This window comes from Maniola hyperantus, chromosome 9 (genome assembly GCF_902806685.2).
Source record: "Maniola hyperantus chromosome 9, iAphHyp1.2, whole genome shotgun sequence".
In the NCBI taxonomy this organism is placed as follows: Eukaryota; Metazoa; Arthropoda; class Insecta; order Lepidoptera; family Nymphalidae; genus Maniola; species Maniola hyperantus.
In genome coordinates, this window is record NC_048544.1 from 653,923 (window position 1) to 788,632 (window position 134,710).

The 134,710-nt window shown below is 37.1% G+C and overlaps 2 protein-coding genes across 5 annotated transcripts in view; both read right to left on the bottom strand.

The window, feature by feature from the left end:
• LOC117985492 (choline/ethanolamine kinase) overlaps positions 1 to 28,096 on the bottom strand; it is a 29,434-nt gene extending 1,338 nt beyond the window's left edge. The window contains exons 1-9 of one of the 2 annotated variants that reach the window (XM_034972238.2): positions 27,948 to 28,096; positions 20,470 to 20,591; positions 13,185 to 13,329; positions 11,360 to 11,512; positions 10,411 to 10,596; positions 9,562 to 9,691; positions 8,041 to 8,348; positions 1,693 to 1,890; positions 1 to 1,168 (exon numbers count right to left, since the gene is read on the bottom strand). The exon at positions 1 to 1,168 is cut by the window's left edge and continues 1,338 nt beyond it. In XM_034972238.2, the coding sequence (XP_034828129.1) occupies positions 1,058 to 1,168; positions 1,693 to 1,890; positions 8,041 to 8,348; positions 9,562 to 9,691; positions 10,411 to 10,596; positions 11,360 to 11,512; positions 13,185 to 13,329; positions 20,470 to 20,591; positions 27,948 to 27,956 (1,362 nt within the window). In that variant the 5' untranslated portion in view covers positions 27,957 to 28,096 and the 3' untranslated portion in view covers positions 1 to 1,057. Of the gene's footprint in view, positions 1,169 to 1,692; positions 1,891 to 8,040; positions 8,349 to 9,561; positions 9,692 to 10,410; positions 10,597 to 11,359; positions 11,513 to 13,184; positions 13,330 to 20,469; positions 20,592 to 27,180; positions 27,496 to 27,947 lie in introns of those variants that run through there. The other variant, XM_069500851.1, reaches the window with a different exon arrangement.
• A 10,617-nt stretch (positions 28,097 to 38,713) lies between these two features.
• On the bottom strand, positions 38,714 to 118,739 carry LOC117985484 (fibroin heavy chain-like). Of its 3 annotated transcripts, none has more exons than XM_069500819.1 (15): positions 118,627 to 118,739; positions 98,012 to 99,207; positions 80,667 to 80,859; positions 79,575 to 79,730; positions 77,778 to 78,206; positions 74,533 to 74,663; positions 73,416 to 73,636; positions 71,301 to 71,470; positions 69,955 to 70,109; positions 67,150 to 68,610; positions 62,264 to 62,421; positions 61,436 to 61,722; positions 42,223 to 42,386; positions 41,052 to 41,130; positions 38,714 to 40,614 (listed from the first exon to the last, which is right to left on the bottom strand). In XM_069500819.1, the coding sequence occupies exons 2-15, from the start codon at positions 99,197 to 99,199 to the stop codon at positions 39,746 to 39,748; spliced, it is 5,661 nt and encodes a 1,886-aa protein (XP_069356920.1). In that variant the 5' UTR covers positions 99,200 to 99,207; positions 118,627 to 118,739; the 3' UTR covers positions 38,714 to 39,745. The 3 variants fall into 3 exon arrangements, with proteins under 3 accessions (XP_069356920.1, XP_069356921.1, XP_069356922.1); XM_069500820.1 differs by having other exon boundaries at positions 118,594 to 118,739; XM_069500821.1 differs by lacking the exon at positions 79,575 to 79,730.
• Between the last annotated feature and the right edge of the window lie 15,971 nt (positions 118,740 to 134,710).

Genomic DNA, 134,710 nt, shown 5'->3' on the forward strand with positions numbered 1-134,710 from the left:
TTTAAAAAACTCGTCATAATTATTATGAGTTATATATTTTACATGATACGTTTTTGTCATATACATATTTAATAGTAAATATTTATTGAAAAATTGTAATTTTAAAGTTACGTCAAGGTACAGAATATGAATGATACTTTTTAAAAAACTCCACTTTTTCCTCTTAGTCTACGCTTTTTGACACTTCCATTCAGCTATATACAGAGTGTTCGATATCGATATTTTCTAAAAAAATTCCACTGTTTTGAGATGGTTAAAAAATTATGTCTTTAAACGACTATTTTTTAATTACCATTAAAACATTAAGGCGATATGGGATTGAAGGGGTGCTCTCAAAGACTAAGATCTATAGAGCGCACTTTGACTTTGCTCAGACTTAAGAAAACGTTAAAACAAGACAGCGCTATACCGCTGGCATAAATCTGTCTCATTTTAACTGAAACTTAAGTCTAAGCAAAGTCAAAGTGCGCTCTATAAATTTCAACCTAAGACGCGTTGCGGGCGACTGACGGGAGCGGGAGTCTAGGCCGCCCGAGCGCTAATTTGTCGTACAGAATCTCTTTCACACAATGTGTATTTCTATTGCCGCTGTAACAACAAATAATAAAAATTTCAAAATGGCCGCCATGAAAATTTAAAAAAAAATTAAATAGTGTTCTATCTTGTTTAATGGTACGAAATCCTTGTAATAAATGCCCCTGCAAATTAAGATTCTTGTATCTTGTTAAAGCAGATTTTTTATGGTAATTAAAAATTAGTCGTGTAAACAGTGGGGCCGATTCTCTTGTACGCAATCTCTAAACTAAAATGACACGTCTAAATCTATTGCTATCCCTGTCATAATGTTGGTTGTGAAAAAGAATAGCAATAAATTTTCGACCCGTTAATTTAGTTTATTTTACAGATTGTGTACAAGAGAATCGGTAAAAAATCCGTAAAAAATCACCGAAACAACACAGCTTTTTTCAAGTCCACTTCACTTAACAAGTCACGATCACAGTTGGTCTCGCTCGCACGCCTCGTGTAAGACAAGGACTTACGCTACCTCGCCGGCGACTCATATGTCGACCTCGCAGATTTTCCTCTTCTGTGGGAAGCCGAATTTGTCCTTTTTCACCATTTCCTGTTTTAATCGCATGTAGTGCTCCAGCCTGCAGAGCGCGAATTCCTGTAAATAAAAACATTTCAGTTTATTACACGGTGTTTTAGGGTTTCGTACCCGAAAAGTGCCAATGGCACCGATTCCGTTGTCTTTCTCTAAACTAAATTTAGAGTATCTGCATCCTTTTCTTTTTAACAATGCTAAAAAGGGACAGAACATGAACTTTACATTTTAGTGCACGCTACAAATTTAAACAGTAGGCTCGCGACTGTGCGCTAAAATCACGGGTTTTACCATCTAAAAATTAAATTTAAAACTGTCAAACTGCGTCTGTCCTTTTCATATTACATTAGTAAGAAGAGGATGCGAATACTCTAAAATTAGATTGTGCTCAGAATCAGTATCAATGTTCATTCACAAATTAAACTAAAATGGCACGTCAAAATCTATCCCTTTCATAATGTTGCTTGCGGAAAAGGATATCACTAGATTTAGAAGTGTTAATTTAGTTTAGTTTAGAGGAAGAATCTGTACTTTTGAGAGATCTGAGAAATTCTGGTTACACGCTGTTTATAGGTTTATGGTCTTACCCAATATCCAAAAGGAATCTGGCTCTTGGATGCGTTGACGATGGACCATAGACACCAGAGCAGATGTGTGGCCAGCGTGAAGGCCTCCACTTCGCACAACAACTGGTTGACCTCGTCTATGGACGGCTCGGGGACGTGGTTCTTGTCGTCGGACAAGTTGGTGTGGTAATGTTTCAGGTACTCCTTGATGAAAATCTCCTGAAAAGCGAAATCAAATTTGAATATATTTTGTAATTTTTGCGCAATTTGAGGACCTTGAAATAAAAATTAAAAAATTAATTCGATTACCTAATTATTTCACATTAATTCATGGTCAATATGTAGCTGTAACAATTTGAGAAGTTAACTTTCTCTTAAATCTTAAAAAAAATTTAAACATTGTAATGGTGTCATAAATAAATTATTTAAGGAAAAAACATTAGATAAAATTAAATAAGAATTTTGAGTTTTGCACTGATTGATTTGAGGTTTAATTAATAATAATATTGCTAAGCATAATTAGTTATCTATATTAACAAATCTGTATGTAAGCGTCGAGCACAACTTTTTGTGTAACAACTCGTTCGTTCGATTTAGAGTTAATTGCCAACATAACTATACAGAAAAGTGCTACCAATTGGCCGACACTCTCTCGCTATTGGCTAGAATGTTGCAGCCAGAATGCAGTAAAATCGGCCAGTTACAACAATTGGGTATTTCCCTACTTTTGAATTTCATAAATATGATTACTTTATTACTATATTATTACTTTAGTAAGGTAAGGTGTGACGTCAAAATGCTATATCGCTATCTCTGTCTAATCAGAAATATTTAAATGCTTATAACTTTTTTGTTATTTGATCGATTGAATTAGTTTTTTTCAGTTTACGTCATTATTTTTATCCTAGTCCATACTAATATTATAAATGCGAAAGTGTGTCTGTCTGTCTGTCTGCTAGCTTTTCACGGCCCACAACAGTTTAACCGATTTTGACGAAATTTGGTACAGAGACAGCTTGAATCCCGGGGAAGGACATAGGCTACTTTTTATCCCGGAAAAACAAAGAGTTCCCACGGGATTTTTGAAAACTAAATCCACGCGGACGAAGTCGCGGGCATTCTCTAGTTTATAATGAAGTAATAAAAAAATTGGAGTCAAATACCCAATTGCCATCACAGCAATCACATGCTAGATAGGAGTGTAGAGTAGATTTAGTTGACATTTGATAGAGCACGAAAATTGCAGTGAACAAGTTTATTTACGCAAAAACTTACACTCGTGACTCGGAACAGAAAATCGTGAAAAAAAATATAAACTTTTATCCTCTATGAATATCCATTGCGAAGTTTACCGCCATGTAACCATAGACAGCGATATTTTCCCTGTCATGTCTGTGCTCTATGGTGTTTGCCCTATGGTCCACTGTGGCGGCCATTTTTAGCGGGAGCTATAAACCAAGCATAAACAAACACAAGCTGCGTAGTGGTTGTCATTTTCGCGCCTCTTTATTTATTAGTTATGTCAATTATCTGCGTTTTTTTTTGGATTTTTTGACTGAACTTTCTCTAAACTAAATTTAGAGTATCTGCATCTTTTTCTTTTTAATAATGCTAAAAAAGGACAGAACATGAATTTACATTTAAAGACTAAATTTTAGTGCACGCTACAAATTTAAACAATAAGTTCGCGACTGGCAGCTAAAGTCACGAGGTTTGACAGCTCTAAATTAAATTTAACACTGTCAAACTGTGTCTGTCCTTTTCATATTACATTTTTAAGAAGAGGATGCGAATACTCTAAAATTTAGGTGTGATCAGTACCATTGTCACATTAGTGAATTAAGTTAGTGGGAAGTGTCAAGCCATGCGTTTGAATGAGGATACCAACGCATGAACTTAATCCAAAGAATTGTTTTTAATTTTGCGTGAACATATTCAGGCAAACATTTTAATTATTCTGATAAAACCCTTTTATTGAACGGAATCAGTCCTTTTTTGACATAACTAATAATTTCGAATTTTTAAATATAATATGATAGTGACGTCGCAATAGTTAAGTGATTACTTATTATTCCCAAATACTATTACCTCTTTCAAATACCAATACCTGTAGTATTTCTTTTGCTCTTGTATCACTCGTCCATCACAGCATAATATTGGCACCGATTCTAAGCACAACCTAATTTTAGAGTATTCGCACCCTCTTCTTACTATTGTAATATGAAAAGGACAGAAGCAGTTTGACATTTCTAAATTTAATTTTTAGATGGTAAAACCCGTGATTTTAGCACGCACTCGCGAACCTACTGTTTAAATTTGTATTGTGCACTAAAATTTAGAGTCTTTAAATGTGAAAGTCATGTTCCGTTCCTTTTTTAGCATTAGTAAAAAGAAAAGGATTCAGATACTCTAAATTTAGTTTAGAGAGAGACTAGAGAATTGGGGCCATTGTATATTAAATTTTTGAAAAGAGCAGTTGCCAAGTTTGTTGCTGGTTCTTCTCGGTAGGAAAGGCATTCCGAGCCAGATGCATTTTTTATGCATGAGAGACGATTCAAAAGTAGGTTCTTGTAAAAGTTTAATTTAATAAAAAATATTTCTATTTGAATTTTAAGAGATTATTATGTTCGAGACATAAATATGTCTCGTTTTAGCTGTTTTCAAGTCTGAGCAATGTCAAAGTGCTATTATAAAATATCACCTTGAAACTTGGCCGCTACATGATTGCATTAATTACGAAAAAGCTAGTTTTAAAACAAATAGTTTTGGAATTTGACTGAGGTTCTCCAGTTATCGTCACGAAAATTGATACAGTAATTGATTATAAGCGCGACAGGTCGACATGGCAATTGGGGCATGAGGCGGGGGGATGCCCCTCACACTTGCGCCGGGTTAGCACGGAGGCTGTGCGGGTTTGCGTCCTTACCCCGATTGCCACTTTGACCTGTCCCGTACTATAGGGACTTCTGCTGGGTAAGCGAACTATGATGCAGTTCACATTCACCACTATTGGTTGGGACTCCAATACATTCAGACCAAAAGTTCATTGTACATTAGAGGTGAGACATAAAATGCATTTTCCAGTGCTTGCAATGCATTTATACTTACTGTCAGTCTGTGTAGCCTGTCTCTGTTATGTAATCCCATACAAATGACAATGACAAAAAACTTAGTGAGCCCTAACCATTTTGAGTGACCAACCAATCACAATCGAACCTACATTTTAAAATTGAATTTAAATATTTTGAAAAAAAGGTTCCCTAATAGATCAGTACGGAAAACAAAGCAAAATCTGTTACTGTCAAGTTTCGTGACGCGTACTGCACTTGAAATGGAAATGAGTACGAACCTCGCCGCGTTACGGCGGACGGACCAGCCGTTCTGAAACTTTAAAGAACATGATCAAAGCATGGCGGGGACGAGCTATTTTGTATGATGCCTCCTCATTCGACCCGCTAGGATACAGAACGCCCGTGCATCAGTTTTCCTCTCCACTTTTAATAAGGATATACTGCATAGCGGAAATATCTACACACTTCGCTGGAATGCGTTTCCTCGCAGCTCGCCCTCTTTCGTCTATCCAGTAAGAGCGGGGGCACACGATGCGGTGTGGCTGCGTCGTTTTACATAGAAATATCTGTGGCACGGCACACGATGCGCTCCGGCGCCGCACCGGACTTGCAATCACCGAGACGAGGCGGGGGGGGGGTGAATGTGTTGCGACGTTGCCGCTCAGTTTTGTTTATGCTTCACAAGGAAGGACCAACGCTGCTACGGTACGTCGTTGCGACATAACAATGTTACAGCGCCGCACCGCTCGTGTGCCCGCTGATACGGTGAAATCTTTGCGGTGCGACGCCGCAACGCATCGTGTGCCCCCAGTCTAACGGTGCCAACGCGAGCGCGTTACATGACGTCACTAAGCCAGGTTCGTAGATGTTTCCGCCGGCTTATAGTGAATAGGCATCTTCTATGCAAACGCTTCTTAGACTGCATCATGCCAGTAGGTCTGATTGCAGTCAAGCGCTAATGAATAAATTAAAAAAAAAAACCAGACAAGTGCGAGTCGGACACGAGCGGTCCCGTACTATCGTACAGGATATTTTAACATTTTTATGTGGAACACTGCAAGATAATGACAACAGCGCCACGTATATGTGATTTGAAAAATTAATTTTAATTCATCGGTAACATGTTACGATAGGCATCTAGACAGACATTGAAATCACTACCCTTATTATAAAAGCGAAAGCGTGTTTGTTACTTGGTTTGTCCTTCAATCATGTAACGGGCAACGGATCGACGTGATTTTTTGCATGGTTACAGTTCAAGACCTGGAGAGTGCCATAGGCTACTTTTTATCACGGTAAATCATAGCGTTTCCACGGGATTTTAAAAAAAATTAACGCGGAAATAAAATCACGGGCATCAGCTATCAACCAATCAATCAATCATTTATTATGCTATAATACTAGTAAAAATATAATATAAATCCACAAAGATCTTATGAAAACGTAGGCACGTAAAATTTACAAAATAGCTCGTTCGAATCGCCCACAAGAAATAGTATAAGGTAAGAATCCCTATAAAGCTATTCTTTTGCTAAGCTGCGATGAGAATGTTAGTGAAATCTTGTGTAATTTTTCTGAAGTCATATCGTCCCTTACTCTATTGGCTGTATTGACGTCTGTCAATGCGACAATATAACGGCGTTTTACAGTGCTACTACTTTTATAAGTTACGCCGGTATACCTGCGCAGAAACCTTATTTTTGAATGTCACGAAAATAGAGTTAGTCAGAAAAGCAGTAGAATTATTGGGTATTTTTAGATAAGTTACCCTCCTTCGCCCATCTACGTCTCCCTACTAAAATTGCTGTGCCCCAACGGGGCTTCAATATTGTAATAAATATAATTGTTTAATAATTTATCAATATTGGAATGCATGAATAATAATAAATGAATAAATGAGTTAGTTAAAATGTCCTCACATTCTCATTAAAATGTCCTGATATGGATCACAACGCGTAGAGGCTTATCGAGAGTTTTAGTCTTTAAACGACGACCTCCCTGGCGCAGTGGTGAGCGCTGTGGTCTTAATAGTGGGAGGTCCCGGGTTCGAATCCTGGCAGGGGTTTGGAATTTTATAATTTCTAAATTTCTGGTCTGGTCTGGTGGGAGGCTTCGGCCGTGGCTAGTTACCACCCTACCGGCAAAGCCGTGCCGCCAAGCGATTTAGCGTTCCGGTACGATGCCGTGTAGAAACCAAAGGGGTATGGGTTTAATAAAAATTTAGGTGGGCTCAGAATCAGTACCAGTGTGTCTGCTAGCTTTTCAATTTAACCGATTTTGATGAAATTTTGTACAGCTAGTATAACTGCCATACTCCTTCCAGGTTAGCCCGCTATCATCTTAGACTGCATCATCACTTACCACCAGGTGAGATTGCAGTCAAGGGCTAACTTGTATCTGAATAAAAAAAAAAAAAAAAAAAAAACTAACCTAACTGAAATATTAACTTGATTAGGGCACAATTGCTATTGCAACCACTTAATCGAAATAGCGACCTAAACACAAAAAGTATTTAATAGTCGTCGAGTCACGAGTCAGAGCGAGACAACCGTCAATACAAATCGATTCAAGATGGCTGCCCCGCCACAGATCGCGTGACATCGGATGAGTCCAACAATGTCCCATTCGTTAAACTAACTTTAACAAATAAATTAATAATCTTGATCATAACTTTAAATTCAAGCCAATTCTTCAAAAACAAGCTAACAATAAATAGCAATTTAGCCAGTGTCGCTGACACACGTCATTTGGTTTTACAGTGCGACAAGGCTATCTTGGCGCGTGGCGAAAATCGGAACTAACGTGGCCGTCAAGTGTCCCCATTGTTCTTGTTTGAATATTCTAAGGCTTTGTTCTCCAACAGCGCCCCCCTGTCAATGTCATTCAAGTGCCAAGAGAGCCTTGTCGCACTGTAGTCGGCGTTAGGTTTTTTCTTTTATAAGTCGCATCGGCAAACGTATTTTGCCGATGCGACTTACAAAAGTGGTATTACTGTTTAAACTACCGTGAGTGATTTCCATTATAAATAATATCTGTCCCGGCTGTACTCACGTGTTTAGTCGACGTTAGCCCGACTAGTTTCGAACCCAGGCGAGTCACACGGAGTAAAAACCGCGGCGCGTGCGCGAACTGACTCCCTTGAAAAAGGACCCCGGATGGGTTCGAAACTAGTCGGGCTAACGTGGACTAAACACGTGAGTACAACCGGGACAGATATTTATAGTGGTATTACTGTAATTAAACATCATTTATAATAATAAAAACGAAATAATCCTCGAAAATGGCCAAAGAAACGTACCTTTTGCTCCAAAGTGGGTAGATTCTCCTGAAACTCGTAGTAAAAGGGGTGTTCAGGATTCTTGTAATCATACGCCCACTCTTGGAAATGGTTGGCGATGTCGAAGCCACGGTGGTTGTAGGCGCAGTACTCGAAGTCTATGAGGACCAGCCTGGGTTCGCCCGTGTCTGAGATGTGGCTGGTGACGGAGTCGGATGTGCTCTGATCGTCGAATTGGGGGAGGACGTATTTGGAGTTTTTGGTGTCGTATTGGACGAAATCGTCGTCCTCGGATGGAGGGATTTCGTCTTCGAGGAGTAAAATGTTTCCTGAAAGAGATATGTTAAAAATTAGTTCAACAACTAGTTCTAGATTACACACATACATTGATTTGATCTTGAACAAATTTGCGTGCTTGTTGACATATACAATATTAAAAATGGTACAAGATCAAGAACTGGCTATCCTAGCTAGATTTTTAGATCTGTGTTAAGGACAGACAGATGTCATAAGCTCCCATACAAAACAAAAAGGAACGTATTTTTATATTAATATCCATACTGGGGCCGATTCCTTGTACACAATCTCTAAACTAATTAAATTAACAGGTCTAAATCTAATGCTATCCTTTACACTCTAATATAATGTTAATTTTCCGCAAGCAACATTATGAAAGGGATAGCAATAGATTTAGACGTGCCATTTTAGTTTAGTTTATAGATTGTGTACAAGAGAATCAGCCCCATTATCCATACTAAATTTTATTTGCGATTCCATAAATGCGACTGTGGCGCCGATTATCTTGTCTTTCTCTAAACTAAATTTAGAGTATCTGCATCTTTTTCTTTTTAATATTGCTAAAAAGGACGGAATATGAATTTTAAATTTAACGACTCTAAATTTTAGTGCACGCTACGAATTTAAACAATAGGCTCGCGACTGGCAGCTAAAGTCACGAGGTTTGACGGCTCTAAATTAATTTTATAACTGTCAAACTGTGTCTGTCCTTTTCATAATGCATTAGTAAGAAGGGGATGCGAGTACTCTAAAATTTAGGTGGGCTCAGAATCAGTACCAGTGTGTCTGTTTGTCTGCTAGCTTTTCAATTTAACCGATTTTGAAATTTTGTACAGCTAGTATAACTGCCATACTCCTTCCAGGTTAGCCGGCTTCCATCTTAGACTGCATCATCACTGCACCAGGTGGGATTGCAGTCAAGGGCAATCAATTTTATCTGGATAAAAAAAAGTTACCTATATCTGTATGTTCGGTACCTTTTCACAGAGGAAAAGAAACACCGAGGTACGAAAAAAACTGGAAAAAAAAATATCTTTTTAAATTACCTACAGTACCTACGCAGCTGAAAATTATGTACATCGACATTTAGCAAATTTGTAGAGCACCGTTTCTGTCGTTGAGACCGACAAAACATCATATAGGTATGAGTGACAGAGACAACGCTCTACAAAGCCGAAATGTCATTCTAACGGCCGATGTACATTACTTTCGGCCGCGTACTATACTTGTTTAACGTGTACGCACCTTCTTGCAAGTCGTTGTGGCAGAAGACGACTGGAGATTCGACGGACGACACAAACTTCTTTAGCCATTCTATTTCCTTCTCGAAGTCTATGGGCTTCAGCTGCTTGATGATGTTCTGCTCTTCTTCGGTCTACAAAGAAGACAAAAGCAAGTGTTAATAATGGCAAGGCTATGCTTGGAGTTTCTCTACGTGATCAAATCAGAAATGAGGAGATCCGTAGGAGAACTAGAGAAACCGACATAGCTCAACGGGTTGCGAAGCTGAAGTGGCAATGGGCAGGGCTCATAGGCCGTACAACCGATAGTCGTTGGGGTCCCAACGTGCTGGAATTGCGACCTCGCAACGGAAGACACAGCGTTGGAGGACCCCCCACTAGGTGGACGGACGACATCAGACGAGTCGTAGGCAGCCGCTGGATTCAGACGGCGCAAGACCGTGGCGTGTGGAAGGCCCTACAAGAGACCTATGTCCAGCAGTGGGCGTCTATCGGTTGATGATGATGTAACGTTGGCGACCTGATTGGCAGTGGCGTGCACAGTGTTTGAAGCCAGGGTAGGCATTAGTTAAGTAGGAACCTATTTACTGGTAGGTCATAATGAAAAATATGCATTGGGCTATTACAACTGGGGTAAGCAGTGCATTTATGCCTCTATGACCTGCACGCCACTGCTGATTGGTATCTGGGGTAATGACTTACAGTGGCGTGCACATGGTTCAAAGCCAGGGTAAGCAGTAGTTAGGAAGGTACCTACTTACATTGAGTATTAAGCTATTTCAACTAGGGTAACTATTTCTTGGGTAAGCAGTGCTTTTATGCCTCTATGAGCTGCACGCCACTGATGACTTACCTTGCCAACACTGTCGGGCGCGAGTCGCTCGTCGCGCGCCGTCCTCATCCACTTGGCCATGGTCTTCCACAGCCAGTTGGGCTCCTTGGACAGCGGCACGTCCATCGAGTGGATGGCGGCCATCTTCTCCGCTATCTTCATGGATATAGCTGGCTCCGCGAGCTCCTTTGTGAGGAGTGAACGAGCCTGGAATTGATGAAACGGTTTCAACTGACTGACTGTAAATTATCTGCAGAGTTTTTCGCCAGTTCTTCATAGAAGACTCTGCTATTCGGATCACTAATGAGGCAGCTTACATACCGCAGCCAGTTTTTTTTTTTAAATAAATTTAAATAACTACCAGATGCCCGCGACTTCAACTACGCGGAATTAGGTTTTTAAAAATCCCATGGGAACTCTTTGATTTTCCGGGATAAAAAGTAGCCTATGTCACTCTCCAGGTCTTTATCTATACCCATGCAAAAATTACGTCAATCCGTTACACCGTTGCGACGTGATTGAAGGATAAACCAACAAACAAACACACTTTCGCATTTATAATAAGGGTACTGATTGACCACAGATTTTTTGACAAAGAACAAGTTTTGACTGAGATTTTGTCACTCCAAGGAAGCTGTGATAGCCTAGTGGTTAGGACGTCCGCTTCCTAATCGGAGGTCGGGGGTTCGATCCCGGGCACGCACCTCTAACTTTACGGAGTTATTTGCGTTTTAATTAATTAAATATCACTTGCTTTAACAGTGAAGGAAAACATCGTGAGGAAACCTACATGCCTGAAGGTTCTCCATAATGTTCTCAAATGTGTGTGAAGTCTACTAATCCGCACATGGCCATCGCGGTAGACTGGTAGATGGCCAAAACCCTTCTCAATCTGAGATGAGACCCGTGCTCTGTAGTGAGTCGGCGATGGGTTGATCATGATGATGATGAAGGAAATGAGGCAACTCACAGGTATGTACTCCTCGATCCTGCCCCCTGAGAACACGCCGTGCAGTTTGGGGCCGAGCCTGCGCTCTGACAGTAGGGTGAATATCACTGACTCCGTCACAATGGCGTCCATCGCCCGCTCGCCGTGCACCTGTCCGTATATCCTGAGGAGTACCTTCAACAATAATAATGCCACCTATTAATAATATGTAGCTTCCCAATATATTTACAATAATATAATTTTTGTACGACAAAACATTCACAGTTACAAAAAAATCAGTGATCTCCATGATAGGCAAACTAGAAACAAAAATAAGCTAGCTACTCCTGCGCTCCGCCTCTGGAAGGTGGGAAAGTCATTTGTGGGAATGAGTGTAATATTTTATAATAAAATTCCACAAGCAATTTTAGACTTGCCTTTACACAAGTTTAAAAAATGTGTTAAAAGTATGCTCCTAAAAAAAGCATATTATACAGTCGCAGACTATGTAAACGATAAAAAAGCTTGGATTTGACTCGCTCCAGCAATGCACGGGGCTGCAATGGCTTGTATAGTACGGTATAATAACATTGTAAATTGAAAAATTAAAAAGAGCAACCGCCGAGTTTCTTGCTGGTTCTTCTCGGTAGGAACGGCATTCCGAACCAGTGGTAAATTAAAACTACCTGACTATTCATAAGCACTTTTAAAAAGTTTACATAAATAAAAAAACATTCTATTCTATTCTATTCTATTCTATGAAGACAAAGGCTTAATGATTAACCGGATAAGTCAGGATTACAACCTTTTAGATTAACCGAGCCTTAGTGGGCGTATTCGATATAACGATATTCTCGAACTACGAGAGACACCACAAACTACCTTCAACAACAACTATAGCAAACCTCATTAATTATGAGTCATGACACCAACGTCTCCAATGAGACTAGACAACACTAACTAACCCTACCTAGACCGGCTCCACCATCCCCTACACTGGTCCCAGGCCTATCTACAATACGACACACACAGTGTCTACTGGGAAGTGCCCCTGGCAAGAGCTAAACAAATAATGACTCGTTTCGCACAGCTCGTTCGATTTTACAGTCTCACAACAACGGTGGGAAGGATGACATAATCGGTCGATGAGCAAAGTGTTTCCAATAAAAACGACGACGCTGCCGTCAAATACAAGGTAACGGACGGTCAGTGTTTTTACATACAGTCATTTACCAGGATCCAGGTACTTACGCCGTCTTGTGTGTATACTGTGTGCGTGTCTCTGTGTGTGTATCGTATTTGGGTGTGTGAGAGAGATAAAGAGTTCGATGAAGGTACCCGGGAAACAACTTGAGTATTGACGCAATTGGCTGGCGAATGGCGGGTATGCGATTGGTTGATCAGTCGGCACGAGTGCACGCGATTGGTTGATGCCCGGATTCGCCAACTTTCTCCCACTACGCTGCTTCAGGTCCAAGTTGTTTAATTTATTTATTTGCCGGGTATATAGTACAAGGATTTAAACCACAAGGATTTGCAGTAACTGGAAGGGTAAGCTATAAACCTTCTAAGCTAAGCCTGAAATTGGAAAGGTCGCCAGTTCAAACCCCACCCGTTGCACTATTGTCGTACCTACTCCTATAGTCGACGCATTTTAAACTGAGTCGTCGAGTTATTTGTCTGTTTCGCTCGCACTTACAGGTCCTACGACCTGTAAGTGCGAGCGAAACAGACAGATAACTCTACGACTCAGTTTAAATTGCGTCAACTATAGCACAAGCTTCACGCTTAATTGGAGAGGAAAGGGGAATGTTAGTCAAGGGCCATGGCCTTTTCATTCTTTAAAAAAAAGCTGTCAGTGTGTTACCTTCTTGGGCTCCTCCATGTAGATGGAGTGTGTGCTGAGTTTCCGGTGGTCGTCCAGCTCGGGCGAGCTCTCGTGCGCGAAGGCTTCCAGCTTCGTCACGTCGGACGGCAACGCCACGTAGTACAGGAAATTCGAGAGACCGCCGCTGAAAAGGAAAAATTTACATTAAGTTCTTATTTAAGAAAGAAAGAAAAGAAAGAAAGAAAAGACGTTTATTAATACAAATTATGCCACACATCACAACTTAAGCTAAGAGCTGGTTATTCCGGCGCTTCTTCCACCTGAGAACAAGCAAAGGAAGCGCCGGAACAAACAGTCATATTGTGTGGCACAACCCGAAAAAAGGGTCCCAGCTCAGCATTATGCTGTATGCCTTGTTGGCTGTTGCACAAGAACATACAGCGCTGATTTTCAGCTGGTACCCTGAACCGGGTGACGCCACGGAATCATAAACTAATGATAACTAAACTAATGATAACTAAACTAATAATAACTAATAAAACACACGGAAACATAAAAAATTAATAAAATAAAAAATCACTAACTAACAACTATACTTATTACTGACTATACTAACACAAGTCACAGACTGTAACTATACTAGTTATTACTACTATACTACTAGTTATTATAACTATACTAGTTATTTAATGGTTTAAGGCTTATTTCGTGGTTATCTATCAACGCACAGCTCTAACTACTGGACGGATCGGGCTGAAATTTGGCATCCAGTTAGCTATTATGACGTAGACACCCGCTAAGAAAAGATTTGTGAAAATTCAACTCCTAAGGGGTTGAAATAGGGGTTTGAAATTTGTGTAGTCCACGCATACGAAGTCGCGAGCATTAATTTCAGCCCGATCCGTCCAGTAGTTTGAGCTGTCCGTTGGTAGATCAGTCAGTCAGTCAGTCACCTTTTTGTTTTATATATTTAGATTTTAAGATATGAGAGCAGATAAAAATAATTATTAATGGTCTAGATTCTAGAATAACAAAAATTATGTGTGCCTATCACACTTTTGGGGTTTCCAATAAAATAAGTGATTAAGTTCGTTCCATATGGACAGGACTGGTATTTCCGTATTCAGATTTGGTGAGCATCAATGAAAACAACTATTAATACGAAAAGAGCAACCGCCGAGTTTCTTGCTGGTTCTTCTCGGTAGGAACGTCATTCCGAACCAGTGGTAAATTAAAACTACCTGACTATTCATAAGCACTTTTAAAAAGTTTACATGAATAAAAAAACATTCTATTCTATTCTATTCTAAATGCGATAATTACCTATCTATTACAATAATAACATCGCAGTTTCATCTACACTAATATTATAAAGAGGAAAACTTTGTTTGTTTGTTTGTACTGAATAGGCTCAAAAACTACTGGACCGATTTTAAAAATTCTTTCACCATTCGAAAGCTACATTATCCACGAGTAACATAGGCTATATTTTATTTTGGAAAAAAATAGGGTTCCGTAAGATATTTGGGTTTTTCGGACACAAGGTGTAAAAAATCAACCAGAAAAGTTACTTATTTTGCGTAGGCTGCCTAAACTATAAAAGATAGAACCATAAAATGTTCTAATTAATTGTAGATCTTATAAATATCTACAAAAAAGTCCGCGACACACTATACCCATCTATGTCGAGTGAGGCACAGCAACCATTTTTTTATTTAAAAATCTTGAATTTTTTTTGGACTACATTTAAACGCGTTTATTTTACTCATGCTATTAATCCTTATCAAAATAAATGATTTCATCACTAAGAACAGTTTATGGAGATAATATTTGGTCTTTGAATGATTAAAATTGGACGTTTGGTTTTGAAGTTATGGCGAAATTAAAATATTACGATTTCTGCTGCACGGCCCGTTGTCTACACTAATATTATAAAGAGGAAAACTTTGTTTGTTTGTTTGTTTGTTTGTTTGTTTGTTTGTTTGTTTGTTTGTTTGTTTGTACTGAATAGGCTCAAAAACTACTGGACCGATTTTAAAAATTCTTTCACCATTCGAAAGCTACATTATCCACGAGTAACATAGGCTATATTTTATTTTGGAAAAAAATAGGGTTCCGTAAGATATTTGGGTTTTTCGGACACAAGGTGTAAAAAATCAACCAGAAAAGTTACTTATTTTGCGTACGCTGCCTAAACTATAAAAGATAGAACCATAAAATGTTCTAATTAATTGTAGATCTTATAAATATCTACAAAAAAGTCCGCGACACACTATACCCATCTATGTCGAGTGAGGCACAGCAACCATTTTTTTATTTAAAAATCTTGAATTTTTTTTGGACTACATTTAAACGCGTTTATTTTACTCATGCTATTAATCCTTATCAAAATAAATGATTTCATCACTAAGAACAGTTTATGGAGATAATATTTGGTCTTTGAATGATTAAAATTGGACGTTTGGTTTTGAAGTTATGGCGAAATTAAAATATTACGATTTCTGCTGCACGGCCCGTTGTCTACACTAATATTATAAAGAGGAAAACTTTGTTTGTTTGTTTGTTTGTTTGTTTGTTTGTATTATATAAAGAGGTAATATCGTTAAGTTTGTTTGTAGGGGGTAATCTTTAGAACTACTGAACCGATTTTAAAAATTCTTTCACCAGTAGAAAGCTACATTATTCCTGAGTGACATAGGCTATACGGGATCTTTAAAAACCTAAATCTACGCGGGCGAAGCCGCGGGGATCAGCTAGTAATATTATATATTCGTTTAAACTATCGTGACTGATTTCCATATTATACTGTCCATATCTTACACCCGACTATCTCAACCGACTCAAGTGTTTGTTTAGTCGACGTTAGCCCGACTAGTTTCGAACCGAGTAGATATCTTTATATGTATAATTAATGGTCTAGAGTCTAGAATCTAGATTCTAGAATAACAAACTTTATGTGCCTACTGCTTATCACACTTTTAGGTATTCCAATAAAATAAGTAAATTAGTATATGGATAAGTCTGGTATTTCCGCATTCAGATTTGGTCAGCATCAATGAAAACAGCTATAAATACGAAATGCGATAATAATCACAATAAATCCTTATCATAAATGCGAAAGTGTGTTTGTTTGTTGGTTTATTGGTTTGTCCTTCAATCACGTCGCAACGGAGCAACGCGACGGGTTGACGTGATTTTTGCATGGGTAGGTATAGTTTAAGACCCGGAGAGTGACATAGAGTACTTTTTATCCCGGAAAATCAAAGAGTTCCCATGGGATTTTTAAAACCTAAATCCACGCGAACGGAGTCGCGGGTATCAGCTATTTATACATATTTTTATTTTTAACAGAAAGCTTAAATAGCAATTTTTATGGATATAACTTCAAAAATGACGGACTTTCATACAAACTTCCATCCCCCATTTAACACACTTAGGGGTAGAATTTGAAGTAAAATTTGTCAGTCGGGACTTTGAATTTGATTATATGAAGATTTAAGATATGAGAGTAAATAAATAACAATCATAAATGGTCTAGATTCTAGAATAACAAACATTATGCCTATCACACTTTTGGGTACCCATTCCAATAAAATAAGTAATTAAGTGAGTTCTATATGGACAAGACTGGTATTTCCGCACTGAGATTTGGCGAGCATCAATGAACACAACTATGAATACGAAATGCGATAATAATTACAATAATAACATCGCAGTTTCATAATATATTATTGTAAGTCCGACGCGACGCAGGCACCAAGTGGGGCAGTGGAAAACTACGCGTGATAAAGTCGTTCGTATCTTATGGTTGGACACGTTTTTAGGGTTCCGTACCTTTTTTTAATAAAAATGGCGAGCAAACGAGCAGGCAGGTCACCTGATGGTAAGTGATTACCGCCACCCATGAGCATTTGCAGCACCAGAGGAACCACCAATGCGTGCCTTTCAGGAATTGGTTGGTCCGCCCCTTGAATAACCCCATGTTGTAATCTAATGGGTACACCGCCGAAGGGAGTTGATTCCACAGTTTGCATGTGCGTGGAAAAAAGGATGTGGCACAACGGACGGTTGAAGTGCAGCAGACACCCAGGTGGTGAGGGTGAAATTGTTTGCGGTGGCGTGCGGTGCAGTTGTAGAAAAAGGAGGATGGAATGAGACTAAACAACTCTTCAGTACCCGTAGTACAAGATTTTACGTCTCACCAAACGAAACCAAATTCGAGAGTCGAAATACTTCCGCGTTACAGTAAAATGGACCTAAACAGCCTTGAATTGAAAGTCAAATATTCAATGCCACTGATTTTAATTTCGCAATGTTTCCGCTTGGAGCGCTGGCTGTAGAAGTGTAGACAAACTTGAGCTTTAAAACAAGGCAGTTAAGATCCAGTTTACTGTAACGCAGAAGTATTTCGACTCTCGAATTTGGTTTCGTTTGGTGAGACGTAAAATCTTGTACTACGGGTACTGAGCACTCCCCATTATAGAACCTAAATTGAAAAAAGGAACCCTTATAGGATCACTTTGTTGTCTGTCTATCTGTTTGTCCGTCTGTCAAGAAAACCTATAGAGTACCTCCCGTTGACCTAGAATCATGAAATTTGCTAAATTAATGAGTTAAAGAATAAATCTGAAAATCGTACAAAGTAAAAAAATAATCAGTTAAAAGTAAAAAGGTACGGAACCCTAAAAATGGGGAAAAATGGATAAATCTAAATAAGCCAATACCATAAACTGTTCCTATCACTTTTATCCTTCGGATGCCAGACTACAAGGTAAATAAACTCAATGGAGCCATCGATCAGTATGGTGGACAGTTTTTACCTTTTAAAGGTGATGTCTCGTATGGTATAAGTCATAAAAGTTTACATTCACTCACAGCCGAATACTGCCATTGGTGCCGATTCTCTTGTACACAATCTCTAAACTAAATGTCACGTCTAAATCTATTGCTATCCATGTTGCTTGCGGAAAAGGATAGCACTAGATTTAGACCTGTTAATTTAGTTTAGATAAGAGATTGTGTACAAGAGAATCGGCCCCAATGGAACGTCAAAAAAGCCAATTAAAGCTCTAAGGCTGAGATCTATAGAGCGCACTTTGACTTTGCTCAGACTTAAGATTGAGTTCAAACGAGACGGATTTATGTGAGATATATAGCTCTGTCTTGTTTTAACTCTGTCTTAAGTCCAAGCAAAGTCAGAGAGCACTCTATAGATTTCACCCTAAGATCCAAACGCATTTGCGCGACGCGACGCGGCAGCGGCGTCTTGCTCCATGCAAACTCATATCACTACTCCTATTATAAATGCGAAAGTATGTTTGTTTGTTGGTTTATTGGTTTGTCCATCTGATTTTTTGCATGTTAATACCTGGAGAGTGACATAAGCTACTTTTTATCACGGCAAATCAAAGAATAACAAATCCAGTAAACTATAGTTTATATCAAATACACGCCTTATGAGGGAAGTAAAATGAAATAATTCATTTATCGGAACTGGTTTCAAACTATACTAACAAGTAGGCGTTATTCTATACCCAACACCAGATAAGAGCTAAATATAGAAGTACACTGACACCTAAGTGCGCTGACATATGTGACCTTTGCCTAATCTGTGTTAACTATAATAGTATAATATATCTAATGATTTAAACATTTTTAAAAGCTTGCTTCAAGCTCAACTTTAATTTAATCCTCCAATTTTTATATGGGTTCACTTTCAACTCTAGAGTGAATACGAATAGGCATCTTCTAGGCAAGCGCGCTCCATCTTAGACTCCATCAATCCGAAATTGCAGGCAAGCGCTAATCAGTACCCTTATTATAAATGCGAGAGTGTGTTTGTTTGTTCGTTTATTGGTTTGTCCTTCAATCACGTCGCAACGGAGCACCGGATCGACGGGATTTTTGCATGGGTATAGTTTAAGACCTGGAAAGGGACATAGGCTACTACCTATTAATCCCGGAAAATCAAAGAGTTCCCACGGGATTTTTAAAAACCTAATTCTACGCGGACGAAGTCGCGGGCATCAGCTAGTCTACAAATAAAAATTGTAGTATTGTTTTGTGTTAATTCGTTGAAATATGACGATAATGTCGGAAGAAATCAAGCCGACTAACTGAGAGCTTTCATCAAAAATTCTGCCTTATTACATGCTGTATTTTAACAAACCTAGCTTATGCTCGCGAATTTGTCCGCGTCGACTGCATAAATTTCAAACCTCCATTTAATGGGGTAATAATAATTAGGGGTGGAATTTCGAAAAACCTTAGTGGATACCTACTCTTTACAATAAACACACCCTCCAAATTTCTCTAAGACCAGCGGTTTAGGCTGTGCGTTGATATGTAAGTCATTCAGTCAGGATTTTGAATTTTATTATATACAGACTAGCTTATGCTCGCGACTTCGTCCGCGTGGACTACAAAATTTCAAACCTCTATATAACCCCCTTAGGAGTTGAATTTTCAAAAATCCTTTCTTAGCGGATGCCTACGTCATAATAGCTATCTGCATGCCAAATTTCAGCCCGATCCGTCCAGTAGTTTGAGCTGTGCGTTGATAGATCAGTCAGTCAGTCAGTCAGTCAGTCCGTCAGTCAGTCACCTTTTCCTTTTATATATTTAGATATTGTACACACGGACACCACATTAGGATCTACATTGCACCCGTGCGAAGCCGGCGGCGGTGATTACGTATCTCGCGACAGGCTTGCGACAGGCGTAAATCTCGCGAACATTGCTGTCAAACGTCCGGCTAGAGAGAGACAACAATAGCCACAAAGCAAAATAAGAAGAAGAAGAAGAGAGACAACAAATGTACTGTCGGATTGCTATTGCTATCGCGTTGCTGTCGCTAGTTTGCTAGTTTTGTAATAAAAATACTTGTTTAAAATAATATCTTCCGCTTATAATTTGTACCAAACGATAAAGCGTTCAAGGTTAAAATGCAATGACTAATAACATTGTTTCGTTTTTTCACATTATCCTTTGTAGAATGGTGGTAAAATAAAGACCTACAAATTGTCTGAATATTTACTTTTTACATACATTGTTCATTATTTTGTTACGAAATGAAAAAATCGTTATAAATGAATTCGCACGCGCCATTTGAACTCTATGTGTCAACTGTCATGTCAATAGCACTGTTCACCAAGGGTTCACCTTTAAAATCTTCTGTATATATAGGTATAAAATCCAAAGTCCTGACTGACTGCCTGACTGACTGACTTATATATATATATATATATATATATATCAACGCCAGACATTGAAAACTTTGGACCCAGCGGTTTGATCTGTATATTAGTCAGTAAGTATGACATACCTGATCCTCTTGAAGTCCAGGTCGACAGGGTCTACCGTCTTCCAGGCGCCATGAAGGTAGTTCCTGCAGATCCTGCCGGCTATTTCACGCATTTCCTCTTCGGTGCCGCACATTTGAAGTTTCTGGAAAGAATATAATATGCGTGGACTACACGATTTTCGAAACCCTACTTTAATCCCTTAGGGGTTGAATTTTCAAGAATCCTTTCTTAACGGATGTCTACGTCATAATAGCTATCTGCATGCCAAATTTCTGCCCGATCCGTCCAGTAGTTTGAGCTGTGTGTTGATAGATCAGTCAGTCAGTCACCTTTTCGTTTTATATATTTAGATTTTCATGGCGGCTTTTTCGAAATTTTTACTAAACTGTATTGGTTGTTATAGCGGCAATAGAGATACACATTCTATGAAAATTTCAACTTACTACCTATTACGGTTCACGAGATACCCTTCAGGTACGGAACCCTAAAAAGTTATCGTATATCGTGTGGCTATTAAAAAACGCGACTGATGCTGCTACAGTAGTATGCGTGCGCCAAATGTCAGCGATCCACACTGTTTAATGTGAATGCAGTTAACGCTTTGGAATGCAATAAGTAGCTTTTTCGGGTTCCGTACCTCAAAAGGAAAAACGGAACCCTTATAGGATCACTGTGTTGTCTGTCTGTCTGTCTGTCTTGGGCAGATTACACATACCGAGTACAGTGGCGAGTCAGTGTTCTCGGCCGAGTACTCGGTTGGGATAAACACTTAACGAGTGCAATTTCGCCGCAATTTCTCAGCCACAGCACTGTCTCGGCCGAGTGACATTTTACTGTCTCGCTTCACTACTCGGTACGTGTAATCTGCCCATCTGTCAAGAAACCTACAGGGTACTTCCCGTTGACCTAGAATCATGAAATTTGGCAGGAAGGTGGGTCTTATAGCTGGCATTAGGGGAAAAATCTGAAAAACGTGAATTTGTGGATACATCACACAAAAAAAAAATTGTGGTCATAAACTAATAATTAGTATTTTCAATTTTCGAAGTAAGATAACTATATCAAGTGGGGTATCATATGAAAGGTCTTCACCTGTGCATTCTAAAACTGATTTTTATTTATTTTTATGTATCATAGTTTTTGAATTATCCTGCAAAATGTCGAAAAAATACGACTGAATTACGGAACCCTCGTTGCGCGAGCCTGACTCACACTTGGCCGGTTTTTTCAACTGGCTTTACAGCTGTGGATTCTAGCCCTTTTGAGCCTCAGTAAGTAGCTCAAGCTCTTGTAAACAACCCTGTATAGCCAGACTACATACGGACACCGCCGGGGACAAATGGACTGCGTCTAAAGTACAGTACGCGGCCGAAAGTAATGTACATCAGCCTTTAGAATGACATTTCGGCTTTGTAGAGCGTTGTCTCTGTCACTCATACCTATATGACGTTTTGTCGGTCTCAACGACAGAGACAACGCTCTACAAATCTGCTATCTCCGTCTAAAGGTCAATGTACATTATTTTCTGCCGCGTACTGTACTATGAAGCGCCGTATCTAGTGGAATTTTTATATCGCTGGGTTTAAAATACTCCGTTACCTTGAAATTGGTCAAACAAAAATCTTATCACACTGCGGACATATTTTATTGTGCGTTTACAACCTGCATTACAATTTACACACTAGTGCCATAACTTAGCTATAAAAGTCTACAATAGATCATTTTAAAGGGATTTATGAATGATTGCTACACAGTAAATAGCAAACATGTTTATCAGCCAATAGCCCTAGTGCGATAAACATCTTATCGCCGCACGCGTGCCAACTGTTAGCTCAATAATTTTAACATAGCTTGCACCTGTAAATATTACAATAGATTGGGCACGTGCTATTTCTATCTTGTATGTTCATAACAAAATTCAAAATACTATAATATTATAAGTAAAACTTTATCCGACTGTCACCTTTTATCGACCTATTTATTTAACCGAGTTTGAACCTTCAAGGTAGGTACTGACATCTAACATCCCGGGAACATAGCCTTCCCGGAAAGTCACAGTTCCTACAGAATTTTAAAAACCTAAGTCCACAGCGAGTCATCTATTTGGTCATTAGATAGTTTGTAGGTATGCTGGATACGGATTACAGACATAGGCTACTGTTTACCTAGGAATTTCGATACCTCAACGGTTTTAACCAGCACCTAGATTGCGGGAAACCTGCATCAATCATTATTACAATCTCAATTGGCTGAATTTGTGCGATTCTTGTTGCAACAATGCATTGCAGCCATAGTGAGCGAGCGTCTACCAATCAGAGGTGATTGCGATCGTGACATTGTAGCTGTCATTCTACCGCAATCGTGCAGCGGTTTTAAGCGGACTGAAATCCGAAAGGTTGCCGTTTCAAACCCCACCCCTTGTTGCACTATTGACTATTGTCCTACCCACTTCTAGCACAAGCTTTACGCTTAGTTGGAGAGGAAAGGGGAATATTAGTCATGATAAACTTGGCTTATTCTTGTAAAAAAAAAAAAAAATTCTTTAAAATTTTGGGTATTCCTTTAAAAAAAATTACCAAACTAAAATCAAGGGGGGCATCATAATATAAGCAACTGATGTACCTAGCCAGTATATTATAGTTTATACTTACTCAAAAGTTTCTTAAAACACAAAGGGATGAAGGATGAAATGGATTTTGAAATTTAAAATCTATTGGGTAGCATTGCTTAAGCGGACGAAGTCGCGAGTCAAAACTAGAAATAATGCGTACAAAATACATTGAAATAATAATCTAACAGAACATTGACAGAGTGAACTACGCTGGTGATAAGCTGATAAATTAAAAAACCGGTCAAATGCGAGTCGGACTCGCACACCTAGGGTTCCGTATTCACTTCACTTGTATTTTAAGACATTGCTACCTTTTTTTTTCGGCGAGGAAAAATTCCCTACGGACTTCTGCGCCTTCCAATTTTCGTTGTGATGTAACCACAAATTCACGGTTTCGCCAATGTTTTTAGGTCAACAGGAAGTATCCTATAGGTTTTGATTCCCTTGACGAGTCTTGACTCTTGACAGGTACACGACAAAGAGATCTTATAAAGCTGGAGATTGACTTGTAACATTTTGGTGTTATGTATCGAGTTTTTGTAACTCAAACCAAAGACTGACTTGTAACGTTAGTTTGTAATGTATCATTAGCGCCGTAGCGGCGAGCGCTGCGTGCTCTACTCGACTGTCAGTTTTTTAGCGAATTCCCTTTGAGTGTTACAATACAAGTCAATGCAGATCGTGTCATCGCGGCAGCAAGTCGCCGTAAGCACACGTAAGCCGTAAAAATGGAGTACACTCAATTGAGTACACGTTACAACTTACAAGTCAGTCTATGTCGCCTGTATTGTAACAAGTGTTAACGAATGGTACATTACACACATACGGTACAAGTCAATCTCCAGCTTTAGGGTTCCTTTTTTTCTCTGGGGTTACGGAACCCTAAAAAACAAGAATATTTCGCAACGTGGGGGTGGGGACATATCAGTAGGCCGTTTATTACATTATCGGCGGTATTTATCAATGTTTTATTCCATGTTATTAATGATAAGCGCTAGTAAATTGGATTAAGATAGAGTCTACAATGTGGTCGTAAAACAAATGTATAATCAGATCAAAAACGTTTCTTTTTATGAGCATTCTTATATAGTACGCGACAGGTCGAGATGGCAATCTGGATATTAGCCGGGGGACACCCCGCACACAATCACGTCACCCGCACTCTCGCCCACACCGAGTTATCGCAAGGGGCAGTGTCCGACAAAAGTCCTATAAAAATTAAGATATAAAAAAACCGGCCAAGTGCGAATCAGGCTCGCGCAACGAGGGTTCCGTACTAGTCGTATTTCATCGACATTTTGCACGAATATTCAAAAACTATGACGCATAAGAATAAATAAAAATCTGAATTCATCTTCAGAATGCACAGGTGAAGACCTTTTATATGATACACCACTTGATATAGTTATCTAACTTCGAAAATTGAAAATACAAATTATTAGTTCATGAGCACAATTTTTTTGTGTGTGATGTAACCACAAATTCAAGTTTTCAGATTTTTACCCGAATGTCAGCTACAAAACCTACCTACCTGCCAAATTTCATGATTCTAGGTCAACAGGAAGTACCCTGTAGGTTTCTTGACAGACCAACAGACAGACAGACAACAAAGTGATCCTATAAGGGTTCCGTTTTTCCTTTTGAGGCACGGAACCTTAAAAAAGTACTTTAGTTATGAATTACTTAGATTAGTTTTTTAAATTGTTAGCTCCATTTTTTTACATTTATATTATATTCTAATCAATTCTAATATTAATTTAATCCGCTTCATACTGTGTATATTGTTATGGGTTGTATTTTCATTGCCTGAAATAAAAATTATTTATTATTTATTATTTTTACTTCGAATTGCGTGAGAAATTAACCGCAAACATAACATAACATCTATTGTACCTACCTCAATCTATGCAAATAAATAAATGATTAAATGATTAAATTAATAAACTCCATTTTAGAAGTGATTCTTGAATGACTAATCAACTAACTTTGAACAATAAATTAAAATTAAAATCACGTTTCAACCTGTTACAAGTGATTTATAAAACTGCACTTTACAATTGGCACTAATAATTATAAAGCATTTAATTGCTATGCACTTAGTAGTTGGACGTTTCATATGAACATTTATTAAGAGTGATGGTTTTGATAAAACATGTAATTTATGTGGTTTCTCAGTGGTTTTAATTAATATAGAGATATAGTATGTATATAATATTATATGTAGAGCAAAAATGTACAAGGCTACATTATGCATGAAGCTGTGATAGCCTAGTGGTTTGGACGTCCGCCTTCTAATCGGAGGTCGGGGGTTCGATCCCGGCCACGCACCTCTAACTTTTCAGAGTTATGTGCGTTTTATGTAACTAAATATCACTTGCTTAAACTGTGAAAGAAAACAACGTGAGGAAACCTGCATGCCTGAGAGTTCTCCATAATGTTCTCAAAGGTGTGTGAATTCTACCAATCCGCACATAGCCAGCGTGGTAGACTATGGCCAAAACCCTTCTCTCTGAGAGGAGACCCGTGCTCTGTAGTGAGCCGGCGATGGGTTGATCATGATGATGATGACATTATGCATGAATCAAAAAAGACTTGTACACTAAGGCTGAAATCGAGAGAAGATAAGAGTATAGAGATAGATAGAGTCTAAGCAAAGTCCGAGTGCACTCAAATTCAATCCCTAAACGGGTACAACAGGGTTTTGAAATTTGTGTAGTCCACGCTGATGCGGGCATAAGCTAGTATCAAATAAGAGACATACAATGTTACAACTAGGCAAGAGTGAACTAAGATAATGTTCATGTCAACATAGTATGCATAAGTTCAATGCAGTCATAATATAATTATAATCAATCAACATAGCAACATGTTCAATAACAACATTAGATTATTAGATTAACATTGTAATTTTAAGGAACTTAGTTATAAGATATCAAATACAAAATATTCACCATAATGTTATTAAGATGATAGTGATTTGATGTGATCGACTCCACATCCACACTGGTAACTATAATAAATGTGAATGAATGTCTGTCTGTCTGCTTGTTACCTTTTTAAGGTAGCTTTTAATTTGAATTAAGCATTATTTTTCATGAATATGTATTAATTTCATATTATTTTATTGTATTACTAGCTTATGCTCGCGACTTCGTCCGCGTGGACTACACAAATTTTAAACCCCTATTTCACTCCCTTAGGGATTGAATTTTCAAAAATCCTTTCTTAGTGGATGCCTACATTATAATAGCTATCTGCATGCCAAATATCAGCCAGATCCGTCCAGTAGTTTGAGCTGTGCGTTGATAGATCAGTCAGTCAGTCAATCCTTTTATATTTTAAGATTAAAAGAAGATTTGTTTTCAATGCACATTGTGACAGCCCTTAAATTGAGTTACAAAAGACCTATAGAACTCTAAAATATATTATGTAATTTAAGTGTGTAATTCTGTGGGTGGTTCTGTGACAAATAAAATGTATCATCTAATGTAAAAGTTTGTTTCATTAATCTATTTTAACGGCATTCCGAACCAGTGGTAAATTAAAACTACTTGACGATTCGAAAGCGCTTGTAAAAAGTCTACTTGAATAAAAACATATTCTATTCTATTCTATTTAACCCTTGAATAACCCCATGTTGTAATCTAGTGGGAACACTGCCGATATGGGAGTTGGTTCCACAGTTTGCATGTGCGTGGAAAGAAGGATCTGGTACAATGGATGGTCGAAGTGCACCAGACACCCAGGTGGTGTCTGGTGAGGGTGAAATAACGTACGGTGGCGCGCAGTACGGTTAAAGGAAAACGGAGGATGTAATGAGGTTAAAAAGCTACAGAACACTCCCCATTATAAAGGCGATAGAACACGCAAAGAGAGCTTAGGTCTACTTCTCTTACTTTCTCGACCTGTCGCGGACTATAGTTGGTGAAGGTTTTCTACTTTTTCAAGGCTTTATTATGATAATGCACATTCACATGACAAAATGGAAGTAAAACATTATCTTTCGCTTCATTCAGTAAGGCTTGATTAGAATATCTTGTTAGAAAATAAGGACTAAATCGTTGAGTAAACTTATGAGTCATAAAAACGCAGTTTTACTAATTAAATAAAGGAAACATACCCAGTAAGTGCTCTTGTTCATATCTATTAGTCTTCTATAACAGTTTTTCGCTTGCACTAATACGTTTTTAATATATAAAGACATTAAAATATTATTAAAATATATTTAAAAACACAGACAGCCGGCACCGGCCCCCCTCGAATTGACATTGACAGTTTTTTTTTTTTTTTTTTTAATTTTCCATAGAAGGTTATTGATTTTGGGTTCAAGGGGTTCAAGAAGCAAGGTTGCCCAATGTTGCCTATCCATAAAAATTAACCTGCATCAAGGTACTTTTATCTTAGTAGGTAGTTATTTTCCGCAGATTTGTTCGCAAATATCCTAGTAATTATGTATGTTTATGAAATAAACATATTTATTTAACAATCATTATCGTACAATATGCTACTCCCTACTCCTCATTCTCAAGCTTGTTGCTTGCCACACAAAAATTATAAATTTAAGCAGCAATACTATGAAGATTATTTTAAACATCGTGCTTAAATTAAAAATTACTGTTTTAATTTATATCTTACTGCCAAGTAAATAAATTTCATCATTTTTTGATTCTTAATTATATAACAACCGGCAATTAAAAATAATGTTTTTATTGCAGCGTGTTGTGTAAAATAAATAATGCAGGCCAGTTAAAAATCGCGAGATCTAGTAGTAATAATTATTTACGTCACAGGGTGGTCTGATGTTAGTCTAGTATCGAAAAAAGTCATAATTTCCATTAACTACTTGTAGGTACGTGATGTTAAAATTCACGTAAAAAAGTGAGTTACCTTAGCCATAATTATTCAGTCTCTTCAGTACAGTTAAAGATAAACCGTGTAAATAATTTATAATTCAATTGTAAAAAAAATCACCGACTTTTAACATTCACGTAACGTCTACACCCCGTAAGTTAAAAATATCAACTGACTGACAGCAGAGAGAGATGCAAGAATAGAAATTCGATAGCAAATTAAAAATAAGCTGGAGCTACCATTGGTGCGAGCGAGATGTAAGATACGATTTTGCACGAAACGAAGCCTGCAGGGCGATTGTCTAAAACCTGCATCAATCATTATTACAATCTCAATTGTTCTGATTGGCTGAATTTGTGCGATTCTTGTTGCAACAATGCATTGTGGCCAATAGTGAGCGAGCATTAACCAATCAGAGATGATTGCGATCGTGACATTGTAGCTGTCAAACAACCGCGGTAGGGCCACTGGCCGTACGATATCGATGCAACATAAATACAACGTGTCTAACGTCAATTAGTATGCGACTAATTTTGAAAGTAGCGCTACTTGCTGATATTTTCTTATTTACCGTTGTATATCACAATTTACGTGTATTAAACGTTATTACGTGTGTTTTTGAAATTGTATGAATCACTGAATCATAAAAATATGTTGTGCGTTGAAAAAATAATGAGTTTCACTGCGTAAATTTTAACCAGTAAACAAATAGACAGTTTAAAATAAATAAATATAGGCAGCCACTAGCCATACGTACCTACCTACAAATAATTTTCTTTACGGTGGAGATTAAAATAATAAATTCTTAGAATAAGTTCTACGCATTTTATGTTATGTTTTCTATTAGGTAAGTATAGACTGATTGCTATGTTTTTCTATGTTATCAGCTAACATTTCATTCACTCAAGATAAAATTCATAGTTTCTGGTTTTCATATTAGACTATGCTGGCCGCTCTCGGGTACCTAGGTAGGTACTCTGCTTGACGGGCTAAGTTTAAGAAGGTAGGTGTCTACCTACCTACCTGGTTAGACTAATTTTAGTTTTCAATTTGACAGTAAGATACATTTTTAATCAACAGACGATGTTTCGTGGTGGTCCTCAGGTGGTCCCATAAAAATTGCTGGATCCATTTCCTCAATCCTGATGCTGCAGGGTTACTGCCCGCCTAAGTAATTAAGATCTGGAAGTGTTCATAGTGAGTTAATGTTGTAGGTACCTATCTACTAAGCAACAACTTCATGCTTGGACTCTAAGTCCCAACTCTTCAACCCTGATGATTTAGGGGTAGGTACATCACTTCTAAACTATAGTGATTCAGGAACTGCGGATGTTGCAATATTATTTTTGATACCAAGCATAGACTACATCATTGAACTTCGGATCCCAACTCCTCAATCCTGATGCTGCAAAGTACTGAACTCCTAAGCCGTGGGGATTCGGGAATTTCTGATGGTTTCGGATTCGGGCTTTCTAGCACTAATAGTCTCTGAGTTTAACCGAGGACGGACGGACGGACAGACGGACGTACATGGCGAAACTATAAGGGTTCCTTGTTTACTACGGAACCCTAAAAACATAGTGAGCTCTAGATGTTAGATTAGTAGGTATAATAATGAATAAGAAGTTAGACCGTGTATGACGTGGACGGGTACGTAAAAATCTGATTTTTCTGCTTGGCTAGTTTCTAAACAAACTGATAAGGAATTTAGTACTTTTCCAAGTGTTTCTACTTTCTACGTATTTTTCTAATTGATATTTATCTTTCGTTCTAACAAATAGATACGTCGTATTTACCAAACATAACATTGTATGACATACCTACCTATTTAACATGTTCTAGCTTTGATTTATCATAGGTAGTGATAATATTATAATATATCCTACCTATTACGATACGTAGGTAGTTAGTTACCTACTGAATAGATTGTTTACATGATATTGAAATAAGTACCTACCCAAAATACTTAGCGGATTAAAAAAAATCGGATTTAAAAAAACTTGACATGAATAATTGTACCTATCAAATGGGGCCAATTCTCTTGTACACAATCTCTAAACTAAACTAAATTAACAGGTCTAATACAGTGCTATCCTTTTCCGCAAGCAACATTTTGAAAGGGATAGCAATAGATTTAGACGTGCCATTTTAGTTTAGTTTAGAGATTGTGTACAACAGAATTAGCCACATTATCTACCTAAAGTGCTATAGTTACCTAGTCTATTAGTTATGACAGGTCTATTCGGCATAGGTCTACCTAATGAGATTATTTATTTATTTATTATTTAATTAGAACGGCCATAAAGCCTTAGACCGCTGCTAAAAATAATTTTAAGTATTATGTGCGCTCAACCGTATTAATAAGGAGATCTTTCTCCAGACTCCAGGGACCCAGCAGGTCCAACATGGCATATATTGGAATTTGTATAGAGCTCCGTAGAGTAAAACTTTGTTAGCGCGATTCAAAATCTGGCGAGAGATTGCAGACCATGTGGCGACATCTAGTTTTTGTATGTGGTAATCGTCAAATAACTGCCCTCCGAGACTAAAAGCCAGTAGAGCAAAGAAGCGGCATCAAGTCTGTGCCTTGATGACGTCTAATTGACTTGTGCTATGTTCTATGTTGTACTTTTTCGTTATATCCATGCTCCGTAGTGAATACATCATGAGCGCGATTCAGGATCTATAGCTAGAGGTTGAAGATCTTGTGGCGACATCTAGTTTTTGTATATGTTATATATATATTATACATTAGTCTTAAATTACCTCTTATTTTAAAGTCGGTTAAAAAGACAAGGTTCATAATAATTCCAAGTAGGTAACATTATAGTTGCATGACATAAGTACATAAATACCTAGTCCTTAGCGTTTATATTGTAGCTACAGAAAATCGTTTGAATACTTAATGTGAGTTTACTTTGTCATGAAATTGGAAAACGTCAATAAAAACCCGCTCAGGTGCGAGTCCGACTCGCACAAAGGGTTCCGTACCATCGAACAAGACGTACAGTGCGACAAGACGTACAGTGCGACAGGTGCGTGGCGAAAATCAGAACTAACGTTGCCGTCAAGTGTCCCCTTTGTTCTTCTTCTTCTTTTCTTGTTTAGTGGCTTTTTGTAGTGCCAGACCAACACAATGCACTTCGCCAATGTCAAGTAGCTTGACTTGTTTGAATCTTCTAAGCATTTGTTCTCCAACAGCGCCCCCCTGACCAGCAAGAAACTCTTTTAAAGAACATCGGCGTGGGATTACCTGAATGTTTTAGGAAGCATCTAGAAATGTGACCTATGCAAAACTTAGTAATTTAATTGGTTAGTTTTTATACAAAATTAGTTTTGTAAGACTTTATCTTAGATTAAATTATTAAATTAATAAATTAATTATTTGATTAAATTCATATCCGGTGTTGGTTATAATGACAAAACATTACCAGAGTTGCCACTCTAGAAAAAGTTACCTTTAAAATAGGTATTTCGTTATTATTAAGTAACTAGCTTATGCTCGCGACTTCGTCCGCGTGGACTACAAAATTTCAAAACCCTATTTCACCCCCTTAGGAGTTGAATTTTCAAAAATCCTTTCTTAGCGGATGCCTACGTCATAATAGCTATCTGCATGCCAAATTTCAGCCCGATCCGTCCAGTAGTTTGAGCTGTGCGTTGATAGATCAGTCAGTCAGTCAGTCAGTCAGTCAGTCAGTCAGTCACCTTTCCCTTTTATTATTAAGTAATAAATAAAACTGTTTATAAATCAATGCTTACAAACTATATTTATTATTGTGCTAACTATTACCCGCAGCTTCGCCCCCACGTGGCTCAAGGAAAGAATAATTATTGAGGGTTTGTTACAACAATTTTTGATGTAATAGTTGGTTTGTAATGGTTGGTTAATAGGAACAGTTTATTTGTCTGCGCTTAAACTTGCTTTACGGCTCTAGGCTCTAGTGTAACTATAATCATGCAAAAAATTACATCAATCCGTTTCGCATTCATAATAATAATATTATGGTTAGGTATATTCCGTAAATGCATCAACTTAATTTTACCAGAACATCTCTACACAATGTCCGATACAAAACTATAGGTAGTGCATACCTAGACTTGTTAGATACCAAACCATCGCACTTACATCCGCGCTTATTTACAGTAGGTACGCTGCAGAAAATAATGTAGGTACATCAACCTTCAGAATGAGATTTCGGTTTTGTAGAGCGTTGTTTCTGTCACTCATACCTATGTGACGTTTTGTCAGTCTTAACGACAGAGGCGATGCTCTACAAAACCGCTACCTCTTTCTAAAGGTCGATGTACATTATTTTCTGCCGCGTAGGTACTGTATATTAGTGTTGAGTTTACTGGACGTCTAAAAAGTTGAATATTTTCTTTTCTTTATACTTATATAGCATTATCCAAGAGCTATTAAACAACTTATATATTGTAAGTCGTAATTAAAATAAAATTAATGGCAACACTTATTGCCATTGCCATCTTGACAAAGTCTTGACAAGTATTTATAATCGCTGTTGTTTTAAATGAGGGTTTATATTAAAAGCAGAATAAATGAAAAAGGTTTTATATCTGATTTTTAATAGAAGAATAAAAACTTTTGATTTTTAATAGATTATTGGAATGTCATCTGAACATAGAGATAGCATATGCATCTGAATAAGATAAAACCTTACAGGATAAAATATGGTAAAAATTGGGTTAAAAGGAATTTAAATACCTACAAATTAAATAACAACTTCAAGACTTGTATTTCAGTTGTATTCGCAGTTTTTTTCCAGTTTCTAGTTTATCGTTAGTTAATCACAAGCTTCCTCTCTGATTATCTCGTGTGTTTTGGCTCTATCAAAATATGAGAGCCTTGCTCCGGATCATATTGCCTTTCTAGAAGAAAGAGGTAGTTACCAACTATCCGTAATTAATAGGGATCTTGGTTCCATTGTCAAATCGGAACTGTTTACGTGCATAACAACTAAACTATAATCACAGACTAGTACATCATGCTAAATACTGAAAAAGATCTTTTATAGACAATGCTAATGCCAATGGCATGTGAAGGACCATTGTTTAGTAGGTAACTATCTTAGCTGTGCTCGTTTGCTACTCTTTGTGCGCATGCGCGTGATTCGTTTATTTGCAGTTGCAAATGTCACTTGTCAGAGTCTCTGACTCACGAGTTGGGCACACAACTCTTAAGTGTTTTTACTTGATAATATTAATGCATCAATCTTGCATATACTACCAACCAAAGAGTATGTAACCACTACGTTACTTTCATAATCTCAAAATATAAAAATATTCATATCTTTTTTTTTTGGTGGATCCTGAAATGAAAAATCTTGGTGATTATGTTTAAGTAATGGACCCCCTGTGGTATTAATATTTTTTCCTACATAGACGCATTCAAGGTAAAATTTTGTTTGAAGCTCGCCTTTGTTCTTTGCATGGTGACCATTTTGAATTTTTTTCGCATTTTTGTAAACGCATTTCCCAGCGATAAAAAAAAGGGAAACGTCAATACAATAAAATAGGTACATAGATACAGTAGGCGGCCAAAAGTAATCTACATCGGCTTTTAGAATGACATTTCGGCTTTGTAGAGCGTACCTATATGACATTTTTTCGGTCTCAACGACAGGGACAGTGCTGTACAAATCTGCTTTCTCCTTCTAAAGGTCGATGTACATTACTTTTAGGCGCGTACCGTATTTTATTAGCTAACCTTGGCGTCTTGGCGGATGAAGTGCGACAGGCGCTGGTTCTTCTGGATTATAGCTGAGTAGTTGCTTTCACGAGTCTGAAACACAGGAATACAGCTGTAGTGCGACAAGGCTGTCTTGGCACTTGAACATTGCTGGATTTTTCAGGTATTGCTGGGTACCTATTGCAGTAAATTGCTTCATGTGATCTTGACGTCATAATAGGCTAGTTGACCCTTTTTTAAAGTAGGTCTTAAATGGTTAATATTCGTCCTATTAGATCAAAAAAATTAACACTTTATTTTTTTGCGCCCTAAAAACCGTAAAACTTTAATTTAAAAATATATTTTTCTTAGACAGGTGAAAACACTGTCGGCCATGTTTGGCCGATAGATTATCTGTGCTCTGACGTCATGCATTTGTAAACAACAGCACAACCTCCCAAAGTTTAATAAACATGACTTCTATACTAGTTTACATGAAAAATATAGTAATTATCGTTATTGTATCATCCGAGAATGTAAAAAAAGTAGATAATTTAAAGTCCTGACAAACTTTTACGGACTTTAAATTTTATGTATATGGATACTACGTTAGTCCACGCGTGACATAGGGATGACATTTCTTTGTTTACATATTTAATGACGTCACATCATGGCTGACAGCGTTTTCTGCGTTTCAAATAAAAATAAAAATTGTATTTTTTTAAATTGGATTTATATATCCATCCTGCGTTTTTAATAATTGTTATTGATATATTTCGTTGTCTTAAGCAAAATACTATAATAAATAATCATTTATTGGACGAAATTAGATATGAGTCAAGTAGCCCATTGACTAAACTGTCTGGAATTGGGGAATTTCAATTACCCGTGTAAGCGTACCTGAGAACGTACCTGAGAATCTAGACTTTTTCCTTCTTGTTAAATAAATAAATAAATAAAAATATTTTTTATTCAATTAAACTTTTACAAGTATTTTTGCATCTACCACTGGTTCGGAATGCCTTTACTACCGAGAAGAACCATCAAGAAACTCGGCGGTTGCTCTTTTCAAAGATTTCGTTTAGATTTCATTTTAGTAGGTAGTAGATTAGCTTTTGAGGTACTAAATTGTCGAGGATTTAAGAGCACGCACACAAACTTACAGATAATCTGTCTTCAAGCCGCTGCAGTCGTCTCTCCATGAAAGACATGCGATTTTGAAAATCATTTGAGATGCAGTGACAAAGGTTGAGGGATTCTCCGAAGATCCGGATCTTGCATTTCAGCTCATCGAAGTCGTCGCGTAACCTATGACAGATTTTAGATCACTAGATCGATAGATCCTCCGATGTATTTATCAATTGACCAATTAATTAATCGATTAAATGATTGACTGATTGATAAAGTGCTATAAGACCTACCTACCTACCAAATTTCATGATTCTAGGTCAACGGGAAGTACCCTATAGGTTTTCTTGACAGATACCACAGACAGACGGACAGACAGACAGACAGTTTTCCTTTAATATTGATTATATACCTATACTACTGCTGTGAATGTTTTCACGTTCCTATATTAAATACTACCATTTGGCTGATAGAGCTCTTGGCTGGACACTTGACTCTAATAAAAATTAGCACTTTAAAACATCATATTTTACAAACGGATCTAGAAATCGAAAAATTATGTTCTCACACCCACAGTATTTTTAAAAGACCTATTCAACGATACCCTACACTATGGGTTAGACGAGAGAAAAAAAATCATCCCCACTTTACATGAAGGAAAAGGTCTGGCCTGACTGACTGATCTATCAACGCACAGCTTATAAACTACTGGACGGATCGGGCTGAAATTGTGCATGCTGATAGCTATAATGACGTAGGCATCCGCTAAGAAAGGATTCAACCCCTAAAGGGGTGAAATAGGGGGTTGAAATTTGTGTAGTCCACGCGGACGAAGTCGCGAGCATAAGCGAGTAATATAATAATACCTGGATATAGAAGATGTAATAGATGTTTTAGACATGGTCGTAGACATATCGGTGGTGGAATAGAAAGACGAGGAGGTATCCCACCGTCGTGGCACGCGGTGGACTTCCTCACTGTCAGAGGAGTCTTCGTTCGGGAAGAACTTGCTTCCTGCTGGTTCGCGGTTCTTCATTGTTCTGGAACGAAATGTTGGAACCAGATTATGTGGCAATCTTTTTTATTCATTCCGATACAAGTAAGCCCTTAACTGAGATCTCACCTGGTGGTAAGTGATGAAGTGGTCTAAGATAAATGTGGGCTAACTTGGAATATCATTGAACTAACATATTTAATTTCCAAGTCAATCAGACCAGATAACTCATAAGTCATAAGGATCGCGTCATTAACTAGAAAAGAGCTGATGGTTTTCAAACGGTTGAACTAATTTTCTTGGATCATAGCTAAGAAGTAAGACCATTCTCGATCAAGTCACCTTCAGTCACCCACAAGTCACACAAAAAAACTGATTCAAAATCGGTTCATTCGTTTAGGCAGTAGGTACGCCGAGTTTAGGGTGAAGTTGTTTTCAATGACGTGTAGTATAGTATGGCTGTTGAAAAGGGGGGTGGGATAAGGTCAAACAACTCCTCAGAACATTTCTCGTTATTAAGGCGGTAGGACACGCAAAGAGAGCCTACGTTTCTGCGGTGATATATTATGTTAAGCTCTAGGGTTTGTAAAATCTTGACTAAGTATTAGGTGCTATTGATATGATAACATAAGGTACTGACGGATTTACGTACTCTCCTGAGGTATGGACTAAACTTCACTAAAGGATGAGTGTAAGGTGCCCACGAAGGAAAAATAACTCGAAGACGATTTCACAAGTTTATTTGTCGATTTTCATTACAGAACTACCTGCCTATTAGGCCACACGGCTTTTTATATCGTTTATCATGAATGAACTCAGATATTAATCGAAATGACGTGATGTTACCTTCGTTGATTCCTTAAGATTCGTTTTCAAAGTATCTTAATTAAAGTGATTATTATGTTAACAAACAAATATATGTAATACTACTTTGATAAATAATTTTAGTAAGTTTTAACGATTAGCAAGCTTAGTAAGTAAGTTACTTTAAATAGATATGCAATTTAGGGATGTGTATTGTCAACAACATTTGATTGAATGAATCACATAAGGTTTAGGTTGCAATATTCTTCATTCAATCAAATGTTTCCTTCATATTATATTTAATGCGCTCTATTAATTATGGCCATAGTATTTAACTCATTACAAATTTTAATATTTATAACACGATTTCTAACATGAGGAAGATCTAAATACCAACCAGTAACGACGACTTAAGGACTTAGGCCAATGTATGGAATATGGATATTTCCTCTGCGGCAAAAGATTGCTAGTTTACTTTATTTAGGCGTTTTTATTCATATACGCTTTTCTTTAATAATGCTACATTTTATTATAGAAAGTTCACTAACTCTTGTACTTGGTTTCACCCACGCTTTGAATAGAATTCGGTTCATTTTAGGCATTTTCATGATATCCACTAAGTGAAGCCAGGTCAGCTAGCAACTTTTGGGTACCTTTTGGTTACCCTTTGGAAAGTTAAATGGAAATAAATCTTGGATAAAGCGACGTACGTACTACAATGTATACCTACAATACATACCTGATTTACTTATTCTCTGCTTATAAGTTTAACATGGGTTGTATTGTAGTTTCTTGCAATTTAATTCTTTCTTTTAATTATACTTACCTCTCTATTGATACTCAGTTGATAACCAAATTATTGCAAATTGTGTAAAAGTGGCAAAAATTTTGACATGTTGACTTTATGAATGAAAGATAGAATTAATCAAATAATTTTTCGTTTAAAATTTTAAAATTTAAAACCACATGATCTCTACTACAATACTAATCTCGCTGGACATGCGATTGCTGATCTGTGTTTGAAGCAACCATTGATGTTGGAATCCCATTTATTATTCTAGGGAAGCAACCAAGTAGATTGTCTCTCCATCCATCGCTCGCTGAGTGACTCTAAGTTTTCTTATGAGGCCCATAGTTTCTCTATATGATCAAATCAGAAATGAGGAGATCCGAAGGAGAACTAGAGTAACTGACATAGCTCAACGGGTTGCGAAGCTGAAATGGCAATGGGCCGGGCACATACCTAGTTCGTAAAATCGATAGGCGTTGGGGTTCCAGGTGCTGGAATAGCGACCTGGCAATGCCCTAAAATTTTAGAAAATAGGTGCAACGTGACATGAGGTTCCAGGTTCGATTCCGAATTGCCTAGTTCAGTTTTCTTTTACTTGTGTGACGATGCAGTCTAAGGTGGAGACGGGCTAAGCTGTAAGGGGTATGGTAGTAAGAATCATACCCTTACTTATATTGTCGCGGTCTACTGTGGTCTACGCGTTTATACCGATAGGTACACAAAATCGCTTGGTTTGCTGTTTTTAGGGTTCCGTACCTCAAAAGGAAAAACGGAACCCTTATAGAATCACTTTGTTGTCTGTCTGTCAGTCAAGAAACCTACAGGGTACTTCCCGTTGACCTAGAATCATGAAATTTGGCAAGTACCTAGGTAGATCTTATAGCTGACATTTGGGGAAAAATCTGAAAACCGTGAATTTAGGGTTAGATCACACAAAAAAAAATGAAATTGTGGTCATGAACTAATAATTAGTTTTTTCAACATTCGAAGTGAGATAACTATGTCAAGTGGGGTATCATATGAAAGGTCTTCAGTTGTACATTCTAAAACAGATTTTTATTTATTTTTTATTATGTATCATAGTTTTTGAATTATCGTGCAAAATGTCGAAAAAATACGACTGTAGTACGGAATTGCGCGAGCCTGACTCACACTTGGCCAGTTTTTTTTATTTAAGAAAAATCATTTAAGTAGGTAACTACTTAGATCTTCGCAACTTCTGAATATGACTGGATTTTTAAATAGGTCGTTGGATCTCTTATTATCCGGGATACAAAAACGCTTATATTATTGTAGCCCCTCTCTAATAATATTCGTGCAAAAAATCACGTCGTTCGAAAAACCACCACACTTTCGCATTTATAATATTAGTAGGAAAAGGAAATAAAACTATCAAATATATGTAAAGTACTTTTATTTAATCCTAATTTTACAATTATAATATATCAATATATAAAATATTGACTAAATACTTACATAATTATGTATTTCAGTTTTTTATATAAAAATAAACTTACTTTTTAAAACTAAGACCAATTTTCATTAGATAGTCGACCAATTCGGTACATTTCTACAACCAATATGGTCAAAAATCTAATTGTTTATTTATAACGATTTAAAAATACAATTATAAATATCAATAACATAATATTATTATCAGTATTCAGTACATATAGGTAGAATTTTTCTTAAGAATGGCAGTTCGAAAACATCGGACGAGTTATTCCATAAAACATACATACAATAAAATTCTTTTTATATATAAAAACAACTTTGTATGACACAGTATATTATATCCTACCTATGTACAATTTATATAAATAAAAAAGTGTCATTCGCCATTCGCAAAAAATAATGTGATTAAAAGTTTTACAAGTGTTAAAAAACAGTAAAAATAACCTGGTAACTCTTTAGGAGCTGGTATAAAAATTTTTGTACTGTCATTCGAATATTTTTTGAAATATTTTTTTACAGATATTAATTACGGTATACAAAGGCTAAAAGAAAACGAAAGAAAGTAGAAAAACAGTTTCACGCACTTCAGCTGTTCTGTAATTCTGTTGCATAGCGCAAGTTTTAACGTAGAACCCTAGTATAATAAGTCTATGTAGTAGAAGTAAAGTTTTTAGTCTTCTCTGGATTACCTTTCAGCACCAAACTCTGATAGCATTCATGGTAATAATCGCAATCATTTTGAATAGTTAACACTACCACTATTCGCTAAAATATTTGTGCAGGACACAGTTATAAAAATAGCACAAGAAATACTAATAAGTAAATTAATAGTGCTGATCGCAATCGTTGGGATTGGCGAATCGTTGGGATTGGATTTGGTGCAAGAGTTTCAATTTTTTATTGGTTCGTTTCTATTCGTTTTCTTTTATTCTGTGTTATGGCACTAAAACTTAATGACCAATTCTGTTAACAAGTTACTTTTTACCTTCGATGCACTTACAATTCGCGTTGTGTGTGTGTTTACCAACAATTTCTGCAAACGATTCGTTCAAGGACGTGCCGGGTGGTACGTACTGTGGGTTGGTACCACTGCCAGAGGTTTCGTACCTAATAATCTGTGGCTTAGTCGTGTAGCTATAGTATTCTGGTTTCGTCGTGTAAGATATGATTTTTGGTTTCGTCGTGTAGCTATATACTTCTGGCTTCGTCGTATAAGTGACATACTTTGGTTTTGTCGTGTAAGTTACGATTTCTGGCTTCGTCGTGTATGTTACAATTTTTGGTTTCGTCGTGTAGGTAAAGTATTCTGGTTTAGTCGTAAAGGTGACAATCTCGGGTTTGGTCGTGAATGTTACTATTTCGGGTTTCGTCGTGAAGTATTCGTATTTCGGTTCAGTTTGGAACAATTTCTTCTCTGAGTAAGTTGCACTGAAACCGTTTGTAATAGGCTTGAGGTCTCCAAAGTTGAAGGTACCGCTACCGCTTTGGGCACTGCTAGAAGATGAGACCTTCCCGAAGCCTTTAACGCTTGAGAACGCTTGAGATCCCTGAGATCCCTGATTGCCGAAACCAAATTGGTTCTTTCCCGTTTGGAAACCTTTAATAGCACCGCCAAGTGAGCCAGATGTGACTCTACCCTTTACTGAAGTAGACCCTGCACCTAGCTGGTTGTTGAAACCGATTCCTGGACCTCCTCCCTTGATACCAGTGACTTTGGTAGTAGTGATTTTGGTAATGGTACTGTATTTAGCGAATCGTACGCTCTCGATGAGTCCGATGGCCCACCGGTACCATTCAATGTCGAATTTGTAGAACGCGCCGATCTGGTTGCCGACAGCACAGCCTGGAAATCAAAACAAAAGTTAGGTCTGTCTTTTTGTAACAATTAAAATCTTCTGAATAAAATTCTACGTGGAATCTCGTATCCTATGCCTAAAAGCTTGAAAAAATCCGATTTTACCAGAGTTCGTGGTCCTGTTGACTAAAAAGTTATAGGTTCAATTCAATTATTATCTTAGGGTCAAAATCACACAGCTATTGGTATGACTTTGTTTGTTTTGGTATGGCTTATGGTAATTACTTAGTCTTATCTTAGCACAAACGTTTAAAGACTAATTTTGCAGCTTCTCTAGGGGGAATAGCTCTTCAAACCCACTTTTAGGGGAATTTTATAGCCTCTCTAAAAAGTTCTAGTTAGCATAATGTTTCAATATTCTGCAAAGTTCAAATAATTTAGTTGTATACTTATGGTTGTAACTGTTTTGATTGAAAGGACCATACCTGAGTCCCAAGAGTAAACTCCTCTGAGTACGTATTGTCCGTTTCCAGTGCTGCAGGCGAGAGCACTGCCGATGTCCACCTGTAAAGAACACGACATAATTATTTTTGAACGTGATTAAATTTTTTACACTTGGTGGTAGACATTAGTGGTATTGAAGAGTAAGCCCTATTGATAACACATAAGAGAGAGCGAGCGGGAATTTTTTCAAACAACAAATTTATATCTTCACGTCATCCCACACATCCACATCGTATATTCAGCGCCCGTGCAGTCTTTGCCCATACTATGATACGGGGTTAAGCTGAGCTCGAGCTGAACATCCACTTTGGGGGAAGTCACGGGACAGTCATCACATTAGTTTCACGGACACATACGAAGCGACTTGCCTCCTCGTTTCTAATTCGAACCGTAAGGATATGGAACGCCCTTCCGGTATCTCCGATTTTCAAGACGTTTTCTTTGCCCATTTTAATATGGGTACCTTCAAGATAAAAGTGAATAGACATCTTCTAGGCAAGCGCGCTCCATCTTAGGCTGCATCATCACTTGCCACCAGGTCTGATTGCAGCCAAACGCTAGTCTTTAAATATAAAATAAAATAAACCGGCCAAGTGCGAGTTAGGCTCGCGCAACGAGGGTTCCGTACAGCAGTCATATTTTTCGACATTTTGCTCGATAGTTCAAAAACTATGATTCATAAAAATAAATAGAAATCTGTTTTATGATACTGTGAGACTGATAATGTGATTACGAGGTTAAGTTACTTTTTATCACAAACATAAGAAATTAATGGATTTTGTTTTATTAACCAACTAGCTTATGCTTGCAACATCGTCCACGTGGACTACACAAATTTCAACCCCTATTTCACCCCCTGGGGTTGAATTTTCAATAATCCTTTCTTAGCGGATGCCTACGTCATAATAGCTATCTGCATGCCAAATTTCAGCCCGATCCGTCCAGTTGTTTGAGCTGTGCGTTGATAGATCAGTCAGTCAGTCAGTCAGTCACCTTTTCCTTTTATATATTTAGATTATTACACCAAAAAAAATCTTTTATATTCGCAAAACATTCGCAGTAGTTTCGCGCATGCGAATGCGAATATTCGTTACATCACTATATCCTACACCTTAGGCGCTTGCGAGTGAATATTGCTGTGACGTCACTTACCCTGCAGATGTTGTCCTGCGGGTTGCTAGGCTCTCCGCACACGCAGCTGTCCTGGTCGTACTGCTCCAGCAGGTGAGGGTAGTCGGATGATAGCTTGGCTTGGCAGTCGTCAGGCCTGATGAGCGACACGTTCAGGCCATGCATGATGCTGCCTTGGAGATGGGCTGGAACCAAAAATAATGCGCAATATGAAAAACCTGCCAAGAGCGAGTCATGCTCGCGCAACGAGGGTTCCATACTACAGTCGTATTTATTCGACATTTTGCACGATAATATTTCAAAAATTATGATGCATAAAAATAAATGAAAATCTGTTTTAGAATGCACAGGAGAAGACCTTTCATATGTTACCCCACTTGATATAGTTATCTTACTTCGAAAGTTGAAAATAGCAATATTTGTTCATGGCCACAATTTCATTTTTTAGTTTTTGTGTGATGTTACCACAAATTCACGGTTTTCAGATTTTTCCCCGAAAGTCTGTTATGAGACCTACCTACCTGCCAAATTTCATGATTCTAGGTCAACGGGAAGTACCCTGTAGGTTTCTTGACAGACCGACAGACAGACAGACAGACGACAAAGTGATCCTATAAGGGTTCCGTTTTTCCTTTTGATGTACGGAACCCTAAAAATAATTACATACCCACATACATATTATTTAGATAGGTAGATAGTCCGTAAAAAATGACTCCTCACGCGCTATTTTAATTCTATGTGTCAACTGTCATGTCAAAAGTACGGTTCACCTTTATAATAAGGACTAAAATCGTACTTTTGACATAAAGTTTGACACATAAAGTTAAAATGGCGCGTGAGGAGTTAAATTTTACGCGTTATATACCTACTTATGTATATCTTTATTAGGTAGAAGTACCTAACTATATTATGGCTTATCGCATAGATAAAGTTTAGGAAAATTACTGATCAAAGTACTCGCAAACATATTTTAATAGCGTGTAAAGTAGTATTAACCATTAAATCCATTAATTCAGCCGTTAATTCAATTCAATGTTATCTGTCAATGTTTCGCCATGTTGGACGGCCATCTTTCTTTTGCTTAAAGGTTAATGAATTAATGATAGTTCAATATTTATGTACACGAAGATTAAGTAAATTGATTTTAATTATACTTAGGTAACTAACAAGTTTTTGATTGAATATCCACACGGTAATCTTAGGTACGATTTGTGGATATAATTCAATGTTGAATACTAAGTTTGTTTTATTTTTTTATTCAAATACAAGTTAGCCCTTGACTGCAATCTCACCGTGGTAAGTGATGATGCAGTCTAAAATGAAAGCGGGCTAACCTGAAAGGGGTATGGCAGTTTTTATTAAACCCATGCCCCTTTGGTTTCTACACGGCATCTTGCCGGAACGGTAAATCGCTTGGCGGCACGGCGCGGCGGCCGTTAGGGTAATAACTAGCCACGGCCAAAACCTCCCACCAGACCAGACCAGAAATTTAGATATTATAAAATTCCAAACCCCCCTTCCAAAGACCACAGTGCTTACCACTGCGCCATGGAGGTCGTTATCGACTAACTAAATTAGCGAATCACCCTGCAGGTCAGCCCCAATTGGGTATTTGACTACATCATCAATAAATTATTTCTTAGTGATTATTAAATAGAGGGACTTCCAAAATACGTAAAATCCACGTCCTTTGTTGGTTTTAAGTGTAATAACCATTTTAAATTATCGATTAAACTAAAAAAAAACACGTCAAATGATTGTGACGTCACACACCGGTATTTCATAGAATCTCGAATACAGCGTGACGATTGATAAAAAGTTACTGATTTGACTTGTTGTCAAATACCGTATTGTGTAAGAAAAACTTATTCATCGTTATCGTAATCGTCAACAAATTCTGTCCTTAGATTGGCCGTGAAAAAATGTAAACAGCGAATCAACCAACCAAAGGGCAGAATTTGTTGACGATTACGATAACGATGAATAGGTACGTTTTTCTTACACAATCGGGGGGCTGATCGCAGTCAAGGACCTTGTATAGGAATTTAAAAAAAATCTTTTGTAGAGAGCTGACATTTTCACTACGGTGGTGGTGGTGGTGGTGGTGGTGGTGGCTTCACAATCGCTTGCTAATATTCGACAAGGCCTGCGATGGCCGCTAATTGCACCGTTACGCAACTAAATTTATTAATTTTATTAATTGCTCATGCACAACTATTTGCTTGTCATAGCTAATTGGTAAAATTGCCTAGTTAACGTTACAACATCATTCAGCGTAATGCTTTCGTGTGTTCTAACAAGGATGCGTACCTAATCCTAATCCTATCCTACTAACCTTAATACCTACCTACTACTAATCAGTGCCCATATTATAATCATCTTATAAATGCGAAAGTGTGTTTATTTGTTGGTTTATTGGTTTGTTGGTATTAGGTTTTAGGCGGATTTAGGTTTTTAAAAATCCTGTACTTTAATCCCGGGAACTCATTGATTTTCAGGGATAAAAGTAGTCTATGTCACTTTCGAGTTCTTTAACTATACCCGTGCAAAAATCGTTGGTGGTTCGTGTTGGTTCGTTGCGACGTGATTGAAGGACAAACCAACAAACAGCCTCACTTTCTCATTTGTAGCAATATGGATGTGATATAGTTTATTCAAAAAGGCCTCGATTGTTTCAAATTATTAAATCCCTCAGGAAAAAATCTACCACAGATTTAAAATGGAATTGAATTCTTTAAAATCTACCTCTGTTTCTGAGGTGCTGTTAAGGTTTCCTCTCATTATGAGAAGGGTTTGATCATAGTCCACCACGCTGGCCAAGTGCGGATTGGCGACTTCACACACCTTTGAGAACATTATGGAGAACTCTCAGGTATTCAGGTTTCCTCGCCGTTACATATATATATGGTATCTAATTGTTAATGCAAGTAGGTACCTACCTAAAGACCATGTAAGCAGGTACATTTTATTCGAGTTTAGAGTTATTTAGTCAGCCCAATTTGGCAAGTAGAGCTTATCAAACATCTAGATCCAAATCTTGAACAATTCAGCGACTTAGTTCTAGAAACATGAATAATATTTTAGGGTTCTGTACACGAAGGGAAGAAGGAAGCCATCACTGTCCGTCCGTCTGTCCATCCGGCTGTATACCTGTCTGTTAGCTGGTTGTATCTCATGAACTAGAGTATCGTAATAAGTAGAGAGTTGAATTTTTTACAGTGTGTATTTCTATTGTCGCTATACCAACAAACAATAAAATTTCATTTTGATTCTATTTATTTAAAAATAATAAATGAATAATATTCCCCTTTCCTCTCCAATTACGCGTCAGGCTTGTGCTAGGAGTAGGTACAACCATAGTGCAACGGGCGGGGTTTGAACCGTCGACCTTTCGGTTTTCAGTCCACTCCTTTACCCGTTGAGCTATTAAGGCTCAACGGGTAAAATGGCCCCAATACAATTTTTTTTAAAAGAACGCAGTGTTAAATCTTGTACGATGATACGGAACCCTTGGTGTGTGAGTTCGACTCGCACTGGGCCGGTTTTTGTGAGGGTTTTTTATAAGACTGCTAAGTGTGCTACTGGTTTCACACTGGGTCAAATGTCAGATGACAATCGCTAGCCGGTCCGGCAGCATTGCGATTCAAATAGGATACACTTGGGGAAATTGCGTAGGTACTCAGAATATATGCATTCGCAATGCACATAGCTTTTATTACTTGATTACCTACGGAAAAGCTAATGGAGGTAATTTTACGAAGTGGTAATTTTGAAACACCGAGCTTTTTGCTTATTCTTCTCGCATTGCGCATTTCTAGTTTGGATATTCGACAGTTCAAAAGTGCGCCACGATCAGCCCATCGCCGGCTCACTACTGAGTACAGTTCTTTTTATATTTATTCAGATACAAGTTTTGTATGGATTATATTTTAATTTTTGTTGTTAATCAACTAACCAAACGTTACATTTCGGTGTGATATGCGGTCGAAGGCCATGAAACATGCGTTATTGGATGCCCTTAGCATCCAATAATAATAAACTATGATACGAACAACACAAACATAACTCGTGCCATTGAGACTCGATGGAAAGCTATACAAATTAACGAAGCTATAAAAACATATATAATAAAATTATTGATAGAGTTTTGATTTCAATACAATAAAAATTTGACAGACGATAAAACATTACTTATGTATGTATGTATAAGTATATACTTTATTGCACCACAGAAACACAAATGACAGGTTACAAAAAGAAATCTTAATATGACGGTTTTACATTACAATAAAACCGATATTATGTGCCGAGAGGGAAAACATACAGCATTTATGTATGAAGAAGCAATTATGTACTCACCGCATATATGCGCGCTTCATCCATAAACATGTATATTCCTATGCAATAATGTAGTTTACCTTACCGGATATAGGGGCGCTAGTGTCTCACCCAGCAAGGCAGTGAGCCGCTGCCATCTTGGATGTCATAGTCTTCACCAGGAAGAAGTTCCTGCAATGCTGTATGTTTTCCCTCTCGGCACATAATATCGGTTTTATTGTAATGTAAAACCGTCATATTGATGTGCCTCCGGTAAAACATACAGCATTTATGTATGAAGACGTGTTTGTTATCTGCTGGTGAAATGTATTACCCACAACGCTATGATGAATCAAAGGGAGTTAATCTGTCAATTGAATAACAAAAATATTAATCGTTAAGTTAGATCAAATAACCACGTCCCCTTCATTGTCACCTATTAAAGTTATTGTTATTTCTAACCAGGGTTAATAAGTTAAAATATAATGTCTAAAAGACAACCAATTTAAATGATTTATGTCTGTAATTTTGATAAGGATTACTAAAACTCAAACCGGACCATATAATGATTATATTGAAAAATAAGCTTCAGTTACTTTGAGATCTCCTCCGGGCAATAATGATTTCAACAAGAGTGTCTGGTAATCTCCAGTTACCACGAGATACTAGTATATCGTCCATTGATTGGTTATCTGTCCCCAAAGAAACTACTGTTGATCCACTGATGAATCCCTGGGGATACAGGAATGCTGCCACATTGCTTAAGAACTGAACTGTTCCAGTGATCTATTACAGTACGTGATGCGGCTTCAGTTTCATTACAGTTGGTGATAAAAAGATTACAATATATTTAAATTCTTAACTTCATTCTGCTTGACCTATTTTCCTGTGTCAAAGACATACATGTAGTACTACTGTAGTATACTAGTACATTAATAGAGAATTATGTTTTCTGTTATACTATTATGTTTTGAAAGTGTCCATCCGTATTTATGTTAAGAGTGAGTGTCAGTCTTTGGGCCAAATAAAGTATATAATATATTTTTCCCGGTGACACAGACTTTCAGTTGTCAACCCTTCGTTCCAGGGCAACAATTGTCCATATAGGTTCGTCTAGATATCTCGGGAAGTGTGTGCTTAAATGAGAGCTTCTGTAGTTAGTGCTTGAGCTCTACCTTAAGGTCCTGTATGATAAATGGTTTAGTAATTTTGAGTTTAGCCACGTCAATAATTGCCTAGTGTCCACATGTGGATCATAGAAAGTTAACCGCCACCAGGTTTCGCACCAGTTTAACCATTTTTGATGTCTGGTAGGTAGGTAGGACAAAAATTGCTTCCAACAAGCACCTGTTCTTTACTTCTCGTATAGACTACTCCTTTATTTGGGCACCCATCCTCAATTTTTTCAGCTTCCGTGTAAATGTCTGGTGGACACTGTAATGTCGTGACATCTATCAGAGTCCCTGATAGGTTCTATAGTTCATTTGAGCTCTGCTTTCAAATCTTGAAGCCCAAAGGTCTTTCACGTGCCACATTTAAGTACACCCCAGCTGCACTGGTTCAAGTAAGTCAGTACTTTTGCCAATTAGTTTGGAGAAGAAAACACCCATGCTAAATTGATGTCTCAATGACCTGTTGAAAGCATCTATAACTTGCTGATCAATCTTTGCAGTCGATAAAGACATCACACCATCTTTATTCCCTACTACAGTAATCAGTTGTGCTGCAACCAAATCGATTTCGGACGGCGCTTGAGGGAAAAGATGACACTCTGTGGGAGGTTTTCCTCGTGACAGCCTTGAGCCAATAATGTAATCTGTTATGTGCGGGAGTTCGATTGTTAGAATCAGTAAAACCCACGACTTTGTTCATTAAAATGAACGTTAGAACGAACGAGTGAGTGAACGAATGAGTGTTCGATTGAACTAAGACTTGCGATTTTTACAGAGTTCTTGTGCTGTCTTCAATTGCCACTATAACTGCATAAAGTTCCTTCTATTGCTGTGCTATCATTTTTGATGCACTCACCAAGTTTCTGGCATTAATTTCCCGTTTAATTGGGCACTAAAAGCCAATCAGAGGCATTATTCGCCAAGCAGTGGATGGCAGGTTTTAGGTGTACATATTGGCAGCCTGAGACATGTGGTTCCGCGCCGCCATGTCATTCCCTGTTCCACGATTGTGGATTCAGCAGTCTAAAACATATTATCGAAACGTTTGAGGCGTATTTGGATCTGATCAGAATGTAGTCTGCTTCTGGGAGTTACTAAACTGGCGAAGTCTGACTGTCCTAGCAACCGTTGCATTTCGTGAAGAGTGATTTCAGATATTTTCAGTAATAATTCTCTCAAAGGTCTCGTTGATAGTTTTTTACTCTTTATTATGGGCAAGAACATTGAATTTTCTTATAGTCTGCCAACGAATACCCAGGTATTGTAGGTCTTGTGCGAGTGTTAGAATTGACTTTTAGTAATTGATCCCGATGTTGCTTAACTTCGGTGATCGGACGAGAACCGGTGTCTTCAACATGGTATGGACGTTGGCTTTTGGTAATTGATCCCCCTGCCCCGAAGTTCCAAGGACCTCACGCTTCCGCAGCGTGAAGGCATAACCTGGATTGGTCTTAGTTGACCAGAATTGCCAGCCCAGAAGTTCCAAGTGCCTCACGGCTTCCGCAGCCTGAAGACATAACTTGGATTGGTCTTGATTGACCAGAAGGAAGTCGTCTAGGTAGACTAGCACTCGACATTCCTTCGCATGCAAGGTTTCCGCAACCGAGCATGTTACAGGTGGGGCGCTGCCGCCAGACCCAAAAATTAGACAGGTTGTCCAACTTTTGTTGTAGAAAGCTACGAACCGGTATGACAAATCAGACGGGATAGTTTTGTTTCACAAATTTGTTTCGTTCTCGAGGGTCGAAAATCAGACGCATCGATCCGACGTTTTCCTTCCGCAGAAAAAGCTCGGAGATAAAACTGGGCATTTCCTTGTGAACCACTTCTACTAGTTTTGGTCCAGTAATTCTTGTGTCATTTAAGTCGTGACAGGTGACCAGGTTGCATGTTGCATTATTTGTTTTGTGGGCATTACCGGGGGTAGTTTCTTGTATTAGGGTATTCGAAATACCGTAATTGACATTTACAAAAACTGTTTGCACCAAAAGCTTGTCAACGATATTAGAATGTCATTACATAACCTGTAACATATTGTGTTGGATAGGTTTTTCGATTGTAGGCATTTATAGCTGTAATATTTATAAATATGGGCCACCAGGGGATTGCATAAACGCAGTGAGTGTTGCTTTATCCAAAAAGAACCTCGTCACTATTGTTAAAAGCCAATCCGGTATTTGACCACTAGTCAAATCAGTATCCTATAAAGCGTTAAAACACACGCTCAGCACGCGAGGCCCCATGAAACACTGGCATGTGACGTCACAATGATTTGACGTACTTTTCCAGCTTAATCAATAATTTAAAATGGTTATCACACCCAAAACTAACAAAGGGTGCGGACCTCACATATCAGATATGTGAGGTCCGAGAGGCTTCCAGTGGAAGACCCTCCATTCAGCCATCACTGAGAAACCATTCACTTTTGACATATGCAAATACCGTATCCAAAATTTCCTTAGAGTATTTAAAATAAACATCTCCATGAAAATTCTGTCTGATATTCATCTCCTGCGCCCTACATATTATATTATGCTATACATTCGCCTGTTACCCAAACAATTTGTAAAGTTTGTTCTGATAATTTTTAAGACAAAGATGATTTGCTGAATGTTATTTATTTATTTAACCATCTTTATTGCTAATCATTATATTCAAAAGAATAAAAATGCAGGAGATACTTAGACCAAAGGGCGACTTTATCATCTGAATGTTTCAGTCATTTATTAAAGGGGGTATCTGGATTCTTAACTGAGTTCTGTTTGGTATAATAAAGCATTGGTGGTAACGGCCATGATGTCCTCAGTGGGGCCAAATAAGTGTTAGCTATTGTTTAGTGAGTACCGTTCTCCGTTATTTTCAGTTTACGAAACCCCTCTAAATGAGCAATTTAACCAATGTCTTGTTATAACCAACATCTCGCCACGTGGGCGAGATAAAATGTTATCATTCGATTCACTGGCGTAAAATTTAAATTGCACTCAATTAACTTTGTACATAAAATAAATAGATTCAATAACCGATTATAGGTAACCATTGGGACTTTTCCTCGCCAAAATTTGTATTAAAGAAACCTAGATCCAGATTTAGATTTCGGTGTCGGTGTCGACACGTTCGTCAACCAAATCGCCATTTGTTTAATTTGGTTTCTCAATTAGCATCTCATTTGCATTAGATACACAATATGGTAAATGCATTATAAGATATGTAAGAAAACTCACCTGGTTGTATAACGCATCGATCCGAGGATCGATCGTTACCTGGTAATTTCTCGCCGTTTCTCTCGGGAGTCACTCTCAATCCTGCTCGTTGCTTGAATCGCTGCTGGATGTCGAGGTATCCCCTTTTTCAAGAGCCCTCTCAGGCACCAATAAGCGCGAAACACCAGATCGATTAGCTTACGTAGCCTATCGACATTGTTCGCGCACGTGGGGTCCAACCAAAATGTCCCCACGGTAATATTACGAAATAATAAGAAAATATATATCATGATCACCGTATTATCACATTTATTGCACTTATTGAAAATAATTTTTTTGCAAAGGAAGACGGATTAACGATATTATTTTAGATTCGACGCGCACGCGGCGAAAGTACACAACGCTATGACATCCAAGATGGCAGCGGCTCACTGCCTTGCTGGGTGAGACACTAGCGCCCCTATATCCGGTAAGGTAAACTACATTATTGCATAGGAATATACATGTTTATGGATGAAGCGCGCATATATGCGGTGAGTACATAATTGCTTCTTCATACATAAATGCTGTATGTTTTACCGGAGGCACATCAATAAGTAGATACAAAAAGGCGGTCTGGTCTTATCACTAAATAGCGATCTCTTCCAGACAACCTTCACGCTAGGGAAAACACGAACAAATGGACAATGGGAGGTGGTGTAAAATAAACCTAAATACCAATAGCTAAATAAACTAAACCATATAATAAGAATATAAAATACATATTATTAATACACTAATACATACAAATAAAATATAATAGACGTACATAAGACTACATAGATATATATACACATATAGATTTAAATAATAAACTATGCCGTTACTGATGATAGCAAAGAGATAGGTAATGATCTTTGACGTCAATTTTAAATTTGTTAAGGGATTCAGCACTTATTTTGCTGATTAGATGAACCCAATGAATAGCGTCGCTCGGAACGCGACTTTGTCCACGTAGGTTAAAGTTTTTTTTAAATATTACCGTGGGAATACTTTGATTTTCAGTGGTTGAGCCGTGAAAAAGTAATATACATATAGATAGACAGACATGCCTGCGCATTTATAATAATACTAGCTTATGCTCGCGACTTCGTCGGCGTGGACTACACAATTTTAAATCCCTATTGCACCCACTTAGGGATCGAATTTTCAAAAATCCTTTCTAAGCGGACGCCTACGTCATAATAGATATCTGCATGCCAAATTTCAGTCCGATCCGTCCTGTAGTTTGAGCTGTGCGTTGATAGATCACCCAGCCAGTCAGTCAGTCAGTCAGTGAAACAGTCAGTCAGTCACCTTTTCATTTTATATAGGTATTTAGATTAATATGGATTCTTTAGTAGAGATACCTACCTATTCGAAATCAGTGTAAAATATGAGTGGTGTGGTGTGGTGGTGATGAGAAACTTACCTTTGCAGTTTTAGCTTATACCATCATCTCTACAAGATAATATTACTAGTTTACGCTCGCGATTTCGTCCGCGTGGATTACATAAATTTCAAACCACCATTTAACCCACTTAAGGGTAGAATTTCGAAAAATCCTTTCTTAATGGATACCTACTTTTTACAAAGAACATGCCCTCCAAATTTCATGTCTTTAGGACCAGCGGTTTGGGCTGTGCGTTGATATATATGTCAGTCAGTCAGTCAGTCAGTCAGTCAGTCAGTGAGGACTTTCAATTTAATATATACAGATTACTTAGTTATGTGCATTCAGAAGTAATAATAAATTTGTAGATAGCTATTAAAACTTATTATGTAAGTATAAATAGACGATTATCTAGCCGTTTCAACCTGTTTAGAATTTAAATACCTGGGCACTAAATACATTCAGATTTTAATGTCTGGTTATTAGTATTAAATAAATAATAACGTGGTTTGTACGCGAAAATCTAGATAGAGTCAACATAAAAAAAGATTTTCAAATTTTTATGACTATAACCATTATGAGAAAATTAAAGTTTAGCTTATCAGGAAAATTTCTTGTAAAAATGTTGAAAAAGTATCTACCTACGTTACGTACCTACGAGTCAAAAAAAAATTTTTTTTGGAACTCATACCAATACAGTCACTTTCACACAGTACAGTACACACAGGCTGATAAATGTATCAATAATAATATGTGTACCCAACATTTGCAAATTATCTTGTCAAATAAAAAGAACTAATATTATTATTATAAGCATTAGCAATAATTAAGATTATATAAATATAATTATAGAATAACACGTAAGTAGGTACCTAATTGATTATAAATTATTTTCAAGTCAGCCAAACAATGTGAAGAAAATTTAAAATTAGATAATATTAAAATATTACTTATGTAGGTTCTAATATTTCTTTTTAGTTGAAGAAAATTAGAAAGACAAGATTTTTATAAAATACGTATCTTGTTCAGGTTAGGTACATTCCATTTACCTACATATTTTAAAGAGATTCTTTGCATTCCATTTAAAATCGGTTCAAAACAAATTCAGAGTTCACGGTCACCCATCTCCCAAGACTAAACGTCAAACATTACTTAACTTTTGATAAATTTCGTAATAATGTGTACCAGCCTAATAAACGCAATATGGTGTAATCCATTAATATGGAATACATCTTTATTTAATCAGCTATGAAATATATGTATTTGTTAATGAGAATGCTAGTCGACATACCTACTTCGTAAGGTACCGACAGTACGCATCAGAAAGTAATGTACATCGACTTTTGGAAGGAGATAGCAGATTTGTGGAGCACTGTCTCTATCGTTGAGACCGACAAAACGTCATATAGGTACGAGTGACAGAGACAACGCTCTACAAAGCCGAAATGTCATTCTTAAGGCCGATGTACATTACTTTCTGCCGCGTGCTGTACACAGTTTAGTCTGCCTAATTCGATAGATGTGAATCAGGGTGGTCCAAAATCCCTCAAGTGCCTAAAGACCATTTTTATTTTATTTATAGACTAGCGCTTGGCTGCAATCAAACCTGATGGCAAGTGATGATGCAGCTTAAGATGGAGCGCGCTTGCCTAGAAGATGCCTATTCACTCTTAACTTGAAGGTACATTATAATTAGGTATTTGACTACATCAAAAATAAATTATTTCTCAGTGATTATTAAATAGAGGGTTTTCCAAAATACGTAAAATCCACGTCCTTTGTTAGTTTTAAGTGTAAATAACCATTTTAAATTATCGATTAAACTAAAAAAGTACGTCATCATGATGTGACGTCACATTTCAGTATTTTATAGAATATCGCAAACTAAGTGCGCGTTTTGGCGTTTGATATTAAAGGTACTGATTTGACTAGTTGTCAAATACCGTATTATAATCAGTCAGTGGGGAAAACTGATGCTGGAAGGGTGTTCCAAATCATAGCGGCATTTGCAAAAATCGTAGGACAAACAATAATAGGGCTGGCTCATTTTTTGCGCAACGGACCAGCCTGGCTGTCCAGCGCGGAAATGCAGCCAGTATTCTTAGCAGTATTCCACGCGGGCATGATTTGTGTAGTAATTAGATAAGGCTAGCTTTAAGTTTTATTGTATTACTAGCTGATGCCCGCGACTTCGTCCGGTGGAATTAGGTTTTTAAAAATCCCGTGGGAACTCTTTGATTTTCCGGGACAAAAAGTAGCCTATGTCACTCTCCAGGGTATTATCTATCTCCATTCCAAATTTCATTTAAATCCGTTCAGCCGTTTTTGCGTGATTGAGTAACAAACATCCAAACATCCACACTTTCACATTAATTTATATTATTAGTGAGATTAAAAAAATTAATAAAAAAAAACAATAATATTATTATCATTATCTTATGAACTTATGTGATAGCCGGTTGTGTACAAAAATTTCAAACTGGTAGTATTGCGCAACTGACGACGCCGGTGTCCGTCACCGATGACAAACCGGTTGTTGTAGCGTCAGCAGAAACAGCAAATAACTCGTTTGGAATTTATCTAATTTTTTTTATTTCATTTTTAGTGTTAACAGCTTCAATTAAAAAAAACGGGTCAAGTGAGAGGCGGAATCGCACACGAAGGGTTCCGTACGTACCATCTTTAAAGATTGTGTACTTTTTGAATTTTTTTAACTTACCTGGTGGCCATTTTGAATTTTTTATTATTTGTTGTTACAGCGGCAAAAGAAATATATACTTTGTAAAAATTTCAACTCGCTACCTATTACCGTTCATGATATACAGCTCGCTGATAAACAGACAGACGGACGAACAGCGAAGGCTTAGGGTGCCTTTGGGTACGAATCCCAAACAACGCTACGCTTATCTTAGTGTATATCTGTCTAGGTTCGGCTTGAACATGTAAACTGAGAGGAGAAACAAACTTCTTACATATCCCTTCAAGTGGAAGCTTGTTTTTTAATGATTTTCGTAATATTCTTACGACTCTAGTCTTTCCAACTCTCTGAGTCGCTTGAAATTCTAAGCATAATTAAAAATTCTAAATATCCTAGAGCGTTTTAATAGGGTCTTGGATTGTAGTAATAGTGATTTTTTGTATAGCCGTAGTTTATGGGGCTGGAATGCATATGATTTTAAAAATCATGATTTTTATTTATTGCGCAAGAAAAGTAATAAATATATTTTTAATAATTAATAAACACCGACTTTATCCTTTTAATAACATCTCATTCGTATGCCAATAACATAACTTATGAAGCCTTTTAAATCATTATAATATTGGAATTATGTTAATAAAACTAGTGATTACTTATTTTCTAATCTAAAATCAAGAAAAGTTCTAAAAGACATCGATAGAATTTAAACTAAATTTATTCCGATTGGTGACCGTTTCTATGCAAATTGATGTTTTATGGAATAACCTATCGCCTGGCCTTGGGATCTCCGAATGATCATGTCATTTGTTTTTTTTCATAGTTAGGGAAGTTTTAGCTGTTGCTAAGACAATTTTCTAGTCTTACTAACTGCCTACCAAAAAAAAACCGGCCAAGTGCGAGCCAGGCTCGCGCAGCAAGAGTTTCCTACTACAGTCGTATTTTTTCGACATTTTGCACAATAATTCAAAAACTATGATGCATAAAAATCTCTTTTAGAATGCACAAGTAAAGCCCTTTCATATGATACCCCACTTGATATAGTTATCTTACTTCGAAAATTAAAAATACTAATTTTTAGTTCATGACCAAAAATTGTTTTGTGTGCTGTAACCACAAACTCACGGTTTTCAGATTTTTCCCCTTGTCTGCTATAAGACCTACCTACCTGCCAAATTTCATGATTCTAAGTCAACGAAGTAGGTTTCTTGACAGACCGACAGACAAACAGACAGACAGACGACAAAGTGATGCTATAAGGGTTCCATTTTTCCTTTTGAGGTACGGAACCCAAAAAGATGTTTACTAATTGACGCGTAAGTTTTTTTAAACTTTTTGGTCCGATGATTTAGGTATCTTCTATTATAAAGGGTGATGAACCCTCCACTCGAATTAACTTAATTGACGCTATTGCAATATGGTTAAGTTTTTACCCGATTACAACAAAGCCAAAAGGAAGGCTTATGATTTTAGCAGTCTATGTATGTATCTTTATATCAATGTGTGTTCCACCGTAGTGATTAAGAGTCGTAGATTTTGATGCATGAGGTGTCAATCGTTATTATGGTCCATAACTCGGTCTATTTTTAAATATAATTTGAATTTAGACCTTTTCAAGAGAACGCCACCAAACACTGTGCTTATTTAAATTATCTATATGAATTTTTAAATTTTCTTATTTTTTATTTTATTCTTATTATGCTAACAATTGGTAGACTAGATTTTTGCTCGTAGAAGGTTTCTATTTACCGATATTATATCACAAACATGATGCATACTCATTAAAATATTTAATTTTGAGTTACTATGGAATTAAATTATTTTGAATGCTTTCAACTATACAGACCACCACCGAGTTATGTGCTTAAACATTTTTAATATTCAATTACAAATATTAATTTAGGACGAGCGTGCTAAAATTACGTAGTATTGGTTTAACATATTCACATACGTATATAGATTATGTATACCTACTACTCCATTCCGCGAACCGTAGTTCTAAATATGCCTTCATTATGTAATAAAATATTTAATGTTTATTTATTGAATAAATTTACAAATTTTCGATTATTTATTCGTTTATTATATTAAAATAATATACCGAATATTAAATTATGCTTGATTGCATTGTTGTTTTGGCATTGAAAGATTTGTCTCTTTCTTCCGTCTTCCTGTATGTTTTTCATTTTTAATATAAATTATTTATTATTTTGTACAACAACAGGTAAGTATTAGTAAATATTTTACTTAGTTACACAACATTTTTAATATTTAGTAAAATATACAGACATTTTATCAATTTACTAATCACTTAACATCAGACACGACCCACCTGCTCGTTTGCTCGTTATTAAAAAAAATATCTTTGAATAAGTCTTGAAGATCTATTCTCGTCTGTAGTCGGTATATTATGTTCCGGCACATTTATTTGAAAAAGTATTGGTATAAACTGTAATGGAAGAATCACTATGTAATTGAACTTTTTATAAATCGGTTATTAATAAATACCAAATTTGTTTCGATAAAGTATTTAGAGATTTTTGAAATGTTTCAGAAAACAGCAACACTTTGCATGAATTTTTAACTTTCGTTTTAAATCACTACCCATATTATAAATGCGAAAGTGTGTTTGTTTGTTGGTTTGTCCTTCATTCACGTCTCAACGGAGCAACGGAGTGACGTGATTTTTTTGCATAGGTTTAGTTAAAGACCTGGAGAGTGACATAAGTTACTTTTTATCCCGGAAAAACAAAGAGTTCCTACGGTATTTTTAAAAACCTAAATCTACGCGGATGAAGTCGCGGGAAAACAGCTTTAGCAGATTATATTTGCAAAGGATCGGCTGTGACTTCGACAGCGTAGGACTTCTTAATTTTTTGGATTCAATTTGGCGTGGGTATATTTTTTCGGGATAAAGATTAGCCAACATTCGTTTCTGTGACGGATTTCAGTCGAAATGGACTCAATGGAGAGCCGTGAAAAGGTAAAAAATAGACATATTACACGATTTAATTTAGGCAATTATAATATTACTAAACAGAGTTCGTTCTAAATATTTTTTTATATCTATTTAATTTTTTTTTGCGGACGCTACCGCCCCGACAATGACCCACAAAATGGATTCGACACTTATTCGCGCCCGCTTTCATTTTCCATGCACAGCTTATCAGTTTTCGATTAACAGACGTAAATACATTGTTCTTAATACCATATTTTATTATCATACACATTCTTCTACGGATTTGACTAAGGTTATGAATATGCGGTACCTACCATTTTCGCTAAAGAAACTAAAGACGTAAAATACTGTCTATACCCTTTAGAATTAGCGCGCACTGCGGTAAATTTCGGTAGGCATATTGTTTTCTCGCAAAATCTGTGAACTATATTTATAGGTTCTGCATCGGATTCAAATTCATTATTATCTATCTGTTAGTTATTCGAACTAACACCGAAGACCCGATAGGCAGATCTGCAACGTACTTCAGCGGAGAGTGTATGTAACGGTTTTATTTTTGACACTTCTTATATAGGTACCTACTATTCGCTAACCATAGACTAATTTTAGGCATAATCTACATTATAGTTCCGATAGGATGTGAACGTGCTATCAACTCTTAAGAAGCGTTAACACTATCCTAGTCCACAGATTTTGTGCGGAAGAAACGTAGGTATAGAAAAATGCAGTGCACACTCGTACTCTTCATCTATGTCATTGATTGACACGACCTACAGCATAGATCATATTATAGATACAGTATTTTTCGTCTCCAGAGCGCACCAATTTGATGGCCTTGGTGCGCTCTGGACGCGTCTGGTCGCTAACGGGGATACCTGGAAGAAAAAGGGGGAGGCCTTTGCCCGCGTTTGGGATGACCTCTGAATTATTAGAGCTAGATATACCTTATAAGCAATATTAAACAAAAAAAAAAAAAAAGGTATTAATAATTTGAAAAAAATGAACGAAAGTAAAAAGAAAAAAAAAAAAGATAGTTAAAAAAAAAAAAGGATATAGGTATATACAAAATATATTAAAAAAGAAAAAAAAAATTTAGAGGTAGGCTTATTTATTTATTTATTTATTTATTTTTCGTCTTTAGTGGCGACCTATGTATTCAGAGACATCTATGAAAATTTTTACGAACGATGCCTGGAAAATTCCTCATTTTGAAACTAACAGTAACTCGCAGAAGGTTGTTATTCTCGCTTTGAAATGCCGCTGTGTTTGTTTACCAGGATGGCAACATGTTTATCTTTAGGCCATAGACTTATAATAAATTACTTCGTAAGGACAGGGCCATTGAACAAGAAAAATGGCACCGACTCATGGGTCTTAAAATGTTTATTTAGCACCAACGCAACCTCAGTGACGTCTGGATTTCAAACGGGTCGTTCATTAGTATCTAAGAGGTGGCGCTGATTTATATGGTTCCAAAACCGTAAAAATTTTGTTCGCTTGGGCATATCTTGTAATTTATATCGATGTTTTAGGCAGATGAAGCTTACTTCATAGTACGAATAACTGATAACCTCGACATTCTTATATTGTGGAATGTGGAAAATTCGATCTTAGTTACTAATTCGGTTAAATTTCCCAACGCCTAGTAACTTGAATAAACTTATAGTAAGCACGTGGGGAAAATAAAAACGGACAAGTGCGAATCGGAATCGCACACGAAGGGTTCCGTACCATCGTACAAAATATATTTAACACTATTTACAGTACGCAGCAGAAAGTAATGTACATCGGCCTTTAGAAGGAGATAGCAGATTTGTAGAGCATTGTCTCTGTCGTTGAGCCCGACAAAACGTCAGAGACAACGCTCTACAAAGACGAAATGTCATTCTAATGGCCGATTTACATTACTGTGGGTAGGTAAGTCTTATAGCAGACATAGGGGGAAAGATCTGAAAACCGTGAATTTAGGGTCACACAAAAAAAATGTGGTCATGAACTAATAATATTAAATTTTCGACGTAAGATAACTATATCAAGTGGGATATCATATGAAAGGGCTTTACCTGTGCATTCTAAAACAGATTTTTATTTATTTTTATGCATCGTAGTTTTTGAATTATCGTACAAAATGTCGAAAAAATACCACTGTAGTGCGAAACCCTCAGTGCGCGAGCCTGATTCGCACTTAGCCGGTCTTTTCACAATGGGTAAATTGGTGTCAATTAGCTAGAAAGTGCGCAATCAGTTAGGTACCTCGTGTAGAATGTGTTATCTTATCATTTGGTGTAATCACACTATTCTGTCAATATACAGATATTATAATAAGAGACTTTAAGGGGGCTCAGGCCGATGATTTCTTCATACAAATATAGGAGGGTAATTACTACATTATTTGATACTTAGTTTTTAGGTTTATTGATATAATATGAAACATTGCAAAAATATTGATTTAAAAGTTACGAGCCTCAAAAGATTCCTATTTTAACACTAAATTTATTACAACTTTGAGCGTAAATAAATATGATTAGGGGTATGAAAATTGTAAAGAAATTTAACATTAGACATAGTTTATTTATTCATTAGTTGAAATAACTATAGGTACTTTGCAAAAATAAACTCAGTAGTTTTTTCTCAAAAATACTTGTCCTAAACCCTTGATTTCGGTGAAAATCATCGTGCCTCTCACCTTTCTCATACAATGTCAAGTGAAAAGCAAATAGGTTCGATCGAGCGTACTGCGTCACCTTCAGGTCTCGGACGAATTAAACTTTTAATTGCTTAATTTCGTGGAGACATAGATTAACAGTAGGTAATTTTTATACTAAGAGCGATTACGCACACATCGGAAATACGGATATAAAAAATATCTACGTCATAATTTATTATGTCATAAGCTATCATACAAATAGTTCTATGACAACTTCGGAGCGGAACCTACCTATTTTGTGCAATTTGTGACTCGATTTTGTTTTGTTTTTGAGCATTAATTTTGCAAGCATTTGTATGATTTGTATCTAGGTACCTATTCCGTATAGTGGGGCTATGTCGCCAAAAAGTTTACACCTAACTTGCCTACATTATAAAACTAATCGCCTTTAAATTCAACATTTCATACTTAATTATTATTTTTTAGCTTAGGCTCTGCAGATTACAATCGGTTATACTTAATTTAAATTTAGGACGTCCGCCTTCTAATCGGAGGTCGGGGGTTCGATCCCGGACACGCACCTCTAACTTTTCGGAGTTATGTGCGCTTTAATTAATTAAATATCACTTGCTTTAACGGTGAAGGAAAACATCGTGAGGAAACCTGCATGCCTAAGAGTTCTCCATAATGATCTCAAAGGTCTGTAAAGTCTACCAATCCGCACATGGCAAACCATTCTACTCTTAGAGGAGACCCGTGCTCTGTAGTGAGCCGGCTATGGGTTGATCATGATGATGGTATTCCTAAGAACAATATAATTAAATTCTACTAACCTTGAAGAACTTGTTTGCCCCATCCCGTAACCATGCAGTTTCCTTCACCAGCGTACAGCGCGTCATACGTATCCTCCGCCTCCGGCAGACATATGGGGTAGATGTTCTTCGCGAACCTCAGGTTCTCCGTCAGCACCAGGATAGCGGCGTCGTAGAGGAGGCTGCCGGACTTGTACAGCGGGTGTCGGAGGATGGTCTTGACCTGGACGATCTGGAAGGGGAGAGGTTCGTCGTCGATTCCGAGCTTCCACTCTCCTCCTTTGATGAGCACGTTCTTGGCCTCGAGGCTGTAAGGAGTAAAAGCTGTTGTAGACCCATGCAATTAAAAAAATACGCACATAAAAATCTTTAACTATTAAGTTTTAATAAGTCCTTAGTGCTTGAAGACCAAAGTCTTCGAACAGTGCGTGTTGCCAGTGATGACATATGGATCCGAGACATGGTCGCTAACTATGGGCCTCATAAGAAAGCTCAGAGTCACTCAGCGGGCGATGGAGAGAGCTATGTGCGGAGTTTCTCTACGCGATCAAATCAGAAATGAGGAGATCCGTAGGAGAACTAGAGTAACCGACATAGCTCTACGGGTTGCGAAGCTGAAGTAGCAATGGGCAGGGCACATAGTTCGTACAACCGATAGACGTTGGGGTCCCAAGGTGCTGGAAGACGCAGTGTTGGAAGACTCCCCACTAGGTGTCACATGACATCAGACGAGTCGCAGGGAGCCGCTGGATTCAGGCAGCGCAAGACCGTGGCGTGTGGGAGTCCCTACAAGAGACCTATGTCCAGCAGTGGACGTCTATCGGTTGATGATGATAATGAAGTCCTTACCCATCAACACAAGCAGCGGAAGTAATAACTACATCAGGTCTGGTGATGACTCCACCGCACAGCAGACTCTTGTTGGTCTGGAGCAGAACCATGGCTTGCCAGGGGATCTCCGCGAAGTCCACTTCCAGGTTGTTGCGGTTACCAGCTGGTCGTTGGGGCTGGAGGAAAGGAATATCATTTTGAATTCATTCATTTCGAGCCTCAATAGCTCAACCGGTATAGGAGTGGACTGAAAACCGAAAGGTCGACGGTTCAAACCCCGCCCGTTGCACTATTGTCGTACCTACTCCTAGCACAAGCTGGACGCTTAATTGGAGAGGAAAGGGGAATATTAGTCATTTAAAAAATGGCTAATATTCTTTTAAAAAAAAAATAAAAAAAAATACCTTGCCCATGAAGTAGGTACCTACCTAGGTACTTCTAAGGTACCAATATTATAATTATTAGCGGAGAAAATGGAAGCAATAAGAGTTGCGATAACATACGAAGAAAACCTATCTTTTTATATAATATAAAAATGAATCACTAAATGTGCTGCTGAACCGATTTCGCTAATTCTTTTTTTATAATATTCCTTGAAGTACGAGGATGGTTCTTATGGAGAGAAACATTTAATTCAACCTCCCCCTCAATTTTCTAAACTCCACCCGAGCGAAGCCGGGGCGTGTCAGCTAGTCTTTATATAAAAATGAATCGCTAAATGTGTTGCTGATCGCAAATCTCAAGAACAGCTGAACCGATTTCGCTAATTCTTTTTTTATAATATTCCTTGAAGTACGAGGATGGTTCTTACGGAGAGAAAAATTTAAAAAATTGAATCGACTGTTAGGCGGAACGAAGTTCGCCAGGGCAGCTAGTTTAAAATAAAGGTAGGTAACTAGTACAATAAGTAAGTAAAATGTCATGTGACCAAAAAAAGATGCAGAAAATCTGGGAACACGTGTAATACTAAAGAAACAGGTAGGTAGGTACCTATTGTTTTTGTAAATTCAATAGTCATGACTCATCCAATTATAAATAAGCAATAGATACTAAAATATCATTAAAATTATTTTAACCAAATAGATCATCATCATTTTAAGATTCTAGGATCAAATCAAGACAGGATCTTAAGCTCGTAGCATTAAGATGTTAATTTTTTATGTAGATTATAAAAGTTAATAAAAAAACCGGTCAAGTGTGAATCAGACTCGCGCACTGAGGGTTCCGTACTACAATCGTATTTTATCGACATTTTGCACGATAAATCAAAAATTATTATGCCTAAAAATAAATAAAAATCGGTTTTAGAATGTACAAATAAAGCCCTTTCGTATAGGGGTGTCGTATAGTAATTTTACTTTGAAAGTTGAAAATAGCAATATTTGTTTATATGGACACGCTGTATTCTTGTGATATAACCACAAATTCACGGTTTTCAGATTTTTTACTCCCAAGTCTGCAATAAGACCTACCTTCCTGCCTTGCATGATTCTAGGTCAACGGGAAGAACCCAATAGGTTTCTTGACAGACAGACAACAAAGTGATCCTATAAGGGTTCCGTTTTTCCTTTTGAGGTACGGAACCCTAAAAACCTCTAAAATGTAATAAATAAGACTTTAATTTCAGTCCCGGATAGAGCGTGTAATAAATCTCATCGACTGCGAATTTATTTAGTGCTTTCAAGTCATTATAATGATTTGTTGAATATTAATGTTTATTGGTTAACTACATGACCTAAGAGCCAGCGCGTGCCAGACCTTCCTTATTTTATAAAAGCTTTCATCCCTGACTCAGATAATAAAGGCTACCTTTTATCCCGGTAATTTCCCACGGGTTGTTCACAAAACCTAAATCCACGCAGACGAAGTCGCGAGCATCAGCTAGTATAAGTCCCGCAAAATGCTATTGCGCTGGAATTATGTCTCATTAACATCGAAATGACGTCATTTTGGCGTCAGCCGAAATAAAAATATACCATCAGCTCGAAAATTCAATCTTCAGTGCGACAAGGCTCTTTTGGCACTTGAATGACATTGACAGGGGGGCGCTGTTGGAGAACAAAGGCTTAGAATATTCAAACAAACAAGAACATAAAGGGGACACTTGACGGCAACGTTAGTTCCGATTTTCGCCACGCGGCAAGGTATCCTTGTCGTACTGTAGTGCTGACGTCACTAAAATGGCGGCCATTAATCAATTTGCGGGACTTATAACTAGGTAAGTAAATAAACAAATATTTGTAGCAGTTGCCATAAATTCGTTACCTACATTGGAACACCAAGATGGCACCAAACCACTAACCGGTGCTTACGAAACCTACGTATATTAACATGACATTTGATGTTTTAACTTTTAACCGACTCGACGAAATGGTGTTGCAATCACAAAATTCCTTACACCAATCAATAGTAAGGTTACATATCTGCATATTGTGTACTTGGTACGCTTGATAGGTTAGCCTATCTCTCTCTCCGGTCGTTCCGGCAGATATTGGGAAAATATTCGTATTACAAAAAAGGGCAATACGTGCAATTTATAATTTAAAACCGCGCGATTCCCTACGAGAGATATTTAAGGAAATAGGTATTCTTACAGTAGCTTCCCAATACATTTACAATAATATAATTTTTGTACGACAAAACATTCACAGTTACAAAAAAATCAGTGATCTCCATGATAGGCAAACTAGAAACAAAAATAAGCAAGCTACTCCTGCGCTCCGCCTCTGGAAGGTGGGAAAGTCATTTGTGGGAATGAGTGTAATATTTTATAATAAAATGCCACAAGCAATTTTAGACTTGCCTTTACACAAGTTTAAAAAATGTGTTAAAAGTATGCTCCTAAAAAAAGCATATTATACAGTCGCAGACTATGTAAACGATAAAAAAGCTTGGATTTGACTCGCTCCAGCAATGCACGGGGCTGCAATGGCTTGTATAGTACGGTATAATAACATTGTAAATTGAAAAATTAAAAAGAGCAACCGCCGAGTTTCTTGCTGGTTCTTCTCGGTAGGAACGGCATTCCGAACCAGTGGTAGATTAAAACTACCTGACTATTCATAAGCACTTTTAAAAAGTTTACATGAATAAAAAAAACATTCTATTCTATTCTGTTCCTTCATTGCTGAAGATCGTGGTCCTGGCAAACTGCCCTCGAATGGATTATCTGTTTCCATCGGCTTCTGTTGGTGGCCATTTTCACAATGTGATAAAATCCACACCTGCTGGACTCTGCTGGGTTGGTGAGTTAAAGCCTATAAGTCCCGCAAATTGCTATTGCGCTGAAACTATGTCTCATTAACATCGAAATGACGTAATTTTGACGCCATTTGACGTATATTTAAGTAAAAATACAAGATCAGCTCGAAACTTAAGTCTAGTGCTGACGTCAATAAAATGATGGTCGCGCGCATCAGCAATTCAGCATTAGACTGAAGTTTCGAGCTGATGGTATATTATTACTTAAATATACGTCAAATGGCGTCAAAATGACGTCATTTCGATGTTAATGAGACATGGTTCCAGCGCAATAGCAATTTGCGGGACTTATACAACTAATAAAGGACGTGGATCTTACGTATTTTGGAAGGCCCTCTATTTCAAATCACCAAGAAATAATTTATTTTTGACATAGTCAAATACCGTATTCTCAGAGAAAGCTCAAGTAGCAGTGGATAGGTTGAGCTGATAATTTAATAGAGTAACCGATCTCTTTTCCGCGCAGCAGTGTCCAAGGTGCAGATAGCCCTAATGATTGCCAATCTCCGATAGAAGACGGCATTTCAAGAAGAAGAAGAAGAATTTAATGCGATACTTGGTACTATGACAAGGTCGATGATCATTCCACTGCCGCGTATGATTGCGTCGGTGTGCTAAAGATGTATCTAACTCAAATCGCAAATTTCGCAATAAACTGCGAACGTCACATATTTTTATTGATATCTCTTTTCGTCCTTTCACGTTTAAGATGAGTCAGCCATATTTGGCTATATTGACCTTGAATCGTATAGTACAAAATTATCGATTTTTAATTCGATTTATTATTGATTCAATCGACTGTGTGCCATAATGGAGCGAATAATAATAAAAATTTGCATCAAATTAACGAATATCTGTTGAGAAACAAATTGCATACGAATAAATTAATATGCGTCATCAAATTTAAATTTTTGTAGATAAAATATTGCATAATTTTTATTATTAAACCTCTATTATATTAGTTTATTATTAACCTAAATGTATTAATTAGTTGATAGATTCCTATAGGTATAATGGTTGTCCAAAACTGAAGCCTCATTAGCTTAATTTTGATTTTCATTTTTAATAACAGTAAAGGTTCGATCTGAAATCTTCGGTTCAGTTTTGTAAGTAAAATATTGCTACTTATCTAATATTTATACTTGCTTATCAGTAAACCTAAATGTATTAATTAGTTGATAGATTCCTATAGGTTTAATGGTTGTCCAAAACTAAGCCTTAATAGCTTAACAGTAAAGGTTTGACTGAAATCTTCGGTTTAAATGTCTTTAAAACCTTATAATGTTCAAAACACACCAGCTGGACTATTGTCGCACCTAGTTCTAGCAATATCTTAAAACGTGGTTAAAGCGGAAATAAATACAAATCAATACAAATCTTTAAAGTTTTTGGCTTTTAAAATTCTTGGTAAATAGAGTAGGATATAAAGAGAACAGCGTCTGGCTGATGGCTGTATAAAGTGCTTTTTAAAATCTTCAATAATGATGCTCAAAAATATAGATAGGTCAATACTAAAATTTGATACAAATTATAATTTTTTATATTAGAAGGAGTATAAGGAAGCAAAAGAAATTAGCTAAGGGATACAAGAAGAAATATTAGGGAAGTGGTTATAAGTAAGATAAATAATTGCTACAACTTACATTCAAAAGTCCACATTTTCCGCTTCCCCCGGTGTACCGCGTGAGGAACACCCTGTTCACAGATTCTCCATAGTCATTTTCAACTCCAAAACCTTGTCCCTGGCTCACGAGCTGGCCTTGACCTTGGCTCACAATTTGTCCAACTCCTTGGCGAATGGCCTGACCGAATCCTTGTGATGTAATCACTCCACCACCTTGGCTGACATATTGGCCTTGTCCTTGGCGAATCCCTTGTCCGAACCCTTGGGTCTCATATTGGCCTTGTCCTTGGCGAATCCCTTGTCCGAACCCTTGGGTCTCATATTGGCCTTGTCCTTGTTGGACTCCCGTGCCAAATCCTTGGGAAACAAGTTCACCCTGTCCTTGTATGGCACCTTGTCCGAAACCTTGAGATACGCCTTGTCCAAAGCCTTGAGATACTCCTAATCCAGAGCCTTGGGATACTCCTAGTCCTGAGCCTTGCGATACACCTAGTCCAGAGCCTTGGGATACTCCAAATCCAGAGCCTTGTGATACACCTAGACCTGAGCCTTGTGATACGCCTTGTCCAAAGCCTTGGGATACTCCTAATCCAGAGCCTTGGGATACTCCCAGTCCTGATCCTTGTGATACACCTTGTCCAAAGCCTTGGGATACTCCCAGTCCTGATCCTTGTGATACACCTTGTCCAAAGCCTTGGGATACTCCTAATCCAGAGCCTTGTGATACGCCTTGTCCAAAGCCTTGGGATACTCCTAGTCCAGAGCCTTGTGATACGCCTAGACCAGATCCTTGGCTAACGACTTGTCCAGCTCCTTGGGAAACGTAAGCACCTTGTCCCTGGCGAATGCCTGTGCCAACTCCTTGTGAAACGTAAGCACCTTGGCCTTCACGAACGCCTTGGCCAATTCCTTGGGAAACGTAAGCACCTTGGCCTTGACGGATGCCCTGGCCAACTCCTTGTGAAACGTAAGCTCCTTCGCCTTGACGAACACCCTGTCCCACTCCTTGAGAGACAAATGCTCCTTGACCTTGACCTACACCTTGGCCAACACCTTGGGACACAAATGCTCCTTGGCCTTGACCGACTAGACTTCCTTCACCCTGACTGACCAGACCTCCGACGCCTTGAGATACTCCTTGGCCAACACCTTGGGACACAAATGCTCCTTGACCTTGTTTTACTCCTTGTCCAACTCCTTGGCTCACAAGTGTTCCAGTACCCTGGGACACATATTGGCCTTCACCTTGGGACACTAACACGCCTTGTCCTTGAGCTCCATATTGACCTTGTCCAGCGATCACGCCTAAACCTTGTCCTTGAGTCACACCTAAGCCTTGTCCTTGAGTCACACCTAAGCCTTGTCCTTGAGTCACACCTAAGCCTTGACCCTGAGTCACGCCAAAGCCTTGACCTGCGGTCACGCCGAATCCTGCTCCTTGGGTCACACCTACGCCTTTTTGTCCGACACCATATTGACCCTGTTGACAATGAAAAAAATTTACCGTTAATTAATTTATATAGGAAAAACTCTTCACCTTATTGTGATGTATAAAGATTACATACAAACTTTAGATACATCTTTATGCTGAAAAAAAATCTTAATAACCTACATTGCATGGGATTACGACTGCTTTAATTTTAGCAATAGGGTCTTGGACTGCAGTAATAAAATAATGTGATTTTTTTGTATAATGGTAGTTTATATAATTCATTATTAAAGAGAATAATATTTTTTGTTAAAAATAAGTAAAAATCATGATTTTTTTTAAATATTCTCTTTTATAATGAATTCTAACTACCGCTATACAAAAAATCACATTATTTTATTACTACAGTCCAAGACCCTATTGGTCGACTTCAAAATATTACATTTAAAATTTGAATGACCGAGTTAATTCGCTAATTATTTATGTTCATTATGTTTGCTTTAGTAGACAAATCAATTAAAAAGACATCAATCATTTGTGTAGTCTAGTTATTTTAATATTAAGTATTTTCATTAATCGTTATTTTAATATGTATTAAAACTAATTGACGATTTCCGTTATTTAAAATTCAAATAGGACTTTGCTATATTTTTTGACAACACATGGTAAGTTGCCCGACTTTTTCACCATAAAACTGATTTAGGTTATTTTTTAATAAAAATGTTGCAATAAAACTTAAAGATATGATAAAATTACTGTAGGCACAAAATATTTATTTACGATTAATAGTTTAAGGTTGGGTTAAAATCTGAATAGTCCTAGATTGGAGCTATATATTGCAATATATTTCATATAGGATTTAATTAATTAATTTAATCTAGTTTTCGCTAGGTACCACTTTAAACTCAAAATCAAATCATGCAGTAAAAACTAAAGATTTTTTTGTTAAATCAAACGAACACAATATTATGATGTTTTACTGGTGCATTAAATATAATTTATATATTTAAATTAAATGTTTCTATTAAAAACTTAAAAGGCCTGATAGCATTAATTAATATGTTAAATAGAGCGTGCCGATTTTTATGTTTATATATTACTCAAAATTGATGTAATTCAGACAATTTATGTCTGTGGAATGTTCTATATAATTTATTTACTTTTTATTTAAATTTAAAACAGAAACATCAATTAACAAAATTTATTTAATTAATGTTATTTTAATATCGTTTATTAAACATGTTTTAATATTATAATTTTCAAGTAATATTTAGAAAATAGTGAATTAAAAAATAACATTTTTTAAATAAAAGTATTTGGATGGATATATATATATATCTATACTTATTCAGATTTTAAAAGTAACAACCTTATTTATTAAAAAAACGAACATACCTGGCCAGTAACTCCGTATTGCCCAGTTCCGGCAACACCGATTTGCCCCACTCCGACCTGGCCGTATTGCCCTTTACCCTGTGATACGAGAGTTCCCTGTCCCCTTTGCCCCTTGGCGAAGGCTGAGTTGACTTGAGATCCTGATCCGATTTGACCTGTGTGACAATTTTTGAATATTAGACTATTTCTCAAGAATTCATATAACTACATGCTACAAGGTACGTACATATTTGAATTTAAAAATAAATTGATCTAATCGCATTTCTTTGATATAGGTATTAATAATAATAATAATAATAGTCATTTATTTAGGCAATTTTTACACCCATTTCAAATACAAATAAAATACAAATGTACCAAATAAAATAGAGTAAGATAAACATAATTATATAGTATTGTATAAAAGAAATACGTTTGCATACATAGTAACTTCATACACGCTGAATTTATATTATGAAGTTTTCCTAATGATTCTTTTGCAATTCGTGTGCTGAACAAAAAGTATACAGACTTCTGTGCAATATTATCAATGCGATCATTTTTAGGCCTATAACGATGTTGGTTACGCCTACTATTCGTACCTCGTAGTATCAGCGACGCGCAATGTTTCTTGTGTATTCACACACGCGCGACCTGACCTTCAATTCCATGATATTTACTTTATGGAATCATTGTACGAAAATAAAGCAATGTCAATAGAAATACGTTATTTCATGGATAGACGATGATGCGTTTGGAATGTTTGAATACGAATACCAATGATAGATATTTTCTTACAAGACCTTTACATGAATATTTGATTAGGAAAACAATTTGGTAACAAAACAAGACATTAATTTAATTACGAAACGCATCTTAAATTTATGTTCGTTCCTTTTTAGTGATGCAAATCAATTTTGAATCATTTAAAGTCTATAAAACAATAAAAAATGTAAATGGCTAAGTATTAAAAGGTCAAGTTATATCGACATGTCTCTAGACAAAATGTCTCTACATTAACCTATAGCCTATTTTGTACAACGAAGGTATAAATTTTATTGAATTTCATTTATTTATTTGCATTTCTCATATTGTTAATAATTACATGAAAAAATCAAAAATTAATAATGACATGTCACCCGGTCAGGACATTTTAATGAGTTATACATTTTATGAAGTAGATATATAAAAAGGTAACATTATTACGAAAATAAAATTATTTTAATTCCCTTATTTTGAAAAACTACACGCTAGCACGTGCTAGACAAATCATGTCGACTTTTAGTTCTATCAACATCAGTGGCAAGAGATATTAAGTTTATTTTATAAACAAAAAGTCGCAAATATAATAGGAAAAATCAGCTTACCTTGTCCGACAATTCCGACCTGGCCTCTGTTCCCCTGGCCGTATTGACCCTGACCGCCGACACCGAATTGCCCCTGACCCCCGAGTCCGAATTGACCCTTCGCGGGGAAGGGGGTAACTGGAGTCACTGGGGTTACAGGAGGTCTGTAGGTGGCTGGTACTGTGGGTGTACTGTGGATGAAAGGTTATCATAAAGCGAGCTGCATGGTATTTTAGCAATTTTTAGAAACTTTAGTTGAACAAATATAGAAAATAATAATTATAGTCAACCCGCCGCGTTTCAATTTTAATTTTATTTTATTTGACTAACCGACAACATTCATACATAAACTAATATTTACAGGGAAACATGACGTTACGACGAAAGCAGGTCATCGTAGAATATTTATTTAATTATTAATTTTAACTATTAATTTATTCGAAAGCGCTCATTTAAAAAATGTTTAACGGTGTTCATTTAAAATTCCACCCTACTAGATAGAGTCTCTCGATCTCGGTGAAGGCAATCTACTCGTGCGAAGCCAGGCTAGTTTTAGGGTTCCGTATATCCAGAGAAAAAAGAAACCCTTATGGGATCACTTCGTTGTCTTGTCTGTCTAATCTGTCCATCAAAACCTTCAGGGTGATATTTAATTTCTTAAAACGCACAACCTCCGAAAAGTTAGAGGCGTGCCTGAGATTGAAACCACGTTCTCCCGAATAGGAGACCAACTTAACCACTTTGCTATCACGGCTTTTGGAAATAACCTATTGAAGATCTTTAAATGTATAAAAAGAAAAGCTGACTGGGGTGGGGGGACTGATTCAGGGGTGGAATTTCAAAAAATCCTTTCCTAGTGGATACCTTCTCTTTACCTACAAAGAACACACGCACAAAATTTCATGTATCTAGAACCAGCTGTTTAGATGTTTAGGCTGTGCGTTGATGTATAAGTTAGTCAGGACTCTAAATTTTATATATATGGATACTACGTTAGTCCCCGCGTGACATAGGGATGACATTTCTTTGTTTACATATTAATGACGTCACATCATGGCTGACAGCGTTTTCTGCGTTTCAAATAAAAATAAAAACTGTATTTTTTTAAATTGGATTTATATATCCATCCTGCGTTTTTAATAATTGTTATTGATATATTTCGTTGTCTTAAGCAAAATACTATAATAAATAATCATTTATTGGACGGAATTAGATATGAGTCAAGTAGCCTATTACTGTGTATTGCAAATTGCAATGGATAAAGTTTAAAACTAAAATCTCTTTGATTTCACGTTTATTTCTAGCGTCATTCACATTCATCATCAATGGCGGCTCCTAAGTTACCAACTAGATGTTCAACATTCGCAAAATATGAATCAAATGACTCGGACCTGGGCGCGTTTGGAACCCTCGTAGCTTTAGTATTAAGTTTACGTATAACCTTATTAAACCTTACTGCAAACCCTTACACTTGATTTTTGAATGTGGAAGTACTAACTTGGGATCTTTTAGAATATTTTAAATATATAAAAGGAAAAGGTGACTGGCTGACTGATAGATTTATCAACACACATCTAAAAACTACTGAACGGATCGGGCAAAATTGTATGCAGATAGCTATTATGACACCCGCTAAGAAAGGATTTTTGAAAATTCAATCTCTAAAGGGGTAAAATAGGGGTTTGAAATGTGTGTAGTCCTCGCGGACAAAGTCGCGAGCATAAGCTAGTCTCTAAATATATAAAAGAAAAAGCTGATAAATAAATAAATTATGCAGGGTACGGATAGCAAAAAAATATAAAAATAAGTATTTAAAAAATAACTGTATAAACTGTACTGTATAATATCTGTATAACTTTTATGCACAGTTGAAGTAAAAATAAATGCGCGCGGTATTAATTTTTTGTAAATAAGTTGACAAAAGATAGTATCGTATCATGTTGTAGGCCAGTAAGCTTTTCCTTTTATTTTATCTAAAAAAGAAAAGCTGACTGGCTGACTGACTGACTGATTGATCTATCAACGCATAGCTCAAACTACTGACTGGACGTACCTAGTACTATTATGACGTAGATACCGCTAAGAAAGGATTTTTGTTTATGCAGTCCACTCGGACGAAGTCGCGGGTAAACTCACATGAAGTTGTTAAGAAGAACGGATCCGGTCACGGGGGGTCGGACAGTGACGGTGGGGCGCACGTTGTTGGGGCTGACTTTGCTGTCGGGCACGTATTTGCCGTCGTTGCCGCCGAACACGCCGGGCACCCATTGGCCGAGCTGGTTGACCGGCCAAGGGTCCGTGTAGTAGGGGTCTCTGCAGCACTTGCCTATGATACCACTCGCTATGTCCTTACAGTCCTGTAGAACAACCAGACTGTTAAACAAGTACCACAGCATACATTATGGACTAAGAGCCAGCGCGTGCCAGACCTTCGTTATTTTAGAAAAGCTGAAAGTTGCTCTCCGTATTGTACCCAAATCATTCCTGATCAGCGACTATGAAGTTTGGATCATGGTGACTTTGGGAAATAACAGGTAATAAACGTGTAAAAAATCATACGTCAAAGTAGTCTAATCTATATCTAAATATATAAAAGGACTGACTGTCTGATTTATCAACACAGAGCTCAAACTACTGGACGGCTCGGGCCGAAATTTGGCATGCAGATAGCTATTATAAAATAAAAAAATAAAATAAAAATCTTTTTTATTCGTATAAACTTTTACAAGCACTTACGAATAGTCGGATGCATCTACCACTGGTTCGGAATGCCTTTCCTACCGAGAAGAACCAGCAAGAAACTCGGCGGTTGCTCTTTTCAAATATTTGATATAGGTACAAGATTATGCCATGTATAAAATAGTATTTGCAGTCTTGTGCGTTGCTGGAACGAGCTGCAGGTCAAATCCACGCTCTTTTATCATTTAGATAACAATTGTGTAATATCCTTTTTTCAGGAGCATATTTTTAATAGATTTTTAAAACTTGTGCATTTTTTAAATTATGAGGTAGACATCTGCTAAGAAAGGGTTTTTGAAAATTCAACTCCTAAGGGGGCGAAATAGGGGTTCGAGTGTAGTCGCCATTTTTTTAATTTTATCTACCCAGCTACACTCGTGCTATCATTTATCAAAATTGGTTGAGTCATTGAGTAGTTACGAGCGGACATAGAAACGGACATACATACGGGTCAAATACATTACCCTAGATACTTTTAAGCTTCGGCGCAGTCGGATAAAAAGATGGTACTCACAGTAAGAGGCACTCTGTAGGCGTCCTGGTCTCTGGTGAGGAAGACTGTGGTGTTGGAGATGACTCCCTCAGCAGTACAATACTCGATGGGTGTGCATTTGAGAGCGGCGGCGCAGCCAGAGGGGACGTCGCCTGTTTTGAACAAGTATAGACTTGTTAGTAAGTATATGGTGGAAAGAAATACATAAATAATTATATATATTATTGCAGATATATACAGATTTTTATTTGCATAACAACAAATAAAAATCTGTTTTAGAGTGCACAGGTAAAGCCCTTTCATATGATACCCCACTTGATATAGTTATCTTACTTCGAAAATTTAAAATACTAATATTTGTTCATGAACACATTTTAATTTTTTTTGTAATGTTTAATCACAAATTCACGGTTTTCAAATTTTTCTCCGTATGTATGCTATAAGACCTACCTACTTGGCTTTCATGATTCTAGGTCAACGGGAAGTGCCCTATGAGTTTCTTGACAGACAGACAGACAACAAAGTCATCCTATAAGGGTTCCGTTTTTCCTTTTGAGGTACGGAACCCTAAAACGGGATAGAAATCCGTGTTTAGTAACTTGATAAGTCTAGGTACATTCGTAACAGGATCCATTTATAAAAGCCAAGCTAATGAGCTTTGCTATTATAAATTTTGCAATTTACGTAAACATCGCGATAAATAAAAAAATATAATGACTACCTGAATGTTATCATTGTTAGGCCGTGGTTCACACGAGCGTTTACTAACGCGCGTTAAATTATCGTCGAATGAAATACACAAATAGGTGAGCCTTGAAAATACATCACTGGTGAAATACTTGAGCCTCAATAGCTTAACGGGTAAAGGAATAGACTGAAAACCGAAAGGTCGACGGTTCAATCCCCACCAGTTGCACTATTATCGCGCCTACTACAAGAACAAGCTTTTCGCTTAGTTGGAGAGGAAATGGGAATATTAGTCATTTAACATGGCTAATATTTTTTTGAACACTGGTATTTTTATTTCTTTACATTCTTAGTTCTTGACTGCAGTCGCATCTGGTGGTAAGTGGTGACGCTGCCAAAGAAAGAAGCGTGCTAATTTGGGATATGGCAGTCTTACTAAAGCTATACCCCATATTGGATTCTACGCAGCATCGTACCAGAATGCTAAATTGCTTGCATGGCTTTGCCGGTAGCACCAGACCAGACCAAACCAGACACAATTTAGAAATTATCAACTCCCAAATTGCCCTTGCTGGGAATCGAGCCCAGCACCTCTCACTTATAAGACCACAGTGCTCACCACTGCCCAGGGAACTTGGCAATTTTTTTTTAAGTTTATTGACTAGCGCATGGCTGCAATCACACTTGCTAGCAAGTGATGATGCAGCCTACGATGGAGCCTAAAAGATGCCTATTCACTTTCAATCTTGACTTGAAGAATTGGTTGGTGGGAGGTTTCACCCGTGGCTAATTACTGGCAAAGCCGTGCCGCCAAGCGATTTAGCGTTCCGATGCTGTGTAAAAACCAAAGTGGTATGGGCTTAATAAAAACTGCCATACCCCTTCCGTGTTAGCCCGCTTCTATACAATGAACCAAAAAGCTTACATACAATCTATTGTAAAGATTGTACGTTTTATGTACAATCTATAAAATTTAGCTTCTATACAACATTTAGCCCGCTTCTATCTTAGACTGCATCATCACCTACTACTAGGAGAAATTACAGTTAAGGGCTAACTTGTATTCAGATACAAAAAATAATTACAGCGTTTATCGCAAACAGTTTTAACGCTCGTAAAAAGCGTCCGTGTGTACAGGGACTTATAGCTAGTGGATGCTAGGAAACAATCTTTATTTATCATGCACTTATTATCTCTCATATAAAAACTGGTTGCTATTCACAACGTGATATTATAATTATTAAAACTTGTCTTTTTACAAACGAACAAATTATCTTGTTAATCCAGTTCTGTAAATACTATTATTGACCTGGACACCTGCGTACAGTGACACGGATGACCTCATATCAAAATAATAATTATTACTAATAAATAATAATTAAAAGAGCGCGAGAATAGCTTTAATTGATTCTCATTTAGATTATTCGCCGATTTGGCATTTTCTATCAAATCTTTACTAAGTAATTATATTGATCCAAGATAAAAATCAGTAGATACTCAAACTTTAAAAAAAGTGAGTAATGTTTTAATAACTTAGCACCTAGGGTTTGAATAATGTAACCCTTATAGGATCACTTTGTTGTCTGTCTGTCTGTCACAAAAGCTACAGGGTCCCTTCCGTTGACCTAGTCGAATCATGTAATTTGGCAGGTAGGTAGGTCTTATAGCAGAAATTAGGGGGAACATCTGAAAACCGTGAATTTGTGGTTAAATCACACAAAAATAAATAAATTATTGTCATGAACTAATAATTAGTAGTTTCAATTTTCATAGTGAGATAACTATAACAAGTGGGGTATCATATGAAAGGGCTTCTTTTATTTATTTTTATGCATTGATTTATCGTGCAATATGTCGAAATAAAAAAATTTTACAAAAAAAATAAAAACCGACTTCGTTACATAAACACTAAAAATTGAAAAATAATTTAATTTATTACCGAATATGCCGGTGCCAATTAGCTTTAGCTGCGCGAATCGTCTAGACTTCATATTTTTATGGGACTCCACAATGGCACCTCATTGGCACCGACCCCAAAAAATATTATTATGGAACTATATTAACTCTTGTATACATAATATATTCGGTAATAAATTAAATTATTTTTCAATTTTTAGTGTTTATGTAACGAAGTCGGTTTTTATTTTTTTTGTAAAAATTTTTTATTTCACAATTTTTAGTGGCCCCATGGAATTATGCTATGACTGGTTAAAAATCTACTGTTTACTAAGCTATTACACTGATCGCGAGCAATTTACTCTTATCCGTTGAGGAGTTCCAGTATCAATCTTCGAAGATGTTCATCAGATCTTCACCAAATTGAAATGGGACCAACTTTGAAGTATACCCTTTCAAACAAAAAAAGAATTTTCAAAATCGGTCCAGGCGTTTTTGAGTAATCGGGGAACATACATAAAAAAAAAAAAAAAAAAGATTCCGACGAATTGAGAACCTCCTCCTTTTTTTGAAGTCGGTTAAAAATACGACTGTAATACGGAACCCTCGGCGTGCAAGCCTGACTCGCAACTGGCCGGTTTTTATAGTTAGCAGAAAAAATCAAAATATTTGAATAAACTTACTTGGAGTGGTAGGCTTGAAGCGGCCGGGCCTATTCTGGTCCAAGATCAAGGATCCTTCGGAGTAAGGCGGCACTATGGTTTCCCTCTGAATCGTCTGCTCTCCAATCGGGGGTAGATACCCAGGGGCAGCGGTAGAGGTTACCGGGGGAGGTAGGTAGGTGGGCTTAGCGGTCACGATAGGCCTTGGGGTAGGCACGAAGGTAGGTGTGGGCAATACGGTAGAGGGTACAATGTTAGTTCCACTGTTGGTATTGTCTACAGGGGGTAGGTAGGGGATGCCAGGCTTGAGGACGGTGCCAACCGCGCCAGGTCTGTAAATGCCAGCCGCTTCGCTGCCAGCGGAGAAGGAGTCAGTGCCAACGAAGTTTGACTGGCTTGTTGATTTGTATCCCGTGCCGAATCTTGTTGCCGGGGCGACCGTTGAAATACCTAGACAAAAATAAATTCATATAAATATAATTACGTATGATATTTGTAACAGTATGGTATAACAATATTGTAAATTGATCACTTGAAAAGAGCAACCGCCGAGTTTCTTGCTGGTTCTTCTCGGTAGGAACGGCATTCCGAACCAGTGGTAAATTAAACTAGTTGACGATTCAAAAGCACTTGTAAAAGTTTACTTGAATAAAAATATATTCTATTCTATTCTAGCGACTATAAGTTCCGCAAATTGCTAATGCGCGTGACGCCATGTTAGTGACGTCAGCACTAGACTGAAGTTTCGAGCAGATGGTATATTTTTATTTCGGCTACCGTAAAAATGACGTCATTTCGATGACAATGAGACATGGTTCCAGCGCAATAGCAATTTGCGGGACTTATACTGAAAAATATTAATAAAAATTAGATTCGTGGTTGAACGTTGTATAATACTAATATTATGATGAAAACATTCGAATCTTTTTGAAGTAAAATTTTATTAGATGAGGCTTGAGAGTTACAACGATCACGCAGTCTTCCGATCCGAATCCGTGAAAATACGGATATAAAAAATATCTTACAAAATAAAAAGGAACGTATTTTCACGGACTCGGATCGGGTGAGTGCGTTACCGCCGTAACGCGAATGTTACTTCTAACCGTATTTTAAATGGCTGCCAAACAGAACAGCTCTTTTGAGGCTGCCATCTTTTACCAAAGTATTTTAAATTGGGTGTCAAGGAGTTAGTCTATGCTTTAGGTGCCTTCTATATTTAAAATTGCCACCAAACAGAACAGCTGTTTTGAGGCCGCCATCTTTTATCGAAGTGTTCTAAAGAACCAATTAGTTAGCGTCTTTTTGTTGCTCTATTTTTAATTACTACGACTCATTTTCAAAAATTCTAATATGACCTAGATGGATGACGGGTCCGTGGTCGGTGGTCCCACCGATCTATCCCACTGGTGGGTCTACGGCATACCATCAGTTCGCGAGAGGTCCGTATTCCCAACACTAGTAATATTTTTTTCAACGTAAAGGCGGCCTGTGTTGTAACCGTTTTAACTTTTAACACAGTAATTTTAACCAAAGCATTAAGTACAATGATAAGTACCTACAGTACGAGGCCGAAAGTGGTGAACATTGGCCTTTAGACATTTCCTCTTTGTAGAGCATTGTCTCTGTCACTCATACTCATATAATGACGTTTTGTCCGGCTTCAAAGACAGAGACGGTGCTCTACAGATCTGCTTCTAAAGATCATCACTTTTGGCCGCGCACGTACTGTACAGATGAGTCAATAAATTTGTGGGAACAACATTCAACACTTTTTTTATAGACGCAGGTGCAAAAATAGATTTTGAGTGATGTAAGCACCTCGGTTCCCTCCGAAAGCAGCAGTCGATCCATAACCCTTAGCTGCAAGGCTTGAGCCGTATAGGCCTGATGCTGAAGAGCCTAAGTTAGTTCCGCTGCCGAATTGGGTAATTCCCTTACCGACGGAAGCTCCGAGGGTCGAACCGTATCCTGAACCTGTTAGGATAACATCATCATGAGACCTTGAGGTTTCTTTTTTAGTCAGTGCTTTAAGAATAAAGACTTCGAACAGTGGGTGTTGCAAGCTTTTTGGAAAAAATAATAAGCTCTAAAGAGGAAGAAGAAAGACGAAGACTGAAACAAGATAAGTAGAAATATACTATAGACAGTAATGTTGCCATGTTTAGGATGAAATGAAGGCACACGGCCAACAGGGAGACAGAAGAGGTTTTACCTGGATCTTTGGGTGTCCGTCAGGATTTCCCTTTCTGTATAAATTATTTAAAAAAAGTGCGTGATACCGGCGATGATAAACGGATTCGAAACATGGTCGCTAACTATGGACCTCATAAGAATGCTCAGAATTACTCAGCAGATGATGGGGAGTGCTATGCTTGGAGTTTCTCTACGAGATCAAATTAGGAATGAGGAAATCCGTAGGTGAATCAGAGTAACCGGCATAGCTCAACGGTTGAGAAGCTAAAGGGCGATAGGCAGTGCACATTGAAAAAACGATAGACATTGAGGTCCCATGATGCTAGAATGTTGACCTCACACCAGCTGCGTGATTGCGGTACAATGACAGCATTTGACAGCTACAATGTCACGATCGCAATCACCTCTGATTGGTTGATGCTCGCTCACTATTGGCTACAATGCATTGTCGCAACAAGGATAGCACAAATTCAGCCAATCACAACAATTGAGATTGTAATAATGATTGATGCAGGTTTTACGAAATCGCCCTACTGAAATCGCAGTGTTGGAAGATCCCCCACTAGGTGGACAGACGACATCAAACGAGTCGCAGGTAGCCGCTGGTAGCGGTGGTGCAAGACCGTGGCGTGTAGAACTCTCTACAAGAGACCTATGTCCAGCTGTGGAAGTTATCAATACATGTTGATGTGAGAAATTTAAAATCAATGTACTCACCAAAGCCACTTGCCGTTGTGCCCTTTCCAAAGTTTGATTGGGCTCCATAGGAAGATCCTTTTTGGGCGTTGAAAGCGTTGGATCCTTGGGCAGCGAACGAGGATCCTACTCCGAGATTACCAGGGAGCCTGGTGGATAGGGTGGCCACCTCGATCCTGCAGCACACCTCGGTAAGAAGGTTGCAGTATTGTTTCTGTAACAAAAGAGAATTCTTTTACTTCTATGTTTATGCGAGCAAACGAGCAGGCGGGCCATCTGTACTAACTTTAAGGGTATCTGGCGAGGGGTGTCTAAGTGTCAAAGTATAAGTCTAAGTATAAACATCCATGTCCCACGACGACCTCCTAGATTTCCTGTAAATAATAACTTTTTGCCCCATTTTTCCAAAAGTAATCTAGGAAAATTTGCCCTATTAAATTGATTAATGAACGCATACACTGACATTGATATCTTCCACGATACTCTAATTAAATTTAAGAAAAAATTGTACAGCATGAATGAGCTGACGTTGTCGTAATCTTTAATTTTTAATTTGTTATCTTTAATTTGACTCTAATTTAATTTCATTTCATTTTTGTGTAATAAGTAACTAATTTATTAACTAAGCAATTGTATATATTAATTAAGCTGTAGATAATAGTTGTATTAATTAAAAGTTTGCAAAAGTTTGTAATGTCAAAATTTGAACCGGAGACCTTCGTAATGCTGTATATGATGACTAGCTTATGCCCGCGACTTCGTCCGCGTGGACTACACAAATTTCAACCCCCCATTTTACCCCCTTAGGGGTTGAATTTTCAAAAATCCTTTCTTAGCGGATGCTTACGTCATAATATCTATCTGCATGCCAAATTTCAGCCCGATCCGTCCAGTAGTTTGAGCTGCGCGTTGATAGATCAGTCAGTCAGTCAGTCACCTTTTCCTTTTATATATTTATATTATTACACCAAAAAAACTTTTATATACTAAGATTGTAGTAACACTGGAATTGTTTGTGACCTGTTTTTAATGTTTGTGAATGTTGTTACAATTTATCCTCGACATATCTAATAAAATAAAATAAAAAATAAAATAAATAAAATAAGTGTCTGGCAATGTAGTGATTTCTAATACTTCCGAAGAAGTTGAAAAAAATCTCTCTCTATTCGGTAGTAAAATACTCAGGAGAATTATATATTACTAGCTGACCCGCCCCGGCTTCGCTCGGGCGGAATTTCAAGGAATAGAGGAGGGGGTTGAATTTCCAAAAATCCTGAAACACGTATTTCTTCATTTGTGACCGACAACCCAAATACCAATTTTCATGCAAGTAATTTGAAAAATGACGGACTTTCATACAAACTTTTATCCCCTATTCAACCCACTTAGGGGTGGAATTTCGAAAAATCCTTTCTTAGTGGATACCTACTCTTTACATAGAACACTCCCTCAAAATTTCATGTCTCTAGAACCAGCGGTTTAGGCTGTGCGTTGATATATATGTCAGTCAGTCAGTCAGTCAGGACTTCGTATTTTATATATATAGATGACACTAGCTTATGCTCCCGACTTCGTCCGCGTGGACTACACAAATTTCGAACGCCTATTGCACCCCCTTAGGAGTTGAATTTTCAAAAACCCTTTCTTAGCGGATGTCTAAGGCATAATAGCTATATGCATGTTAAGTTTCAGCCCGATCCGTCCAGTAGTTTGAGCTGTGCGTTGATAGATCAGTCAGTCAGTCAGTCAGTCAGTCACCTTTTCCTTTTATATATTTAGAAGATGACAGACATGAGTAGACATCTATGTACTTGGTAGACATTAAAGTAAGTAAACTTTAGCAAAATCCATCTTCGTTCAAAAGTTGTCTCGTTAAGTCCTGCTATTTACTGACCTATGCAAATATCAGCGACAGACACACATTATAACGCGATTAGTTAATTTATATTGACGTACCCTTTGATTTCATAGATAAATTCAATAAACGATAGATAAATCCATAAATGGCAGCCATTTATAGATCAAATAGACCGCGTGGGATTTGCATGAACATACTTTAATAAGTTGGTACATCCTCAATGTTGTTACTTCAACGAAGTCTATTTTTTAACCGACTTCAAAAAAGAAGGAGGTTCTCAATTCGATTGTGTTTTTTTTTATGTTTGCTACGCGATTACTCTGTCAAATATGAACCGATTTTGATGATTCTTTTTTTGTTTTGTGGGACATACTTCAGAGGTGATCCCATTTTAGTTTGGTGAAGGTTTGATGAATATCTTCACTTAGGGGCACGGCTAAACTTCTAAATTCGATAGTATACCTAGATGGGGGTCGTCCAATACTGCGTCTTCCGGTGCGAGGTCGCCATTCCAGCACCGTGGGACCCCAATGTCTATCGGTTTTACGAACTATGTGCCCTGCCCATTGCCACTTCAGCTTCGCAACCCCTTGAGCTATGTCGGTTACTCTAGTTCTTCTACGGATCTCCTCATTTCAGATTTGATCACGTAGAGAAACTTCAAGCATAGCTCTCTCCATCGCCCGCTGAGTGACTCTGAGCTTTCTTATGAGGCCTATAGTCAGCGACCATGTCTCGGATCCATATGTCATCACTGGCAACTTCATAAAATATTATAATGCATGCAAATCCGGGGAACTGGGAAACACAGTCTGCCGTCCAAGCCGATAACAATCACACAGGCTTATGGTAATTTTTGCGAAACAAATTGATTACGATTATTCATCGCTACAGTCTTGGGGACATTACCTACTTTCTCTATCATTATACTCTCAGCGTTTCCCACCTCTTCGTAAAATGTATCCTACCCATCGCCATCGCCTCAGAAGGTCATTATTAGCTACTTTTTTTTAAAAATAGAGATAGCGAGCAAACGAGCAGGTGGGTCATCTGATGTTAAGTGATTACCGCCGCCCATGAACATTTGCAGCGCCAGAGAAACCGCAGAGGCGTTGCCGGCCTTTCAGGAATTTGTTGGTCCGCCCCTTGAATAACCCCATGTTGTAATCTAAAGGGATTAGGGAACTATTACAGGGATTATAGAGGCGATAGGACACGCAAAGTGTGTTTTACGTCTCTGCGGTGTTCCAGGCTTTCCAACGAGCCGGTTAGTTTCACTTATTATAATTTAATGCAAATCATTGATCCGTGTAGTATGTCAAAAGGTATCATTATTAGAGATGGCAGTTTTAAAATTAAAGTGCGTATGTAAATTCGAGGATTGCAATATACTAGACATTTGCCAACGGTTTTAAGATCATGTAAATCGGTCGTGACTTGAGGATTTTATTGGTGAAAGACGCACATACATAGTCTTGGCCTACATTCCGTTTGCAATCTTCGGCCTAGCATTTAACCTATAATTAATATTTATACTTAATCCTTGGGACTCTCATATTGCAAGTCAATGTGTTAACTTTATAAAAAAATTGATGTTTAAAACATCGTTTATCTCACTTTTGTAAAAGAGTTGTGATTTGTCACTTATCAACTGAAAAACCGAATTTACCTACTACCACAGAATATATAGTACTAACGTACTATTATATATATCTTACTGTCGCCCATTCGTTCGTAGATAATACATTAATTATAAATTTTATTTCCCACATTAATACATACGGTGTGCAAATGAAAAATTCTGCAGAATCAATTAAATCATTAATTAGATATCACGTTTTCATGATACACAACGTTTTCCAAGCACTTAAGCAATTAAAATCGTAATTATCTGATTTTCTTTTTCGAGTTCCTTGCACAGAATTAAAACTTGACTAAGTAGGTATTTTTTTTTGCAAAATTGGGTATTTGACTACATCAAAAATAAACTATTTCTCAGTGATTATTAAATAGAGGGTTTTCCAAAATACGTAAAATCCACGTCCTTTGTTGGTTTTAAGTGTAATAACCATTTTAAATTATCGATTAAACTAAAAAAGCACGTCAAATGATTGTGACGTCACACACCGGTATTTCATAGAATCTCGCATACTAAGCGCGCGTTTTGACGTTTGATAAAAAGTTACTGATTTGACTAGTTGTCAAATACCGTATTAGGCAGATCTCTGAGAATAAGTTCTTGCCACTAACTAGTTTAAAAAACTTAGGTAAACTCAAGCCATCGCTGTTTATATGGGCTGATCTTAAAAGTACTTCATCGTTATCATCATCTAAACCATTCGTTGGCCCACTACCTCAGGTCTTAGGGTATATACCTATAGCTCATAGTCCACCATGCTGGCCAAATGGAAAACTCTTAGGTATGCAGATTTCCTCACAATGTTTTCCTTTACCGTTAAACGTTTTATTTGCATTATAATTTTACTAGCTTATGCTCGCAACTTCGTCCGCATGGACTACGTAAATATCAACTCCCTATTTTTCTCTCCTAGGGATGAATTTTCAAAAATCCCTTCTCAGCGGATGCCTACGTCATAATAGCTATCTGCATGCCAAATTTCAGCCCGATCCGTCCAGTAGTTTCAGCAGTGCGTTGATAGATCAGACAGATTCTGTGGTTACGGACAAAAAGTGGTAAATTAAAACTACCTGACTATTCATAAGCACTTGTAAAAAGTTTACATGACTAAAAAAACATTCTATTCTATTCTATTCTAAGGGTTTGGAATATTTTGGAATATTAATATACTTAATATATTAGAGCCTCAATAGCTCAACCGGTATAGGAGTGGACTGAAAACCGAAAGGTCGACGGTTCAAACCCCGCCCGTTGCACTATTATCGTACCTACTCCTAGCACAAGCCTGACGCTTAGTTGGAGAGGAAAGGGGAATATTAGTCATTTAATATGGCTAATATTCTTTAAATATATATATATATATTTATATATATATATATATTTAAAGAATATTAGCCATATTAAATGATATATATATATATATATATATATATATTATTAATAACTTTACCTAGTGATATGAAACACGAGATTCATTAAAACAATTACTTTGCAAGTTCACGTTATGTAACTAACGAACAACAAAAACTCAAATAACTGACTCAATTCACAATCATTCTTATACAAAAAATGTTTCAAGAAAATTGTACAATGTACAATGAACGGATTCCCACGGCGTATAATTTAAATAATTATTGTTTGTATAATTCTAGTTAGCATCTCAAAATAACTTTTATGTCTCACGTAAAGGATTATGTTGACTGTTTACCTAGTCCTATGTTATGATTACCTACTATAATGAATATGCCTTCTTCAACGTCGATATCAGATGTTTAATTCAATACACTCGTAAATACTTATGAGATAACTCATTGAAACACCATGTAATACTTCTTTAACACATTTATGCTTATTGAAACACATGAAATACTTCTTTTACATTTTTATCACCACTTACAACAATACTTCACACTTTTTGAGATTACCTCCCAGCTCTAAAGCTCCCCACGAATTAATCTTAGAAAAACGCCATTTATGCCGACCAAACGTCACGTTTCTTTTTTTCTTTCATTCCACACAGAAAAATGCAAAGTGTATGCCATTGGTCTGAATCGAAAACAACCCACCAATAACAGCCTCTTTGAAATTTCATCCAATGAGATTATTCCTAAATCATACTGCAGTTGTAAAAAGTATGTGATTTGGCTCAAACGATAAATTATTATTTGAAAATCATGACACTACTAGTGATGTGACTGTCATATTTTGGACATGTTGTATAGAAGCAGGCGTTACTTTGCGGAAGTCCATGATATACTGTAATAACTGATTTGTGCTTGTGCACTCATGTTCTTATTTACTTTTTAGTTAACCGAGGGAGAGGGCTGGCTATCCTTAACACAGATCTAAAAATCTAGCTAGGTTAGCCAGTTCTTGATCTTGTACCATTTTTAATATTGTATATGTCAACAAGCACGCAAATTTGTTCAAGATCAAATCAATGTATGTGTGTAATCTAGATGATTGAAAAATAAACGTTTTATTTATTTATTTATTTATTTATTTATAGAATGAATCAAAAGCTTAATTTGCTGTAATCCGCTGAAACAGGTCGAATCTGTATGGTGCAACATGCAGCATGTGAAATGCACCGCCCGCCCTCCCACTGCAAAATTTGCAAATTGTGCATTTTAAGGTCTACATCTCCTGAGGATGTTCCGGTGTCGGGGCGAAACGTGCGTCGAGTGTGTTTTGGGATTTGTGTGATGCTGCGTGATAGTGGTGTGTATTGCTTGCCGAGTGACTGCTTTTCCTGCATGGTTAGCAGTGGGAGGGCGGGCGGTGCATTTCGCATGCTGCATGTTGTATCATACAGATTCGACCTGTTTCAGTGGATTACAGCAAATTAAGCTTTTGGTTCTATTGTATATTTTGGACACTCGCGGATGCTAATGCGAATGCGAATATGCAAATATCCGCGAATGCGAATATTCATTACATCACTATTACCTACACTATTTTGTCAGAGCAAAAATTTCCAAAAAATAAGTAGGTATAGGTACCTACAATGAAAATGTTATTTTTCTTAGATCGAACTATCAGCTTGATTAACCCACGGCCGGCTCACTAAAAAGCTCGGGTCTCCTCTTTCCATGAGAAGGCTTTGATCATAGTCCATCACGTAAGCCATTGGGGATTGGCAGACTTCACACACCTCTGAGAACATTGTGGAGAACGCTAAGGCATGCAAGTTTCCTCACGATGTTTTCCTTCACCGCTAAAGTAAAAAATATTTATTAAAATAAAACATAACTCTGAAAAGTTAGAGGTGCGTGCCCGGTTTCGAACCCCCGACCCTTCGACTCCCTGATGCAACGTTTTTTTTTAAATAGAGATAACGAGCAGGCGGGTCACCTGATGTTAAGTGATTACCGCCGCCCATGAACATTTGCAGCACTAGAGGAACCGCCGATGCGTTGCCGGCCTTTTAGGAATTTGTTGGTCCTCCCCTTGAATAACCCCATGTTGTATGTAGTCTAGTGGGAACACCGCCGAAAAGAGTTGGTTCCACAGTTTGCACGTGCGTGGAAAGAAGGATCTGGCACAGCGGACGGTCGAAGTGCACCAGACACCCAGTTGGTGAGGTGGCGTTCTCAATGTATCCGGTCTATACCCTATCTACATAGTAAAATAATAATAGGTACCCAGGTTCCTGCCTGTATTCTAGAATGAGTTAGCATTTATAGTTGAATAGCATAGGTGTTTTAACACTTAAAAGGCAGTTAAAGTGTTAGACTTTAGTATTTAGTAATGCTTGACAAAGGATTTATAGGTGTTCAATAAATTATGCAGGGTACGGATAGCAAAAAAATATAAAAATAAGTATTTAAAAAAAATTATCTGTATAACTTTTATGCACAGTTGAAGTAAAAATAAATGCGCGCGGTATTCCATTTTTGAAAATAAGTTGACAAAAGATAGTATCTTATGTAGGTCAGTAAGCTTTTCCTTTTATTTTAACTAAAAAAGAAAAGCTGACTGGCTGACTGACTGACTGATCTATCAACGCACAGCTCAAACTACTGGACGGATCGGGCTGAAATTTGGCATGCTTAATTTAGCTTAATGACGTAGATATCCGCTAAGGAAGGATTTTTAAAATTCAACCTCTAAGGGGGTAAAATAGGGGTTTAAAATTTGTGTAGTCCATGCGGACGAAGTTGTGAGCATAAGCTTGTATATCATATATGTATTTAAATATGCTTAAACTCTGTTTACTTAATTAATTGCGAAAATGGCAACATTCAAGTGTCTACTAAATCATGTCATAATAATGTAATAGTTAGCTATCGTGGTTTCAGATTATACCCGTTAAGGTACGACACATTAAGATCTATTATTCGATTATGATGTATTCATCTTGGAAGTAGCGTCAGCAAAACAACAAAAATTAACTAAATTCATAGAAGTTTAGATTTTACCAGCACAATTTTTGACGGAAAAATGCATAAATACAATAATTACTGTGTATTGCAATGGATAAAGTTTAAAACTAAAATCTCTTTGATTTCACGTTTATTTCTAGCGTCATTCACATTCATCATCAATGGCGGCTCCTAAGTTACCAACTAGATGTTCAACATTCGCAAAATATGAATCGAATGACTCGGACCTGGGCGCGTTTGGAACCCACGTAGCTTTAGTTTTAAGTTTACGTATAACCTTATTGAACCTTACTGCAAACCCTTACACTTGATTTTTGAATGTGGAAGTACTAACTTGGGATCTTTTAGAATATTCTAAATATATAAAAGGAAAAGGTGACTGGCTGACTGACTGATCTATCAACGCACAGCCGAAACTACTGGACGGATCGGGCTGAAATTCGGCATGCAGATAGCTATTATGACGTAGGCATCCGCTAAGAAAGGATCTTCGAAAATTCAACCCCTAAGGGGGTGCAATAGGGGTTTGAAATTTGTGTAGTCCACGCGGACGAAGTCGCGAGTATAAGATGGTTTTATCTAATTAGTAAACTTTTATGGCTTTTAGCCCTTAGCCGGCCGGTTAGACTATACTATGGTACCCAATTTGAATAAATAATTTGATTTTGATGTTTAATAAATAAACGAGCTTGCTTATGTCGTGTGCCTTAGGACACCTCACTACTTTTTGCAAGAATCACGAAACATAACTATGTGTACGAAACAAATCTTTTTCCTACTTTGTACTCGAACTAGCGACTGTCTGCTTCTTTACTGTTAAAAAAAAGAAGGGATAATTATTTTTTCTGTCAACGGTACTCGGTGCGGGGTACTGATTGCGCCACGCACGTCCTCAGTGTTACTTTTAAGAGGAACCCGAGTGCCCAAACCCGTTTGTCGCGGCGGGTCACGCATCGAGCATTCTTGCTAAAAACAATGAAATAATACTTACTTATCCACTTTATTGGAATTTAATATGCTATTTAGGTAGATAGGTTTTTTTTAAAGTTGAAAAAGGTTGAAGGGGCAATGGGCATTGCACATACGTAGTTCCGAAAACCGGCCAAGTGCGTGGCGGGCCACGCGCAGTGTAGGGTTCCGTAGTCACAATCCTCGAAAAACAGATATAACTCCTTTACCTGTGAACCCTACTTAGCCATGATAGTTTTCCTTTAAAATTGATAATATATACTACTGCTCTGAATTTTTTCACGTTCCTATATACTACCATTTGGCTGATAGAGGGGGAATTTTTATTAGTCAAGTGTCCCCCACACTTGACTAATAAAAATTAGCACTTTAAAACATCATATTTTACAAACGGATCTAGAAATCGAAAAATGATGTTCCCACACCCACAGTATTTTTAAAATACCTATTTAACAACACCCCACACTATGGGGTAGACGAGAAAAAAAATTCATCCCCACTTTACATGTAGGGGAGCTACCCTAAAAAAATATTTTTCAAAATTTTATTTCACCACTTTGTCGGCGTGATAGATATTTATACCCATGCCAAATTACAGATTTCTAGCATTAATAGTCTCTGAGATTAACCGAGGACAGACGGACATGGCGAAACTATATGGGTTCCTTGTTTACTACGGAACCCTAAAAAATGGTGTTTGGTGCCATATCATAGTCGCATTAAAAAAAATTATAGCCATTCTCACACTCACAATGTGCCAGTCGGGATGATGTAAGGATTCTAACGATACACGATTTGGCATGCCCCTTTCTTATAAAGTTACTTGGATTTTAGGAAATTCTATGGTTCCTAATGCTGAAATTTAGTATTTCACGCTAATTATAATTATGATCAGTCATTTGTTCCAAAGCCAACCGGTATGTAAATGTTCGTCTATGTTGACTATTAATGTCAACATTTAATGCTTATCTTCCAATGGTTTGAGCATCATACTTAAATCGATGATAGCTGTATCTATTAAATTTAATCACTTCACTAGGTAGTAGATAGGTAGGTACTGAGAGTTTTAGATGTGAATACCATCATTTTGAAATGAAATGTTATGCGAATTAACATGTAAGTAGGTACCTAGACTTTGAAAAAAAAAAAACCGGCCAAGTGCGAGTCAGGCTCGCGCAATGAGGGTTCCGTACTACAGTCGTATTTTTTCGACATTTTGCACGATAATTCAAAAACTATGATGCATATAAATAAATAAAAATCTATTTTAGAATGTACAGGTGAAGACCTTTCATATGATACCCCACTTGATATTATAGTCACTCACTTTGAAAGTTGAAAATACTAATTATTAGTTCATGACCACAATTTAATTTTTTTTGTGTGATCTAACCCTGAATTCACGGTTTTTAGATTTTTCTCCAAATGTCAGCTATAAGATCTACCTACGTTTCATGATTCTAGGTCAACGGGAAGTACCATGTAGGTTTCTTGACAGACAGACAGACAACAAAGTAATCCTATAAGGGTTCCGTTTTTCCTTTTGAGGTACGGAATCCTAAAAACAGTGAACAAAAATTCCATTTTTAAAATTAATCGGCAAAAGATTTTTTATCATAATACTAGCTGTCCCGGCGAACTTCGTACCGCCTAACAGTCGATTCTTTTTCAGGCAATTTTTTAAATTTTTCTCTCCGTTAAAACCATCCTCGTACTTCAAGGAATAAAATAAAAAGAAATCGGTTCAGCCGTTCTCGAGATTTGCGATCAGCAACACATTCAGTGATTCATTTTTTGTATATAAAGATATAGATTAGATTTATTTATTTGCTTTCATATATTATTAGGTACCTTCAAAGTACCCTAAGTAAGAAATAGATTTCTTAGCCTATCGCATTAATATCATAAATGGGAAAGTAACTGATTTTGACGAAATTTGGTATTGAGATAGCTTACATGCCAGGGAAGGACATAAAGGCATATTTTGGTTCCGGAAAATTAAAGAGTTTCCCACGGGATTTTGAGAAAATCTAAATCTGCAAGGATGAAGTTTTAAGGCCGGCAACGCATCGGCGGCTCCTCTGGTGCTGCAAATGTTCATGGGCGGCGGTAATCACTTAACATCAGGTGACCTGCCTGGTCGTTTGCTCGCTATATCTATTTAAAAAAAAAAGTTGTGGGCGTGGTCATATAGCTATAGAAAAGTAACAAAATTGATCCAATTAGGATTCGAAACTAGGACCTCCGGTTTAAAAGGCCACAGAGCAGAGAGGTCGATAATAATAGACCTAACTCGTTAGTCTCAGTATTGTAGTATTATAAATGGCTTTTACGAACAGACGCACAGACAGATGGACAACCATTTATGTAAATGCCAAGGCTAAACCTAAACAGGATGCCGCTTTTGGTAGGTATAGTATGTAAGTAATTTAGATAGTTCGATAACGAAAAACTTACGTTTTGAGATAAGCTATATAATCTTATAGGCATCTGGCATCCCTAATTAGTTTTTTTATATGCCTACACAATATATAAAAATGACTACACAAATTTCGAACCCCTATTTCACCCCCTTAGGGGTTGAATTTTCAAAATCCTTTCTTAGCAGATGCCTACGTCATAATAGCTATCTGTATACGAAATTTCAACCCGATCTGACCAGTTGTTTGAGCTGTGAGTTGATAGATCAGTCAGTCACCTTTTCTTTTTAAGTATAATAATATATTTAGATTAGCTTATTCCCGCGACTTCGTCCGCGTGGACTACACAAATTTCGAACCCCTATTTTACCCCCTTTGGGTTGAATTTTCAAAAATCCTTTCTTAGCGGATGCCTACATCATAATAGCTATCCGCATGCCAAATTTCAGCCCGATCCGTCCAGTAGTTTGAGCTGTGCGTTGATAGGATCAGTCAGTCACCTTTTCTTTTCATTTATTAACTTTTGACTTTAAATTATATGTGCCTTAACTACTCACACCTAATCATTTATTTCCTAAAGCGGGCAATAGGCAATAAAGTTTGGAAACCGTATCTTTGAATCGTAATTCAGTAATAGCACAGGTAAGTAATAGGTACTTGTCTCAAGCCTCAGAAGTTATAATATAAATATTTATTTACTCAAGCTCATGCTACAAGTAGCGTTAATCAGCGTGTTACTGCCGCCCGTAGTGGATTTACGCAAACAAAGTAAACGTTCCTTTGTGTTGTTGAGTGGACACTGGGAAATAACGTTTGGAAACCTATGATTCACTATTTCACTTGCGTGCAATACGCTGTTGTGATAGCCTAGTGGCTAGGACGTCCGCTTTCTAATCGGAGGTCGGCAGTTCGATCCGGCACGCACCTCTAACTTTTCGGAGTTATGTGCGTTTTAATTAATTAAATACCACTTGCTTTAAGGAAAACATCGTGAGGACATGCCTGAAAGTTCTCCATAATGTTCTCAAAGGTGTGTGGAGTCTACCAATTCGCACATGGCCAGCGTGGAAGACTATGGCCAAAACTCTTCTTACTCTGAGAGGAGACCCGTGCTCTGTAGTGAGCCGGCGATGGGTTGATCATGATAATGATGATTAGTGAAATCACTACCTACCCATATTATAAATGCGAAAGTGTGTTTATGTTTATACTTAGTTAAAGACTTGAGTGTGTGTTGAAAAGAGTGACATACGCTACTTTTTATCCCGGAAAACCAAAGAATTAAAAGCCTAAGTCCATGCGGATGAAGTCACGGCATCAGTTTGTAAGTGGGTAGGTATATGATCTCCATATTCCATTATCAGTACCCATATTAGGGAGTATTCTTTGTAGTTTTTGGGATCACGTAATCAGCTAAAGCGACATACCAAGGTGCCAAATAAATAGTCAAAGCCTCTACAATGTGTTATGAAAATAAACACATATTTTTTAATCATTAGATTAGTACATTTGGCATTTGGTATCACATTTAATCCGCAATACCTAGAATAGTTATTTCTAATAGTTATTTCTTAACTATTTGGTAACTAGCAGTACACAGCTCACAATTAGCTGTTAAAGTTTAGTAACATATTAGTTTTGTAGAGCTGTTTAGTAACTCGACTCGTCAAAATAAATAGTTGAAACCGCAAGTCTGCTTGTAAGACACTAGGTATGGTCTACAACCTACACGATACGTGTAATAGGGTATTGTAACGTTTTTAGGGTTCCGTACCTCAAAAGGAAAAAGAACCCTTATAGGATAACGTTGTTGTCTGTATGTCTGTCTGTCTTTCTGTTCGTCTGACTGTCGTTGTCTGACAAGAAAACCAATAGGGTACCTATTTCCCGTTGACCTAGAATCATGAAATTTGGTAGGTAGGTAGGTCTATTAAACTGCTTTTTATCCCGGAAAATCCAAGATTTCCCACGGGAATTTTAAAAACCTAAATCCACGCGGACGAAGTCGCGGGCATCATCTAGTATAAAATATATTGTTATTCAAGCAAACTTTTACTAGTCCTTTTGAGGGGTCCTTGTTGACTACGGAACCCTAAAAAAGAGTTTTTCGAGCTATACAAAATATAAGTCCCGCAAATTGCTAATGCGCGTGGCCGCCATTTTAGTGACGTCAGCACTAGACTGAAGTTTCGGGCTGATGGTATTATTTTTACTTAAAACTCAAATGACGTCAAAATAACGTCATTTCGATGTTAATGAGACATGGTTCCAGCGCAATAGGAATTTGCGGGACTTACAGTAGAAACCAGAAGGCTTGTTAGCCTTGTACCTGCAAACAATCCACGCACCAATTATCAAATTATCTAATCGAACATAACAATGGGCGTTAGAATGTTAAAACTATAATCGCACCCGACCTTCCTCGCCATGGTGTAATAACAAAAAATACCATTTTGAATGCAAAGGTCATATATCGCAGTCTTCAAAATGTCAGCCACACCTGAGAAAGGTCGTTTGGCTGTCACTAGTGTTCACCCGCGACTTTTCGCGTAGTTGGTGCGAGTATATAAAACTAGATAATGCCCGCGAATTCGTCCGCGTCTATATAGGGTTTTAAAAAATCCGGCGGGATAAAAAAGATATCACACCGATTCTAAGCACAACCTAATTTTAGAGTATTCGCACCCTCTTCTTACTATTGTAATATGAAAAGGACAGAAGCAGTTTGACATTTCTAAATTTAATTTTTAGATTGTAAAACCCGTGATTTTAGCACGCACTCGCGAACCTACTGTTTAAATTTATATTGTGCACTAAAATTTAGAGTCTTTAAATGTGAAAGTCGTTCCTTTTTTAGCATTAGTAAAAAGAAAAGGATGCAGATACTCTAAATTAAGTTTAGAGAGAGACTAGAGAATCGGGGCCAGTTGACGATAGTTTAAATGCTAAAAATGTGTTAAGACAGGGTATAAGCTATTTCTATTCCCAGCCAAATCAGCTCTGTCATTGTGGCATGAAGGAATAACAAACGTACACACATACAAACCTTCGCCTGTATAATATTTATGTGATAACTATTGCACTGGCATCCCATTAAAGCCCTTCTTAAAGTTATTGTTTTCGATTAAAATTCAGAATTTCAACTCTTTGGTTTAATGATTAATTATTTTTATTGTTGTAACCGGCTGACCTATGAATATGTTATAATAGAAGAATTATATAATATAAGGCACTGCAAAACCTTCCTAGTGAAATTTCCTAAATCTAAATATATAAAAGGAAACGCTGACTGACTGACTGACTGACTGATCTATCAACGCACAACTCAAACTACTGGACGGATCGGGCTGAAATTTGGCATGCAGATACCTATTATGACGTAGGCATTCGCTAAGAAAGGATTTTTGAAAATTCAACCCCTAAGGGGGTGAAATAGGGGTTTGAAATTTGAGTAGTCCACGCGGACGAAGTCGCGAGCATAATCTAGTGATAATTAAACCTGTATGGTACATATTTTTAAACGAAATCGAAAATCTACGAGTATGTATTGTATTATGGTTGAAAAATCTACATTTTATTAAGCTACTAGCTGAACCGCCCCGGCTTCGATCGGGTGGAGTTTAGAAAATTGAGGGGGAGGTTGAATTAAATGTTTCTCTCTTCGTATGAACCTTTCTCGTACTTCAAGGAATATTATAAAAAAAGAATTAGCGAAATCGGTTCAGCTGTTCTCGAGATTTGCGATGACCAACACATTTGGTGATTCATTTATATATTATAGAAGATTACAATGTTTGTTTGTTTGTTATTGGACTGCATATTTAAAATTATCAAAATAACGTTTGATGTACAGAAATCGTTCAGTTGCAATTTTATTATAAGTAAGATACGTATATAATTATGTCTATTTATCTGACATAGTTCAACGGGTTGTGAAGCTAACTGCTAAAGTAGCAATGGGCGGGCACATAAGTACGCAACAGGTCAAGGTCGACAAACACTGTGTTAGCAGACCCCCTACTAGATGGGCAGACGACATCTAGCGAGCCCCCTTTTGATTTTCAAAAATCGTTTCTAGTACAAAAATCCATATCTAAATATATAAAATTCAAAGTCCTGACTGACTGACTGACATATATATCAACGTACAGCCTAAACCGCTGGTCCTAGAGACATGAAATTTGGAAGGTCTATCCTTTGTAAAGAGTAGGTATCCACTAAGAAAGGATTTTTCGAAATTCCACCCCTAATTGGGTTAAATGGGGGATGGAAGTTTGTATGAAAGTCCGTCATTTTTGAAGTTACATCGATGAAAATTGATATTTCAGCTTTCGGTTAAAAATAAAAAAGTACGTATTTCACGATTTTTGGAAATTCTACTACCAAGGGGGTTAAACAGGGGATTAAAGTTTGTATGAAAGTCTGTCATTTTTCAAGTAATTTACATGAAAATTGGTATTTGGGTTTTCGGTAATAAATAAAGAAATATGTATTTCAGGATTTTTGGAAATTCAACCCCCACCTCGATTTTCAAAATTGCACCCGAGCGAAGCCGGGGCGGGTCAGCTAGTCTAAATATATAAAAGGAAACAGACTGACCTACTGGATGGATCGGGCTGAAATTTGGAATGCAGATAGCTATTATTACGTAGATATCTGCTAAGAAAGGATTTTTGAAAATACATTCCCTAAGGGGGTAAAATAGGGATTCGAAATTTGTGTAGTACACTCGGGCGAATTGGAGTGTAAAAATGTGTCTGTCTGTTATACCTTTTCATGCCTGCTTTTACCACTAAAACGATCCTGACAAAATTACACCCTAGAGACGGGCAAAGGATATTTATTTATGCCCGAAAATCGAAGATTTCCATAATATTTTTAAAAACCTAAAACTAAGCATCGATCAGTTAGTAATATTTTAATTTAATCCGTGGCGGCTGGAGCGGCGGCTACTAAAGCAGAAAAGGCCAAGAGGCGCAAATATGAGAATATAGAAAATAGTTTCATATTTGTGCCTATTGGGGTGGAGACCATGGGTTGGTGGGGCGAGGATGCTAGATCCTTTTTTAAGGACCTTTCATCCCGTCTCGCGGAATCCACGGGGGACCAGAGGGCTGGCAGTTACCTCGGTCAGCATATTAGTCTGGCCATTCAACGAGATAACGCTGCCAGCGTTCAGGGCAGTGGGCACCGTGCCTCGTTGGGGTGGTTTAGATGATATTCGTTTTATTACAATTTAAAAAAATATTTAAGAAAAAAAAAAGATTAATAATAACGATTCTATTTTAAACAGTGTTTATACCTGTGTGTAAGTTAAGACCTAATGGTAGTTGATAATAATGTTTGAAACTCGTTTAAGTATTTTCATTGATCATTAGAGAAGAGCAAGGGTTATCTAAAGAGGATCTCTTTCAAGATAACATCTTACTGAGTTTAAATTTTATAGATACGATCTATAAGATTTGATGTTTATACTAGCGGGCGCAAAAAAATATATAATATTGTAGAAAAAAAATTATAAACTGATTGTTAAGGTGGTTCTTTATTCTTAAGACATTTTAAAAGGCAATTGCTAAATTAAATAAGGAAAAATTGCAGCTTTACCTTGTTGAAGTTTTGTTAGGTAAAACCTTTATTTATAGAGAGAGAGCCAGTGTGTGCCAGACCTTCGTTATTTTACAAAAGCTGAAAGTTTCTCTGTGTATTATCCCAAGCACTGGGAGAAACGTTGGATCGTGGTGACTTTGGGAGATTACAGGTAATAAAGGTGTAAAAAATCTTACGTCAAAGAAAATATAAAAAATAGACTTTAAAAAGATTTTTTTCTTTGGATTATTCCAAAGAAAAAAAATTTATAAATCATGTCATACATTGCCAGACACTTAGAGTCGTAGCAACCCCCTGCCAGACACCCTTAAACTTTTAAACTTTACTGATAATGATCTTAATTTTATACAGCTCTCCTGTAATCAACGATTGTGTAGTTAGTAACCAAGGCTTGATTTATATTGCAGTCATCTTTTCGTGCTTTGAATTTAAACGGAACAGAAATTACATCATAGTCATTATTAACGCGTGTAACAAAAGTCACTCACCTTAGGTTTAGCCTGAAGAAGGACAGCGAAGCTCGGGATGACGATGCCGTTCGCGCACTGGGGCTTCAGAGCACACACGTACCCCTGACCCACGCAGGCTTGCTGCAAGTCACCACCAGAAACGTCTAACCCAGCATTGCTGGAACTCTGGAAAATCTCGTCGATATTCTGTTGAGTTTGCTGCTGTTGTTCGAAGTCGAATTCGTTGGCTTTTTGACTTTGGATCAAATTGAAGTTTGAACCAGAAGTAGTCGCGAATGGGCTGGGAGAGGAGCCGACGTATCCTGTAGATACTTTGCCTCCAGCACCAAAACCAGCGTTGTAACCACTCGCTCCAAAGCCTGTGTTTGCTGCACTGCCCGCACCGAAGCTTTGAGAACTCCCTGCACCTTGGGCACCGAATGCTCCTTGGTATCCAGCCCCCTGTCCTGCCTTAAATCCACCGTTTAGGAACGGGTTTTTAGATAAATCCATTACTCCGTTGCTTGAGGAACTGTATGATGACTCAAAGCCTGATGATAATGATGCGACGGGTGCAGGTTTGATACCAATGCTTGCATCACCACTAGCGGCAGCCAGTCCTTTGGATAACTCTCCGTTTAAGAACGGATTAGCAGCCAGATTCAATGTAGCAGCACCGATGTTAGCCGCGTTAGCACCGCTCGAGAAACTTGAGCTTTCAGATTTGCTGAACTTTTCGAAGTTTCCACCCGCGCTGGTCTTGAAGGGGGAATCCTGGTTCATCCACCAGAAAGGTATGCTGCCACTGCTGGCTAAATTAGCAAGAGCTTCAGCTGCGTGGAAGGTGAATTCGTTGTTCAAGTCAGCTGCCGCCGCCGCGTTAAAGGAATTTACGTTGCCGTACCGCTCGATGATGTTACCATCTTTGACTTTGATGCCAGCGCACCCTTTATCAGACGAGCAGCCTTGGAAAGACTGCTGGGTGTGGATTTGAGCACCTGGTAACGCGGTAAGCGCTGCTAGGACCTCTTTGGAAGGCGTTTTAACCTTTATCGTGCCAGTGCAAGTGGTGCATCGTTCCACTCGCGCTTGTGCGTCGGATGCCTCAGCCTCGACCACTGGTTCTTTGTATTGGGGCAGTTCTTTGACGTCTTCGATGTTCTCGGGGAGTGCGTGAATGCTCAGTAGAAGGCTTAACGCCACCACTGTCCGTAGCAGTGGTTTCATGTTTAAATCTGTAACAATAAGAAAGTCGAGGTTATTCAATTATTCGAAAAAAATTGATTAATCCATACTAATATTATACAAGCAAAAGTCTGTCTGTCTGTCTGCTAGCCTTTCACAGCCCATCCGTTCAACCGATTTTCGGTTCGTCATCTAGTAAATAATAGATTAAGGTACATGATATTATGTAGTTACCAATGAAGTTTTTACTTTTTATCATTTAAAATTCATGTTTTTAACCATTAAGCATCAAAAGGATATTTATTTACAAAGGACGTAATGAGTACCTGTAATCCTCTGGAAACTTAAAGGTTTATATGAAGATAGCTAATTCACATTATTCTATACTAAGCTAAACATAAATACATGAATTAATGTTTAGGTAGGTACTCCTAGGTAACATATTATCTAAGTACTTAATACTTTTAAGCTACAAACATTCTAACAGATTTTTGCCTGCGAATACATAATTATTATTAATTTTACTGATTCAATTAAACTTTAAATTGGTTGAACTTTAAAAAGTTTCATCCTAACTCAAATTTTATGCTACAAAAATAATTAACAAAACGTAAAAAAAATCTACTTCTAGTCTAATGATTCGTTTTATATAGGCAAATGCCATTAAATAATGTTCAGCGGTGTTAAAGGTTATAGAAAACTTAATTTTACCCAAAACCTGTTCTGTAGGTATAAGTATATTTGTAGTTTTTTGTTCACATTGTTGAGGTTATTTCAAAAAAATTCAAACATTAAATAACGATGTGTAGTGGTATAGTTCAAGGACGTATATTTCAATACTAATTAACCAAATATATTATAATCTTCTTGAAATATTTAACATACTTTATTACATACACTATAAAGTTGTTATTTGAATGTTTTCTGCTTCGGACTACGCAAAATAAAGTTTGTCAATACATAATGTATGTATATGACATTTTTGTGCGTAATCTCCGTGTTAATCGGCTTTGATCTTTGACTCTTTAGTAATAAAGTTGAATTTGACTTGTTGATTTGGGTGTTTAATCAGTCTGCTTGTCTGGCAGTTTAAACATAAATTTTCCTCGAGTTAACTATATAAAATAACTAAAAACGTGGATCGTGTCTCTTTGTGTACATAAGATTCAATATGTACAATAGAAGAAGACAGAAGTTATTTTTTTACTTAAAGTAACAAAAATAATATGTTACAAAAAATAAAATCTATCTCACCTGAGATTGTAAAATAAGCTCTAAGATCTTAGCTCTAAGCGCATATTTTGTCAATCAGTACCCTTATTATAAATGCGAAAGTGTGTTTGTTTGTTGGTTTATTGTTTTGTTGGTTTGTCCTTCAATCACGTCGCAACGGTGCAACGGATTGACGTGATTTTTTGCATGCGTATATCAATCAGTCAGTCAAGACAAGTATTTTTATACGTATGTATTGCTTAAGTGGGCGCAGGACGGTGTTTTCTTCATACAAACGTAGTAGGGTAATAATTACTACATTATTTGATATTGTACGCTCAAAACTAAGTATAATATTGATTTGTCTTGTCATTATCTAGGTTTATTGATATATTAAACATTGAAAAAATATTTATTTTAAAGTTACGAGCCTCAAATTAACACAAAATTTATGACAACTTTGGGTGTAAATAAATAAGATTAGGGGTATGAAAATTCTAAAACAATTTATATTTAGGTAGACATAGTTAATTTATTCATTAGTTGAAATATCTTTATTTTGCAAACATACTTTTAGTATTGTTTTCTCAAAAATACTTTTCCTAAACCCTTGATTTCAGTGAAAATCATCGTGTCTCTCACCTTTCTCATACAATGTCAAGTGAAAAGCAAACAGGTTAGGTCGAGCGTACTGCGTCACCTTAAGAAGTTCTTTTAAATGTTATCAAAGAATTCTCTGATGCAGTAGTTTCCTGTTGCCGCGGAAAACGATAGGTTCCAGGTTTGATTCTTGGGTAACTTTCCTAACTTTTATCAAACTCAAGGGCGATTCTCGGCGCCTGCCATTCACCTAATGCATCTTAAAGGCGCCAAAGAGGTCAGGTATAAGCTACTTAATAATCTTAATATGGTCCTCTTTCTAAGAGGTACCTTATAGAGATTTGCAAATAATTAGTGATTCATATTCATCCGTCACAAGTTTGTAGTAATGCGTGGGGCGCCAAGGTTTGCTTGTCTTAGCCATTAATAATACCTTCGAGGATAATATTTGAGCGTAGATTTAGAGTATTTTAGACCTTAGCAGTATGCATCGATAAATAGCGATACTAATTGATATTTTTAAAGAAACTTAAGATATTAGCAAGAAATTATTATTAAGTAAAGTTTTACCTTGTAGTTTTTATGTATAACAAGATGTAGTGGCGTGCAGGTCATAGAAGCATAAATGCACTGCTTACCCCAGTTGTAATAGCTCAATGCATATTTTTCATTATGACCTGCCAGTAAACAGGTTTCTACCTAACTAATGCCTACCCTGGCTTCAAACACTGTGCACGCCACTGACTGTAGATGATGCCCACGACTTCGTCCGCGTGGATTTAAGTTTTTAAAAATCCTCATTGCTTTTCCGGGATAAAAAGTAGCCTATGATGTAACTTGCATCCCGGGGAAGGACTTCCCCGGGATGCAAGTTACATCTGTACTAAATTTCGTCAAAATCGGTTGAGCGGATGGATCCGGGCCGTGAAAGGCTAGCAGACAGACAGACCAACAGACACACAGACTTTTAATAATATTAGTAGGTATGTATTTTGTTATTTCAAAATTGTAAAACTAGAAGGTAAAAAGGTAGGTATCAAAGTTTACGAAGTTGTCTAAAAATGAAGAAAAAAAATCAGCATACTTAATATGTATGGAGAAATTGCAGAGAAAAACTGTCTCCATACAAAAGAGTTCAACGCGCGTACGTCACACGAAATTTCAATCAAGTGTTTATTTATTTTTAGGGTTCCGTACCCGAAGCGAACCAACGTGGACCATACTTCTAAGCCTCCACTGATCTGTCCACTTGTGTGTCAGCGGGCTATAGCTCATAAACCGTAATAGGTAGAGAGTTGAAATTTTCACAGTCTGTATTTCTAGTGTCGCTATAACAACAAATAATCATAATAGCGAATTTCAAAATTATTTTTAAATTTTAATGATAGCCGTGCCGCCAAGCGATTTAGCGTTCCGGGATGATACCATGTAGAAACCAAATGGGCATGGGTTTATTAAAAACTGCCATACCCCTTCCAGATTAGCCCGCTTCGATGTTAGACTGCATCGTCATTTACCACCAGGTGAGATTGCAGTCAAGGGCAAACTTGTATCTGAATAAAAAATAAATAAATAAAATGGATCCCTTTGCGTGCGAGTCTAACTCGCACTTGGCCAGAATTTTCACGTGATGTAGCACGTCTTTTTATGTGTAGGTAAATATGGCACTGCTATAAGGTCGAAGATTATACGAAACACAAACATTCCTACTGGCCTCAGCGAAGGACCCTGCGTTATGAGTAAGCTACTATGCTTGGACAAATGTAGGTATTGGGTATTGGCTAATTGATCGTGGAATTTACCGGAAACATGTGACGTGACAAAAAACATCTACACACTAATTGCTTACAGGAAGTACTTAAAGTCTTCTTAAATATATAAAAGGAAAAGGTGACTGACTGACTGACTGATCTATCAACGCACAGCTCAAACTATTGGACGGATCGGGCCGAAATTTAACCTGCATATAGCTATTATGACGTAAGCATCCGCTAAGAAAGGATTTTTGAAAATTCATAGGTACCCTAAGGGGTTGAAAACGGGGTTCGAAATTTGTTTAGTTCACGGGGACGAAGTCGCGAGCACAAGTTAGTCTGCTAGGGACGGTAACGAATCTCTTAAACACACCGAAGCGTAAATAATATAATAGAAATATTTTTACTCAAATAAACTTTTATAAGCGGTCTCCACTCCAGGACACGTCTGCCCCCTCGGCCGTCGGTTCAGCGACAGACATGACCTGCCCATTGCCCGGTAGGCGCAGTGTGGTGTTGTTTCGGATTGACTATGCTGCGTAGGCCCTACTGGCCGCTACAGCGTCACCGGGGGGGTTGGCGAGCGCGAAGCTCCACCTGGGGGTGAGCCCTAGGGCTCGAAGAAATAATTCGAGAGGTCGGGGGGCAACGTCCTCCTAAGGGCGCCTCCTGTGAGGCTCGGACCACGGCTTAGGATGACGTTGGAATGGGTAGAGTTGTTGGACTACTGGTTAGTCCGTACGCCCCCGAGGCCGTGGCGTGAGTCCACGTCCGGGTGACGTTAGAAATCGGGGACCTCGTCATCGCCGGCGAAGACGCTGTGATGAGGTTGTATTGTGTAGCCCTACGAGATAGGGTGCATTGTCGGTCATGATTTGATCGTTGGGGTCGTTAAGGACGTGCTTAGGGCGTCTTTTATTGGGGGGGGTCGTCTCGGTCAAGGGAGTATGTCGCTGCCTCAACTATTAGGGGGTTGGGGTGTCTAATGTCGGAGACCCCCCGCCCGCTGGACCGGTGACCTGAAGAAAGTGGTGGGGAGCGGATGGATGAGGAAGGCGGAGGACCGTGTTGGTGGCGCGCTCTTGGAAAGGCCTATGTCCAGCAGTGGACGCAAACAGGCTGATGGATTGGATTGGATTGGAAACTTTTATAAATAGAGCTAGTAGGCTATAGGCAGCTTCAGATGTCCTAAAACGGCTTACGTCCCACGGCTGCTTTATGCAAAGAGTCACACATGTCTAAAATATATGTCTTCTTTTATATACCAGAGATAAAAGATAATAAAAGAGCAAAAGAGCAATTTCGCTCGCCATGTTTAGCTCGACGACCGCGTGAGTCAAATGAGTCAAAGCTGAGTAGCAACAAGCCTACGCGCTATATCTCTTACATCATCACTTTCAATGTTCTCGAGCCTACGCAGAAACCTATGCATCTGAATTCTGAGTTATTTCTAAAATCACAGTTTGGCAAAATCAAAAAACAACCGGCGAAGTGCTAGTCAGACTCGCGCAGTGATGGTTTCGTTTTCGGGTATTTTTTGAAATTTTGCACGAAAAATCAAAAATTATTATGCATAAAAATAAATAAAAATCTGTTTTAGAATGTACAGGTATAAAGCCCTTTCATATGATATCCCACTTGGTATAGTTATCTGTTCATGAACATAATATTTTTTTTTTTTTAAATATTTTATAAGGTTTATATCCAATCAACCTTTATTTATAAGCAACTAGCTTGTGCCTTGGACTACTCAAATTTCGAACCCCTATTTTACCCCCTTAGGTGTTGAATTATCAAAAATCCTTTCTTAACGGATGTCTACGTCATAATAGCTATCTGCATGCTAAATTTCAGCCCGGTGCGTTAAGTAGTTTGAGCTGTGCGTTGATAGATCAGTCAGTCACCTGTTCTTTTTATATATTTAGAGACGCTAACTTACTAACGCATCTTAGTAAATTCCGCAAAAAATAATATGTACTTGTTAAAATTGAGATGCTTATAAAAACAAATAGTTTAAAACCGGAACTTCTTCAACATGTTCATAACTAATAACTATGTATAGGGATTACCCAATACATGCTGTGATAACACATAAACTGATGTGGTTTACCATATATGGGTAGATATAATATTTGGAATGCGGTGAGTATGTGATTATATAAACGTAGGAAGAAATTTATGGTCTTATTAACTATTGTTATTGGTTCTAAAGACGATAAATATATAAATGTTTATTAATCTATTTATATAAACTTTTTCAGAATAGCTGATGCCCGCGACTTCGTCCGCGTACAAAAGCCACGGATTTTAAAACGCACCTCAACTCGCCGCACCGCGGTGTGCGCTAGCTCTGACGTCACAAGGTCCGGCCAAGCGCTACAACTTGTTTGCGTCAATGAAATTCCGAAAATACGATGTTTTCGATCGTCCGGCAAATAATAATAGCTATTGTACTGGGAAGGGGAAGGCCAAAAGTTATAAAAGAAAATAATTTAATAGTATTCGGCGAATATCCTTGATAGACAATTTTAATAACTAAGTAATACTTGAGTCTGATGCAACCTCGTTCATAATCACCACTTCATTTATGCTAAGCTCAATCTTATATCAGTACCTTTATTATAAATGCGAAAGTGTGTTTGTTTGTTGGTTTGTCCTTCAATCACGTCGCAACGGTGCAACGGATTGACGTGATTTTTTGCATGGGTATAGATAAAGACCTGGAGAGTGACATAGGCTACTTTTTATCCCAGAAAATCAAAGAGTCCCCGCGGGATTTTGAAAAATCTAAATCCACGCGGGCGAAGTCGCGGGCATCAGCTAATTTTTTTTTATTTGTCCTAAAGAAGAGTGCCTACCTAAAGAAGATAAAGAAGGAAAGGTCTCGAAGGATAGATTTTATGAGGAAAATTGGAATCAAATCATAAAAATATAGGGAGATAAAACAGAGAATCAGAGATAAACAAGGATGGAAAAAACTATATTGATTACGCAAATACTATGTCGATTACCATACTGAAAAAACGATAATGGAAATCCTCCTATCTGAATAATTTTAAAATGTAGGTTAGTGCAACAAATACATATATAAATATTGTTATGTAAAATCAGTCACTTCGAAAAATAGCTGCCTACTAGGATGCGTATGTTAAATGTAAGCTTGATTGTGTAATAGCGAAATTCCCGAGTGATGTAAAAGTTTAGCGAGTTATAGAAGACGCCGCGAAGGTCGAAAAAAATGTTTGACCGTATGGTAAGTTTAAGAAAAATTAGCATTACATATTTAATTTGAAGGTTTTTTGGTCTCCATAGCCGGAAGACTTTATATATCGTTTAAAACAAAAGATGACAGTATGCTACTCATTAATTATTTATTACCTCCTAACTTTTGCTCGCGACTTTGTCCGCATGGACTACACAAATTTCAAACCCCTATTTCACCCCCTTAGGGGTTGAATTTTTAAAATTCTTTCTTAGTGGATGCCTACGTCATAATAGCTATCTGCAGGTTAAATTTCGGCCCGATCCGTCCAGTAGTTTGAGCTGTGCGTTGATAGATCAGTCAGTCAATCAGTCAGTCACCTTTTCCTTTTATATAATTAGACTATTTGATCTGATGCCTACGATTTTATCCGCGTGGATTTACGTTTTTAAAAATCCCGTTTCGATTCGATTTTCTGGGATAAAGTAAACTTAATAATTATGTCACTCTCCACTATACCCATGCAAAAATTCACGTCAATCTGTTGCTCAATTGCGACGTGGTTGAAGAACAAACTAATACATTTTCGCATTTATAATAATATGGTAGTGAACAGCATTTCCCAAGCAAAATATTCGGACTACGATGTCACTAGGTTATGCTAAAACCATTTACGTCACAACGAAGCAACGCATCGACGTGAATTTTTGCATGGGTATAGTGAATGACCTGGAGAGTGACATAAGCTACCTTTATCCTGGAAAATCAAAGAGCTCCCACGGGATTTTTAAACACCTAAACCCACGCAGATGAAAACGCGGGCATAAGCTAGCATTAAATAAGTATTACTTAGGTACTATCGAATTTTTTGTGCTACGACTACGATCATTTATCACTTAGGTGCTAGTAAAAAGTATGTTAGTAAACATCTGCTGCAATGGTCTTATAATGGTTTAGTATTTAAGTTTTTTCGGCATAGTAAGAAGCAACGGCGTAACCTTTTCTAAGTGAACATTAATAATATAAGAAATGGCCCCACTATACATTTTCGAGATTTCAACATTAAATGGCCGAGTCATACTTTTTTTTAAAGATTTAGGAATTGTAGAATCAGGGCTTATAAGTAGAGTTATTTGTTATTTAATATTAAGTTTTAAATATGTGATACAGTCAAGAGCACTTAAGAGCTATATACTTTGGACTTGGGACAAGCCCCATGAGCAGCACAAATCGAAGCTCAACTAGGGGCTTGGCTCTACTAGAGATCTCATAACTTTTTAACAGTGAACTGAAAGCATTATGAACTTGTGAGTCTTGGCAACCTTTACATGAAATGTTTTTGGTGGGATAACCTTTTCTAAATGAACATTAATACCATAGATTAATTATTAATACCATATCATAAACCTAAGTGTAGTGTAGTCAGTCACCTTTGAAGCGAACGTAAAAAATAACATGAATGAATGAATGACCCTAATTTTTTATTCTATAACAAGGAAACGTCTTTATAGCAGATGTAAAAAATACAATATTGTGTAATATTTTTAGATTTTTTGTGTTAAAACCCGCTTAAAATGATACACTGAACATTTAAACGCAATTAATTCGTTGCATGTAGACCATTAATCACACCTGGTCGGATGTTAAGATGCGATTGTTTTTGTAATAACCGTACAATCACGGTTTATGACTTTACACAATTTGCCTAATTTTTTTGTATGTAATCTGTGTTAAGATTACACATTTTTTTCGTGTACTTAACGTTGCAATAATTATTCCTATGAATATGCTCGATTTGTATGATTCTATACTTTGATATTGTGAGTAAAATACAAATTCTTTAAAATATTACATATAAGTATAAAATGAACCATAATTAAATACTTATTTTGTTTTAATTCCTGATGGGAAATTATGATGTGACCTAAGGTAGAACGCGTTTTACCTAGAAGATGCCTATATTCATTCTTGTTTTTTAAAATTAATTAAGAATTCCTTTAATAATATTATGAAGGTACTTATAATGAAAAACCTTGGCAAATAACATTTTGACAATGATGTTATTACTAAACTCTTTTTTGTTGATGTTTTGTCTTTTATTATTTTGAAGATAATATTGAAAAAATTATCAAAAAATGGTTCATATTTTTATTATTAAAATTTGAATAAGTTTAATGAAGTTTTTAATTATGGCTTAACGTTTAATTTTTAGATTGTATTAATTTGCATTTTTATTATCTAGTTTTGTCTCTACCTATATATTTTTTGCTGATCGAAAAAACTTGACATAGAAGGCGGGAAGTGGTTTGATAAGGAAGGCTGAAGACCAGCTGTTTTGAAACTCATACATCATCATCATCGTTACGATTCCTAACTGATAGACGTCTGACTGCTGTACTGCTCTTTTAGTGACTTCAATACGCCACGATCTTGTACCGCCTGAATCCAGCGGCTCCTTGCGACTCGTTTGCTGTCGTCTGTCTAACTAGCTTCCAGCTTCCAACGTGCAAGGTTGCCATTTTAGAACCTTGGGAGCCCAAAGTCTATCGGTTTTTCTAACTATATGACGTGTCCTGCCCCTTGCCAGCTTTGCAACCCGTTCAGCTATGTCGGTTCTCGTACGGATCTCGTCATTTCTGATTTGATCACGTAGAGAGACTCCAAACATACTTAGTTCTCTTCATCGCCTGCTGAGTGACTGAGCTTTCTTATTAGGCAGTTCATTAGGCAACATTGTATTGTAATTGCATATAATTGCAAGAACATATTATATGTCAGACTGATGAACGTCTAAAGACTGAAGTAATGATCCTAATCATGAAGATTAATATATCGATAAAGTATGTCGTCATCAAAATAAACAATCTATCATCATCATCATGATGAACCCATCGCCGACTCACTACAGAGTACGGGTCTCCACCACTCAGGCCATGTGCGGATTGGTAGACTTCACACACCTTTGAGAACATTATCGAGAACTCTCAGGCATGCAGGTTTCCTAACGATGTTTTCCTTCACCGTTGAAGCAAGTGTTATTTAATTACTTAAAACGCACATAACTCCGAGAAGTTAGAGGTGCGTGCCCGGGATCGAACCCCGACCTCCGATTAGAAGGCGGACGTCCTAACCACTAGGCTATCACAGCTTTTTAAACAATTATACAATAACAAAATCGTTGCATGAGAGTATTAGATATTTCACCGTAAGTTTTTATCAATTTACATAATAATATTGTATAACGTGCGTTTTTAGGTCAGTCGACCTTTGACCTACAGAACTATGACCTTTAGGTATTTACCTACTATACACCGTTTACAATCAGAATATGTTATTATGCGAAAGTAATTAATTTTTCGAATTCAACTCGACTGGGCAGCTTCCGGGAAGCTTCGAATTGACTCGTTCTCGTTCCAAATTCCTCAGTGCTTGAAGACCAAAGTCTTCGCACAGTGCGTGTTGCCAGTGATGACATTATAATGGATCTGAGACATGGTCCTTATATATGAGCCTCATAAAAGTTCATCAAGAAAACTCTCAGCGGGCGATGGAGAGTGAGATGGTGGCAATGGGCACATAATTCGAAAAACCGATAGACTTTAAGGTAGCTAATAACTTTTGCATATCTAAATATGTAAAAGGAAAAGGTGACTGACTGACTGACTGACTGATCTATCATCGCACAGCTCAACTTGAGCTGCTCAAGCTACTAGACGGCAGGCTGGAATTTAGCATGCAGATAGCTATTATGACGTAAGCATCCGCTAAGAAATGATTTTTGAAAATTCAGCCCCTAAAGGGGTGAAATAGTGGTTTAAAATTTGTGTAGTCCACACGGACGAAGTCGCGAGCATAAGCTAGTTGTATAATATGAGTACTGAATATTAATTAGGATTAAGTAGATCTATATTTAACCATCGATATGATATATGTGATATTTTGAAAGGTACCTATAATAGAGATCACGAGTTCGACCCCGGGTCGAGACATTTCAACCCAATATGTTGTATATGTTGTATATGTTGGTGATGAAACTACAGCAGTCATATGGTCTAGTTGTTTGTAGGTCAACAACGAAATGGAATTAGAATAATTAATTATTCGAATAGTTAACTTAAGAATGTGATTTTTTATCTTTCAGACTAATATGTCACACTAATAGGTTAAAAATACAAATAGTGAGTAAACGAACTGGCGGGTCACCAGATGTTAAGTGATTACCGCTGCCCATGAACATTTGCAGCACCAGAGGAACTGCCAATGCGTTGCCGGCCTGTCAGGAATTTGTTGGTCCGCCCCTTGAATAACCCCATGTTGTACCTCATCTAATGGGAACACCGCCGATGGGAGTTGATCCCACATTTTGCGCGAGCGTGGAAAAAAGAATCTGGCACACATTAGAAATGCGAAAGTGCGTTTGTTTGTTGGTTTATTGGTTTGTTGGTTTGTCCTTTAATCACGTCACAGCGGAGGAACGGATCGACGTGGTTTTTTGCATGGATATAGTTAAAGACCTGGAGAGTGACACAGGTTAATTTGACGCGAAAAATCAAAGAGTTCCCACAAGATTTTTTTAAACCTAATTCCACGCGGTACAAGTCATTGGCATCAGCTACTGGTTTCTAAAGGAAACGTGGTTTTAAAATCCTATTAAGTTTAATATTAGTTCGACTGGTATATATAAAGCAACATATTTATTTGAACTATGCATAGTAGCAATAAAATATACAATACATCACCCATATATAGAGCAAGAAATGTTTCCATTAAAATATATTAATATTATTATATAGATCAATGTCCTGACTAATAAAACATCTCTCCATATAGTTACCACATTTATTTACATTTTATGATAATTCTTAGCCTTCGCGCATTTAAATCGAAATTTTCATCATATTATTGATACATTTCGTAAATAAAATTTGTTATTTAGATCATTTTCTTTGATTTGCATCAGAATATGGATTTAACAATCATTTATAGTTTATTGACAAGGTCTTTTCAAATTAAATTTGATTGATAGCTACTTATTATCATTAATTGAGAGCTAGTTAGCCTAGAAGTTAAAACGTTCGTCCCCCTTTCAGGAGGTCCGGAGTTCAATCGCCTGTAACTTTTGTTATTGGAATTATAATGCTTTTCAAGCAATTCGAGCCTCAATAGCTCAACCGGTATAGGAGTGGACTGAAAACCGAAAGGTCGACGGTTCAAACCCCGCCCGTTGCACTATTGTCGTACCTACTCCTAGCACAAGCTTGACGCTTAATTGGAGAGGAAAGGGGAATATTAGTCATTTAACATGGCTAATATTCTTTTAAAAAAAAAAATAGGTATATCATTAGGTTTTTAACGGTGAAGGAAAAGATGGTGAGGAAATTTGCATCCCTAAAAGTTCTTGCGTCCCTGAGAGTTCTCTATAAAGTTGACAAAGGTCTGCCAATTAGCACTTGGCCAGTGTTGTGGGCCACGTCCAAACCGTCTAAATCTATGAGGAGACCAGTGCTCAGTAGTAAACCGACGATGGGACGATGCTACCGAGGATGATGATTATACGAACAGTCCACGAGGATGGATTTGCGGTTAGCAACAAGATTAGTAGGTATGAATATTCAATGTGCGTGCGACATTCAGATAACCATATTAGCGTATAAAATGTGGATGTTTGTTTAGCGAGTTATTAATAGGCTTGAATCAGTGTGCGGCCTACTTTATTGCCTTATATGACGACTGCCGATAGGCGGTCATCCCTTTATTATGTAACTAGATAGATTAGATAGAGCCTCAATAGCTCAACCGGCAAAGGAGCGGACTGAAAACCGAAAGGTCGACGGTTCAAACCCCGCCCGTTGCACTATTGTCGTACCTACTCCTAGCACAAGCCTGACGCTTAGTTGGAGAGGAAAGGGGAATATTAGTCATTTAACATGGCTTATATTCTTTTTTTTTTTTTTAAACTGGCTTGTTTATAGATGAACCTCCCTGGCGCAGCGTTAAGCGTTATGGTCTTGTTAGTGAGAGGTTCAATTCCCGGCAGGGGTTTAAAATTCTAAGTTCGGGTCTTTTTATTAAACGCTAAAATACATATATCGCTATATTATCGATAGTCGATGCCCTAGCTCATTACTAAAGCCCAGTTGTGCATCCTTTCGTAACTTGTCACACGGAATTATTATGAAAGTTGGCGAAGTATACGTAACTACGTAACTACGAGGCAAACATGAGAAATACACGCGGGGTCGAAGTTTTGTTGGTGTCCTACTGAAAATACGTCTCATCGCGTTACACAGCGAGTTTCATAAATCATATGACATGACTAGCTTCTGCCCGCGGCTTCGCCCGCGTGGCCTAAAGGAAACAAATAGCATTTTTTTTTTCAGAAACAAACATTATAACATCAGGACGCGCACCCTGCACCAGCACCGAATAACACATGTAATATTCCAACCCCCATTTCAACCCTTTAGAGGGGGATTTTCTCATAGTTGTTTCTTAGCTGACACCTTACCTCAAGAAAAAACCTGTAGGGCGATTGTCTAAAACCTGCATCAATCATTATTACAATCTCAATTGTTCTGATTGGCTGAATATGTGCGATTCTTGTTGCAACAATGCATTGTGGCCAATAGTGAGCGAGCATTAACCAATCGGAGATGATTGCGATCGTGACATTGTAGCTGTCAAACATCCGCGGTAGGGCCACTGGTTTCCAAATTTCAAGTTAATAATATCAATAATTAAAACTTTCCCATACAAACTTTCATCCCCTATTTTACCACCCTTATGGGTGAATTTTCCAAAAATCCTGAAACACGTATTTCTTCATTTGTGACCGAAAATCCAAATACCAATTTTCATGTAAATAACTTAGAAAAATGACGGACTTTCATACAAAATTCCATCCCCCATTTAACCCACTTAGGGGTGGAATTTCGTAAAATCCTTTCTTAGTGGATACCTACTCTTTACAAAGAATAGACTTACCAAATTTTATGTCTGTAGGACCAGCGGTTTAGGCTGTGTGTTGATATACCTATATGTCAGTCAGTCAGTCAGAACTTTGAATTTTATATATATATAGATAAATATATAAATGAAGTAGGTACAGTACGCGGCAGAAAGTAATGTACGTCGACCTAATGTAAGTCCCGCAAATTGCTAATGCGCGTGACCGCCTTTTTAGTGACGTCAGCACTAGACTGAAATTTCGAGCTGATGGTAGGTATATTTTTATTTCAGCTGACGTCAAAATGACGTCATTTCGATGGTTATGAGACATGGTTCCAGCGCAATAGCAATTTGCGGGACTTATAGAAGGTGATAGCAGATTTGTAGAGCGTTGTCTCTGTCGTTGAGACCGACAAAACGTCATATAGGTATGAGTGACAGAGACAAAGCTCTACAAAGCCGAAATGTTATTCTAAAGGCCGATGTACATTACTTTCTGCCGCGTACTGTAAACTTCTAGATTAATTCTATGATTGCGAGTTATTTATTAATTCGTTTTTAATTTAAAGCATTTTATACAAAATGCCATATCCACGAAAATATAATGCGCCCGCAATTATAAGTTGTATTCGAATAATAACGTGACATCATGATATCAACCCATTTGGTGTGTTATTTTTCTTAACTAATACTTAATCTAGAATCTATAATAAATTACCAAAAGAACTCGCAGATAGATCTCTTAGTATAAGTATGTTGAAATATAAACTTAAGGAATTTCTTGTAAAAAAATGCTACTATTCCATAAACGAGTACTTTGATGATAAATTTTAAAAAACTGTAAAAAAAAAATTCTACAATACTCAATACTATTATTTTTTTTTTTTTTTTTTTGTGACTAAATATATAATGTGACTAATTTTATCAATGTACACGTTGTTAGGTATATCATAACATATTGCATGCTGATAGGCAGAATTTGGCTGTACCTTTTTACTTTGTAACATCTCCACTGTTTACCCAGATTCGCAATAAAGAAGTTTGTATTGTATTGTATTAATTAAAATAATTAAGCACTATTAAACCTAATCAACGCAGTCACAAAAAATCTTCTAAGTGCTAAGTTGGAAAAAACGATTAGTCTATTAATTAAGTAGTTGCAGGAAAATGTATCTAAGTAAGTACCTACAGCCATAAAACGCTTCATAAAACGCATGTACTCATCATAATATTATTTCCAGGAAGCTTAGTATGAGTTTGTACTCGAAACGTTTATAAAATTCGCGAGTACCTATCGAATTACTAAAATTTCAGAGTAAAATGTGGCTAATTCCGTTGCACGCAATCTATAAACTAAACTAAAATGACACGTCTAAATCTATTGCTTTCTCTTTTTTATAAATGCTTGCGGAAAAGGATAGCACTAGATTTAGTTAGTTTAGTTAGTCTAGTTTTAGTTTAGTTTAGAGATTGTGTACAAGAGAATTGGCCCCAATGTTAGTGTTAAATGTTTAGTGATAAGGTCGCCCTTTGTTTTTTAAGTGTATCCTGTATTCTTACTCTCTGTAATTCTAGTAACAATAAAGTTGTTTTAAATGAAATTAAATAAATTAAAATGGACCCAAATGTGTATGTTTTAAGTCGTCTCATTACTACAATAAACTTTTCAAATTATGTGAAAAGGTTACAAGATAGTTTTTTCCTCAAAATTTACAATCTTGTTTAAAGGTTTGAGTTTATACATGCGATATTAGTACAACTAGCTCACCAACCTACGGAACAATGATGTAAATTGAATATTTGAAAAGAGTAACTGCCGAGTTTCTTGTTGGTTATTCTTGGTAGAAAAGGCATTCCAAACCAGGTGGTAGCACTTGTAAAAGTTGATTTGAATAAAAAAGTATTTAAAATAATCAACTTCAGTCAAGTAACTACTAAATTTTTTTTAGTTGTAATTCATTCTGATTTTATGATTTCGATGATCGAAATCTATCATCGTTGTCGAAGTGTACCAAGTCGTACTAAGCGTACAGATAGTTTACGACGTACTATTAATTAGTTATTTATCTCCGCGCTAACAAGGTCAAGCTCAAACATTACAATTGTGTCTTCGTAGCCCATGAGAATAACACTTGCTTCCTTCTACACTGGACTGAGGTATTTCGTACGTTTCATACAAACAACATCTCTATATATGAAAATGAATCGCTGAATGTGTTGCTGATCGCAAATCTCGAGAACAGCTGAACCGATTTCGCTAATTCTTTTTTTTTATAATATTCCTTAAAGTACGAGGATGGTTCTTACGGAGAGAATTTTTTTAAAAATTGTCTGAAAAAGAATCGACTGTTAGGCGGTACGAAGTTCGCCGGGGCAGAGATAATATTTTATTTGGCCGGGGCAGCTAGTTTTAAACAAACCTACATATTTAAAAAAACCACCCAGGATTTTTAAAATTCTCTTAGTACACCTATCTATAGACCAAAATTTTATTTTGCATTTAACGGTACAAATCCACAAGTGAGTAATATTACAAACTAGCTGATGCCCGCGGCTTCGCCCGCGTGGATTTAGGTTCTTAGAAACCCGTGGGAACTTTTGATTTCTCAGGACAATAGCCTATCCATCCGTAGCAGCCCGTCCCCGATATGCAAGAAATCTCAGTACCAAATTTCGTAAAAAATATTTTAAACGCATGATTCTTTAAAAATCCCGTGGGATCACCACGATTTACGATTCAATTCCTTACAGCATCAAGGTTGAGGTGTTGGCTCCTTGAATTCAACGATAAAGTCTTTACTCGGTAACGTAAGTACATAATAATTATCTATAACTAGCTGCCGGCGAACTTCGTAGCGCCTATCAGTCGATTTAATTTTTTTAAATTTGTCTCAACTGTGTTTGTTGTACTTCAAGGAATATTATAAAAAAAGAATTAGCGAATTCGGTTCAGCTGTTCTCGATGTTGTGTACCGACCCCACGTAGCGTGGGATAAGGTAAGGAAGAAGAAGAAGTAGATGGTTCAGCTGTTCTCGAGATTTGCGATCAGCAATACATTTAGCGATTCCTTTTTATATATAGAGAAGATATATCTACCTTGCGTCCAGAGGACAGGCTACTACGGATAAACTAATTTTTTAGACTTATATGGGTCTATTTGATAAATAAAGATGATTATTATTATTATTTGATGGATGGACGCCACGTGTGTCTTCGGATAAAAAAACTTAAAGGATTTTTTTTCTTTCTACAGTTTTTTTAATTATTCGTAAAACAGGATCTCGCCACAAGCGTAATTAAAGTCGTCTAAAGCGTAGCTCTTATTTGGCGTGTTTCCCAGTATATAGGTATATTGGTATATAAACGGTATATTTGCATGATTCTTACCGAACTTTGCATCCGCATGATGTCACGCCGTTTCATAAGGACGGAATTTATGTATAATAAAACGGTGTTTATTTTGTCCGTGTATTAATATCCTTACCAGCGAAAGTTCTAAGATAATTTTATGGTACCCACCTAATTAAATATACAAGATATTTTAATCAGATAATAAGTAACTTATGACTATACTAGCTTATGCTCGCGACTTTGTCCGCGTGGGCTATGCAAATTTCAAACCCCTATTTCACCCCCTTAGGGGTTGAATTTTGAAAAATCCTTTCTTAGCGGATGCCTACTTCATAATAGCAAGAAGAAAGAAAAGACGTTTATTTACCAATCTGTGCCACACATCAGCTGGTACCCTGAACCGAACCGTCCAGCAGTTTGAGCTATGCGTTCATAGATCAGTCAGTCAGTCAGTCAGTCAGTCACCTTTTCCTTTTATATATTTAGATAATAAAATATATAATATGTACGTAATTTAAATGTAGAGTATTATCGCGTCACAAACTTATATTCTGAATGAATTATAACCGCAATTCGGTCAAGTCCGAATCGTTAATTGTTTCATATTGTCTCGTATTTCTTGTGCCGCCTCCCGCCTACTTGATCCTCGCTCTCGTAACACTAACATACATAAGTTGTTTACTTTACCTATAGCCAAGTATTGTACCAAGAATCAAGTTTATATTGAAACTACGTTCAAATGCCATATAATTCGGCTATGGAAACCTTAAAACGATTTATAACACATTTACAACATAATAAATACTTAATTGCTTAGATTTTTATTATAACAAAATGTAAAAGTAAAACAAGTAAAATATTCTTATTTACACCAAAATCAAAAACAATAGAAATATAACAAAGATGTTTGCAAGAACAATAGGCGGCCTTATCGCTAAAATAGATCGCTTCCAGGCAACCTTAGGGGAGGATTTTTTCGCTGAAAATTTTTTCCCGCCTTTGCGCAAAAAATGAACCACAACTTCTACCACTAGATGCGGCAGTGTCAGAAGTATATCGCATTATTATCTCAATAAACTAAAATGGTAGAGCCATTGTGTGATTCAATAAAATAGGTCATGACCCTCAGTTATTAGGGAAATGAAGCAGAGAGAGAGAGAGAGAGAGAAATTGGAGGTAAATCTAGTTCATTCTGCGATTACGCAAACTTAAAACTAAAGCTAATTATTAAATTGTCACCACGATATCTTACAAATCCAACATCTGACTATCAAAAAGAGTAATTTATTACCTATTTTGAATAAATCATTTGACTTTGACTTTGACTTCATTTAGTTTAGATTTTAGAATATGTCCACTAGCTGGAATATGTCCAAAAAAATTCATCTTTATTCATATTAATTAAGCTGCATTGGGCAATAGCTTGTAATGATTAGAACCTGTTGAGCCTTACCAAGGTCCTAGGTTCTAATCCTAGGTAAGCACTTGTAAGTTTTCGAGGAAATATTTTATTAATGAGCGGTACAAAATAGTGGAGTATGGAAATGTCTACAAAAATCTTTGTCCAACGGTGGGCATACATTTAACTATATATTGATTGAAATGACAATAAAGTCAAGCCGTTGCCACAATGTTTATTTATTTTATATAGAAATCATATGAGATTATTCAAAAAGAATAATTTCTTAATTATCTTTACTACGTAACTCAATTCAAATTCTTTTTACTGATTTTCTTGTACACGATTAGGTACAGCTATCCTTTTTTAATTCTTATCTAGCTTAGCTGACAATTATTTTGGAAAACAATAAAAATATCCTTATCACTAAAAAATTATTCATAGTCAATAATTTTTACGTAATGATTCATTATTTCATTAAAAAGACTTCAACGAGCGCTCAAAGTTTTTCGAATGTTTTTGGGGTTTTCGTTTTTTAAATTTGATATTTTGTCAGTATATTTAAAAGCTATATTCTAGTGTTATTTGTACTTAAAATTAAATATGTATATTCAATGAATTCCCATGCTTAATTTTTGATTATAATTAACATAAATCCTTCAGTATTTGTTAAAGTACCTAACAAGTAATTTTATAATAACATTATATTATTTACTATTAAAAGTAAAGTATTAGGTACTATATAAATAAGATATCAAAATTTTGAATTGTCTAAAAATCATTGATAATATTTTTTGTCATCAATATATAATCAAAAACAAAAAAAAACCGAAACATGCAAAACTTTGAACACTTTTTACAAAATTCTATTCATGGCTAATTGATATGCATCAATCAATAAAAAACTAATAAATATTTTTCGCATCATCAGATAAATGAATCACTATGTAAAAAAAACTACAGACTTACGCGTGTATATTAAAAATGGTATATAGAACTCACATAAAGCGTTCCGTTTCACACACTACACAGCACTGATCTAAAAACACAGAATCCCCTTTATTTAATATTTCTTTGACGTCACGAATGTTTTTTTTTTTCACCTCCGAGTGATCCGCGGCCGGTTCAGTAACAACCATATGATGCATCTGTCCCATACTTATATACTTACGTTATGAAATACGGGTGACCTTTGCCGCGACATCGCGGAGCGCCAGGCATTTTCATCTAAGTAAAATACACTGAAAATATTATTAAATTATTATTGAATTAATTTGGCAATTAAAGCTATTAAATATCACTTGCTTAAATAGTGAGGGAAAACCTCGTGAGGAAACCTGCATGCCTGAGAGTAATCCGTAATGTTCTCAAAGGTGTGTGAAGTCTGCCAATCCGCACTTTGATGATGATTATGACCAAATCCTTCTCATTCTGAGAGAACTTAAGGAAATAAAAAAATCGAATGAATCTACTACTGGGCTTTAATACCCTTCCTATCCTATCCATCCTGTCGCATCGAAAAGAACTACCTATAGTACGCGACAGGTCGAGATGGCAATCGGGGAGGGAACGCTTCGCAGACCCGCAGCCCCCGCGCTAAAGAATTCGCGCGGGCGAGCGCGGGTGTGCGGGGCGTCCCCCCACCTCATACCCCAATTTGCCATCTCGACCTGTCTCGTACTATATACCTAGCAAGAAAATCGATGCAATATAAAGATACGAGAAGTACGAGTATAAGATAGAAGATATATTATATCACGTTAATGCGTTGCGACGTGATTGAAGGACAAATCAACAAACCAATAAACTAACAAACAAACACACTTTCGCATTTAAATTTTTTTGGGTAGTGATTTCATTTCATAAGAGTAGGTAATTTTTTTACACCTAGTATAAAATAATAAATTAGTGTAACAAATTAGATAGTCATAGCAATAAAATTAATTAAAGTAAATGTCATTTATAATTATTAAAAAAAAACAAATCAAATTAAATAACATGAACCCATCATACTTTATAATAATAATCATGTCACCGTATTATTATTATTGCAAAAAATATTAATTATAAACATTAAATATTTAGTCATAATAATATGCATAATAACTACATCATAATCCCAAAGGTAATTTAAGGCCTATCCTAATCCTAATCTCTACATACTCGTCGTAGTATAAAATAAAGTCGCTTCCCGCTGTCTGTATGTATGTATGAACGCGTAGATCTTTTAAACTACGCAACGGATTTTAATGCGGTTTTCACCAATAGATAGAGTGATTCAAGAGGAAGGTTTATAGGTATGGTTTAATATTGGTTTGTGTTAATTTGTTGAAATGTGACGATATTTAAACAAAATGTCGGAAGAAATCAAGCCTCCAGAGTCCATCAAAAATTAACAAATATTATAAGAAAAAGTAGACCACATAGAAGTAGATCTACATTGCACCCATGCGAAGCCGGGACGGGTCGCTATAGTAGGTAATATTATAAATGTGAAAGCGAGGATGTTTGGATGTTTGTTACTCAATCACGCAAAAACTACTGGACGGATTTGGAAATTTAGAAAGGAGATATATTATACCCTGGATTAACACGTCATAGGCTACTTTTTATCCCGGAAAAGTAAAGAGTTCCCACGGGATTTTCGAAAACCTAAATCTACGCGGACGAAGTCGCGGGAATCATGTGATTGTTAAATTATTAAATTTCTCATACCTAAGTGAATTCTTAATTCTTAATGAGAATAAAAAAAATTTAACCGTAATATTTAACCTGAGAAGCTCTGGTATGACCTCAGATTAATTATTCTAAGGGTTATGACTTATGCCCGGACACGCCCAGGTTCAGGAGTTTTTAGGGTTCCGTACCTCAAAAGGAAAAACGGAACCCCTATAGGGTCACTTTATTGTCTGTCTGTCTGTCTGTCTGTTAAGAAACCTACAGGGTACTTCCCGTTGACCTAGAATCATGAAATTTGGCAGGTAGGTAGGTCTTATAGCTGACATTTGGGGAAAAATCTGAAAACCGTGAATTTAGGGTTAGATCACACAAAAAAAAATTAAATTGTGGTCATGAACTAATAAGTAGTATTTTCAAATTTCGAAGTAAGTAACTAGATCAAGTGGGGTATCATATTATGAAAGGTCTTCCTGTACATTCTAAAACAGGTTTTTAATTATTTTTATGTATTATAGTTTTTGAATTATCCTGCAAAATGTACGACGAAAAAATACGACTGTAGTACGGAACCCTCATTGCGCGAGCCTGACTCGCACTTGGCCGGTTTTTTTTTTCTTTCAAACTAAGTTTATGTATAGGTACACATACACAATGTAAACAATACGGTAATTTCAGTTGTCTACTAACTGTAACAAGGGTTATTATTTATTACAATCAAGCGTTGCAACAGTCATCATAATAATGCACTAATTGTTAGCTTGTGCAATGCAAATATAATTGATAACTTAATCAAGGTAGGTAATTAATTAGAACCGCGTTTGACCTAGAGTTTATATCATCGAGAATGTTTTCCTGTGGAGACTAAGCAAATTACCGGGTAGCAGCTAACTTCTTTCAGCACTACAAATTACAGTCATCATCATCATCATCATCAACCAATAGACGTCCACTGCTGGACATAGGTATCTTGTAGGGACTTCCACATGCCACGGTCTTGCGCCGCCGCCATCCAGCGGCTCCCTGCGACTCGTCTGATGTCGTCCGTTCACCTAGTGTCCGTTCGATGTGCCCTGCCCATTGCCACTTCAGCTTCGCAACCCGTTGAACTATGTCAGTTACTCTAGTTCTCCTACGGATCTCCTCATTTCTGATTTGATCACGTAGAGAAACTCCGCACATAGCTCTCCATCGCCCGCTGAATGACTCTGAGCTTTCTTATGAGGCCCATAGTTAGCGACCATGTCTCTTTACAGTACGCGGCAGAAAATAATGTACATCGACGTTTAGAATGAAATTTCCGTTTTGTAGAGCGTTGTCTTTGTCACTCATACCTATTTGGCGTTTTGTCGGTCTGGACGATAGAGACAATTGCTGTATGCCTATGTCCTTCCCCGGGATGCAAGCTAACTCTGTACCAAATTTCATAAAAATCGGTTAAACTGATGGGCCGTGAAAAGCTAGCAGACAGACACACTTTCGCATTTATAATATTAGTATGGATAGGTACTAGATATCTTATCCATAAAGTACTGCGATTTTTAACCGACTTCAAAAAAAGGAGGAGGTTCTCAATTCGTCGGAATCTTTTTTTTTTTTTTTTTTTTTTTTATGTATGTTCCCCGATTACTCGAAAACGCCTGGACCGATTTTGAAAATTCTTTTTTTGTTTGAAAGGGTATACTTCAAAGTTGGTCCCATTTCAATTTGGTGAAGGTCTGATGAACATCTTCGAAGATAGAATATACTGGAACTCCTCAACGGATAAGAGTAAATTGCTCGCGATCAGTGTAATAGCTTAGTAAACAAAGCTAATTGGCACCGGCACCAAAAAGTATTATTATGGAACTATATTAACTCTTGTATACATAATATATTCGGTAATAAATTAAATTATTTTTCAATTTTTAGTGTTTGTGTAACGAAGTCGGTTTTTTTTTTTTGTAAAATTTTTATACAATAACAAAGTGGGTAGAAATAATAAAATCGCCCAAACTTTTGGGCTCTTCCACAGTCATGGTTAGTCATAATTATCATCATCATCATCATTCTTACTGTGGTGGTACAAATAAAGTTTGTAATAATAACATCATTAACCGATAGACGTCCACTGCTGGAGAAATTCAGCGGCTCCTTGCGACTTGCCTGATGTCGTCCATCCTCCTAGGAGGACGAGGGGAAGGGAGGAGAGGGCTGGGGGGAGGGGGGAGCTGTGCGTTGATAGATTAGTCACTCTTACCTTTTTTGTCAGCTTTACCTTTTATACATATTATATTTAAATTAGGATCTTGATGTTTTTGGTAATGTTAGGAGTAGGAAAAAGTGATCATAGAAGCGAATTATTATGAGTCTTGTAGAATTAATAAAACGCGATCTGATTTCTGCATTTAGACATTATTGGATAACAGTTCGAAACTGTTTTCCAAAATTAGTATTTGACGTAATAACAAAACCATTTTCGTTGTGCGTTAATTCTTACTTTCCCTTGTAGCCTTATACAGATAAGAAAGAGAAGATTAACGTAAGATTGATAATTAAGCGCCGTGATAGCGTAGTGGTTAAGACGTCCGTCTCCTATACGGGTGGTCGTGGGTTCGTACGCGTGGACTACACAAATTTCAAACCACTATTTCACCCCCTCAGGGGTTGAATTTTCAAAAATCCTTTCTTAGCGGATGCCTACGTCATAATAGCTATCTGCATGCCAAATTTCAGCCCGATCCGTCCAGTAGTTAGAGCTGTGCGTTGATAGATCAATCAGTCAGTCAGTCAGCCAGTAAGTCAGTCAGTCAGTCACCTTTTCCTTTAATATATTTAGATTAGATTACAATAAAGCTTTTCCTTCCTCTATTATTTTAGCGGCTGGTTTCCCGTCTATCATTTCAGTCTATATCTAGACCTAGGCATGTAGTCGTAAGCTAAAAAAGCAGAAGCAGTTAATAGTAAGTGTGTCAGTTAAGAGGCCTTGACAAAGTATTCGAGGCGCCTACGCGAGTTATGCGTCCGGGTCCCATGGTATATCGGCTTAAGGTGAGGACACACTCACGTGATAAACCTTTAAAGTGAAATGCATCCTAAAAGATGTGTTGAGACACATTTCAGATGTTCAAAGAATCAAGTTTTGGCCTCAAAAATACAAATTTGTTTATTTATTCTTTAATATTATAAAAATTAAAGATATTCTTTAGTGAACTACGAGAGCCAAAACACGATTGGCACAATTTTGCTCGATACAAAAAAAATCGCGAAGTTTCCCCAGAATAGGCATTTTTTACACGACTATTAGGACAAAAACCAGTTTTGTTCGATTGATATATAAAACCAATTTCAATAAATTTTCGTATTTACGTTCAACATTAAATACTCTAAGCATTTACGGTATTATTTTATGGTAACAGTGCACATAGAATTTTAAATATAAATATTTATAAAAAGGATATAAATATTTATAAAAAGCGTGAAACAAATTTGCGCTCGGGCGGCCCAGACTACCGCTCGTACCCGTGTTCAACTTCAATTCCATTTCGCCTTAAAATAATAACGAAAAATTCGTCCCTGGCCGAGGCACACAGTTATACTCTATCCACGGAGAGAAGTTAGAATAGGGCTCTCTGTTGCATAATCCCATATAAAATGACAAAGACAAAAAATCTGTAGGCGCCTACCAGTTTGAGGGACCCACCAATCACAAACATAGGCTGTGTTTTCCCTAAGAGTGGTAGAGAGTACTCTAAGACAGTGTTAAAACAAGACAGATGTATATCTCTCATATATATCTGTCTCGTTTTAACTCAAACTTAAGTCTGAGCAAAGTCAATGTGACTGAAGTGAAGCCGGGTTAGTTTAGTTCGGATTGGATGATGTTATTTATATGGGGTCTTAAAAATTAGATAATCACATATCCTGCCAAGCATGGCGTGCAGAATTTATTGAACCCAGCATCTCATCTCGTATTCTTAAAATATTATGTCATCATGTAAAAATAATTAATTATTCTATGCACACAAGACTTGTCCTGCAGAGGACTTCTAAACATTTTTGACGATGACTTTAGACCGTCATCTTTTTACCCGACTACGGCAAAGCGAAAAGGAAGAGTTATGATTTTGGCAGTCTATTATGTATGTATGTATGTTCCTCTGGTGCTGCAAATGTTCATGGGCGGCGGTAATCACTTAACCCGTGTTCCGCCTGCTTGTTTGCTCGCTATCACCTTTAAAAAATATAAAAAAACTGTAGCAAAAAACTGCTGAACCGATTTTGATGGATGAGGTGTCAATTGATTTGTTGTTATAGTCCGGGTGACATAGGCTACATCATAGGGGTGCAACTCCAGAACATTAAAAAATCGCAAATTGAAATTCGCTTGTGGTGCCATCTAAGCGCGAGCACGGCTAAACAAATAGATAACAGTTAATAAAAGACGTAAATAGATGGCGGGCACATTGTTGTAATTTTAAATTACAAACATTTGACAGCCACAGTCACCGTCAGTGGTGCCAGATTAGGCGAATTACCGCCATTTAGGCTACCTCGGGGGGCCAATCGGCGACCAAAAATCTCGATTGGCTACCAGTAGCCATTTAGGCTACCAGTAGGGCGATTTGTCTAAAACCGGCATCAATCATTATTACAATCTCAATTGTTCTGATTGGCTGAATTTGTGCAATCCTTGTTGCAACAATGCATTGTAGCCAATAGTGAGCGAGCATTAACCAATCAGAGATGATTGTGATCGTAACATTGTAGCTGTCAAACAACCGCGGTAGGGCCCCTGGAAGATAGAAACGGGCGATTTTAGGCTACTCAGCAGGCAAAATCGGGCGAATTCAATTGGTAAATATCTGGCAACCCTGGTCACCGTTGAAGTTCAAAACTTTTCATGTTTTCGTGTATTGTTGTTTGTGCGGTTCTAAATATTTCTATTTCTGATAAATTTATCTGACCCTGCTTTGTTTACTGGACTCTGTGTTTCCTTTAACCACCTCGATAACTACCTAAGGATTGATTTATGGACTCGACGGGTATGTATTTTATAGTGTTTACATACACTTCGTATTGTTTTTTATTCTATTGTATTTTATGTATCTACCTAGTTACGAATTTATGATAATAAATATTTACAAAACCTTAAAACCTTTTTCTTTCTATAATATAGTTATAATTAAGTAGCTCAAAGAGTCATAGTCTTGTAATATATATTTTTAAACAAACGTTAATGGAATTATTAATGTTTATTTAAAACGTGTTCCAAAAATATAAAATATTCTAGTAAAGTACATTTAAATAGCATTTAAATTTTCGCGCTCTCGCACGCCTAGCGCGCTTTTAGTGCCCTCTAGATGTGAGCACACGCGTAACTTTGAAAAAGAAATCTAGAGTCGCACATCAGCTATTTCTAGTATATAGTAGATAATCTATGGGCTACATTTTATACGAACAAAATCGATCTGACGGATGTTACATCCAAAAAGTGGGGGTCTTTAATTTTTATTTTTATTTTGTATTGAGTGGGATGTCAAATGAAAAAAAAATACTGAGTTCATAAATATTAATATAGTATACAATTGAAATATACCTATAAAAAACCAATTTTACTATAATATTTCAGCGTATATTAAGACGATCGTTAGTCGGGTTATAGTTTTCAACTTTATTTTGTTTATATTATGAAGTCTACAAATTAAAAGTTCCAAGTTCAAACTAGTTTTAACTTTATAATTATTATTATAAAGTTTTATTTTACGTTTTATGAAATTACTATAATATCCTTTTTATTACACGTTTCTAGCACTAATTATTGAATACATATCTATGTAAATGAGCTTAATTTAATCTTAGATGTCGTTTGCATATTAATGTTGCTAGCCAAGTAATTTGAGACGCGAAAATTTTATAGACTTCAAAAAAAGGATTTAGATTTGAATTATATGACTTTACTATACCTAAGCGCTTCGATACCTGTATATTTATTCGTTATAATTTTCACACTTATTGTCATTGACTTATATATTACTGTAGCTGAAGGGTTGATGTAATGAAGAACCAGCTACATATAGTAGTGATGTTTATTTTACACTTTACAATTGATATGTTATGTACAATACAGACGGGCTCGCGAGCTTTATATAATACAATGGTAGAAGATGTTGACGTGACGAGCGGATGATAGGGAATGTGGAATCTTGTAACGTGCGTGACCAGGAGGATTCCCCACTGCGTTCCAAATTTGAATATTGTTGTGTGGCAGCTGCGAAGTTTTCCTAATAGCTGCCAGCCAAGTAACGGTAGAGGTTGCACCTCTACATTACTTAGTATGGACAGGGCTATTGAAAAAACAAAATGGCACCGACTCAGTGGTGCTTTAGCACCAATGCAATCTCAGTGACGCGGACGTCTGGATTTCAAACGGGTCGTTCATTAGCATCTCAGAGGTGGCGTTGATTTATTTGGTTCCAAAACCGTGAAAAATCTTGTTTGCTTGGGCATATCTTGTTATTTATATCAATGCTTATTGTAATTTTATTCGGGTTTTAGCTCAGCCAACAAAGCGTGACTTTTAACTTCTCAACTCATTTTTAAATTTTTATATTGATCCGATGAGTGATTTATCAATATTGGTTTCTTTCCTATAAAATAAAAGAGTGTGGCTAGAAATACTGGTTGTGATGTTAGAAGTTACTTATAACAAACAGTGGCAAGTTTCTTAAGAAAGAAAAAAAAATTGAAGTCATTTATTTGCAGAAACATTTTTCACAATGAGAATTGAGCTGCTTTTATAATAATCGAACGACATGTTTCACCTCTATCAAAAAATCTTCAATTAGTGGTAAAAGCTTTGAAAATCTTTAAAATCTTTAAAGGGTGCATTGATATGCTACTAAAAACATAACCACAGCTGATTTTTAAAAAAACATTATTTTTAGACAAAATATGAAACCTCCTTTATGAAGATCCTTTATCAAGTTTTTTTTCCTTGGCATATTTTTGTTTATTATATCCATCTGGTATCCGCCATATTGGATTTGTTCTGACGTTACGCGTAAGCGTATTACTCCGCTAAGACGAAGCTAACGACCCCTATGAGTAGTTTGGCAACTACGAGGGACCAATAAATTCCGAACCAATGGTAATTTCTTTTGACGATTCAAAAACACTAGTAAAAAATTGGGTATTTTCCTACTTTTGAATTTGATAAATAAGTATTATTACTTTATTATAAACTAGGATAAAAATATTGACGTACGCTGAAAAAAATATTAAAATCCAACAAAGATTTACAAAGTTACAGGCATTTTAATTTTGGAGTGGGAGGCTCCTTTATCCCTTTCTCGCAAAACGAGAATTTGTATGAAACCGCACGAAGATACTATGGCATTAGTAAGGTGTGACGTCAAAATGCTATATTGCTATCTCTGTCTAATCAGAAATATTTAAATGCTTATATTTAACTTTTTTGTTATTTGATCGATTTAATTAGTTTTTTTCAGTTTACATTATTATTTTTATCCTAGTTTATAATAAAGTAATAAAAAAAATTGAGTCAAATACCCAATTATTTGAATAAAAATCTATTCTATACTGACTGAGATACTTTATAATCTTCCGTTCTCAGTAAAACTGCAGTTCAATCGTTCGTGTTGTTTAAGTTTTTGAGCTTTGATTTGTTAGGTCAAAATATTCACTTTGACCTAGTTAATCGTGGTTATGATGACATCGGCTCTTCATAGAATTGCATACAGTTAAATTTAAAATCACATATCATTAGTCCCTAGTTCTAATTATGCGATTTAGACGATCAATACTAGAACGAATACATAATTTATATATATTACTATTGTTTGAATTATTATTGCAATAGCATTTATGAAAAAGCATAAGAACATAGATCATACCTAGTTATAACCTCCAGAAAAACATTTGCACTGCTGCATCAGGCCATAATAGTCCACCACGCTGGCTAAGTGCGGATCGGCAGACTTCACACACCTTTGAGAACATTATAGATAACTTTCAGCCATGCAAATCTGTATGTATGATAGTTCTCATGACGTTTTCCTCCATCGAGCAAGTCTTATTTAATTTGGGGATTGTATATATGAAAGGAAAAGGGTACTGACTGACAGATCAATCAACGCACAGCTCAAACTACTGGACGGATCGGGCTGAAATTTGGCATGCAGATAGCTATTATGACGTAGGCATCCGCTACGAAAGTTTGTTTGAAAATTCAACCCCCAAGGGGGTAAAATAGAGGTTTGAAATCGCTTGTATAAACTAGTTCGACTATAAAAATTTAAATAAAATAAAATTCGGAAATGTGCACCGGCCCTTAAGCCCGTGATACCATTTTGGGTGTTCAATAAAAATGCTAATTCACTGCATTAAAGAAAAGTGGAACCATTTCGATCCGAGCTTATAAATTCTTTATTGTTTTACTAACTTAATAGTCGCTTGTTATTTATTGGTCGAGAGGTCTATAGGTCCATGTTCTATTGTTATTTTAGAGCTAGCCAACTCAAAATATTCAAGGTTATTGGTCTACAGGATATTAAATATAGTAAGAGACAGGTCGAGATTGCAATCGGGGTATGAGGTGGGGGGACGCCCCGCACACCCGTACATCGCCCTCGCTATCCCGCACCGAGTAAGCGTGGAGACTGTGCGGATGTGCGGGGCGTATTATGAAATGGCTTTACCTGTATATTCTATAACAGATTTTTATTTGTTGTATAGAAGCAGGCGTTACTTTGCGGAAGTTCATTATACAATGAACCAAAAGCTTAATTTGCTATAATCCGCTGAAACAGGTCGAATCTGTATGATGCAACATGCAGCATGCGTAATGCACATGTGCATTGTAAGGTCTACATCTCCTGAGGATGCTCCGGTGTCGGGGCGAAACGTGCGTCGAGTGTGTTTTGGGATTTGTGTGGTGCTGCGTGGTGGTGGTGCGTATTGCTTGCCTGATGGCTGCTTAGGTTAAGTTAGAGTGCAGTTAAAGACCTGGAGAGTGACATAGGCTACTTTTTATCCCGGAAAATGAAAAAGTTCCCAAGGGATTTTGAAACATATTTTCACGCGAAAGAAGTCGCTGGTATCAGCTAGTAGGTAAATAAATATGCCTATATTCAATTTTGTTAAAAATAAAATAAAACCTTAATCAGATAGAGAATTTGCATAATCGTAATATTCACTGTAAGTAGTTGTCATAGGTATATTATCTGAGTCAGAAATCATCGAAGGTCAGTTTAGGATGTATAATGTGTAACATAAACACGCATTCGCTGCGGTCGATGAGTCAGTTTATTTTTGAAAGGTTTTGAGTCAGTTATTTTTTGAATTCCCGGGTCAATTCATTGTAATTCGCACGGTGTATGACGATTTTTGGCGGTTCGATTTCAATGTCAACATGACGAAACATTATTGGCAGAATTGCTCTACAAAATAATGTAGAGTAATTTTTCGACGTGCTATGGAGCGAGCTATGTTGGGTGTCTGTCTGAGGGACAAAATCCGCAACGAGGAAATCCGTCGGAGAACCAAAGTGACTGACATAGCTCAACGAATTAGTCAGCTGAAGTGGCTGTGGGCAGAACCGATGGCCGCTGGGGCAGACGTGTTCTGGAGTGGAGACCGCGTATCAGCAAGCGCAGTGTGGGACGACCTCCAACCCGCTGGACTGACGACCTTAAGAAGATAGCGGGAAGTGGGTGGATGAGCAAGGCGGAGGATCATGTGTGGTGGCGCGCTCTAGGGAAGGCCTATGTCCAGCAGTGGACGCAAACAGGCTGATTGATTGATTGATTGATTGAATTTTTCGACGATCTTCTTGACGCAGAGGCGAGCGTTGTGGTCTTATACTTCGAACATTGAAAATACTAATTATTAGTTCATGACCACAATTCAATTTTTTTGTGTGATGTGACCACAATTTCACGGTTTTCAGAATTTCACCCGAATGTCTGCTATAAGACCTACCTACTTGCCAAATTTCATGTTTCTAGGTCAACGGGAAGCCTGTAGGTTTCTTGACAGACCGACAGACAGACAGACAGATAGACAGAGAACAAAGTGATCGTATAAGGGTTCCGTTTTTCCTTTTGAGGTACGGAACCCTAAAAAAGAAGAAATGCCTACTCAAGCGGAAAACTCGAGGGAGGAGGAAAGTTGTATTAAATTCGTACATATTGAAATCTTAAATCGGCCATGACCCTATATTTGGTTGCGATGCGTCTCACGTATGTACCTATATACTTAGAGGTAGTTATTTGTGAGGAGAAATTTATTTAAGGTCACACCAGAAATACCCAAAGATACTTCCGGGTGAATCAAGGATAGAATCTACGTCTACCTACGTATAAGCACATTGTATTGACGACTAGCTGATGTCCAACGACTTCGTCCATGTGGATTTAGGTTTTTAAAATCCTGTGGGAACTCTTTGACTTTACAGGATAAAAAGTAGCCCATGTCCAGGTTTTTAACTACACCTATCGCAAAAAATCACATCCGTAGCTCCGATGCGACGTGCTTGAAGGACAAACCAACAAACAAACACACTTTCGCATTTATAATATGGGTAGTGATAACATGGGTAGTGATATCTGAGGCGTTGTGCACTAGGTATGACCTTACAACTGGGAAGTACCGGGGTCAAATCTCGGTTGGGGTAATCTACATGTATAAAATTACTGACTGACTGACACTGAATGTAAAACGAAAAGGTGACTGACTGACTGATGGACTGACTGATCTATCAACGCACAGCTCAAACTACTGGACGGATCTGGCTGAAATTTGGCATGCAGATAGCTATTATGAGGTAGAAATCCGCTAAGAAAGGATTTTTAAAAATTCAACTCCTAAGGGGGTAAAATAGGGGTTCGAAATTTGTGTAGTTCACGCGGACTAAGTCGCGTGCATAAGCTAGTCAATCTATGAGAGCAAAACCTAGCGAAAATTCATAAATTAAAAACCGATACAACCTTGAATATTTCGAGATGTGCATAAAATAGTCAATTAAAAACTAATCCGTTCCAAAGTTACTCAACTGACAATAGTGTTATTGTGAACACCCACACATGATTCATTGTTGGATGACACACACACACACACACACACACAGACGAGGTTAAGGCAAGGCTGAGAGAAATTCCCAGTCATATTTACCTACCACCAGGCATCCGCTACAAGGTCGTACATATTTCATCATCATGATCAACCCATCGTCGGTCACCACAGAGCACGGGACTCCTCTCAGAGTGACCTGGTCATGTGCGGATTGGTAGACTTCACACACCTTTGAGAATATTATGGAGAACTCTCAGGCATGCAGGTTTCCTCACGATGTTTTAGTGATATTTAATTACTTAAAACGCACATAACTCCGAAAAGTTAGAGGTGCGTGCCCGGAATCGAACCCCCGACCTTCGATTAGAAGACGGACGTCCTAATCACTAGGCTATCACAACTTACCTACTACAAAATAATATAGAGTAATTTATCGACGATTTGCGAAACCGAAGGCGTGTCACTGGAATCCTTTTACTAAACCTCCGCTGTCCAGTCGTCTGTCTGTCTGTCTGTTTGTCAGAGGGCTCTCTTATCTCTCACCTAATTTTCTGAGAGTGTATTTCTATTGCCGCCATGACAACCAATAAAAAACCAAGATGACGAATTTCAAAATGGCTGCCATACAATTTGTGCACATAGTGTAATATCTTGTACGACTGTAAGGAATCCTTCGTACCTACGGAACCCAACTAACCAGTTTTGTTGTTTGTAAGTGTGTCTGTCTATCGTGTCAGTCAAGAAACCTACAGGGTATTTCCCGTTGACCTAGAACCGTGAAATTTGACAGTTGGGTAGGTCTTATAGGACATGTATGGGGAAAAATCTGAGTAGATTAATATACCAAATGGGGTATCACATGAAAGGGCTTTACCTGTTCATTCTAAAACAGATTTTTATTTATTTTTATACATAAATAGTTTTTGATTTACTTATCGAGAAAAATTACGAAAAAAATACGAGTGTAATATGGAACCCTCGATGCGCGAGTCTGACTCGCACTTGGTCTGTTTTTTAGGGTTCCGCATCACCAGAGAAAAAAGAAACCCTTAAAGGATCACTTCGTTGTCTATCTATTAGGAAAAAAAGAAACCCTTAAAGGCTCACTTCGTTGTCTATCTATTAGTTTTCGTGTATCAAGACTCGTCAAGGAAATCAAAACCTATTTGTTTAGCCTTTGAGATTGAGTTTTGAAATTCGGTGATCATCATTATCAACTCTTCGTCGCGCGTCGACCCACTACTGACATCGGTGTCCTCATATAATGAGAAAGGTTTAGACTTTAGACCACAGTTCACAACGCTGGCCAAGTGCAGATTGGCAGACAGACTGAAATTGGGTTAGGAGGACATTATTATTTGCTCACCACCAGACATCAGTGCAAGGCTATATTGATTTTGGGTTAATTTCCACTGTTTGTACTCTTTCAAAATGTTGTGTTATATTAATTATTTTAAGCCAATGTGTAAATTTGTTATGTCGATGCAAGTAAAGTATTTGGTTGCGATCTCACACAACGATGACGTTACGAGACGATTGCTCGTTGGACAGCTCGCTCGACAGCTTGAAAGATTTGGCCTTTATAATAAGGAGTATTCTGAGGTGTTGTTTGACCTTATTCCACCCTCCTTTTTCTACAAACGCACAGCATGGCACCGTAAGCAATTTCATCCTCACCACCTGGGTCACACAAACTGCGGAACCAACTTCAACCATTTTAGTAGTTTACCGCTAAAAGTTCATTTTATTGACGTACGCAATACAAAAACAAGTGCACATTTTAATTACTTTCTTTGTATTGTTAATTGTCAATTAATAACCAATTCCAATAATTGCCGGCCACGGTACTTAATTGATGGGAAACACAACAATGGGTGTGCGTCTGTGTTTCACAACGTATCACGTAAACCATATTACTAGACACATTGTTTTTCTAGCAGATAATTTGTAGAAAAACACAACAAATACAACACTTAGCCTATAAAGAGTTCCGGTATCTTTAGGTACAAGAATATCCGTATATAATTGATGTTTACCACATAAATATTATTTTTGATATTAATTATTATGCTGTTATAAAATAACATTGTAATATGAATATTATTTACACCCCAACCAATTAATAAATAATGAAATTATACTAGACTAGCTTATGCTCGCGACTTCGTCCGCGTGGATTGCACAAATTTCAAACGCCTATTTCACCCCCTTAGGTGTTGAATTTTCAAAAATGCTTTCTTAGCGGATGCCTACGTCATAATAGTGCATGCCATATTTTTAGTCCGATCCGTCCATTAGTTTGAGCTGTGCGTTGATAGATCAGTCAGTCAGTCACCTTTTCCTTTTATATATTTAGATACGCACATATATATACATACTAGCGACCCGCCCGGCTTCGCATGGGTGCAGTATAGATACTAATGTAGTGTCAGTGAGATTTCAATTTTCCTAGGGATCTCTAATTTTTTGAAATTTAAACTATACCTATTAACCTTCCTCTTGAATCTCTCTATCTATTGGTGAAAACCGCATTAAAATCAGTTGCGTTGTTTAAAAGATCTACGCGTTCATACATACAGACAGCGGGAAGCGATTTTATTGTTTAGTATCTAAAGATATACCTATCAATAAAGGTATATATACCTTTTCACACAATTTCCATAAAATCTGTTCAGCCATTTCGAAATGACTAAAAAGTTCGACCATTATTATTTAGATTTCAATAAAATAAATATGTCAGCTATGGACCAAAAATGGTACGCGCATCAATAATATAAATGTAAGTATTCCTAATAAATAATTAAAATGATTTTATTTAAAAATAGTAAAAAGATGCAGGCGCAGCACGCAGTGGCGAGACCAAACATCACATAAAATTACTTGTATTTTTATTATTTAAAAAAAAACGGCTAAATGCGAGTCAGACTCGCGCACTGAGGGTTCCGTACTACAATCGTATTTTATCGGCATTTTGTACGATAAATCAAAAACTATTTATACCTAAAAACCAGCCAAGTGCGAGTCAGGCTCGCGCAATGAGGGTTCCGTACTACAGTCGTATTTTTTCGATATTTTGCACGATAATTCAAAAACTATGATGCATAAAAATAAATAAAAATCTTTTTTAGAACGTACAGGTGAAGACCTTTCATATGATACACTTGATATAGTCACTCACTTCGAAAGTTGAAAATACTAATTATTAGTTCATGACCACAATTTAATTTTTTTTGTGTGATGTAAGCCTAAATTCACGGTTTTCAGATTTTTCCCCAAATGTCAGCTATAAGATCTACCTACCTGCCAAATTTCAGGATTCTAGGTACCCTGTAGGTTT

Bases quoted from the DNA above. Each gene is read 5' to 3' on its own strand.
- LOC117985484 (XM_069500819.1), bottom strand. From the start codon at position 99,199: ATGAAACCACTGCTACGGACAGTGGTGGCGTTAAGCCTTCTACTGAGC. The intron at 70,110-71,300 runs GTAAGCTGATTT...ATTGTCACACAG, and splicing joins GGTCGGAATTGTCGGACAAG to GTCAAATCGGATCAGGATCT. The intron at 40,615-41,051 runs GTATGGTCCTTT...TTTGATTTCCAG, and splicing joins AGTTTACTCTTGGGACTCAG to GCTGTGCTGTCGGCAACCAG.